The 121,641-nt window shown below is 43.4% G+C and overlaps 3 protein-coding genes across 3 annotated transcripts; 2 read left to right on the top strand and 1 right to left on the bottom strand.

The window, feature by feature from the left end:
- Window positions 1–1,673: 1,673 nt before the first annotated feature.
- On the top strand, window positions 1,674–34,276 carry LOC139469390 (lysosomal alpha-mannosidase-like). The gene is made up of 27 exons (XM_071251552.1): window positions 1,674–1,811; window positions 5,229–5,511; window positions 7,255–7,372; window positions 9,020–9,196; window positions 9,847–10,040; window positions 10,923–11,031; window positions 12,418–12,503; window positions 13,270–13,323; window positions 14,312–14,428; window positions 15,282–15,485; window positions 16,572–16,635; window positions 18,251–18,290; window positions 20,376–20,445; window positions 21,223–21,342; window positions 22,875–22,991; window positions 23,701–23,830; window positions 24,383–24,444; window positions 24,708–24,974; window positions 26,663–26,781; window positions 27,058–27,159; window positions 27,372–27,459; window positions 28,155–28,241; window positions 29,650–29,740; window positions 30,549–30,685; window positions 31,825–31,980; window positions 33,146–33,272; window positions 34,111–34,276. The coding sequence occupies exons 2-27, from the start codon at window positions 5,254–5,256 to the stop codon at window positions 34,233–34,235; spliced, it is 3,219 nt and encodes a 1,072-aa protein (XP_071107653.1). The 5' UTR covers window positions 1,674–1,811; window positions 5,229–5,253; the 3' UTR covers window positions 34,236–34,276.
- Window positions 34,277–36,629: 2,353 nt separating this feature from the next.
- Window positions 36,630–118,202, bottom strand: LOC139469389 (lysosomal alpha-mannosidase-like). The gene is made up of 26 exons (XM_071251551.1): window positions 117,809–118,202; window positions 82,439–82,676; window positions 78,980–79,100; window positions 69,780–69,956; window positions 68,398–68,591; window positions 65,253–65,361; window positions 63,655–63,743; window positions 62,363–62,407; window positions 60,700–60,816; window positions 60,320–60,520; window positions 57,857–57,920; window positions 56,889–56,928; window positions 53,248–53,317; window positions 52,247–52,480; window positions 51,910–52,036; window positions 49,735–49,793; window positions 48,458–48,664; window positions 46,613–46,734; window positions 46,065–46,166; window positions 43,921–44,008; window positions 42,214–42,300; window positions 39,804–39,894; window positions 38,915–39,063; window positions 38,196–38,354; window positions 37,291–37,414; window positions 36,630–36,843 (listed from the first exon to the last, which is right to left on the bottom strand). The coding sequence occupies exons 2-26, from the start codon at window positions 82,616–82,618 to the stop codon at window positions 36,710–36,712; spliced, it is 3,090 nt and encodes a 1,029-aa protein (XP_071107652.1). The 5' UTR covers window positions 82,619–82,676; window positions 117,809–118,202; the 3' UTR covers window positions 36,630–36,709.
- On the top strand, window positions 90,924–91,739 carry LOC139467721 (soluble scavenger receptor cysteine-rich domain-containing protein SSC5D-like). The gene has a single exon (XM_071249231.1). It carries the CDS (start codon window positions 90,924–90,926, stop codon window positions 91,737–91,739), a length of 816 nt encoding a protein of 271 aa, XP_071105332.1.
- Window positions 118,203–121,641: the final 3,439 nt, after the last annotated feature.

Below are 121,641 nucleotides of genomic sequence, written 5' to 3'. Positions count from 1 at the left end.
AAGTTCTGTGACGGTGGCCTTTAATAATTGACTCTGGGCCAGATAATCCAGTGATTGACATCATGAGCATCGATCCACGCAATTGGGATCAATGACATGCAGCAACCAAGTCAGGAGCCTGACCACCCGATCCCCATGGTCGCCTCTTACGATAAGCATAATCGCCTTTTACGGAAAGCATGGGTTGCTGAAGACCTTTTGTACCCCGGATCTTCACGGGTAGTTTAACACTTAGTGAAAGTTCTGTGACGGCGGCCTTTCATAATCGAGTCTGGACGAGACAAACCAGTCATTGATTTATTATCATAATCCCTCGCCGTCATGGTGCAATAACACGTAATCAACCAAGTCACCGAGCCTGACCACCCCTCCATTAAGTCGCCCCTTACGACAATCATATAGTTCCTGGGGATCTATTCTAACCGGGAATACCAAAGTAGCGGTGTTGAAAAATGAATACAAGATTGACGTATACATCTTGCTAAATATATCTTCCAGTTAGCAATAGTTAATTTCCAGTAAGAAACGACAAAACACAATTCAAAAACGCACCTGATCTCACAGCCGTTTTCAGTGGTTGTCGTATCACTGCGTGTCACGGCCATAGGGGAGGAAAGGCTACATGTACAGGTCGTGATTAGCCTGTACCACTCTGTGATTAATGGGCAGAAACATAGCGACCGAGGTGGTGGTGTATATTTAGTCACATGTAGCTGTTGTTACTTCGATCTCTTTAAAGACAACGGGCGTGTCAGCTGTGGCTAGTAACTGAAGAATGTGTCATATAAACAGGTCACAAAGCTGCCAAGTGGATCTGATATAATTTTAAAGTGAGGATGATTTGCCCACTCGCAACGATTTGTCAGTTTCCTTGCATTGCTCTGTGAACAATCAGTAACAAAAAAGGGTAGGTACTATCCTCTGAACTAACTTTTGTTTTGTTGATTTGTTTGTTTGTGTCGCACACAACAATATTCCAGCAATATGACGGAGGTTTGAAAATAGTCAAGTCTGGATCAGACAATATAGTGATTAATATCATGAGCATCGATCCACACAATTGTAGGTACGATGGCATGCATCATCCAAGTCAATTAGCCTGACCACCCGATCCCATTAGTCGCCTCTTACGAGAAGCATAGTCGTCTTTTACGGCAAGCATGGGTTGCTGAAGACCTATTCTACCCCGGATCTTCACATGCATCAACTGAGTCAGCGACCCTGACCACCCGATCCCATATGTCGACTCTTACGACAAGGGTCGGTCGGGTAGCCTAGTGGTTGAAGCGTTCGCTCGTCACGCGGAAGACCCGGGTTCGATTCCCGACATGGCCCATTTCTGGTCTACTCCGTCGTGATATTGCTGGAATATTGCTAAAAGCGGCGTAAAACCATACTCACTCACTCACTCACTCACTCGTACGACAAGCACAGTTGCCTGTTACGGGAAGCATGGGTTGCTGATGACCTATTCCACCTCGGATCTTCACGGGTCCCAGAATAAACTGACCCGGTTCAGACAGCACACAGGGGGTTGAACCAGACAAGTTTGTTCGGATAACATGTTCTATTTTTACATAGACGTTTGCTTTACGTTATCAGCCGACTGTATGAATGTTATCTGAAACGCATGAACAAGCTGTGTATTGCATGCCGCCATTCGGTTCCCTCACTAGGGGTATTCCATGTACATGCAGTAACGAAACAAGTGTTACCCACGCACAAAGTCGATTCTCCCATTTCGCACGTGCATTTCGTCACCTCGCCACGTTGAGTGTTGACAATGAAGAGGATATACTGGCATTGATCAGGTAAGAATCACTGAATGTTACATTTATAAACATATACTGCTTCGCTATACTAGTCTTCCGGAGAGAATGTCGTCAGGTCGCTATCTGCACACTTATTTTGAAGGGGAATACTTCCGCCCGTAACACCCCCCTCCCGCCCCCTCCAAAACTTATGTATATTTCTATATGTTTATTGTGAGGTACTTATAAAGTATTTTGAGATCGCCAGTGAAATTCAGTGTATTCTCCCCGCCCCTAATATCTTCTTTTTTTACTTTAAAGCACTGTTTAGAAATAACTTTTTCAACTCAAAGTTTCGTTTCGGATTCCTACTTTTGTACCTGCCATGCTCCTGTGTGTCCGGTTCATGGATGTTAGGACTGGGGTCAATCTCTTCATACATGTTCCAGCCGCAAGGGACGTTTGTTTGTTTGTTTGTTTGTTTGTTGTTTAACGTCGCACTCAGCAATATTCCATAAATATGATGGCGGTCTGGAACAGACAATCCAGTGATAATCATCATAAGTTTTGATCCAGGCAATTGAGATACGATGACATGCTTCAACCATGTCAGCGAGCCTGACAACCCGATCCCGTTAGTTGCCTTTCATGACAAGCATAAAGCATGGTTGCTGAAGACCTATTCTTTCCTGGATCTTCACGGGTCCTAAACACTTGGACCTTCCACAAACTGGTCTGAGCACTACGACTGTCCATGGTACAATAGTGAGTGTCTATACGTACGTGATGGCGTCATCGAAGGGCCACCGCTTTCTCTGAAAGGAAATACACTGTCTTGCATGGGACGAGTAAAAGTCTTTACATTTTGATTTAGCAAAGTAGATGTGGTGGAAGACAACACTGACAGCAAGCTGAGGTCAATAGTATGAGATAAATATGTCGTCATGTGATAGGAGTGTAGATAACGACGCTATAGATTGGTTACCTACTCAAGAAATAAAGAAACTAAATCATCCCACCCTTCAAGTCAGTTTTGAAAATGAGAATTGACAAACTAGCCTTATATGCGTTGTCTTCGTATATGTATGTACATCATTAACACCGAGGTCGAACCTGGTTGTGTACCATCGTTACCCTGTCGACTACGTCATCTTTAGTAATAGTATCAACCTCTGGTTTCCCCTGGCCAAGGCGTTTTACCTGCCACCGTCATACAGATGGAATGTTCCTAGCTGCGGCGTGAAATGAAACAATATTTTTTTTCAAACAAAGAGTTGAATAGGAGTGACGTGAATGAGTAGGAGGCTCGCTTACTTGGTTAGTGCATGTCTTGATATCCCATCATCGTGTCATGGTATTGCGTGGATCGATCCTCATGATCATTGGATTGTCTGTTCCAGAATCGATTACTTAGAAACCACTGTCATATAGCTTGAATATGGCGTTAAACAACAAACAAACAAAACTTTTCCCACAAGGAGTCGAGTTCGAGGTACCTGATAGCTATTGAGTTTAGGTGTAGAATATTCAGTTATTTATTTCACTTTTGATTCTCTGAAGTCGTTTGACAATCATATGGTCGCTGCTCTCGTCTGACAACAGTGGAATACTAGTATTGTAAACCAGAAAAAAGCTCAGGTGATATGAAGTTGTTTAATCTAGGATATAAACTTTCGTGAGATAAACATGACTGTACAATATAGGGCATATAGATCGCCATAGGCTGTTTGGATTTCCGTTATTGTTGTTGCAGTTGATTCGGACCCAAGAATTCGCTGGCTATTCAGAACGTGTATTTGTTCAAGTGAAAGTGACTCAAATACTCACCGCCAAAAGAGACGCGAACCACAGAAACATATAGAGAATTATTACTTGTCCGTGAAGTGATCGCCCGTTTAATAAACATACAGCTGTATTATACATTGTGTAATACCAAAACGCGTGCTTATGTACTCTCGGAACACGTTTCATGAACACATATTGAAAGCTCTCAACATCCCTTGGCTTATTCAACGACATTGCGTGTGGAGTTGATAGATCAGTGAGAGGAGCTTATGCACACTCGATGACCCCAGCAACCTTGTTGCAAGGCTGACGTCACATGACATTGTTTCGCAGATGGATCTTGCAACAAAAGTCCACAAATTACATCATCGGATATTGTGACGTGATAGTAAATTTTGTGGTTCAGAGCCCCCGTTTCACAAGAAGATCGTACTGAAGCTCAACGACAGTCGTAAGTCAAAGTTAAAGTATGTGTGTTTCGATAACCTTAGCGCTCTGATAACCTTGTGGAACGGACGCCTGAATTCTGAAGGTGGACCGTTGTATGGTAGTAAATTAATTATACGTATCAACGTTTGACGTGTTTGAAGTATTATTCTGTTAAACTCAATTGGATATTATGCCTGGAAGCAATAAATTAAATACTAAACTCGCTCCCGTGTAAAACCAATTTTATGAAACTCGTGAATAGATGTGGTATTCGACTCGCTTTCGCTCGTCAGATACCTGAACTATTCACTCGTTTTATAAAATTGGTATTACACGGGAGTTCGTAGTATTCTATATGTATGTACGTTAAGAAGATTATGTTTCCAATGGATACCCATTAATGACAAAACTAGTCAAGTGTTACCGCAGAGTGTCTTTATTCTTATCACGATATGCTGCGCGTGATTTCCAAATTTCACATTCTAATTCTGCACCAGACAAATGGTGCATCTCGAGTCCAAGAACTATGACGTCAAAGTGAAGTGTTCATGAGCAGCGGTTGACACAACATAACAATATGTTCGTTTATGCATTGAACCAATGTAATATTTCTTGAATATGCGTACGTCTTCATAATATAAACCAACATGTATCGTATTCGCGTTTATTTTGGCGGTAAGTATATACAGGTCGTTATAAAAAAAAAGAGAGAAAATATAAATCAACCATACAATGGTGTATGTCGGTGAAATCACTGGAATCCTTCGAGGCTTGTTGGTTCTACTTCCGGTATCAACAGATTCTCAGGAATTCTCAGGAATTCTCCAATTAAATTAATGACCACGCCTTGCATTAAAACATTACCAAACAGACATTGAAACAGAATCTATGCTCTTCGAATAGTATATTATTATTATATTATATTATATTATATTATATTATATTATATTATATTATATTATATTATATTATATTATATTATATTATATTATATTATATTATATTATATTTACAGACATTCTAACATTATAAAAAAAACAGTCGTCCCCCATGCGCAGCCGATCAGTCGGATTATGTCGTGTTATATTCATATCCATACATGAACAGTGTTATCAAATCGAGATAAACAAGCAGGCGGGTGTATGTTCTTATAGTTGGTTTACGATGCGTGTGGGATTTGTGTACACGTGTTCGTTTGTGTGTGTGGGGTTTTAAGTAATGCCTTCTATGACAGCGCAGCTAAAGTTTATATATTTCTCACAGTGTGCATCAACTCATCTAACACGCCATGTTTCGAGCCCGGACGAAGCGTCTATTCCTTTCCATAGTGGTGATAACAGCCATTCCTTTCGTCCTCTTCTTTTTGGATTCTCTCAGCCTTAGTGTGAAGTTGCTCAAGGGAGACCACTCTGAATTAATTCGACGAGTCGCGATAATCGAAGATGACAGACCAGTTGGCGTTGATAATATTATCCGTGGAGAAGAAAATGTGGAACCTGAAGAGATTGAACAGGAACCACTTTCAGTTACCTGCCGCAATGATAAAGTGAGTACAAATCAGCAAATGTAAAAAAACATAAGAATGTTGTTTTTTGTCGTCGACATCGCTGACGCTTTTTGTCACTTTATATCGAGGTCTTAAATTATGAAATCTAATCTACTTGAGCATGTATCTGTGCGTACGTGCGTGTAAACGTATGTGTACCGTGACAAATAATTATTCCTATTTTAATCTGTAAAAATATGTTGATTGTAACCATACGTCACAACACGTCACGAGTATTAGGAGAGAATAACTGTATAGACATATATCATGTTTTGCTTTTCGTCTTTGCTGTCTTTTTAATAAACATGTGTGAACATGTATGAAAGTGTGAGTGCGTGCTTGAACGAGTGATAAACATCGAGTGTTACTGTATCTGTGGACCACACAAGGCAAATATATTATAAGATAGCTACGCGATAACTCGCAAAGAGCAAAAAGCAACGAAGCTTAAGCGTGGTATATTTAAGGAATATACAACGAGTGGGAGTTTGGGAGTTGTTTATTTCTTATATGACATATCAACATTATGTACATCCACTTCAAGGATGTTTATAACATGTATAAGCTTTACAAATAGTAACCTTACTTTTCATAATGATGACTCTCTGAACAGAATCCTCACGTCGATTATCTGTACCGTTTCTCCTTATACCGATTGTCATATCTCTCCCACTTTTGGGTGCGATCGTTCGACAACTGCGTTTATCTGCGTATCCCAGCTAAATCTATGGGGAACAACTCACTAGAACATCTCACCCGAGTGTCTTTTGATATCAAATATATCAACACGAGTTGATAAAAGTGGAAAAATTCCGAGGCTTGCCGAGGATTTTTGCCACTTTTTTTTCAACGAGTGTTGATACATTTGATATCAAAAGACACGAGGGTGAGATTTTATTTATCATCCAACATCATTCTTTCAACTTTTTCAATTTGTAGACAGTAATTAGCAGTGTCTTCAGTGTAAAAAGTACTGCAAACAGCTTCAGTAGCAGAGCCATTAGTGATGTCATTTGATTGTGACGTCATGGTAACCAGTGACGTCACAATGGTCTGCAAAGCATTGTGATGTAATTTCATTGCAGCGATATCTATAGTGTAGATATCGCTTGATCTCTTCCAAGCGATATCTCCTGTGGGAGCCAGTTTTGGATGATAAATGACGCCATCAAGTTGCGAGCGCATATTCGTGATTAAATCAATGTTTAAATGATGTTCATCGTCTCAGATTTTACACATGTCAATAACTTGCAAATAAGGGTAGAGAGTAAGTTTGTCACAAGATGCGCTGAAAACTACCGCGTTTCCAAATTAGTCGAAATATTGTAAAATTTAATCATTAAATAAATAGTTCATGTGAAGTTGCGAACAGTACGTTCGAATCCCAGATTCACCCCGATTATGTTTCTTGATTTGTCAGCATCATACCCGTGCTCATGGGTTTCACAGAAATGGACGCCTAATACCTGCTTCACTCCTGGCTTATCTTAAACTGTGGGGTAGCCTAGTGGTTAAAGTGTTTGCTCGTCACGTCGAAGACCCGGGTTCGATTCCTTACATGGGTACAATGTGTGGAGCCCATTTCTTGTGCCCCAGCCGTGATATTACTAAAATACTATTCAAACAGGCATAAAACGAAATTAACTAACTCACCAAACACGAACAGACAGAAAATGGAATAATACACCTCTTAATCAGACATGTTTAGTAATATACTAGTATACGGTGTGTTCAACATTCTAGAAATGTAATCCAACAAGATCCGGAATGTTCAACGTACACATCGTCCCTCACTCACACAATGACGTTGGTTGGAAGAAGACGGCAGACCAGTATTACACTGGAAGGGGCGGCGGCAATGGTAACAACATTTTGAGTGTAAATAATAATGACATCAAGTCAATATCTAATAAATCTTTTTCGTTTTGATGGCTTGAAGTTTAATCATATATTCTGTACAGTAATATACACATACAACATGCTCTTCATACCAGCTAGGGACCGCCTCCTTGGTCTAGTGGTAGAGCGTCCGCCCGGAAAGCGGAAGGTCCGGGGTCGATTCGCGGCCGCGTCATACCGAAAGACGTTAAAAGATGGTACTTGTTGTTACCCTGTCTGGCGCTCGGCATTAAGGGGCTAACACATGACTGGTCGGCACGGAGCCATTATACTGAATGGGATATTCATGTTAAACTGGACGGTCGGGTAGTCTAGTGGTTAAAGCCCTCGCTAGTCACGCCGAAGACCCGGGTTCGAATCCCGACATGGGTACAATGTGTGAAGCCCAATTCTAGTGTCCCCGCCGTGATATTGCTGAAATATTGCTAAAAGCGGCGTAAAACCATACTCACTCACTCACTCATGTTAAACTGCGGCATGGTATCTCAGTGGGCTACCACTATAAATCGGCATCAACCGGGACTAGCGCGCACGCACACGCACACGCTCACGCACACGCACACGCTCACGCACACGCACACGCACAACTTAAGTGCAATAATCATGGATGCGACGTTAAACCCAATTTCACTTCACCTTACCTTTGTTGACCACCATTGATGGACGTAGCTCATACCCACCCTTAGCTTGTCTGGCCTTGATTTGGGTAACGGCATACAGATCAATTATTGCTGACTGCTGTGTTAAGCAGCCTTCACTCGCACTCAGTACATCTTGTAAATTTCCCCCTACACTATTGGTTCAGGCTAGATCCATGGTACATCATACTTGTTCCCCGGTGTATTCCGGGTCTGAGTACTTTATACCTGTCTGGGGCAGAGTACCTTATACTTGTCCTCAGACCAGTGAAGATCCGGGGTAGAATAGGTCTTCAGCAACCCATACTTGCCGTAAAAGGCGACTATGCTTGTCGTAAGAGGCGATTGACGGAATCGGGTAGTCAGGCTCGCTGACTTGGTTGATGCATGTCATCAGTCCCAATTGCGTGGATCGATGCTCATGATGTCAATCACAGGATTGTCTGGTCCAGATTATTTACAGGCCGACATCATATAGCTGGAATATTGCTGAGTGCGGCGTTAAACACCAAACAAATATACTTGTCCTCGGATAAAGGGGCGGTGGGGTAGCCTAGTGGTTAAAGCGTTCCCTCGTCACGCCGGACACCCGAGTTCGAATCCCCACATGATTGCAATGTTCCCATTTCTGGTGTCCCCTGCTGCGATATTGCTTGAATATTGTTAAAAAGCGGCGTAAAAACATACTCATTCACTCACTTCTCGAGATACTTTTTCAGACAATATTCAATTCTGCTAATGCCCTGTCAAAATGTCCTTACTTTTATCAAATCATGAAAATGTCCCGATCTCATTATCTCTTCCGAATCACTGCTACCGTCCGTGACCACCTCGTTGTGTGTCACCTAACCCCGACGGTGTGGATTGATGCTCATGATGTCACGCACTTGTTCAAGTTGGATCAACGTGACGCTGATGACTGCAGCACAAAACCACACTCACTCACTCACTCACTCACTTATGTATTGCAGCCGCGTCGTTCTATGACGGGACCGAGTGCAGCAAGTGCATCCTCGACAGCGTCATCCCCCAGCTGGTGAGGAAACGGGACAGACGCTTCATCTTTGCGGAGATGGCCTTCTTCTCCCGCTGGTTTAAGGAACAAGACATGAATACTCGACAAGCAGTGAGGGACCTCGTGGCACAGGGTAGGTACGCGCATTTAATCTTCAAATTTTGAGTCTCATGGCTAGAGCGGTGGTTCGATTCCCGGCTGTGTCTTACCAAAAGACGTTAAAAGATGGTAATTGTTGCGTAGTGCTCGGCATTAAAGGAATCAAACAAGGACTGATCGGGTGTTTGTTGTTTAACGGCAACATTCCAGCTATATGACGGCGGTCTGTAAATAATCGAGTGATTTACATCACAAGCATCGATCCACGCAATTGGGATAAGTCTGTGAATCTGACCACTTCGGACAAGCATAGTCGCCTTGTTGCTGAAGACCTATTCTTCATCTTCACGGGTTCTGAGATGGGTAGCTCATGGTAGCTCAGTGGGCTAGCACTATAAAACCGGCATTAGTCCGGAGTTGAACATGCAGCCGCGCACAGATGCACGCACGCACATATTAAATGCACATCGCTATATAAGTGCAATAATCTTGAACGCGACGTTAAACCCATTTCACCTCACCTGTCATCTGTAACAGGGGCAAATAACTCTAACGTCGAGCACTTCGGTAGTGCAGATTTGGGCCTCACTCACACAATCTCGACACAAAAGACTGCCTCTGTGATTTACCGTGTACCACAGCACTTGTTTACAATTGTGTAGTTTAAACCAAGTTTCTTTTAAGGACGTCTTCAGATTGTAATCGGTGGCTGGAGCATGAGCGACTCGGCCACGACCTACTACGACGACATCATTGACCAACACACTCTTGGTTTCCAATGGATACAGAAGGAATTTGGAGAATGTGCAATGTCTAACATCGGCTGGCACATCGACCAATTCGGACATTCTCGTGAACACTCGTCTTTGTTCGCTCAGGTACATAGAGCGTTTTGTATTCTGTCGGTGTATTGTTCTTTCATTCGGAGGTTTTATTGCAGGAATGAAGTTAGGTTTCTTCCTTGATTGGATTAAATGTCTCTGGAGTGGGTGAGTGAGTGAGTGAGTGAGTTGGTTTTAACCTCTCTTTGAATAGTATTCCAGTTACAGCTAAATGAGAGGAAAGACCGAAATGATGCAGGTCTCAGACGTGTACCACTTTGGTGAATCCCACGAGCACGGGTATGGTGCTGACAAACATAAAAACATTTATCGGGGGGGGGGGGGGGGAACCGGAAATCGAACCCTCGATTAGAGGCTCTGGTGCGCCAAAGGGACGCAACTCTGCACTGCGCTTGTGGCCTCTGAGACAACTGGGCCGCCCCTGGCCCCTGCATGGCCCTTGAAAGTCTACTCCCCCTGTAGTGTTGAAATATTGTTAACAATTGGCAACTTGGACTTTCATGTCTGGTCTGGTATAACCTGGTATTGTCTTTGTTACACGTGGAAACCTGTAACCTTTGGCAAAGCAAGATAACGATATCGTTGTAGAGGGACTGTTTTCTTTCTAAGCATGGATTAACACCTGTAAGAAGGACTGTGTTTGCGAGCATTTACAAGATTATTTTGAGTCAAAATTAAACTTTCGTCTTACAGTTAAAAAAGAGCAACAGGGCTTTTGTCAAGATTGTAAAAAAGAATAATACACGGGGTAATCAAGCGTGGGTCGACACGTTGTGGGGAGATCTGTGTGCTTTTTGCAAGATGTTCCATTAGCTGGTAAAGGTTGAAAACCACGCTCGCTTGGATAGCCTTGAAGAATATGTGTATACCTGTTCCTATGTATCGTGTGTATATGCTCAGTTCATCGTTTCTCCACAGATGGGATTTGACGCTATCTTTCTCGGGCGAATAGATTTCCAGGACCACACAAGAAGACTCAAGTCTCGGGACATGGAGACTGTGTGGATGACCAGTCCACAAAACCTGGGTATTTTTCAATTAATTACTAGTGGGTGGTATTTTTCTAAATGTTTGATGAAGAGATCGGGAATTGATGTGATCCGATACATCATCACCTAGGCCTGGCATATTCTACGTCCAGGACCTAGCTGTCGGAATGGCTTACCTTCATCTTCCACATCTTCCCGAGACAAGGGCGTTAGCTGACTTTTGAAGTTCAGTTCCCAGCCTTGCCAAACTAGGCTGGAATTCCTCAGTTACATTCTGGCTGGACTAACGAGTCCATGCAGTGTCCAGTCAAAATCGCGTAACGAAATCGACACCAGGGTCGTAAACAACTTGGATTTCAACCTGCACATTTCGGACGACTGTAGGATTTTCAAAGCATGTGAACCGCAAAACCGGGCGTCAACAGCTATTTTACAAATCCTTTCATGTTTGTAGTCGAGGTGTTCCAGTGATTTGATGGTAAGACCCGTTACAATATTACAGTACAATATAGATCTTGATTAGCGATCAGATCGGCTTGACAGAGCGCCGCCATTTTGTTTGAAGCAAAAGCAAGTGATATGAGATGTGGAATCTGTTTGGTCAATAGCAGGGATATAGAAGGGACATAACTCGTAATAGCCACTGGTGGTGCTACGACCAAGCATGGAAATTCAAGCCGAGTTCGGCAAGGGTGGAAAGTGGACTTTTATAGTCAGTTAACGCCCTTGCCTCGAGAAGAGGCGTCTCAACCAAAAATATAGCGGGTACTACATGAAAATGTGTGACGTGACTGATATTCATGTCACCCTACAGGGCGTGGCCTGATGCTCATGGTTTCAACCTATAGTTTATCGAAGCGGAAATCGATGGCATTAAAGCCTGACATGGATAGATTTCAATAGCTCAGTGATTTCTTGTTAGTCGTTTATAATATTGTCTCGTGATATAGCTTACCTCCGGTTGGTTTGTTTGGTTTTTGTTGTTTAACGCCGCACTTAGCAATAATCCAGCTATATGACGGCGGTCTGTAAATAATCCAGTCTGGAACAGACAATCAAGTGATTAATATCATGAGCATCGATCCGCGCAATTGAGATCGATGACATGCATCAACCAAGTCAGCGAGCCTGACCACCCGATCCCGTTAGTCGCCTTTTACGACAAGCATAGTCGCCTTTTACGGCAAGCATGGGTTGCTGAAGACCTATTCTACCCCGGATCTTCACGGGTCGCTTATCTCCGGTAAAATATTAAAAGTCAAATTATTTATTCAACATTGTGATAGGTTCCTCCTGCATATCTCAGTCTGTTTTCTAACACTCAAAGTCTGGATTAGAACCCGTATTTTATAAATTTGTGATTAGACTCAAAAGGTTCTACCAGAGATTGTTTGCTTGACTCATACAGCGTATTGACCTTCCAGGAAACAGCCTGTTCACAAGCGTGTTGTATGACGGATATTTCAGCCCGGGCAACCTACGTTGGGAGGGACTCCCACCGTCTTCGTCCGTACGTCATAACTGAGATCATCCCCTTCCGCATTTATTTAAGTATCTATGTTAAATCAGTGAAAGACCATGCCATTGTTTTCGGGTAGTAAGCAGGCATTGTTCCAATGTCTACAGTTGCCTCGAATAGAGCGCCTGCCCAGGTAGATCGGTTATTCGATCCCGATTCCACGTCATACCAAAATACGTTGAAAGATGGTACTTGATGTTACCTTGCCTGACATACGTCATGATGGGATAAAACAAGGGCTGGACCTCGTGGAGTCAGTACATTGTGTTTGAGTGGGGTACCTGTGAGTAAAATGATCTTGATCGCGACGAATCTTGATACGTATGTATCTTGTAAATAAATATTTCCAATGTCTTGATACGTATGTATCTTGTAAATAAATATTTCCAATGTCTGAAGGACGGGTGGGTGAGTGAGTGAGTGAGTGAGTGAGTGAGTGAGTGAGATACCGCAATTTAACATGAATACTCCACTCAAACATATTATCGATCCGGGGATCGAACCCCGGACCTACCGCTCTCCGGGCGGACGCTCCACTACTAAGAGTGATAAGACAAGGGGAGTTGAGTGCCCTTGCATTTACGGTTGGCTGACATACAGCTCAATAAAGCGGCCCTTAAGGACGTAATTAAATAGTTAAATAGGACATGATTCTGATCAGAGAACTGTGTTGTCCTTGATAGAGCAGTCATGTGTATGGAACCGTTTTGTACACATGAGAGTTTTGACTGGCGTCAACTTGTATCTTATGTTTCAGAAACGGATACGGAAGATGGAGGCTAAAGCGCTCATCAACCTTGCAGTGAAGTGGGTATGTAGTTGGTTGTGTGTACAGAAATAGGATCATTCGGTCCTTGGGGCCATCACATAGGGTTTCAGAAGCAGAGCTCGTGCCTGTATATCCATCATCCCAAGGCCTAATGGGTATCTCATCTTTCTTACAACTTAAGGGGGCATGGGTGGCCCAGTCTTTTAAGGCGCAACGATTCGCTGTGCAGAGTTGCGTCCCTTGGGCACGCCAGAAACCTATGATTGTGGGTTCGAATCCCGGTTGGCCCTGATTATGTTTCTAGGTTTGTCAGCACCATACCCGTGCTCGTGGGTTTCACCGAAATGGTAAACGTCTAAGACCTACTATGTGTAACATCACTTCGAACTTTTCTCCCACATTAAGCTAACACGCCGCGATATAACTGGAATATTGTAATAAGCGGCGTTAAACCCAACTCACTCACTCACTCACTCTTACAACTTAAGGACGTTTGGGTAGCCGAGTGGTTTAAACTTTCCTTTCGTCACGCCAAGACCCAGGTTCAATTACCCACATGGATACAATATGTGAAGCCTATTTCTGGGGTCCCTCGCCGTGATATTGCTGGAATGTTGCTCAAAGCGGCGTAAAACCATTCTCACTCACTCACTCAACTTATAAAATGGATTTCTAATGTTTTATGCAACTTATGGGTCTCCAATCTTAATTAAGTGTTTCTGGTATTGTAAAATTATTTAAACATTCTTCTCTTTTCAACTCTTCCCCTATATATTTCCATCAGTGAAACGATTCATAGACTTGATACTGGATGCTTGTCGACTAACAGGATCGGCTGGTCAGGCTCGCTGACTTTGTTGATGCATATCAACGTATCCCAATTGCGTGTATCGATGCTTATGATGTCAATCACTGGATTGTCTGGTCCAGACTCGATTATGTACAGACCGCCGTCATGTAGCTGGAATATTGCTGAGTTCGGCGTTAAGCAACAAAACAAAAATTAAAATCAAATTATGGAACTCTTCAGGCGGAGTCCTACAAGTCCAGCCACATCCTGATCCCCGTGGGTGGGGACTTCGCCTTCCGCTCCGCCCCCTATTGGTACGAGGGTCTGGATCAGCTGATAGCCACAGTCAACGCTGAGGTAAATGCAGGTCAAGGGGACCCGTGAAGATTCCGGTGCAGAATTGGTCTTCAGCAACCCATGCTTGCCGTAAAAGGTGACTATGCTTGTCGTGAAAGACGACTAACGGGATCGGGTGGTCAGGCTCGCTAACTTGGTTCAGGCATGTCATCGATCCCAATTGCGTGGATCGATGCTCATGATATCAATCACTGGATTGTCTGGTCTAGACTGGATTATTTACAGACCGCCGTCATATAGCTGGAATATTGCTGAGTGCGGCGTTAAACAACAAACAAACAAATATAACTTGTCCTCGGTGTGTTCATAATGTCTGGCATTACATCGTATAGTAGCAAAACACAAGATGAAACATGTATGGACATCCCATTGTGTGCTTAATGACCTCCTGTGTGTTCGGGCCAGTACAGGTCCCCAGCGTCCCATTCCTGTGTGAACCGACTGAAATGATCAGGGGGCTACAGTGAGTGACGTGACTGACACTTATATCTTCACACAGGGCTTGGCTCGGCGCTCATGTTAACAACTAGTAGCTAGTTTATCGATGACTGGTCCAGACTCGATTATTAACAGGCGAGCGTCACATGTAGCTGGAATATCGCTGTATGCCGCGTTCAACCACGCACGCACGCACGCACGCAATAATCTTTAACGCGACGTGTATACTGAGTGGGGTATCCATGTTAAATATCCATCTCAATGTGGCACCACGATAATGTACGGACTATTACAAGCAGCCCCTGCAAACACACACACGCAGACGCACACGCATACACGCACACACGCAAACGCAAACACAAACACTCACTCACCACTGAGTAACAATATTGCTGTATTTTCTTTGCAACGTCAGCAAAAGTTCGGCAGTGTCGTGCACGCTCTGTACTCCACCCCAAGCTGCTACATCAACAGCGTCAACAAGGAGGGTGTCAAGTTCAGCAGAATGGCTGGCGACTTCTTCCCGTACTCCACCATCCCCAACACCTTCTGGACGGGCTTCTTCACCAGCAGACCCGGTCTCAAGCGCCATGTGAAGACGGCCAGCAGCTTACTACAGGTAGGAAAACATTTACTTCCTTCGTGGGCAGTAGCTTACTCCAGTTGGGGAATGCATGTCACTCCCTTCGTACATAGCAGCTTACTACAGTTGGGGAAAGCATGCCACTCCCTTAGTAGATAGTAGCTTACTACAGCAGGGGGAAGCAAGTCACTCCCTTCGTACATAGCAACTCACTACAGTTGGGGAAAGCATGCCACTCCCTTCGTAGACAGCAGCTTACTACAGCAGGGGAAAGCATGCCACATCCTTCGTACATAGCAGCTTACTACAGTTGGGGAAAGCATGCCACTCCCTTCGTAGATAGCAGCTTACTTCAGCTGGGGAAAGCAAGTCACTCTTTTCGTAGATAGCAGCTTACTTCAGCTGGGGAAAGCAAGTCACTCCCTTCATACATAGAAGCTCACTACAGTTGGGGAAAGCATGCCACTCCCTTCGTAGATAGCAGCTTACTTCAGCTGGGGAAAGCAAGTCACTCCCTTCATACATAGAAGCTCACTACAGTTGGGGAAAGCATGCCACTCCCTTCGTACATAGCAGCTTACTACAGCAGGGGAAAGCAAGTCACTCCCTTCGTACATAGCAGCTCACTACAGTTGGGGAAAGCATGCCACTTCCTTCGTAGATAGTAGCTTACTACAGCAGGGGAAAGCATGCCACATCCTTCGTACATAGCAGCTTACTACAGTTGGCGAAAGCAAGTCACTCCCTTCGTACATAGCAGCTTACTACAGTTGGGGAAAGCATACCACTCCCTTCGTACATAGCAGCTTACTACAGCTGGGGAAAGCATGCAACTCCCTTCGTACATAGCAGCTTACTGCAGTTGAGAAAACATGTCACTCCCTTCACTGTCATTAGATTTCTCCAGGTAGAGAAAGCATTAACTCTCTTAGTAGCCAGCATCTGACGCCTTTCTGCGTGTGAAACATTGTCAACTAATCAACTGCTACGTTGATATATCATTTAGTAGCTAGATAAAGTGACCTTTGAGTGAATGCAATCTGACAATATGGTCAAAGCTACATGTGACCCGTAATAATCATTCACAAAATTAAAACTTGCACACATTATTTCTTTTTTCAGACATGCAAAATGCTGACGGTACTTGCCCGACTGACTCAAGTTAGCAGGGATATCGCTGTGTTGAGTGGGTACATGTGCTTGTAGGCATCGTCGAGTATATCGTGCGTGCGTGCGTGCCCTACACACTACATTCTAGTATATATATATATATTTATGCATACCCTCCCACTATATTCTAGAACATAATTATATACCCTACACACTATATTCTACCATGTAAATAGCCTTCACACTATATTCTACCATGTAAATAGCCTTGACACTATATTCTACCATGTAAATAGCCTTGGCACTATATTCTACCATGTAAATAGCCTTCACACTACATTCTACCATGTAAATAGCCTTCGCACTATGTTCTAGAATATATACACCCTAAACACTTCATTCTACCATGTAAATAGCCTTCACGCTATATTCTACCATGTAAATAGCCTTCGCACTATATTCTACCATGTAAATAGCCTTCGCACTATATTCTAGAATATATACACCCTAAACACTTCATTCTACCATGTAAATAGCCTTCACGCTATATTCTACCATGTAAATAGCCTTCGCACTATATTCTACCATGTAAATAGCCTTCGCACTATATTCTAGTACATATATACCCTACACACTATAATCTAGTTTGTAAATCCCCTACACACTATATTCTCAAGAACTTGGTTGTTACTACTTCAAGGAATACAACTGTCAGTCCGTCCGTCCGTCAACCTTCAGGTCCGATTCTTGAACTTGAGGAAATATTTGAGGAGCGTGTTCTTGCAGTGTCTTTTCCTATGTAAATATTGCCATTACATTAACACGAACCTCCTTGTTCATTGCATTCTCTTTTATTCAGTTACTTCAATTGTCATTCTATTATTATCCTCAAAGCGCCCTTTAGGGAGTGACGTCACCAGCAATGACTGGATTATCATGTCCGAACTCGATTATTTACAGACCGCCGTCATATTGCTGGAATATTGCTCAGTGCAGCGTTAAACAACAAACAAAACAAAATAAATGAATACCCCCTACTGCTTTTGGAGGCTATATATCATATGGCAGAGATTCATACACTGACTAATCGGGAATGTGACCAGTAATTCACGGTGGTGCGTTATTCCAAGATATATTACCAAGGTCTTTGTTCGTTATCTTGAAATTAAATAATTTGAATCCAACATGACCCTTTCCAGTTAGACATTTTCTAGTACTCCACATTTTATTAATGCTGCATGCAAAAAAATAATGGAGCGTGTTTGTATATCCTGACCAATCTCATTTCACTTCACCTGTTGGTAAACTTTGTAGGAGGATCCTGGTATGGCGCCTGGTGCTTGAAGTATTCGCTCGTCAAGCCGAACATCCGTGTTCGATTCTCCGTCTAAGTATTGTGAACCCGCTTCGTGGTGTAACGAGCTGTCATACTGAGACCGTAAACACTACTCGCCCTCTTTCATTCGTTTCCAGTCGCGACATTCCAATCAACGCGTCAGACATTTTCTACAAGACTCTACACATGACAAGAATCGGGAACGTTAACTACACTCCTATCACATGACGACATATTTATCTGATACTATTGCCCTCAGCTTGTTGTCAGTGTTGTCTTCCACCACATCTACTTTGCTAAATAAAGATATAAAGACTTTTACTCGTCTCATGCAAGACAGTGTATATCCTTTCAGAGAAAGCGGTGGCCCTTCTGCAGCACCATGACGCCATCACGTACGTATAAACACTCACTATTGTACCATGGACAGTCGTAGCGCTCAGACCAGTTTGTGGCAGGTCCAAGTCTTTAGGACCCGTGAAGATCCGGGGAAGAATAGGCCTTCAGAAACCCATACTTGCCGTAAGAGGCTTGTCGAAAGAGGTGACTAACGGGATCGAGTGGTCAGGCTCGCTGACTATCCCAATTGCGTGGATCGATGCTCATGATGTTTATCACTGGATTGTCTGGTCCATACTCGAGTATTTACAGACCGCCGTCATATAGCTGGAATACTGCTGAGTGTGGCGTTAAACAACAAACAAACTCCAAGTTTTTAGCTTGAGCATCCTAGATTACCCACCGTATTATATAATAAATACCCTAGACCCATTAATGGCCACAGTTTCGTTCCGGAAGTGACATCAGCCCTTGATCGTGATTTGATTGGACGAATCTAACCAATACGAATCATATAAGAATTGACCTGTATTTGTTGAGTCATATTTCATAATTTGGTACGCTTCAATCCAGTGACTTACTGATAATTGACTTCGACACTGTGCTACCATACTCCTTAGCAATAAAATTAACAATACTGAGCATAGAGGATTGTTACGGAAGCCTTTTGGGGACATTTCCATTTTTCTTCTTAAAATGTCAAGCTACTAACTTGAAATGTTCAAGATAGCAACTTGAAATTTCAAGACAATAAGCAACCTCGGAATGAGTTCGTTTCTTGAATTTTCAAGTTAATATCTTGAAATTTCAACATAGCATCTTGGAATTTCAGATCAGTATCGTAAAATGTTAAGATACTAAGATGAAATTTCAATTTATAACCTGAAGATTTCAACTTATTGTCTTCAAATTTCAAGATCTTTATCTTAAGTTTCAGTTATTATGTACCTTGAAATTTCAACATAACATCTTGAAATTTCAAAGGGAAAAAATGGCCCGAAAAAGCTTCCGTAGATTGTGGATTAATCCCCAATACCATACTTGCTGGTTTCTGTAAACAAATGAATATACTACTCAAAAGATGTGAAATATATTATAATTGTAATTCTAATTGTAATAATTGTAATGTTTAGTATAGAATGGGTGGACAAGGCTCAGTGACCTGGGTGATGGCGAGTCATTGGTTCTTTATGCCCAAGGCCCGACTATTTACAAAACCGTGGTCATGTACAGCTAGAAGATAATCGACAGCGGTGTAAAATTGTCTGACTGATGATGGGTTTTCCCTAGAATGTGAGACCCGTGAAGATCCTGGGTAGAATAGATCTTTAGGCACCCAATGCTTGCCGTAAAAGGCGACTAACGGGATCGGGTGGTCAGGCTCGCTGACTTGGTTGATATAGCTGGATTATTGCTGAGTGCGGCGTAAAACAATAAACCAACCAACCAACCCTAGAATGTGATCAACATATAGCTTTGGTTTATTTACTTCACGTTGTTATTTATCAATTTATGTTTAATAGACGTAAACAGGGGCGCAACTAGACTGATTTTAAGTGCAAGCAGAACCAAGTATATTATGAGGTCCCGCTAGTTGGGTTTAGGGGCATGATAACCAGAAAATTAAAATAAAATAGATGCTGTTAAACGCTATTTCCTGCAGTTTGTTTGATTTTTTTTGTAACAAATATTGGTAATGTTTTATCAGAATTTTTTATTAGCAATATATTACGTGTTTCACCATGTTCATTCGTAGTATGTGATGGTTATTTGTTTTTTCATATCTTTACGACGACCTGGTATTATAATGAAAATAATTGTGTGAGCGCGGTTTGCTTACGTCACAAACCGTCTACCACTAAAATCCTAAAGTGCGTGAAGATTCCGATATTCAAGTCAGACAATAAATATCACGTTCGACCGCGTAGAGTTTGAATTGATAATTGACTGTATAGATGGTTATATGAGGGTTACTTATAAAGAAAATGCTTATTTAAGTGTAAGTAATTGCTTTTCCGCATGGTAGTTTCGCCCCTGGTAAATCTGCGTGAAATAACAGGTGAATACATAAAGACACTACATTACAGAATTGAATGAACTGAACTGTTAGTCAACAGCTGACCTTGACCTTGTGTGTTTAGGGGGACGGAAAAACAACATGTCACCGACGACTACAACAAGATGCTGAGCGAGGGGGAGAGAGCATGTCAGGTCGGTCCTATCACAGTAAACACTATAGTCGAAAAGTCGTTAAAAGATGGTATTTTTCGTTACCCTGCCTAGCTTTCGGCATTAAGGGGTAAAAACACGGACTGGTCGGCTGGGAGTCGGTATACTTTTCCTGAGTGGATTATCCATGCTAAGCTACGATATGCCATGGATGTACAAGCGCCTGCGCGCGCACACACATGCACACGCACACGATGACGCTACATCAGTGCAGCAATCTTGTCGTAAGAGGCGACTAGCGGGGTCGGGTGGTCAGGCTCGCTGACTTGGTTGATGCATGTCATCGTATCCCAATTGCGTAGATCGATGCTCATGATATCAATCACTGGATTGTCTGATCCAGACTCGATTATTAACAGGCCGCCGTCGTATAGCTGGAATAATGCTGAGTGCGGCGTTAAACAACAAACAAACAAACAAATTGAAAGTGGCGTAAATCTAATTTCATCCTACCTCCATCAAAGTTCACAGATTTAACAGTTCTCCTTACTTGATGGGCAAAGATTCAAGACCCCTTTTCCCCTGTATTTAATTCAATGGCCGTTTTGCTCTTTGTGTGTCTTTGAATCTGTGAATATTAACTTTGACACATGGAGTACCTTGAGGCAGATACGGCGACGTAGGCAGAGACAGAGTCTCGCGTTAAGTTAGCCTGTAGGTTAGGGGTCTTGTCTTTTTGTGACCGACAGATGTGTCGGTGTGGATACCGACAACTGCACGCTGCTTTACACGACGTCATCCGTCCTATGTCTGTTGCAGTATGTTGTGAATACCGCCTACCGGAAGCTCCTCACAGAGAAAACCAGAAAGCTTCCGACGCAGCATTTTTGTAACCGCCTCAACATTAGTGTGTGTCAGATCACGGAGACAGCTGACAAGGTATGTGTACGGTACACGGTTGTACAGTAGACTGGTGTACAGTGGATGGGTGTTCAGTAGACGAATGAAGAGAACAGGACTAACTGAGGAAGGTTTATGTCCGTGTGTGGATGTTTTGATGTTTCTTGTAGACAAATCAGATGTCGGGGATAATGATGCACTTAAGCAAAACGTTTTAACCGATAACGTTGATCGTTTCCTCTGCAATCAACCATCGGTTTGCATGATCTAGCCCACCATTTTGTATCTGTGATGTTGCTAACTGGTTGGTGCTCATGCTATCGATCATCTGTTTACATGAGCCAGCCCACCATGATGTATCTGTTCTGTTGCTAACTGATCGGTGCTCATGCTATCGATCCTCGATTTGCATGAGCCAGCCCACCATGATGTATCTGTGCTGTTGCTACTGATCGGTGCTCCTATGTAAATCTTTAAAGTGTCAGTCCACTGCATCGCCACTGTACAATGGCTAGGCTTGTATTGTATGTTAATAATATGTTATGTCATGAGTGAGTGAGTTCGATTTAACGCCGCTTTTAACAGTATATTCCAGTTATTTCACGGCGTGTCAGCTTAATGTGGGAGGAAAGCCCGAAGTGATGCAGGTCTCAGACGTTTACCACTTCGGGGAAACCCACGAGCACGGGTATGGTGCTGACAAACCCAGAAACATAATCGGGGCGAACCGGGATTCGAACCCACAATCATAGGTTTCTGGCGTGACCAAGGGACGCAACTCTGCACAGCGAATGGCGGCGCCTTAGTCGACTGGGCCACCCGTGCCCCCTGTTATGTCATGTTATTTATGTGTTAGTTACGTTACTTCTGTCTATGCACAGCTGACCCTCAACCCTTGTGGACCGCCTCCGTGGTCTAGTGGTAGATCAGAAGGTTCGGGGTTCGATCCCCGACCGCGTCATACCAAAAGACGTTAAAAGATGGTACTTGTTGTTACCCTGCCTGGCGCTCGGCATTAAGGGGTTAAAACCAGGACTGGTCGGCTCGGAGTCAGTATACTGTGTCTGAGTGTGGTTTTCATGTTAAACTGCGGCATGGTATCTCAGTGAGCTAGCACTATAAATCGGCATCAGTCCGGACTAGTACAAGCAGCCACACACACACACACACACACACACACACGTGCATGCACGTCGCTATATAAGTGCAATAATCTTGGACGCGACGTTAAACCCAATTTCACCTCACCTCACCTCACCTCACCTCACCTCAACCCTTGTTGATCATGTGGGCCCTCAAACACCCTATACTAAAATGAGTGATGGTGTGTCATCGTACCCCGATGGCGTATTTCATTGCCCATTCTTCTATTACCCAGCCTGGCCCAGATTCGACTAATTTCAGGCCGCCGTGATATTGCTGGAATAGCATTGATGTAAAACAACATTCACTCACTCAATGTGGTTCGGGACCTTGAAAATATGATCAATGATTCTCTCCCAGAGTTGTTTGTTATGACATTGAGAGCGTGGGGGCAATACTGACGTTCCCGACGTCTCCGCCTGTTGCAGCTATTCGTGACTGTGTTCAATCCTCTGGGTCAGCCTGTGTCCCACTGGCTACGTCTTCCTATGGCGGTACAGCACTACATCGTCACGGGACCCAAATCTCAGGCTGCAGAAGCTCAGGTAGACACGCACGCGCACATGTACGCACGCATGCACGCACGCATGCACGCACGCACGCACGCGCACACACACAATAACAACTTGGGAGTCACTATTTGTAAATATTTTTATTTTATTTTATTTCTTTTTAGAGTACACAAAAAAGTTTATAGAATATAGTTCACATACAAAGTATATTTGGACAATAACAAACAACTATTTCAGTGTTAGTTATACTGTGATTTAAAACATCATTTCGTTTTTCTTAACAAAATTGTCAATTTTGAAAATTCTAGTTTTGTCTTTGATCCATTTTGCAAGGTTGTTTCAGACATGTTTTACAATTCCACAATCGAAGATATGTACATAACTTTTGATTTTCTCGTTGACAAAAATTGCAATAAAAACTATTCTTCATATTCCATTTTGTACAGCAGTCCATAATTTTATGAATAATACTGTATTGAAACCATTTTGTTTTGAGGACTATGTCGTAACTGTGGAGACTAAGATTAATCATTTGCCCATCTTTTACCGCCGGTGTTGTCATACGGGCATTGGTTAGTTAAAGTGTGTGATGTCATAAAACCAGGACGCTTTTATGCGTTACTACTGCTGCAGACCACTGCATGGTGGGTTTGGATCTAACAGGCCTCCATGATTTAATGGAATATTACTCACACACTCATTTTTGAAGGATTAATAGATTGAATGTCCCAAACGTCTACAGATTGTGCCATTAACGGAATCCACTCTGAGAATTCCAGAGCGAGGTGTGAAGAAGCCCCGGGTCGATGTTGTGTTTGAAGCCGTACTTCCGCCGCTTGGATTCGCAGTGTACAAGATTGAAACTGACAAGGGTAAGACAAGAGTTGATGTGACCCGTGAACATCCGGGGTAGAATAGGTCTTCAGCAACCCATGCTTGTCGTAAGAGGCGACTAAAGGGATCGGGTTATAAGACTGGCTTACTTGGTTGATGCATGTCATCGTATTCCTATTGCGTGGATCGATGCTCATAATGTCAATCACTGGATTGTCTAGTCCAGACTCGATTATTTACAGACCGCCGTCATATAGCTGGAATATTGCTGAGTGCGGCGTTAAATATCAAACAAACAAACAAACAAACAACATGAGTTGATGAGCGCCAGCGTCAAATACTATACAACTCATAAAGTTAATGTCACCGATTCTTTCATCCAGTTTTAACCGTCCATAACGTTTTGAGTAGTATGTAACTATAAAGGGTAATCGTTTTAATAACAATCAAATGATTACAATGTGAGCCACATGGGCGTTTAATTATAGCATTGTTTGTTTACATATGTTGCAACAATGCAACAAGGTCATTATGCAACAATAGCTCTTAGCACATTGTTCCCGTGGTATTATTTCTGCACCCACCCACAGACGCCACCCTAATACCACCAAGAGAAGAAATTGGGACCGGCCGATACTACATCACTAATCAGGTACACATTGATATACTGACTCTCTGCTTATTTCCGAAAATCACATTTTATATAAATATCGATTGTTTCCTGTCGAAGATTTTTATCTGCTATAAAGGCACTTAGGTAGCCAAGTAGTTCCAGCATTCATTGAAGACCGGGTTCGTTGGTACTGTTGGTTTACGTGGGTAAAATATGTGAACCTCAATTCGTTGGACCCTGACCGGCGAATTAGCGCCATGTATAGCATCTGTTTTGACGGCCGCCTGTTCCCAACCTTCCAGTTCCTGTCCCTGACTATTGACCCCCGCACGGGCTTGACCCAGACCCTGAGGAACAAGGATATCGGCGTGGACATCAAGCTGGAGCAGAGGTACCTGTATTACCTGTCCAGTGCGGGTCAGGTGAGGGACCCCAACGATCACACGGGTGGGTTCCTAGGTTCCCACAAGCGATCCTCTGGAGCATATGCCTTTGTGCCCAAAGAGTTCACAAGGCCAGTTCCGCTCAAGGGGCCGAATTCCAAAGGTGTTAAAGTTAACACGTATAAGGTAAGACCCCCCTCATGAGTGCTACAGTCCTGTGCCTGTCGCAGTAGCCGATGTAATCGTTGATCACATTATCTGATGAAAATCAAGTCTTGCATGAACTGTTGCGATGGTAATGTTCTCCTTGAGTTGAGGGGGGGCATGGGTGGCCCAGTCGTCTAAGGCGCCGCGATTCGCTGTGCAGAATTGCGTCCCCTGGACACGCCAGAAAGCTATGATTGTGGGTTCGAATCCCGGTTCGCCCCAATTATGTTTCTAGGTTTGTCAGCACCATACCCGTGCTCGTGGGTTTCACCGAAGTGGTAAACGTCTGAGATCTGCATCACCTCGGGCTTTCCTCCCACATCAGGCTGACACGCCGTGATATAACTGGAATACTGTTAAAAGCGACGTTAACCCAAACTCACTCACTCACTCACTCCCACATGAAGCTGACACGCCGTGATATAACTGGAATAATGTTAAAAGCGGCGTTAAACCCAACTCACTCACTCCTTGAGTTGAGAATCATGTCCACTTGTAGTTGGTGGCTGGACTACACGTATAAGCCATGTAGCCTCGCGAATGACCACTGTTACTAGTCATACGGATGCAGGTGAAAGTGAATTCCGTTTAACCGTAGCCTTGAGATAGCTGTTGGGCAAATCGTTAGTTGGTCCAACACGGGTTCCCGAGAACGTGCAGTGCATGAAGTACATGCTTGGTGTCTCCCGTCATTTCTGGAAGCGGCGCAAAGCTTCACTAAGCCAGAAATGTGTTACCCCATACTGCTAAATATCCTACAGACCCGTGAACATACGGGTAGGGAATAGGTCTTCAGCAACCCATGCTTGCCGTAAGATGGTTGTCGTAAGAGGCGACTTAAGGGATCGAGTGGGCAGACTCACTGACTTGGTTGATGCATGTCATCGTGTCCCAAAAGCGTGGATCGATGCTCATGATGTCAATCTATGGATTGTCTGGTCCAGACTCGATTGTGTACAGACCGCTGGAATATTGCTGAGTGCGGCGTTAAACAACAAACAGACGCTACAACCACTCGATCTGTATCCTAATCGAATATTGGCGCACTATGGGTGATGGAATATTTTTAAACAACAAACAAATGAACAGATATCGTACAAATGCGAAATGTTTTACATCCAGCCACATTTTGGCCCACGAGACACAAACATGCAAACATTAGTCAAATCAACCCTTACGTTTTTATACGACAGTAACAAGTAAGGACTTCGCTTGTCGACCTCTTGAATATTCATCGTGCAGTCGTCTAAGGCACCACGGATAGTTATGCAGAGTTGCTTCCCTGAAGCATGCCAGGATCCTATGAATGTCGGGTCGAATCAAAGACAGGCCAAGGTTTTAGATTTTAGGTTTGTCGGCACCAAAACCGTCCCTGGGTTTTCACCAAAGCCTGCATCACGACACTGCATAACGGCACTGCATAACGACACTGCATCACGACACTGCATCACGACACTGCATCACGACACTGCATCACGACACTGCATCACAACACTGCATCACGACACTGCATCACGGCACTGCATCACGGCAATGCATCACGGCACTGCATCACGACACTGCATCACGACACTGCTGCATCACGGCACTGCATCACGGCACTGCATCACAACACTGCATCACGACACTGCATCACGACACTGCATCACATGGTCTCACATTTCCAGGGTCCCAATGTCCAGGAGATACGCCAGGAGTTCAGCCCATGGGTCAGTCAGGTGGTCAGACTGTATGATGGGGCGCCCTACCTGGAACTAGAGTGGACCGTTGGACCAATCCCAGAAAAGTAAATAAAAGCAACAAAACCCTTTCCATAGTCATAAGAAATCGCGTCAAATATACTGTGTCATGAGTATGTGTTTATGATTCACAACCATAAAAGTGATGATACCAAGTGTTCGCGAAAAGGTGAGCGTGTCCAGTCTCACCAGTAGCACCCGTCACAAACACATGCAAAGTCGTGAAAAATCAAATGTGTTACAGGTACCATTAAAGAGAGATAGCGGAGTAAAATAACATACAGAAATGTGTTTTTGTAATAATGTCGGTTCCTTTGTACCAGCATGCAAGAAACGAAGGAGGTCATATCAAGATTCACGACAGATCTCGATACGAATGGAATGTTTTTCACTGACTCAAACGGCAGAGAGACTATTCCTAGACGGTAACATCTAGAGTCATATACATATGTATGTCACCTTGAGAAATCGAGACACTGTAAGTCCCTTGTATTATACACTCAAACTCACGCCGAGGACGGCATCGACAGTAGGGATGCATAGTAATGCACAATATTTGTTGAAAAAGATGGGGGGGGGGGGGTTGGTGGTAGGGGTGTTGGTTGCACGCTAACATTATACTGTTATACATTACCAGGAGGGACCACCGTGAGACGTGGTCACTGAACGTTACGAGCCCTGTGTCGGGGAACTACTACCCTGTCACAGCGAGGATGTTCCTCAAGGTACGATTATTCTTCCGTCCGTTTCAGCAGCATAACAACGGCCTGGTAACTAATACTACACCTACCCACAGGAGGCAGGTTTACCTTGCGCAGTGAAGATCACGTACGTAAAGCACGAATTCATGCAATCCTGACAACCGCGGCTTGTACAAGCTACCCTGTAGGATTCCGGGAATATGTCCCCGTGACCACGTCACATCAAAAGACGTTAAAAAATGGTACTTGTTGTTACCCTGTCTGGCGCCCGTGAGCTAGCACTATAAATCGGAATCAGTCCGGACTAGTACAAGCCGCCGTGCGCACGCACGCACACACACACACACACACACACACGCACACACACACACGTATACGTGCATGCACGTCGCTATATTAGTGCAATACTCTTGGACGCGACGTTAAAACCTTATTTCACCTCAATCATTGACAGGCTCTCTGAGTTGGTTGATGCATGTCATCGTATCCCAATTGCGTGGATCGATGCTCGTGATCTCTATCCCTGGATTGTCTGGTCCAGACTCGATTATGTACAGACCGCCGTCATATAGCTGGAATATTGCTGAGTGCGGCGTAAAACCATAAACAAACAAATCAATTATTGATGTACGACTTCCCCATTCATGTATGACTTCCCCCATGACTTCCCCCATGACCTCCCTATGACCTCCCTATTGATGTATGATCCGGCCCGTCAGGACGAAGAACGGAACATTCAGCTGACGGTGCTCACAGACCGGTGTCAGGGTGGGGGTAGTCTGACTGACGGGCAGATGGAGCTGATGGTGAGTATTCCCTGTAGGATGAAGAAGTACTAGTGATTCATCCTTAAACGTTTCCAAGAACACGGTCACAATTACATCTAGAAGAACGTTGTAGATTTCCTTCCTGTAAGTGCCTCAGCAGCTGCTACAGCAAAAAAACATTCCCAAACGAGTTGTCTCCCTTTGATTGTCTTTGGTGATGTGATGACACACTTTTCAGCAAACGGTATCATTTTACTCTGGAAATCATTGTAATTACCCAAGGTTGTGTCCCTACTTTCAAAGACGACATCATGACTGTAGCATGTCGCTGTTTGTTGCATAAATTTTGGTGAATATGTTTTGTACAAAATAAAGGATTTTTAAATAATCAGAAGAATATGTTTGATTGTTGAAGATTGTTGGTGGCTGTAGGTGGCTGTACCCTCGAAGGGGGTTGAAGTAGTGTAAAATGATTTTCCCCTAGTGAGGGTATGTAGGACCACGTTATTCAAAGTCAATTTATTTCTGCCACGTTTTTAATCGTAGTATATGTGTTATTTTAATGCTTGTCTAAATTTGTCAATCAGCGCCAACAACTGGAGGGATTATATAAATCCCGCTGGGGTCGATGCAGGTAGCGATGTACTGTAAGTCCCCATGATCCCCAGTGTGGTGATCTGCCTTCAGTTGCTTGCGATCTATAACCCTTTTGTAGATTGTATTGTTTACTGATGATTTATTGTTTTACCCAGTTTTATATTGGGTCTGTGATATTCTAGTTATTGTAATGTCCTTCGATGACAGGTTTTTATTAAGCGTAAATATATGTATTATCAATGTATAACTACTCGTCACAGGCTGAGATATTGTCGATGTGACGTTAAAACTTAACTCACTCACTCACTCCTTTTCAGGGATGTGCATACTGTTTGAGACCCTCGAAGATCCGGGGTAGAATGGGTCTTCAGCAACCCATGCTTGCCGTAAAAGGCGATTATGCCTGTCGTACGAGTTTGTTTGTGTGTTGTTGAACGCCACACTCAGCAATATTCCAGCTATATGGCTGCGGCCTGTAAATAATCATGTCTGGACCAGACAATCCAGTGATTAATATCATGAGCATCGATCCACGCTGACTTGGTTGATGCATGTCATCGTATCCCAATTGCGTGGATCGATGCTCATGATGTCAGTGAGTTTCTGGTCCAGACTCGATTATTCACACACCACCGTCATGTAGGTTGAATATTGCTGAGTGCGGCGTTAAACAACAAACAAAACAAACAACAAAAAGCATACAGTTTCAAATTACCTCAAGAACCTTCACGCTAGGAACACAACGATACAACAGTATGCGAAAGAAGGAATGGGTTGCAAACATTGAACCATTGTCCTGTACACTGTGTAAACTGTCACCTCACGCCAAGCTTTCCTCTCCACGTACCAGGTGCATCGGCGGACCTTCAAGGACGATGACCTTGGGGTGGAGGAACCCCTGAATGAACGCGGGGTAGACGGGAGGGGACTTATCATACGAGGTCAGAGAACACATGGAGCCTTGATACTACCCAAAAGACGCGGGTTCGATTCTCGACATGGGAACGATGTGTGACGACCATTTCTTGTGTTCCCCGCCGTGATATTGCTGGAATATTGTTAAAAGCGGCGTAAAACCATACTCAATCACTCACTCACTGATACAGCGGATGGTCATTTACTTAGGTCGCTCTGCGGAGTTGCTTTCTTCCGCTCAATGATCAATGTGTCCTTTCTTCAAATCCGAGGGCCGGTCGGATAGCCTAGTGGTTCAAGCGTTCGCTTCTCACGCAGACGACCCGGGTTCGATTCCCGACATGGGTACATTGTGTGAAGCCCATTTCTGGTGACCCCGCCTTTATTTTGCTGGAATGTTGCTAAAAGCGGCGTAAAACCCTACTCACTCACTCACTCACTTCAAATCCGAAATGTCCCGTGAAGATCCGGGGAAGTATAGATCTTCAGCAACCCTTGCTCGCGTAAATGGCGACTAATGCTTGTCGTAAATGGCGACTGGTTGTAAATGGCGACTTTGCTTGTCGTAAGAGGTGACTAACGGGATCGGGTCTGTCAGCCTGTCATTTCAGTATGTCCACAGGTTAGGTCACAATGAGCTTTTTTCACACATTACAACAACGAGCTGTTGAAATAGACACTGCAGTTCATCACCCATTGTGTAGGGGATAGAGCGTCTGCCGGGATAGGGGAAGGTTAAACGCACGTCGCTATATGAGTGCAATAATCTTGAACGCGACGTTAACCTTCACCTCGCCCAACTCACTCGCTACGGTTCTCTGTTCTTCCCTCCAGGTAAACACTACCTGTTCCTCAACAGTATAGACAATGCTGGCCGAGAGTACCGAGCCCAGGGACTTCTGGTTCACCACCCTCCCACTGTGTCCTTCATGCAGCTGAATCCTCCCACCACCAACCATCTCGTCACCTCGGTAAATATCTCACTTAAAGGGGGAACACTTCAGGGATAGTATGTCTTCTTAACGTATGGTTGGCACGGGTAGACCAGTCGGACAAAACGCCTTAACGCCTCTGTGCAGACGTGGGCCCTGTATCCTACATTCGTCATCTTCCCGAGGCAAAGGAGTTAACTGACTATAAAAGTAGTCTAGAAGAACTAGGCTGGAATTATTGAATTAATTCTTTGGCTGGATTAACGAGTCTATGCATATTCCGATCACAATCGCGTCACAAAGTCAACATCCGGTTTGTAAACTGCCGTGCAGACTTCCGTGGGCTGCAGGATTTGCAAGGCATGTGTACCGTCAATTAGCTTCAACACCTATTTTTCAAATCTTTTCATGTTTTAAATCAAGGTTGCTCACGTGAATGGATGCCCTTGAAGTACAATATAGATCTTGATTATCGATCAGATCGACTTGACTCGACTCCGCCATTTTATTTGAAGCAAGTGCAAGTGATATCGGAGGTGGAATCTGGTTGGTCAATAGGAGGGACAAGCTCCTTCCCAGCGCGTGACACCTTCGTTACACTCTCGGTAACATAGAGCTCCGGGAACGTACTATCGCTGTGAGGAGCTTGTAGGAGGGACATTGAAGGGACATAACTCGTAATAGCCACTGGTGGCGCTACGATCGAACACAGAAATTGGCAAAGGTGGAAAGTGGACTTTCAAAGACAGTTAACGCCCTTGGCTCGGGGAGATGACATTCGTGGATTCGAAGTTCAGATTACGATTTTTGCTTTCTCAGCGCAATACCCGTGGTCGTGGGCTTCACCTGCATCTCTTGGGGCTAGCCTTCACGTACGCTGAAACGCCTTGAAATACTTGAGATACTGGCTGTGTCTTGAACCCAACCAACCGACTAACTCTAAAACCTTCTTTGTGATGTCTCCAATGAATGATGCTTCGTGTAGGTACGGAGGAACGGAGACTAATGTTGCGTGATGTTGCCTGATGTTGCTGCTGTTGCTGATGGGGAGGTACAGCATCATTCATGCGCGCCAGAATAAATAATTGTTTAAACAGATAAAACATTTAGATTAAAATAGAGTCTAGGTGACATTCGATATTGTCATTTGAATTGGTCACTCCTATTGTGATGGTCAGTTTTCCGGACTCCGTAACCCTCTTCCCTTCAACGTCCATCTGCTGACCCTTGACCAGACCCCAGGTGATCCTGACACCCTGATCCTGAGACTGGAAAACTTTTTAGAGGTCAAGGAAGCAGACGAAGACGAGGAAGAAGCTATCGTTAATCTACAGGTAAGTACGAAAGTGTTCACTGTTGGGGCAGTCTCCGTTTGATATAATAACATAAGTTTTAACATTTATGTTGGTTCCAGTCTAGTCCAGCGTGTATGAATAAGAATGTCACAAGCTCGAGGCAGCAGGTGTTTGCTCCCCTGTACATACCCAGGCTTCATCCGACACCTCTCAATACATATACCAGCAAATAGACAATCGCGAAGGATAAGGACAAATTTACATCATATTTCAACCCGTGAAGATCCTGGGTAGAATAGGTCTTCAGCAACCCATGCTTGCTATAAAAGGCAACTATGCTTGTCGTAAGAGGCGACTAACGGGATCGGGTGGTCAGGCTCGCTGACTTGGTTGATGTCATCATATCCCTCTTGCGTGGATGTTCATGGTGTTAATCACTGGATTATTTGGTCCAGATTCGATTATTTACAGACCGCCGTCATATAGCTGAAATATTGCTGAGTGCGGCATCTAAACAAAAAAACAAAAACTATGTTTCTCCAGGGGCACAGTGGTGTTAGGCGTTCAATTCGTGTTGTACAGTTCGCAATGATCAAATTATCGTGGCTTCAATGCCCAGCCATGATTAAGATGTATGTCAGCATCCATACCCGGGCTCGTGGGTTTCTCCAAATTCAAAACGTCTGGCACCTGCATCACTTTGGGCTTTCTTCCCGCTCTATGGTGACCTGCGTGAACTTGAAATATGGTGAAAAATCGGATAAAGGACAACTCATTCGTTCAAACTTCACAAAGTCAGTTTCTTACAAGGACCTGGTTACAAAGTATCCCGACCGTCTCCTGATATGATGTATGTATGTACGGCCAGTGATCCATCTCTTGCACGCTTCTTGTGTGTGGGTTGACACACAGCTTTGTGGTTCTTAGATTTTGGATGGGTTTAGGATTGGCCCAGTCGACGGAGAACCGATCTGTCAGAATCAATCAACTAGTTAAAATTTCGATGACCAGATGTTGAACTTAGAATTGTTCGAACCAGACTTTTCTCGAGTTTTTTGGTTTTTCTTAAGGTGGCAAGCATCTATGAACGGTGTCTGTCTGGGCTTTTCAACGTGATAAACGTCTTGTATAATTCAGTCTGTTACAAAGCGGCGTTCAGATTCACAATTACTGACACGCTTGTGGTGCATTGCGTGTATTTCAGTACCTGTTCAGCAAATTTGACATCACCACAGTGCGAGAGCTGAGTCTGGGTGGTAACCACAACATCACCAGGGTGAGACGGCTTGTGTGGAACACGACTGACGGTGTCACGACAGGAGACACACTCGGTGAGCCTCTTGGTTTGGGTGTGTGTGGGTTTGGATGGGGTGTGGGTGGGTTGGTGGTATCACATCTCCCGGGTAAGACAGCTTGTGTGGATCAGGTGTTGGGGGAGGGGGGTGGATGGGATGAATGGTGGGTGAGTGAGTGGGCCGGGCTGGTGGTGTCACATCTCCCGAGTAAGACATCTTGTGTGGATCAGATGGGGGGTGGGGTCGTGAAGGTGGTGTCACATCTCCCAGGTAAGACAGCTTGTGTGGATCAGGTGGTGGGGTAGGGGGTGGGGGTGGATGGGATGAATGGTGGGTGAGTGAGTGGGCCGGGCTGGTGGTGTCACATCTCCCGAGTAAGACAGCTTGTGTGGATCAGGTGTGTGTGTGTGTGTGTTGGGGTAGGGTGGTGGTTGATGGTGGGTGGGTTGGTGGTGTCACATCTCCCGAGGAAGACGGCTTGTGTAGATCAGGTGGGGTGATGGATGGTCTGTGGGGTGAGGGTGTAACATAACCAGGGTAGGACGACTTGTATGGGAGACAATAGACGGGGGCGGTGGGATAGCCTAGTTTTTATTACGTCACGCCGAAGACCCGGGTTCGAATTCCCGCATTGGTACAATGTGTGAAGCCCATTTCTGGTGTCCCCGCCGTGATATTGCTGGAATATTGCTAAATGCGGCGTAAAACACTCACTCTGGTCCAGGCTCGATTATTTACAGACCGCCGTCATATAGCCGGGATATTGCGGCGTTAAACAACAAACAAACAAACAAGAATCTTACTACAACTGGTTACACTGGAAAGGAAGGACACCTTGACCTTGTCTCCTACACAATTCTGTATTGTGTTTCAGAATCCGACGATTCCCGTGACGTCCATTCCCCTCCGTTTTCTATCCTTCTCCGACCAATGGAAATTCGGACATTCAGAGTGACCACCGGCCCTCTTACTGACCCACCCTCGGACAATGGCGTCTAAGTGTTTGTGCGCATGCGTGAGTGATGAATTTGTAAATAAACGTATAGGGTGGTAACTCTGTACTCTGCTGAAACATCACTGACCGGTCAGTTCACATGGGTTGATTTGCACTGTCGATTCCGCAGTGGAATAGATCCACCATCACCCACAGTGTCAAGAGTCGACTAGGATAAAGATAGAGTGATTGCACTCAGCAATATTCCAGCTATATGACGGCGGTCTGTACAAAATCGAGTCTGGATCAGACAATCCAGAGATTGACATCATGAGCATCGATCCACGCACTTCGGATACGATGACGTGCATCAACCAAGTCAGCGAGCCTGACCACCCGATCCCGTTAGTTGCCTCTTACAACAAGCATAGTCGCCTTACGGCAAGCATATGTTGCTGAAGACCTATTCTACCCCGGATCTTCACGAGCAGGTTGTAGTGAGTGATATAGTCAAGAGATTTAGTTCAGTGTTTGAAAAACCTCGACGGCGTTGATCGTTTCTCATGCATTCAACTTCCGTATGGCTGATCCTTACTTCATTATAACGTGAAATCTGGGGAATATTCCTGACTACGGCGTTAAACAACGTTCATTCACTCAACCCACTGAGGGGACACGAGTGGTCCAGTCCTCCAAGGCGCCGCGATTCGCTGTGCAGTGTTGCGTCCCTTGGGCATACAAGAAACCGATGACTGTTGGTTCGAATCCCGGTTCGCCACGATTATGTTTCTAGGTTTGTCAGCACCATACCCGTGCTTGTGGTTTTCGCCGAAGTGGTAAACGTCTCAGGCCTGCATCACTTCGGGCTTTCCTCCCACATTAAGCTGACACGCCATAATATAACTGGAATACTGTTAAAACTCTCACTCACTCACTCACTCAACCCAGACTGAGTGAATGCAGTCGGAAACTGGAGCTGAGTAAGGACGTTACCATAGTTACTGAGCAGATACTGATCACAGTTCCAGAGTGTATTTTCTGTTTGATGCAGGGAAATTACCCCCGACCTCTTCATTCTTGACACCAGAGAAAAAGGACAATGGGGAGCTCTGTAGAGGTAAATGAAGCATCCTCTCGGAGACCTTGCTCCTTAGCTCACATGCAAGACGCCCCGGCATGAATTTCCCAAAGGTCGGATGTAACGTCGCAGCTTTCAATTAGTGTGTGCTTGTACTATCGACTTCTATTTGTGCATATTGTGACCATTGGGACTGCTTGGCAGGGTAATCACCGATTACATCATGAATCTCCGGACCCGTGAAGACCCGGCGTTAAAAAGGTCTTCAGCAAGCTATGCTTGTCGTAAGAGGCGACTAACGGGATCGCTGAGTGCGGCTTTGAACAACAAACAAACAAAGAAACCTTCACATGTGTATTGACGATTACGTATGCTTTGACGGGTAATCTAAACATAGTCTATGTTTGCTGTTTAACGCCGCACGGTCTGTAAATAATTGAGTCTGGACTTGACAATCCAGTGAGCATCGATCCTTGCAATTGGAATACGATAACATACATCAACCAAGTCAGCTAGCCTACAGCAAGTATTGGTTGATGACCCATTCTATCTCGGATTTTCACGGATAATTAGGGGCGGTCAGGTAGCCTAGTGGTTAAAGCGTTCGCTCGTCACGCCGAAGACACGGGTTCGTTTTACCGAAAGGGGTACAATGTGTGAAGCCCATTTCTGGTGTCCCCCGCCTAGATATTGCAGGAAAGCGGCGTTAAACCATACTCACTCACGGGTAATTAAAACATGTTTACAAGCCCGCATAAATGATTACGTTTGCTTTCACGGGTAATTGTTTTGCTTTCACGGGTAATTGTAAAACAGTGTATTGAGCGTACTAAAACTTCCTAGCAGACAGGATGCATATTTCATCTTGATTGATGCGACTGAATGTGGTGTGTATCCAGGCGGATTCGACTGACATTCACACTATCGACCACTATTCCATCTTGTCTGTGATGATGACAGTACACATCTCTATACACTCTTCAGCTTTCTGATCACAGCGTGGACAACCCATTCATTCAAGACTTGGAGCAACAGTAAAAAAACCAACAGTAATATATAAGATGTACAGTTCTGTGGTAGTGGTAGGCCTGTCTTGCGTTTAACGCTCTCGAGTGTCACAAAGAGGTCCTGGTTCGATTACCACATGTGTCTATGAACAATGTGTGAGGTCTTGTGTCCCTTGCCCATGATGAAGTTGAGTATTTCTACAAGCGGCGTTCTACTCATTCACCAGAGTAGTAATGTGTAAACGACTGAGACACACACACCTTTAGCTTCCCTCCAATATTTAACTGACAGGTTGCAACATGTCTGATATACTGTTCAACGCAGCGTTAAGCCAAACTCATTCGCTCCCAAATTGATGAAAGTAAAGTACGTATAAAATAAATAGATTTATTTATATATGTATATTATATTACAGTTAATAAAAAATAAATATTGCACATTGAGCAACATTTGCTACCTAAAAATATTTTTGAAAAATGATTTGGAATGCTTGTTTTGATCATCGACTTCTATGTGGAATGTGCGGATCTCCATCGGATTGAGCGTCACTTGGAGTGGGGAGTCCCACTGCAGTTTTACCGTAGCACCTGCAAATTCAAAATACTCATTAATACATTTTTACCGTAGCACCTGCAAATACAAAATATTCACGAATACAATCTGGAATTCCACAAAACGTTTCATCACCAAGCGTCGTGAAAGACCATTATATTTAAAGCCCCCTCGAAGATCCTGGTTGGAATTGGTCTTCAGCAACCCACGCTTGTCATAAAATGCAACTAACGGAATCGGGTGGTCAGGCTCGTTGACGTGGTTGCTGCCTATCATCCCAATTGCGTAAATCGATGCTCAATATGTCAATCACTGGATTGTCTGGTACAGAATCGATTATTTACAGACCACCGTCATACAGCTGGAATATTGCTGAGTTCGGCGTTAAACAAAACATGCACTTAAGTCTACATATAAAGGTGTTTTGATGGACTGTGAGAGCCACATCCCTTGTCACTACAACTACGACCTGTTACCATTACCTATTTCCTCCGGAGTCAGTCCAGATTCTGTTCTCCATCTCAACCTCTTCACTTTGGAAGCCATGAAGTTAGCACCAAGACTCAGCTCCTCTATTCCGACTATTTGCAAGGCACCAAACAGGTTCTGTAACGGAACATAACAGTAACCTCGGTCATTTGGATTAACCCAACAATAACACGCAGCAGAGTGGGACCTTTTCACAAAACAAAGTAAGTGTGCAGTCGCTCGCAGAACGCTTTTTTATGTGATTGATATAAAACACCAACGTCGTATGTCCTCATTGACACATATACACAAAGGGACGTTTTGATGTAGACACAAAGTAAGAATCTACATGGAAACGTCGCATGTGCAATAAACCAGTAGTTGGTTTCCATAAAGTTGTACGTTTTCTTAGTTAGGTACTGACTGTAGATCTGCCAACCTCAAGGTCTAGATCTACAGTATCGGACAGTGTAGATCCACCTACCTCTAGGTCTACAGTATCGGACACACTGTGTAGATCCATCTACCTCTTGACCTACAGTATCGGACACACTGTGTAGATCCATCTACCTCTTGACCTACAGTATCGGACACACTGTGTAGATCCATCTACCTCTTGACCTACAGTATCGGACACACTGTAGATCCATCTACCTCTTGGCCTACAGTATCGGACACACTGTGTAGATCCATCTACCTCTTGACCTACAGTATCGGACACACTGTGTAGATCCATCTACCTCTAGATCTACAGTAACCGCCTCCGTGGTCTAGTGGTAGAGCTATATAAGTGCAATAATCCTGGACGCGACGTTAAACCCCATTTCACCTCACCTCACCTAGATCTACAGTATCGGACCGTGTACATCATCCTACCTAAAGGTCAACAGTATCGGACAGACTGTGTAGATCAACCTACCTCTAGGTCCACCGTGGCGGGGCGAGACAGCTCGGGATGTTCCCCCTTCTCATAGAAGTGTTCCAGTCTCAGCAGAAGAACATCCGTGTTGTTGTCCTCCACGTAGTCCAGACTCAGCACGTGCACGTTGTCGGGCAGACTTGTCCTGATCCCTGACCACTGGGTGGAGAAGGACATTGTCTGTTATTTGCGTTTTTTGACACCTGGTTCCAGGACCCACCAATCATCTTAAGACAGGGGATTTGGACCTGTTGCTAATTCTCTCGAAAGTAGTCACTCTCTCGAAGGGAATTTATACCTGTACGTTGACAAATATATTTCGACTAGTGTCAGTGTCTTTTTGACCAAAAAAGGTACTTCTGTAGTTTGTTAGATACTTGGACAGTTTTCCTGATAATATTCACCAGATGTGAACATGTCTGAAGATGCATAGTCACATGTGACCCGTAAAGATCCGGTAAGAATAGGTCTTCAGCAACCCATGCTTGCCGTGAAAGGCGACTAACGGGATCGGGTGGTCAGGCTCGCTGATTTGGTTGAAGCATGTCATCGATCCCAATTGCTTGGATCGATGGTCATGATATCAATCACTGGCTTGTCTGGTCCAGACTCGATTATTAACAGACCGCCGTCATATAGCTGGAATATTGCTGAGTGCGGCGTAAAACAACAAACCAAACCAAAGCGTAGTCACATGTAAAACTCATGGGAACACTCACGGCCATAGTCTCTGTCGTGCCCCACTTGTTTGATTTGTCCGAATCTAACGGTACAAACGACAGTGTTGGTTTGAAATGGATTTCTTGAGCTTTCTCTCGACTGAATTTAGCAGAACTTGTCTTCGTGCCAACATATAAATAATGAGTTCCTGAAAAAGTCCGAAGGGTTATATTAGTCAGAGGAAACATGTTCATATATGTGCATCACAACATTTGACATTTCCCTGACGTTCATTATACCTAATGCCTCTGGTCCAAATATAATGGAACGTTGATATACACATGTTATTAATACACTTAATAGGAATTGTGCAGTTTAACAAAATAAACCTGCAGAATTTAAACGGAGACATAACACCTGGGTATCAATTTGATCGAGTTATGATATACCTTTGATATTCATTAAATCTGGAGACCGCCTCCGTGGTCTAGTGGTAGAGCGTCCGCCAGGAGAGCGGAAGGTCCTGGGTTCGATCCCCGGCCGCGTCACACCAAAATACGTTCAAAGATGGTACTAGTTGCTACCCTGTCTGGCGCTCGGCATTAAAGGGCTAAAACTGGTCGGCTCGGAGTCAGTATATTGTGACTGAGTGGGGTATTCATGTTAAACCGCGGCATGGTATCTCAGTGAGCTAGCACTATAAATCGGCATCAGTCCGCACTAGTACAAGCAGCCACACGCACCCGTACATGCACGTCGCTATATAAGTGCAATAATCTTGGACGCGACGTTAAACCCAATTTCACCTCACCATCAAATCTGGTAACAAAGTGCATGTTTGGAAAGTATACATTACTACATGGCTGAATCTTACGATAACGGTCATGAAGCCCCTTCTTTATGTCTGCCTCCGTGTTATTTGACTCTCATCAAAAGATTCCAACTTACCCCTGTAAACGAGTCCCTGGCGATTCTTCCCCCTCTCATTGAGGGGCTCCCCGACCCCCAGACCGTCGTCAAACAGCGTCCGGCGATGTACCTGCAACATGACCGACCAATGGGAATACCGAAATGTTCTTTTGGTGGCGCCTACATCGTGATGGTATCAACCCGCTTCGTCTAATTTTAAACACGTAAACAGTAGCTGTTAGACAACCCAGGGATAGTCAGGGATGGGTGACTTTGCTAGTTAGACAAAGTAGGCATATGGATCAACCCATTTTACTGTGAACTGGGATGTACGAAATTAAATCAAAACGACAATTTTTTGCGTCATTTATTCATCTATCTTAGCACTTGAAAAGAACCACACGCATAATGGTGTCAACAATTATTCCACACAGACACTTCACTGTTCACGACAAGATTAAGATCAACAATTATTCGACATTGACACTTCACTGTTCACGACAAGAATAAGATCAACAATTATTCCAGATGGACACTTCACTGTTCGTAACAAGCATAAGATTCAACAATTATTCAACGTGTTCACAACAAGCATGAGGCTCAACTGTAGTTTGAAGTATTTCAAGCACGAAAGTATCATTAAAAGAGTAATATACTGAACAACAAAAGTCCCTGTGACATTGAATAAGAATCAATGCAAAGTTATGTTTTTTACCAAATCTAATTCCGGTTTGCAACATATAAAAGACTCCTGTAAATGTTCAAATGGTTTAATTTGCCATACTGACTTCAGAAAATGCATATTATTTACATTATTACATAAAAAAAAACATGAACATGCCAAAATGCCAATTTACAAATCAATAGCGTGTGTGTCCACCTCTGGTCCACCTCTTCGTCTCATGGAATGGACCAGACGTCGCACAAAGTCCTGTGGGATATCTGTCCATATCTGCTAGATTATGTTTCGAAGTTTCTGGAGTGTCTGTGGAACACGTGGTTGACGTCGAAGGCGCCGATCCATCTCAACCCACATGTGCTCGATTGGTGAGAGATCTGAGGAGAGAGCCGGCCAGGGGATGACATTCACGTTGTTTCGTTGAAGAGAATCCTGAACAAGTCGAGCAATATGAGGCCGGGCGTTGTCATGTTGAAAGGTAATGCCTGGGCCATGACGACGCAAAAACGGTAGAACAACAGGGCTGATGATCTCGTCGCGGTAGCGCTGTCAATTGAGATTTCCCTCTACCACTGTCAAACGGATCCTCTGTCTTGCTGTAATCCCACCCCATGTGACAATGATTGACGTAACGTTCACCTCGACGTCGGTACACTCGAATCCGTCTCTCGCTGTGGCCGAAGTGAAAACGAGACTCGTCAGTGAATAGAACTTGTCCCCACTGCATGGCCGTCCAGCGTAGACGCTGTCTGCACCAGTGTAGACGTGCTCGATGGTGGTTTCCTGTCAAAATGGGACGTCTGGCGGGTCTTCGGGCAACAATCCCTGCACATCTGAGGCGACGACGTACGGTCTGTGAAGATATTCGTCAAAGGCCAGGGATGCTTCTTGCAGTCACTGTTGCTGACTGGGATCGATTTCGTAGGTGTGTTGCTCGAATCCAGTTGTCTTGTCGATTATTGGTTACGCGTGGCCTGCCACTTCGAGGATGGTCTCTGACTGCATTCGTCTGTTGCCAACGTTGCCATAAACACAAAATGGTGTCTCTGGACGTAAGATTGTCTTGCAGCATCACGTTGACTCGATCCTGCTTCAAGCATACCAATGGCGCGCAGACGCTCATTTTCGGACAGGTGAGGCATTTCGTAATGCATCTGCGTAATTTTGTTGTTGTTCTGAGTGGTTATTGTCAGCACGATGCTGAACAATGCTTATGAAATCCCGTTAACGCACATGTTTTGACACCCTTTCTTGGGTAGTGAAATGCATGGGGCTTGCATAAAAGTCAAATTTGCATGGAATGCATGCTTTTCTGTAGCAGTTGCGTTTTTGTGATTTGATTCCATACAAGTACTACAATATTGAAAACCAAACTTTACTTGTTTGAAAAATACACTAAAATAATGGTGTCACAGGATCTTTTGTTGTTGAGTATAGATTTTTCTTACACCAGTATATAGTCAGCATGATGTACAATACGCTGGCCGCGAAATAAATGTACGTATTAGCGCCGTTACGTATTGTGAGGTCTGTATTTGTAACACCTCAAAGGAATCGTGAAAGCACTAACGAGGTGTAGCTCAATTGGCTGGGCCCTTTGCCCGCAAAGCTGATTGGCTTTATCATAATTCGGGTATAGAAAAAAAACGCGATCGTCTCATTAGTTGTGGGTAAACCTGTGTCGTATGTAGAGTACCAGTATGGATTCCCTGTATGTCAAGCGTAAAGCTAGTAAGAGAAAGTAACCTTCATGAAACCCTCAACACTCACCATCAGTTCCATCTCGCCGTCGTGGATGCTGCCGCCACCTTGACATCGGTCTGTCAACAACGTCACCTGGATGTCACGTTCAGCGTCCTAGATAGAGAAGAACATATGGCAGCTTTAGGTGTATGTCTTTGCTTCATATTCATAACGACAGTAGCACCAAATGCCGCAATCCAAGTGGCATACTTATCTTATGTAGATCAAAGTTTGTAAAGTCCACAAATCACAAAGGGACCTGTTCGGACCAAATTCATTCCCGTGACCACGATACAACCTATCTGGGGGACACAAGAGTTGCCGGACATGGAGAGTTGTTGGATAGCGAGGTGAGGTGGGGCGAAATTGTGATTTTGCGTGACGTACATGATAAAAGCACGGATATAGCGCGTGTACTTGTGCTTGTCCATGTGTGTGTGCGCGCGCCTATGCTAGTCCGGAATTATGCTAGCCTGTACATTATAGATGACTTTAACATGAATACCCCACTCAGACAAAGCATACTGACTCCGATGCGACAGTCCTTATTTTATCCCCTCGAACCCTCCCCAATACATAGTACCATCTGTTAAAGGGGGCACGGGTGGCCCAGTCGTCTAAGGCGCCGCGATTCGCTGTGCAGAGTTGCGTCCCTTGGGTACGCCAGAAACCTATGATTGTGGGTTCGAATCCCGGTTCCCCCCGATTATGTTTCTAGGTTTGTCAGCACCATACCCGTGCTCTTGGGTTTTCATCGAAGTGGTAAACGTCTGAGACCTGCATCACTTCGGGCTTTCCTCCCACATTAAGCTGACACACCGCGATTAAACTGGAATACTGTTAAAAGCGGCGTTAAACCCAACTCACTCACTCACTCACTCACAAAAGTCTTTTGGTATGTCGCGGCCTGTGATTGTAACCCCGGACCTTCCGTTCTCCGGGCGAATGTTGTATCAATTCGAGGCCTTAAGTGCAATAAAACATCTTGAAAACCAGGAATCCTAATCAAGACGATTCTTGAATTCGAACCAACGACCTTCGGATCCTGATACGCCTTGGGGACGTAACTCTGCACAACGAATAGTTGTGTCTCAATCTAATCTGTTAATCTGGGTCTGAACAGTTGAAGTGTAGTTCATTTATGGAAGGCGAGACTAAAGTTACTCGTCTGCACACTCCGGCGCAGTGGTGACTCAGCATAACACCACTGCCACAGGCTAATTTGCATATCACGTGACCGGACTTTTCTCTTGTTTGTAAACAAACGCGCTTTTTCAGAAATCAGTATAAATCGGACTAATGCAAGTAGTTAGGGGCGCTTTACATATTGTTTTGCATAATTATATAGATATGCTACTACAACTGCGACAGGGAGTTGCATAGAATATATATTTATACATCAAAGTGACCGTATCGCTAGCTCTCCGTTGGGCTTCGATGACAGCACGTGGAGCCGTACAACCAATGTAAACAAAGGATAACTACGCAAAAACAAGTAGATGTTCACGTATTAGGATACTTTCTTAATGAACCGTAACCATTCTTTGACATTTGTTTATGAAAATGTGTAGACTTGTCAAACATGAAACGGATGAAAAGAATATGCAATATCTTGAATTGACTGTGAAAGATGTGACGAATCGTCACATGGCGCTGGCCTGTGGCAGAGGTACTATGCTGGCTGGCTGCCGGCCGCATGGAACTCTGGGTAGGAGAGTGGTGTGGCTGATGTACCTGTATAAACATCTTGCTTGTCACAGGATAGTAGTTCCCAGCTACACGGTCATTCACCTCCAGCTTCCATGTCTTCCGATAGTCACGTCTAGTCAACGGGGAAATAGTATGTGAGTCTCAAACAACAAGTACACAATAGGTCAGGAGAAATGGGGTTTAACGTCGCGTCCAAGATTATTGCACTTATAAAGCGACGCGCATGCACGTGGTTGTGTGTGACTGCTTGTACTAGTCCGGACTAATGCCGATTTTATAGTGTTAGCCACTGAGCATGAGATACCATGTCGCAGTTTAACATGAATACCCCACTCAGACACACTATGCGGACTCCGAGCGGACCAATCCTTGGTTTAGTCCCTGAATGCCGAGCGCCAGGCAGGGTAACAACAAGTACCATATTTTAACGTCTTTTGGGATACGATGTGTTTCTTTTGGGGTCGAGCCCGGACCTTCCGCTCTCCGGGCAGACGCTCTACCACTAGACCACGGAGGCGGTCTGAACACAATACGTATTATTGGGTGTACTTAGATACCATTGACTTACAATAACGTGTGTGGCTGCTAGTACTAAACCAGTCTAATATCGGTTTTATAACGCTAGCCTACTGAGATACCATGACGCAGATTAACATGGATACCCACACAATATATTGACTCTGAGCCGGGCAGTCCTTGTTATATCTGCTTGATGCCGAGTGCCAGGCAGGGTAACAACAAGTGCACACTTTAGATGTATTTTGGTATGACGCGGCCAGGGGATTGAACCATTGACCTTCAGCTATCCGGCAAACGCTCTATCCACTACACCATGGGAGCGGTTTGCACACAAAAGCATGTGGGGGAATGACTGTGGTGTTGACACCCACTGACCACCAGGTGTCCTGGGCCCCTTTCCACAAAGCGATCTTAGCGCTAAGACTGTCGTTAGTCTATGTTAAAGTATGGGAGTTACGATCGTCTTACCGGTCCGATCGCTTTGTGGAACGGGACCCTGGTCCTAGCCTCATGCAGAGTGACTGAGTTAGGCGCAATAGAAAAAAAACATAACAAAATATTTTTACTGAACACCAAATGCTCGATCACATTCCACAACAGGGAGATTATATGTTGCAGAGGGTAATTCCCCTTATTTGCGAATTGACACCTTAAGTGATTTCTTTAAGCCCCGAGAACAATGTGATGTCTGACAAGGTCTTTGTTTTGCTTTCTGGTGTCAAAAATATTTTCAATTTATAGATATTAAACAAATCTGTAAAAGAACAGTAGAAATGCTGTCTCTTTTGACTATATGATAAATGTCATTGTTGCCGATATGCCGGCCGCAAACAAGGTACTAGCAGTCTTCACCCTCCAATAAGTATAACTGCGTACATAATAATATCATTATTGTATCATTAATTTTTTTTACCAACCAATCGACAGAAATAAGTAAGGTCAGTTGGAAAAATACCGTCAAGAACGACTTTCTTCACCCCTTTTTAATACTGCAAGCATCGTTAAACATAGTTACAGGAAACTATAAAGGATTGGGTTTTTTTAATTTTTAGATTTGTATTAGTAATATTACATTTGTTTACTCGAGATCCGCAGAGTCATTCAGTGTAGTCTAAAGCATTCGCCACTTTGCACAGTAATTCAGTTACATCACGACGTAGATTAATATTAGGTGAGGTAAAATTGGGTTTAACGTCGCGTCCAAGATTATTGCACTTATATAGCGACGTGCATGCACATGTGTGTGTGGCTGCTTGTACTAGTCCGGACTTATGCCTATTTATAGTGCTAGCACACTGAGATACCATGCCGCAGTTTAACATGAATACCCCACTCAGACACAGTATACTGACTCCGAGCCGACCAGTCCTTGTTTTAGCCCCTTAATGCCGAGAGCCAGACAGGGTAACAACAAGTACCATCTTTTAACGTTTTTTGGTATGACGCGGCCGGGGGTCGAACCCCGGACCACTAGAACACGGAGGCGGTCTTAGATTTATATTAGAGTAAAGCCCAAAGGCGAAGCTGGGAGACCGCGAGTGTGATCTGACAGCACCAGGATCGAGATCGGGTGAATCTCCGGTTTAACCAGTGGATGTATTAACTAATGGCTTAATTGTGTTTATAAACAGCAAGGTACATGGACTCACTTCCTTTTGAGAGTTTCTCGACCATTTGAGTCAGTGTAGAATTCGCCATTCGTTTGTAAGTCTGTCTTGAATAGAGATACTACTTCCTTTCCAACATGGTCTCTGAAAGAAATCAAATCGATAAAATAACACAATGACACACTTACTAGGATTGACTATCCCTATGTAGCGTACACTATCCCTAGATAGTGCATACAGCCTGAAGACAATATCTAGCAGCAATGACTTTTTACAGATGTGTTAATGAGATTTTGTGTATTTCTATCCATGAGCCAAATACATGTCTTATCGTTGACTCTGTTCACGAATGTATATATATATAAATTTTAAAATAAGGTCATAAGCTTGGAACTTTCTATGACAAATGATTTTTGTTTGTTTTTTCTATTCAAATATAATCCTTCGTTCAACAAACTTGAAAATGTTCCAATTCTACCTTTATTGTGGCTACTGAACCGTGGAATTATTGCGATATAACATTAATTGCTGGACAACTGTGTTAGTACAACAAGGCAACAGCTGTATCAGTGATCCAGAATCTGACGTACATCTCGACGGGGATAGGGCCGACAGTCCACTCCAACACCAGGTAGTCAGCATCGTCGTAAAGCCGGACGACTTGTGACACGTACTCGTTGAACCTTTGGTGAACCTCCACAGACTCGGAACCCTGGGGTCAGAAGGCACAGCACACTGTGATTGATGTGAACATATATTCAGAAAATATGGCAAACATCCAAAGTCAGTAATGATAATTCGTCAAACAGCATATTTCTTGCAAATCAATATTGCAGAACGATTCTGTAAAGGGATAGGCAAGTGACACTTCGTCCCTCTTAACGAAACATTTTAATCGACCGTATGAACGAACCATGGTTATGGAGAAATGTCTCTTTGTATATGTTTTGTTTATTTGTTGTTTAACGCCGCACTCAGCAATAATACAGCTACATGTATATGACGGCGGTCTGTAAATAATCGAGTCTGGGACAGACAATCCAGTGATTGATGTCATGAGCATCGATCCACGCAATTGGGATACGATGACATGCGTCAACCAAGTCAGCGAGCCTGACCACCCGACCCCGTAAGTCGCCTCTTACGACAAGCATAGTCGCCTTTTGAAATGAAATGTTTGTTGCGTATGAATTGCAAGATGAAGCCTTGAAACATGTTATCCAGAAATGTCATGGAATCATATTCTACCATCTTACAAGTGCTAATAAAACACTTTATGTAGATGTACCAAACAGTTATCTCTGTAAGACGTACAGACAGGGTTCGGATTACCGAGGTTATTCTTTATGTGGATCCAACTCGTAGGTCAGAGATTCACCTGTTGCCATCTTTCTGTAGAATACTGCAGACTGCAGGGGTAAGTAGGGAAGTGGGTTAGCAGGGAAGCAATCTCATTAAAATCAGATCTTAGTTCTCGCTATCGCTAAACAAAGATCTGAGGACATCCCATTACGGGTCACGTCAGACCGACCTTCGGCGAATTTTGACCGACCAATGGAAGGACTGACAAGAAGTCGACATTAGCCAATCAGAAGGCAGCTTTCTCGTGCTTTACGGCACTGATTTCAAATTGGCGACTTCACTTCGAAACATATTTTGACAAATTCTCGATTAAAAATGTGAAACCTGTACAAAAGAACATTCTGGAATGGCAAATATATGGTCTAGATTGTATGGATTCAGTCGTTAAACCCGTAACTATCGTTCGGAATACCCCGTGTTAATTTTTTCGAGATTGCATTACTAGCAATCACATTCCGACTGTCACTTTCATGATCTGGTAAGCGACGGTCTGATTGGTCGGATGAAAGGTCGTTCTGACGTGACCCCTAATCGGATGTCCTCAGATCTTTGTTTAGCGGTAGCGAGAACTAAGATCTGATTTTAATGAGATCGGTAGGGAAGTGATTACCCTAGGGCTCGACCCCACCTCAGCGTTCCTCGCCACAGAGGTAAGTGTATTGATTCAATCAAATATCCATCCCAAAACAATTGTAAAAGCAGACAGCTGTCATTGAAACTTTCCCCCAAATCATAAATATGTTTACCCCCGCATACTATCTCCTGCACAATCCCCACCCATCTCATCTCCCTGTAACCCGTGAAGATCCGGGTTGGAAAAGGTCTTCAGCAACCCACGCTTTCCGCAAAAAAAGTGACTATGCTTGTCGTAAGAGGCGACTAACGGGATTGGGTGGTCAGGTTCGCTGACTTGGTTGATGCATGTCATCGTATACCAATTGCGTGGATTGTCTGGTCCAGACTCGAATATTTTACAGACCGCCGTCATATAGCTGGAATATTGCTGATTGCGGCATTAAACAGCAAACAAACAAACGCTGTAACCGGTCTTACACAGCCTTGTTTGTACTTACCTTGAAGATCTTCACAACAACCGGCTGTTCCGTTACAATGGGTTTGACATCATCAGACCTTGGAGCGAAAATGTAGGCCCCGGATGCTCGTGGAGCGACTCGACTCTCATAGTAACCGTATTCTTGTTTGAGTTGGAGGTCAAGGTCAAGGTCAAGATTCTTTATGTGAGATATCAGGCCGTCATGGTCGATGGTCACTTTGAGATGCTACAGAAGAAAAATATGTCCATCAAATAGTGCTTCGAAACGCAAGCTTCAACATGACGTCACAAACGCAAGCAGGACAGTATAAACATATAGCTTCTACAGACTATAAGTGGCCCCCATCCAACCACGAGAATCGGTGGGGTAGCCTAGTGGTTAAAGAGTTCGCTCATCACGCCGAAGACCTGGGTTCGATTCCCCACATGGGTAAAATGTGTGAAGTCCATTTCTGGTGTCCCCCGCGTGATATTCCTGGAATATTGCTAAAACAGCGGCGTAAGACCATACTCATCCACCTCAACATGACGCATTAACATGACAGAAACAATTATCACAAATGCTCGCAATTACTGCATATGCACGCACAAAAAACATATAAATGTAGGCTTAGTTGCTTTGCTAAATCCTCTAAGTCGTGTACAATTTGGGATTACTATCGATATTTACCATGCTGTTAAAAAACTCAGGCAGTCAACTTTTTCCCTTTACATTAAAAGATTACTGGGGGCACGGGTGGCCCAGTCGTCTAAGGCGCCGCGAATCGCTGTGCAGAGTTGCGTCCCTTGGGCACGCCAGAAACCTATGATTGTGGGTCCGAATCCCGGTTCGCCCCAATTATGTTTCTAGGTTTGTCAGCACCATACCCGTGCTCGTGGGTTTCACCGAAGTGGTAAATGTCTCAGGCCTGCATCACTTCGGGCTTTCCTCCCACATTATGCTGACACGCCGTGATATAACTGGAATACTGTTAAAAGCGGCGTTAAATCCAACTCACTCACTCACTCTCTCTAAAAGATTACTGTCGATACTTGTCATGTTCTCGATAACCATACAGTCATGAATATCCTGTACATTAAAAGATTACTGTCGACACTGGCCTTGTTCTCGATAACCATACAGACATGAATTTCCAGTTCATTAAAGGATTACTGTCGATACTTGCCTTGTTGTCAATAACTATACAGTCATGTATGCCCTGCACATTAAAAGATTACTGTCGATACTGGCCTTGTTCTCGATAATCATACATACATGTATTTCCAGTTCATTAAAGGATTACTGTCGATACTTGCCTTGTTAACAATAACCATAGGCAGCTGCGGACTGGTCGTCGAGACTCGGTCAGTGTCACCTGGAAATACAACATTTATAAGTGAGACCGTGATGTGTACACCCATGTTGGTTGCCAGCATGCATTTTGCGGTAGCCTCGGTATGATATTGAGCATGTGCATTGTCAGTGCTTCTTACAAGAGTTTTGCTGCACAATTTCACCATTTTCATTAAAATATGAACTAATCATCAAATCGTATTCATTCTCTTCAGTGTCTGATTACCCTGAAGATGATTATGAATGGGTGAGTGACGTGGGTTTTAAGCCGCTTTGGATAGTAGTTAGGAGAAATAAACGCGTGTCAGTGTTATGTTTATCCATAATTACCCCCTTTAGAATGGAAGTGCAGAAATGTTTGAAATGTAACACCTATAAAAATGTTTCACTCCAACAAACAGCACAATTGTGAACTACCCGGTGACTATGCATGACGTATTTTCAAGGTCATATCTATTGATCGTCGCAGCGCATTGATATTTCCTGAGTGAAATACGCCATTGAGATGATACTGCACTGACTCAAGTTCTCAGGGCCCAGTACCCCAAAACATCTTAGTGCTCCAACATTCACAATTCACCCACGCTACAGCCTATTACAGCCATTGTGCTAACGTCGCTTCATGGAACGGGCCAAAGTCAACGTCATGCCAACATAGCGCGGAAATGAAAGACACTATTTTCCGCATATTTGACAGCAAATACGATACATGTTTTTCTTTCCACAAGGGAATCAATTGTCTTTTACTATCGATCGTGCATTGAACATGGAAACGACAATATGTTTTTCTTAAACGGCTTAAAATAATGAAATGTTAATTCGCTCGTTACTGACAGTGCATGGCGGCGCAGCGCAGCACCAACAATGAACTATGAGATAGTTTAATTAAATGATAAACGCATTGAATTACAGCCGCTGCTTCGCTCATGCTCCACTGAATCCATGCATATATTCATGTTCCGATCAATGCAGAGACAACAGCCACCCCGTGTCAGTATCAACAGGGTCGACCTACACATTGGTGTATGGCCTATGAACCGGAGTTAACACAAGGACAGCAATATCAAGGCTTTACGACGACAGTCAGAAGATGCATACATTGATAATACAGGAGAAACCAGTAAATCCGGGAAATAAAGCAAACAGCCCGTGCAAGAATGCAGTATAACAGACACCTCCCGCCATTTTGGTAAGGGATGTGCACGAGCTTATTCCTTAGTATCGGTTTCTATGTTTTTCAGACGCCATTTTTGTCGCCTCGCCAAAACAAACATGGCGGATTGGTGTCCGGAATAATGCATGTGTACCACAGCCCGGATCGACAAATGTCAAGGTTAAAGAATCATTGACATAGAGTGATGTCCCTTTGTGGACACATCTGAGTCGACGTTTCTAAAAGTCTCCACCATGACGTTTTTGGGCATCGCCATTTGAGATGAGTTGAGGTCCATTTGCATCAAGTGATCTCTGTGCTACGATTGTTGTATAAGTACAAGTGGGTCTGTGTTATAGTATGGGAGTTAGTGTTGGTGTAGCATTAAGTTCGCTTGTGTGTGAACCTGGGATGAATTGTAGCGGGTGGGGTGTGTGGGTGTCACCTTGGAAGCCCCCCCCGCCCCCCCCCCCCCAAAAAAAAATAAATAAATAAATAAATAAATAAATAAATAAATAAATAAATAAAATAAATAAATAAATAAATATATAAATAAATAAATAAAAAATATATAATTTAAAAAATTAAATTAATAAAAATGAAAAAAAATGTAAGATGTAAATGAAACATGGATGGAACGGGCGTAATACTACACTTTAAAGCCAACTCACTCGCTGTTTGGTTCTCGGCTTGGCAAATATAACACGTATACTTCTTCGCAGTCATCTGACCCAGACATTGTTTGCTGGAACTAGCATTTCTTAATGAACCCAGCAAAACGCGTTGGTGTTAGAGAAATGTTAAATACTATTCAAAGAGGAATTAGAAACATCACCCACTCAAAATAGGTGGCATTACACCACAGCATAATATTAGAAGTGTTTAACACCTAGTTTGTATGACGTTTTGCAAGTTGGTAAATGCGCCATGTGTATACGCCACAACGTTATATAAGGAGCAATGTTTATATGTGTACACCACCTACCTGGTACCCCTTGTAGAACAAAACTTGACATGCCCATTGCAGGAAGTTCCGCCTTGAACACAGCCTCAAGTTTAGCATCGGACTTCCGGTACGGGATACTGAATGTTGACTCTGAAATTGGAGTCATCTGAAACACACGACCGTCAAATATTCACTGTGATCAACCACAATCAGAGCAGGTCATGAATGTGTGAATGTTATCCGTCAGAAACACATAGTTTCCAAAGGCTACTGAGTGTGGAAGGTGCTTCAAAGCTTACTGCAAGGAAAAGGCAGTTATGTTTTCGAGGTCGCGTTTATTTGAGATCATGAGAAAACAAGACTACTTTTGCTTTACCTGAACAGGCACTTCTCCGTCAGGCCCGGTGATAACGTAGCGCGCATGCGTGACCGGAAGTCTGATCAGGGAAGTGATCGATCGTGATATGGGATTATAGATGAACAGGGCCAGTCGATGACTTGATTCAGTCACTGGGCACATCGTGATGTTCATCTCCGGACAAAAGTGCTGGTGTATGGAATGGTCAGGCTGGTCGCTGGTCAAGAACTGGTAGGACTCGTCAATCACAGTCTGCACCAAACAGTCAGGCATAGGTGTAGAAGATCGTAAATGAGCAAAGAATTGCACTGGTGCTAATAGCTACCAACACGCGTCAAGTATCAAGAGTTTTGATATAAGGTGAACCCTTAATACTCATCACAACGGGGTGTTCTCATGGCCCATGGTAGATCAACATATCATCACAATGTTTAGAATTCTCAGCTCCCTGTGGAGTATACAACCCAAAGTTGCCTATCAGGAATCAGAAGAAATTGTGAACTCATCCTCATCCTATCGGGTCCCCACCTGATGATTCATGACCTTGGTTTCTGTGTTGGGCATGGCCGAAACATTAAAAACTCTCAAGCGCCTAATGCCCGCCTGTGCACCCATTTACATGTCCACATATTAACCTGTGTACTCATTAATCTGTGCATCCATTAACCTGTCTACTCATTAACGTGTCTACCCATTTACCTGTCTACCCATTCACCTGTCTACCCATTAACCTGTGCACCCATTAACATGTGCATCCATTAACCTGTCTACCCATTAACGTGTCTACCCATTTACCTGTCTACACATTAACGTGTCTACCCATTTACCTGTGCACCATTAACCTGTCAACCCATTAACCTGTGCATCCATTAACCTGTCCACCAATTAACCTGTCCACCCATTCACCTGTCCACCCATTAACCTGTGCATCCATTAACCTGTTCATACATTAGCCTGATTCCAGATATAATGTCTTTGAATTTAATGTACATTCCAAGAATATTGTCTTTGATATCTACCTGGCACTGATGAACGCCTTCACTCAGCATCTTGTTGTAGTCTTGTGCAACATGGTGTTTCTCTGTGCCGCTAAAAGTAAATAACAAACATATAAACATTGAAACCCGAAACAAGACCCAAAATGTTTGTTCGAATTAACAAACATTGTTCGAATTCCGAATTTTCTGATAAACAAATCCTGAGGAAAGGGGAATGTCAATGTGGCTATATATAGGCGTTCCCCCCAAGAGGATCGTCCGGGTGACTGTTTTTCTTGCCTAATAGGGTCGGTATTTATTTATAAGAAGTGGGTAAGTGACTGGGTGATTGATTGTGACGATTGTGACGATAATGCCGACATTGCGCCCAGTACAGTGTAATATTTTGTACTGCAATTGGAATCGAACCTTGCTTCCGTGCGTGACAGGCGAGCACGCATTCTACTAGACTATCCCGCTGTCCTGATTGTAGGATAACCAGCTGTTTCAAAGGTGCTGGTGACACAAAGCGTCTCAGTGTCACAAACGCAAGCAGGACAGTCGCCCCATCCAATCATGAGAATCGGTGGGGGTAGCCTAGTGGTCAAAGCGTTCGCTCGTCACGCCGAAGACCCGGGTTCGATTCCCCACATGGGTGAAGCCCATTACTGGTGTTACCGCCGACACTTTTTTGCTGGACTATTACTATTGCAAAAAGCAGCGTAAATCACTCACTCACTCACTCACTCGCCCACTCACACTCCTGTGAGCCCCTGTCGTCGCTACCTGCGTTGAAGTGGAATCGATTTCAGTCGGAACATAGATTTTGTAAAGAAACACCCTTACAAAAAATGCATACTTAATGGAAACCCCAGATCAGGTCAATCACAAAGAGTGATCAATAGTTCTCCTGGGGCAACCTTCCTTTAAACATCCCCTCCATTTCAACGTAAGATTTGTTTCCTGTTTATTTCTAAAGCGCGTTTCTCTAGATCTATTATTCTGTCGTCAGCTTTCTGTTCTGTTTTCTGAAGCTTTGTAATCCTACCAACAGCAACAGCCAAGGGGGGGCCATCGGTGACGTCATTCTACAGTTTATCTACTCGTCTACATGTTTCATACAAGCAACGTCAAGACTACACGACCTAACTCTCATTTCATGTGTCTATGTTTATAGATTCCACTGTTTAAAAATATCACAAGTAGTATTTTTACAGATTTCGTAAAATCGATGCAATGTCTTCAGTGGTGGAGGTTTAACGTACTCTTAAGGAGAAAAACATTAGCTAAATATTTTGTATTTTGGTAATTGGGTAGCCAAACATTAGGGTTCGAGTCCAAGCCTGGATGTAATGTATACCTTTTTGCAATTTCCCCGCCGTACAAAGACTGATATAAGTGATATAAAAAAGGAGAATAACGGGTTCGTTTAAGACATACTTCCCAGAAATGAGGGGGCACGGGTGGCCCAGTCGTCTAAGGCGCCGCGATTCGCTGTGCAGAGTTGCGTCCCTTGGGTACGCCAGAAACCTATGATTGAATCGAATCCCGGTTCGCCCCGATTATGTTTCTAGGTTTGTCAGCACCATACCCATGCTCGTGGGTTTCACCGAAGTGGTAAACGTCTGAGACCTGCATCACTTCGGGCTTTCCTCCAACATTAAGCTGACACGCCTCGATATAACTGGAATACTGTTAAAAGCGGCGTTAAACCCAACTCACTCACTCACTCACTCACTCACTCACTCCCAGAAATGAAAGTCTATAATATAACACAGAATTTTATACCGCTGCAATAACATTGTTCATTCGTGCTTTGTGCTGACTCAGAGTACTCGTATGTGCCTTCACTTCACTTGCTTTATAAAGATAGAGGTTCGTTGAATAAAATGTGTATGAAAGGAAAGAACACACGACAGATGCTTACCTACATGTTTACGACAGATATATAGCAATGAAAGGACGATATTGAGCCTCTTCGGTTGGACAAATGTTTGCCCAGTGTGTTGGTAAAGGCCGTAACCTATTTAACAAGGTCTAGCTGGCTCTGTATTTGATACTGGTCAAGCATACTCGAGGGGGTCAAGGTAGTTTGCGAATCTTGGATAAGTGAGTGAGTTGGGGTTAACGCCGCTTTTTTCAGTATTACAGTTTTGTCGCGGCGTGTCAGCTTAATGTGGGAGGAGAGCCCGAAGTAATGCTGGTCTAACCACAAACAGTAAGAGCCCACAATATCGACTAGAGAGTGTAGTAGTTCTTGATAATTCTTTGACCAAACCAGATACAGACTCAACTAAATCGGACAAAGGCTGCATGTTCTTGAATTTAAAATTTGCAAACGAAGGAATTGATGCCTGTAATTTAAGTAACATTCTCAGACAAAAATCAGTTTTCCAAAATGTGCCATAATATTTCAAATTTCAGCAAGCACCTACAATTTCCATTTTCCTAAACTATCACCATTTCAACTATAGGAACGTGTTGCAGAACGTGGTCTTGGCAGCTTATGAAAGCAAATGGCATCTGGAGTTTACTGAGACAACAATATGTGAAACGCTGGACCTCCTTACTATTTGAAAGTGATTCCTGAACACATGCTCATGATAAGGTCGGAATCGCACTGTCGACTCTGCTTTTGGTAGAGATTTCTAATGAAAATGGAAAGGGTCTTGTCGCTTTTTATCTATTCTGTATAACATTCAATTTACATATTTTCAAGTCGGTATAATGTTCATATCTAACCGTGTCTCACCGATGCAACACTAGGCCCACAACATGTACGATAAAATCAGTGAAAGCTACGACAATTTCGCAAAACCTGTATTTGTTCGCGATTATATCTTCATTACTTTTACCTCAAAATTACTCGTTATCTCTGACGTCGCTGTCAGAACATCAGGGGTCCGTACTGACTGATTTCACTGTTTTAACTCAGAATGAACTTTTTGAAAACTTTCTTACCAACTACACGTCCATCTATACCACACTCCATGCGAAAATCTACCTTATTTGTGACTATCAATATTGTTACCAACTTTTATCATTGAGCCAACAGGGGCGGTCAGGTAGCCTAGTGGTTAATGCGTTCGCTCGTCACGCCGAAGACCCGGGTTCGAATTCCGAAATGGATACAATGAGTGAAGCCTATTTCGTGTGCTCCCCGCCCTGATATTGATGGAATATTGCTAAAAGAGGCGTAAAACCACACTCACTCACTGACCCCACAACCGACACTTGTATTAGTGACTGGTGATGATTGTTGGCTAATCTACTGGTATTGACATATGCGATTAAAAAGGCTACAGTAACACTACAGTTGACACCGTACAGCTTCATACTTCTTGTCAGTGTTGAAACAACATGCTGAAGGTTGCTGACACAGGAGTACTACAATCTACGCCCAACAGATTCACACTTCCTGTCAGTGTTGAAACCACATGCTGAAGATTGCTAAAACAAGAGCTGCGTAGACACTAGATTTAGAGTGAGTGTGGTTTTACGCCGCTTTTAGCAATATGCCAGCAATATCACGGCGGGGGACACCACAGATGGGCTTCACACACGGTACCCATGTGGGAAATCGAACCCGGGTCTTCGGCTTTAACCACTAGACTACCCCACCGCCCCCACTAGATTTAGACATAATGCTCAATGTATATACTTATATACATGCATATACTTACGTAATGGCATCGTGATGCTGGAGCACGCCCATGGCCGCCTCTGTGAAAACGTAAATATGTAGTATACATGTTGTATATATAATATCAGTAAATATGTAGGGGAAACAGTTCTTTGCATTATTCTTATTTTTCATTTTGGGATTTGGATTTTTTCCTGTGTTTTTTAAGTGCTGCCTCAAATTGTTATAGTATTCGAACAACTCGTTAAGGAATGAGAAAATGTCGTATGGATGAATACGTAATACTACATAACTTAATACGGGTATCTTTGAAAGCCGATAGATACATATGTTAAGTTTTCATACTTATAGCTGAAGTGCATTGCTAGAATAAGGCTCCGTTAAAGTTACTGGTGTATTCAATAATGCATTATTAATATTTTGTATTAGACCCTTGAAGATCCGGGGTGGACTAGGTCGCCAGCAACTCATGCTTGCCGTAAAAGGTGACTATGCTTGTCGTAAAAGGCGACTAACGGAATCGGGTGGTCAGGCTCGCTGACTTGGTTGATGCATGTCATCGTATCCCAATTGCGTGGATCGATGCTCATGGATTGTCTGGTTCAGACTCGATTATTTAGAGACCGCCGTCATATAGCTGGAATTGTGTTGCGTTAAACAACAGACAAACATTCTAACAGTGAGTGAGTGAGAGAGTGAGTGAGTGAGCTGGGGTCAACACCGCTTTGAACTGTATTTCTGTCACATGTATACCACGCCATGTCCACATGTTCGATGCATGCGTCAGACGTTTACACTTTTCGTGAAGCCCCGGAATACGGGCATGGTACTTATAAACAAGATAACATACTTTGGGCGAATCTGGATCCTGGCGCGCCTAGGGGACACAACTCTGCACACATACTTTCTTTATTGACAAATAGATGAGCGCAAGACGACACGAGAACGACCACTTTCGTCCACGGCGTGTCAACAACGCCTGTTTTATATGCAGTAGTTTCAACTTACTCAATACATGCATTCTTCTGAAGACGTCAGACAACCCGGCGAACACGCTTAACTGTTTGCAAGCCTGAAATGAGAAATTTGTTTGAAAATCGATGAAGTGATTTGATTGGTCAGTGTGTCTGTGATGGAGTATATTGTTGTGCTGAATCAGCTGGACTGGATCTATCTCGTTTCATGTCAACTCTCATATTTCAAACAAAGCAATTTGGATGGTTTACAGTTATATCGACCACATGTGCCATTCACGCAGCAACCAACTTGACTGATTTAACTAAGGCTAAAAAAATAATAATCTTGGTTCTCAGGCACCACCCGAATCCTATTAAAGTCTGCCGCACGTTTTGTTATTATTTCCATTTTCAAAAAAATATAAAAATCCTAATACTTCAACACAATGCACACAAAAAATGAAAATGGAAACAAAAAATAAACGTGCAATGAACTTTATGATGATGTGGGCGGTGCCTGAGAACCAAGACTATTAGTTTTTTTCGCCTAACGTATGCCTAAATGTGATGATGAGGGGGCACACTGCGTTTGGTCTGGCTCCCAAAACGCACAGTAGTGAGTGAGTGACTATGGTTTTACGCCGCTTTTAGCAATATTCCAGCAATATCACGGCGGGGAACACCAGAAATGGGCTTCACACACTGTACCCATGTCGGGAATCGAACCCGGGTCTTCGGCGTGACGAGCTAACGCTTTAACCACTAGGCTACCCGACCGCCCCTCAAAAACGCACAGTAAGTGTACTATATCTACTCAATGGCTCCGCAGCCCCAGGATCCAGTGATTAGTCGGGAAAATGGATACGTGCCGTGAAATAGGAACATTCAAGATCGTATTTTGAAATATGTCATAACCAATCAGAAACAGATTGCTCTGAATGGCTATTATATACCTGTCACGTTGACACTTTTAAGTGTCGCCGATAAGATTCATTCAAAAACAGGAAATTAAGTCGATCCAAGATGTTCGTCAACAATTTCAACGGGTTGTCAATGTCGGAATAGGGCGTATGATGAGTGGTAGACAATCACGACAATACATCATGTGTTTTGATATAGAGCTGACATTTGTTATGTTGTCCCCAGACGGCAGGTATCTCTGTATAGGACAACAGTGCTGACGCGTATACGCCAGTTCCAACCGTTCTCCATTTCCAAGGCACGACGTCAGTACCCCTCCCATCAAGACCGTAGTCTACCCACCCACTCGACTCGTGGAAGAAGCAATCAACGTCTTACTGTCCCCAGTGTGCAATGAACTACACGACACGAAATTGTTGATTTCTTAGGGCCAGCAACCTATGCTTGCCGTAACATGCGACAAACAGGATCTGGGGTCAGTCCAGCTGACTTGGTTGATGTATGTTATCGTATTCCAATTGCATGGATCGATGCTCGTGATGTCAATCACTGGATTGGCAAGTCCAGACTCGATTGTTTACAGACTGTCATCATATAGCTGGAATATTTCAGAGTGCGGCGTTAAACAGCAAACAGACACTATGTTTTAATTACCCGTTTCTTTGTTTGTGTTTTGTTTAAAGCCGCACTCGGCGATCCCGTTGGTAGCCTCTTACGACAAGCATGGTTTGCTAAAGACCTATTCTACCCCGGATCTTCACGGGTCTGACACAATTGGATGGCATGTGTTTCCAAAGTTTCTGTAAATAGTATGTTAGGCCTCTAAGTTTGAGATGATTCCCATCTGAGCTAATCATTTTACTAACGTAAGCTGCTTTAACATCTGACTCTTCCAATACTTTCCAATACTTTCAATGTCCTGTAACCTCAGCATTAGGTCACATGACATTAGTCATGGCATGCTCATTCCGAAGAACTAACGTTACTTCCAATCAATATTAGTTGACCTTGAGAAATTATATTAACGATTAACCTGTCTCTAGAATACCTACATGTAGGATTGTTGGATAGATACCTTGTTTTCTATTCTGAACTTAGGTTGTTATAATGTAGTTTATGCTTCGCTAACTAATATTGAATGCTATCTGCTGTCACATCCCACATGCGAGTTACTAAAGGTATTGTCGAGACACTGTACAGTTGACATTTCGAAAGCGAGGTCTGCATATTTGCCATGTTTTACCTAAATCTTGTCAATCACATTAGTGTCAAAAGAGACAGAAAATTCAAGGATATAAATGATTTCATTGGATTTTTCAAAAAGGGCAACACCAGGTTTGTTTGCCTGGATACGTCTGAGGCTGTATAAGGGCCTATTCCAAAGAATTATGTATTTATCATTTTCCATGACGCCCTCTACCGGGTCGTACCATGGGTGACCTCTGTGTCAAAACCAAAAGCATGACGAAGACGATAATAAAATGATCGAGCCATTCCATCATGTCACTTAAGATACTATGTTTGTCCCAAAGCTGGGCATCCACATTATTATTATTATTATTATTATTATTATTATTATTATTATTATTATTACCTGTAGTAATGCCCCCGCCTTCTTCACGTGTAGTTTCAGGCCCGCCTTGCTGGTGAAGTAGCCTGTCCAGTAGCCGTTGTCCACGGCGTACGGAAAGAAGTCGTCTGTCTTGTTGGTCCACGTTACCCTTTCCTTGTTGACGCTGTTGATGTAGCAGGATGGGGTGGAGTAGAGCAGGTTGATTTTGCTACCTTGCTGTTGCTGGAACGATGTCAGGATACATGTACGTTTAGCATCCAGTTGGGTGGCTGGTTAATGTGTGAGACTGCCCAGCGCCATAAACTGGAATGTTTACAATTGTTTACAAATGTAGTGACATATTTCCTCTTTCAACGAAGTCATTGGCTAACCTTAGATGCAGATGATTAACAGATATTTACCCTGGCGTTTATCCTGTCGATGAGTTTGTCCAGATTCTCAAACCACTCTCCAGCGTTCCTGAAACCAAAGTCGCTACCCATTGGGATCATGACGTGGTTTGTTTTAAACGAATTTCTCTGCAACAAAAGATTATTGTTTAGTCTTAACCATCAATACACGGCTTTATTAACCAAAACAACATATATTGGGTAGGTGTGTGTGTGTGTGTGTGTGTGGGGGGGGGGGGGGGACTTTGTTTTATTTACTACTACTAACCAGTGATATATGGGCCATGCAAGGGGTCATGCCAAACCACATCGTTTGTGTATAAACCGTTTGTAACAAGGTTTCCACGATGGAGAAACATATCTCACAAGCACACTGTATAAATATATCCATATAAATATTACATGTTTCCATACAGGGGTGTAGCCGATTCCAATTTAGCTTTCTCGGTTATTTCAGTTTGGCGGAAACAATTTTCAAAGATCGAGGTTAAGACTATAAAATGGAAAGGAGATGGAAAACTGTCCCTTGCAGGCAAATGTGTATTATTTCCAGTACTTTCTGCACAGTAAAGAAATTGAAATGCATGGCTTATTTAACGCCTACCATGTCTAAATGCTAGATGACCTGCCTTATATAGCGCAGTGCACTGACGTGCGAGGACCAAATGGGATTTGCGCTCTCCATCAAACTAAACATCGCAATGATGAATTGAAATCATATACTAGTACGTACAGTTAGTTTATTAAATGTTCCATTTTATGTCCCATTTTATTTAATGACGGTGCTACTCAAGTTTTTGGAAAAGTGGAAATATTGGTGCCTCAGTGTAGTCAGTCATCAATGATCGAGTTATGGTCATCAGATTTACTGGGCCGATGTAATCAAGTAATGTAATTCTTGCTCATATTCAATTTAAAAAATAACCCATTTGTAATTGTTCACCTAAATCGTGTGAGTATTACTGCAGTATGGAACTTAAACCAAGTTTGTTAGTCTTGGACGTGCATGACTTCCCTATGCATATATAATATTTACGAATCAACAGTGGTATGTATAAATTTGTGGCGTCTCATACATTTAAGAGACTTGTTGGTTGTCAGACTCTAGTATACTTTTTTAACCTCACCAGACAGTATGAGACGACTGACTTTATACACTCACCTCTCTACTAGATGGCCATCTCCCAATGGTCTTGAGAATAACTGTTCATTTCAAATGGAAATACCACGACCAACTCAACCGTACGGTATGTTGTACGGAATGTTAGATTGTTGGACAAGTAAATTGTCGTATTAAAAATTGAAGTGATATTATCTTTATGCAGATTGGTACCCATAATTTATCTGAAGTCTCTCCTTTACCTCAATGAAGTGATACAGTGGAATCATAGATGATAAGATTGTTGAGGTTTAATTTAATAGTTGTACATATTTATCGTTATTATGCGAGATGGCAATCTCGTAATTGTAATGATCCAGGATTTAAGATAAGGCTACACAATGCTACACAAGCGTCAATATACTGTGCATTTATAGCCCTCAACTATGGATAAGTATAGATTTTGGCAGATAACTTGTCAGAAGAAAGGTTATTGTTTCGTTTATTCCGAAACACAAACATTCATTTGTTGTTACTAAAATAAGTTGTTCGTTTCGTTTTGTCTCTTAAATTTACCTGCTTTTCAATCTCGTCCAGGAACGTTTGCAAATCCATGTTATCCTGGAATCAAAGCAAAATAGTTCAAGCATGGCAGTGTGTAAAACAACTCTCACTCTCTCTCTCTGTTTCTCTCTCACACTCTTTCACTCACTCTCTCTGTTTCCCTCTCTCACTCAATCTCTCTGGTTCCCACTCTCAGTCTCTTTGTTTCTCTCTCACACTCTTTCACTCACTCTCTCTGTTTCCATCTCACACTTTTTCACCCATTCTCTCTGTTTCCTTCTTTCACTCTCTCTCTCTGTTTACCTCTCTCAATCACTCTGTTTCCCTCTCTCATTCACTCTCTGTTTCCCTCTCACTCATTCTCTGTTTCCCTCTTTCACTCATTCTCTGTTTCCCTCTCTCACTCACTCTCTCTGTTTCCCTCTTTCACTCACTCTCTCTGTTTCCCTCTTTCACTCACTCTCTCTGTTTCCTCTCTCTCTCACTCTCTCTCTGTTTCCCTCTCTAACTCTCTCTGTTCCCCTCTTACTCTCTCTGTTTCCCTCTCTCACTCATTCTGTTTCCCTCTCTCATTCACTCTCTCTGTTTCCCTCTCTCACTCACTCTCTCTGTTTCCCTCTTTCACTCACTCTCTCTGTTTCCTCTCTCTCTCACTCTCTCTCTGTTTCCCTCTCTAACTCTCTCTGTTTCCCTCTCTCATTCACTCTCTCTGTTTCCCTCTCTCATTCACTCTCTCTGTTTCCCTCTTTCACTCACTCTCTTTTTCCCTCTCTCATTCACTCTCTCTGTTTCCCTCTTTCACTCACTCTCTCTGTTTCCCTCTTTCACTCACTCTCTCTTTTTCCCTCTTTCACTCACTCTCTTTTTCCCTCTCTCATTCACTCTCTCTGTTTCCCTCTCTCATTCACTCTCTCTGTTTCCCTCTCTCATTCACTCTCTCTGTTTCCCTCTTTCACTCACTCTCTTTTTCCCTCTCTCATTCACTCTCTCTGTTTCCCTCTTTCACTCACTCTCTCTGTTTCCCTCTTTCACTCACTCTCTTTTTCCCTCTCTCATTCACTCTCTCTGTTTCCCTCTCTCACTCACTCTCTCTGTTTCCCTCTTTCACTCACTCTGTTTCCCTCTTTCACTCACACTCTCTGTTTCCCTCTTTCACTCACTCTCTGTTTCCCTCTATAACTCACTCTCTCTGTTTCCCCTCTCTCACTCTCTCTGTTTCCCTCTCTCACTCATTCTCTGTTTCCCTCTCTCATTCACTCATCCACGATCAGCGTGTCCATAAACATCTAAGGGACGCAACTCACCAGTCTGTCTTCCTTCCAGCCGTCCATGACGTAACCTTTCGGGGCGTAGTAGCCCCCGGAGATGTGAGTGAAGAGAGACCCCTTGTCACCTGTAGACCAGACAATGCTATAAAAGTGGTATGACAGCACAATACACAATACCCCTCACACTGCAAAATCTACTTGATTGTTTATTGTTAAACGCCGCAGTCAGCAGTTTTCCAGTTCTGTGACGGCGATTTGTAAATAATCTAGTCTGGGCCAGACAATCCTATAATTAATACCAACAAACAGTGATCCACTCACAGGATAAAATAACATGCAAAGTATATCATGTAGGCCAAATAATATTATAAGTTGTATAAATTTATGCGTCCCGCGTAAGGCTTTATATCACAAACCGGAGGTGGCGGTCGGGTAGCCTAGTGGTTAAAGCGTTCGCTCGTCACGCCGAAGACAATGTGTTCGAATCCCGACATGGGTACAATGTGGAAGCCCATTTCTGGTGTCCCCCGCCGTGATATTGCTGGAATATTGCTAAAAGCGGCGAAAAAGCGAATTCACTCAGTCACAAACCAGAGGCATGTTTAACCGATATGTTTAAATGTGAGATTATAAAAGAATTAACACAAATTCAAAATTGATAGCTGTTCTGAAAAAAGACTGCAGCACATTGTGACTAATAAATCGACACGTTAAGTGCAGGCCATGATGACCCATACAAATTTGAAACTACGAGCCCAACCCGAAATTTGCCTGCCACGGGCTTTTGGGCAGGTGCTTCAAGCATGTTAAGTTTCAGCTTAATTGGTCAAGAGGTTTCTGAGGAGATGATATTCACAGAGCCTAGATTACATTTGGAGAAAATTTAAGATCATCGTCAAACCACTACATTCGCGCTTCAGCCCGGAATCTGTTTCATGACTCATACTCATTGACATGTCATGAGAGTCATGGATTTAACGCCACTTTGTAGAGTAGTCATACATATCATCGATATAAAAAAACCTTGCTCCCTCATACAGTACTGTGATCATAAAACAAACATTAATATCTTCCCGGTCAAGATGAGCCGACTACTCTAAAGCCTCATAAGGCGCGAATACATTCCTGTGACCGCAACTGAGATGGACGTACGTGAAATGTACATTACTATATAATCTGGGGATGAGACGAGGGTGAGGCATCTATACAAGTCTGGAGATGAGGAAGGGGGCGTGGCATCTATACAAGTCTGGGCATAAGGAATGCGGCGTGGCATCTATATAAGTCTGGGGATGAGAAGGGGCTGTAGCTTATATGCAAGTCTGGGGATGACGTGGGGGAGTGGCGTCTATACGCCTAGGGATTAGGAAGGGGATGTGGCATCTATACAAGTCTGAGAAAGAGGAGGGAGTGTGGCGTCTATACAAGTCTGGGAATAAGGAGGGAGTGTGGCGACTATACAAGTCTGGGAATAAGGAGGGAGTGTGGCATCTATACAAGTCTGGAAATAAGGAGGGAGTGTGACATCTATTCAAGTCTGGGAATAAGGAGTGAGTGTGGCGTCTATACAAGTCTGGGAATAAGGAGTGAGTGTGGCATCTATTCAAGTTTAGGAATAAGGAGGGACGTCTCACCAAGGTTATCCGGACTACTTTGCCACACCAGCTCCCGTGTTTTGCTTTGCGTTCGGGCAGCGATGTCTTGATAGTCAATGCGGCCAAGTACAATAGCATCGAAACCCATCTGTAACATAAACATACGAATCAGTCGATTGAACCAGCCTTTACTGAGTGTTCTGTAAAATACACCCACTCAACGGGTATAACACTAAATATGTTGAGAGGATACACATGTATCGATGGATCTGTGTTTCTTTTCTTCAGAACAATTAAAAAAACATTCTGAGATTGTCATATTCCACCTCATTAACACATGCAATGAAAGTCGGAAGATCCGTGTGTACCAGGCAAAAAAATCACGTTTTCACTCTTGGATGATCATCTTTAGATGTGAATTGAAAAAAGGTAAAGAGCAGTTATTTTAATAATCCACAGTGGATGGTTGTATTTGTGAAAACAAAATATTTTTTTACCCATAAAATGCTCCTCGCAGATCATAAGTTCACTAGGGACAAATAACAGATCATCTACGGTTTCTCTTAGTCACTGAAGCCGAATCCCTACATCACTAATCACAATCAGAGGGGGCCAGTGTCCAATTGCGGACTGAAGCTGTGCAGTGTCATGAAACCCAGCCATACAACACCCCAGGCTTTAGCCAAATGGGTGGATTATTCACTTATACTAGGTAGAAGAAAGCTGACCAGATGTAGCGTGACCTTCAGCCTTAATCCAGCATAGCTGGCCAGAAAGTTATTACAAGAACAAATTGTCTCGAAAAAAAAGCTTAGACCCTCATACCCGAGCACCTCTCACAGTTATTGGATAGACGGACGTGGTCTGTGTTTTCTTGTATTCTAGGGCAGTATATATATTTTCGTTAATATATGTGGGTCCTTGGTTATGACCAGAATAGCATCACACTGTCTAGGTAGGCTTTGGCAAACATGATATTAGTGTCGTTAAATTGACAAAGATTGGGAGACTAGCATCTCATGGATGGGCTGAAATTACACTATGTAAACTGAGAATGTCAGTATCAAACACGTTGGTGATAGACATAGATGAAATTCCAACACGCACACTAATTTCAACTAATGTGTAATGCTCACTGTTTACTGATCGTCGGAAACAAACAGTCTGTTGTTGATATTGTCTGTAGATATACTTTTACACATACCTGTAAATTTACCTTTACCTACATCTGTGCTGTACACATAACTGTAAATCTACCTTTACATACACCTGTACACAGACATGTAAATTTAACTTTACCTACACCTGTATACATAACTGTAATTTTACCTTTACATTCACCTGTACACATAATTGTAAATTTACCTTCACCTACACATGTACACACACCTGTAAATTTACCTTTACATACACCTGTACACATTACTGTAAATGTATCTATACGCCTGTACACATAACTGTAAATCTACCTTTACCTACACCTGAACACATAACGGTAAATCTACCTTTACCTACACCTGTACACATAACTGTAATTTTGCATTCACCTGTAAACATAACTGTAAGGGGCGGTCGGGTAGCCTAGTGGTTAAAGCGTTCGCTCGTCACGCCGAAGACCCGGGTTCGATTCCCGACATGGGTACAATGTGGAAGCCCATTTCTGGTGTCCCCCGCCGTGATATTGCTGGAATATTGCTAAAAGCGGCGTAAAACCATACTCACTCACTCACTTACATAATTGTAAATCTACCTTTACATACACCTGTTCACATAACTGTAAATTTACCTTTACATACACCTGTTCACATAACTGTACATATCTACCTTTACCTACACCTGTACACATAACTGTAAATCTACCTTTACCTACACCTGTTCACATAACTGTATATCTACCTTTACCTACACCTGTTCACATAACTGTATATCTCTACCTTTACCTACACCTGTTCACAAAACTGTATATCTACCGTTACCTACACCTGTTCACTTAACTTTATATTTACCTTTACCTACACCTGTACACATTACTGTATATCTACCTTTACCTACACCTGTTCACATAACTGTACATCTCTACCTTTACCTACATCTGTTCACATAATTGTATATCTCTACCTTTACCTACACCTGTACACATTACTGTATATCTACCTTTACCTACACCTGTTCACATAACTGTACATCTCTACCTTTACCTACACCTGTTCACATAACTGTACATCTCTACCTTTACCTACACCTGTTCACATAATTGTATATCTCTACCTTTACATACACCTGTTCACATAACTGTATATCTCTACCTTTACCTACACCTGTACACATTATTGTTGATTTACCTTTACCTACACCTGTTCACATAACTGTATATCTCTACCTTTACCTACACCTGTTCACATAACTGTATATCTACCTTTAACTACACTTGTTCACATTACTGTTGATTTACCTTTACCTACACCTGTTCACATAACTGTATATCTCTACCTTTACCTACACCTGTTCACATAACTGTATATCTACATTTACGTACACCTGTTCACATTACTGTTGATTTACCTTTACCTACACCTGTTCACATAACTGTATATCTCTACCTTTACCTACACCTGTTCACATTACTGTATATCTACCTTTACCTACACCTATACACATAACTGTATATCTAACTTTACCTACACCTGTACACATAATTGTAAATCTACCTTAACCTACACTTGTACACATAATTGTAAATCTACCTTTACCTACACTTTTTCACATAACTTTTGATTTACCTTTACATACACCTATACACATACCTGTAAATCTACCTTTACCTACACCTGTACACACACCTGTACAATTACCTGTACATGCACTAGTACAATTATCTGTACAAATACATTGCTCACATGATAGCATGGCACTGCAAGAAGGTTCTTTTACATATTTGGGTTGTGAGTAAAATTGATAATTAGAGAAGAGAGAACTGCCACCTTTTATTTCATGGATTATCGGCCTAACATTTGCATCTCATGTCATGTATTGTTCATTTTGTGACAAAACATCCCATAATTATTAACAAAATCGTTCCTGTAATCCCAACACTGACGAGAGCTTTAACCTCTAAGTGACCTTCGGGAGTTGTTCACCGCGCGATACGTCATGATGACGGTCATCGGTATTTGTTAAGACATACCTGTGCAAATATTGACGAATGTTCTCTAGAATGTCCGAACTGGTCGACATGCCAGGCTACCTTGGACTGGGCACAGGGTCCGAAGTGGCGGTCAATGAAATCAAACCCCAGTGTGTGCTGGTCGATGATGTCGTTGTAGAATGTCGTCGCTGCGTCGCTCATACACCATCCTCCTATGACAATCTCCAGACGCCCTTGAGAGAGATTAACAACGTACTAAGGACCTGTTTACACCGTCAACACTGCTGTAAACACTCCGCAAGTCCAGGCCGTGATGGAATAGTACCCCGCCATCTGGACAAGTACCGTCACTATGGTCTACATATAATGATATTATGAAATAAACATAATCTACAAGTTCAAGAAATTCACTGAATTTTGGCTCAGATGATTGTATTTTGATGCTTGTATATACTGTATGTCTAATTGTGTACGTGTATATGTTTGTCTCTAATGAGAACTACTCAACTAAATTTGACCCGTGAGTGAGTGAGTGAGTTGGATTTAACGCCGCTTTTGACATTATTTCAGTTATAGCACGGTGTGTCAGCTTAATGTGGGAGGAAAGCCAGAAGTGATGCAGGTCTAAGACGCACCCAGGGGACGCAACTCTGCACAGCGAATCGCGGCGCCTTAGATGACTGGGCCACCCGTGCCCCCTTGGCCCGTGAAAATCTAGTGATGTATGAGCTAGCTGCTACAGCACGGCATCGTACCCCTTCCCTCCCCTCACCCAGACACACCACCCCTCCCCTCACCCAAACACCAACACACTCACACCAGCCCCGGACCCGTGAAGATTCCGGGGTAGAATAGGTCTTCAGCAACCCATGCATGCCGTAAAAGACGAGTTTTCTTGTCGTAAGAGGCGACTAACGGAATCGGGTGGTCAGTTCGCTGACTTGGTTGCATGTCATCGTATCCCAATTGCATGGACATATGCTCATGATGTCAATCACTGGATTGTCTGGTCCAGACTCGATTATTTACAGACCGCCATCATATAGCTGGAATATTGCTGAGTGCGGCATTAAACAAGAAAGAAACAAGCTAATGAGAACAGTTAACTGACAAGTTGATGTCAATGAAACACAGTACATGGACTTCTCGAACGGAAGACAAACGACAGTTGACAGTGAGAGCAATGAGCGGTACACAGTTACTGGTGGTCGATGACGTGTATCATGGGACACCCTTCCCAGACGTTCACCACGTTGGTGAAACCCACGACCAAGGTACTGTGCCTACCCACCAACGATCATAATCAGTGTCTGGGATTCGAATCCACAATGGATCCTAACTCATCTACGGGACGTAACTCGCAATACTCTAACACTCAACCCTCTTAAAGGTCGGAATATGAAGACGGAAAATTGACATACTTTGTTTGATGAGTTCCTTGACCTGGGCTTGCGTTTGCTGGTCAATTTCCTTCCACCACATGGACAGGAAGGCCATTTCGATGAAGATGAATTTTCTTTTCGGGTTTTCCAATAGTTCAGGAATAGTCGTATTGAGGACGCAGCGAACACATTCGTGGCCAAAATGGTGGGAATATCCTGGAAGAAAACGCATATCGTTATGTTCGTGCGCCTTAATGTTCTTAAATGGAAATGGGGAAATGAAATTCACTAGGACGCCTGGTGCTCTGGTCGTGGTTGGAGTAGTAGTTGGAGCGGCTGTGTTTGTTGAAGTAGAGGAGTGGAGGTAGTCGTAGTAGTAGTAGTAGTAGTGGTGGTGGAGGTGGTGGAGGTGGTGGTAGTAGCAATAGTAGTATGATCAGCAGCAGTAGTAGTAGTACTAGTAGTAGCAGTAATGGTAGTAGTAGAAATAGTAGTAGAAGAGGTAGTAATAGTTGTAGTAGTAGAGGAGGTAGTAGTATTAGTAGCAATACTAGTAGTAGTTGTTGTAGTAGCAGTAGTTGCTGCAGCAGCAGTAGCAGTAGTGGTAGTAGTAGTAGTAGTTGTAGCAGTAGTAGTAGTAGCAGTGGCAGTTGTTGAAGTTGTGGTAGTAGTAGTAGTGGTTGTAACAGCAGCAGTAGTAGCTTTAGTAGAAGAGGTAGAAGTAGCTGTAGTGGTGGCAATAGTAGTAGTAGATTGGTAATAGTAGCAGCAGTAGTGTAACTTGTAGTAGTCAAGGAGTAGGTTGTTACAGCCCCCGCCAAGGAGCAGAACAACGACGCATGTTTATAAAGCAGTAAAAATGTAAATCAGTAAATTGATCAAAGATGTTTGCCCCGGAATGACCTTCTCGGAGCAGTATATCGCCCACATAAACATCAAGTATGACCCCAATGTGAGTCTCTGTTAACCCGTTTCTATAGACAGGTACATAACATTGCGATAGACAAGAACATATCAAAGTGCTGACCTAAGTGTCGTATGAACTCATTTGTGACATGTTTCAAAAGGTGCGCCGAAGTGTAAACGATACAAATGTCCCGAACTCAGCGTCGTCAGTTTGACTTACCAACCTCCGACTGTACCATCCACGTAAACCAAATCCTATTATAAAAATATGATTCAACACCGTGTAACCAAACCGGCTCCATGTAGACACGGTCATTCACTGGTTTGGGGAGCCGCTGTCGAAGATTTCATTATTACAGCCAACCCAAGCCCTGAGGGTATATATTTGGGACGTCAATTCCACTCTCCCCAAACACGACAATAATACGTGTGTTTTTACACGAATTTCAGAAACGATTTAACATTTCAAACCTGCATTATGTCACAGAATGAAGTGTGTCACAACTCTGTCATATCACAATCTATGGGTTATTTCTCAAATAGTTGATGAAGTCGTTAAGGGGCGAGCATCAGGATGACTGAAAATAGCTGTCACTGCTTTATAGCCATGTGTAGCCAAACATGTTTGTGTCTTTGTCTCATGGGTTTGGTCTTGAGACAATGACAGAAGACCTATGGGATGTTTTCGCACAAACAAATGCCACTTAGCATACGTTTCAAGAAACTCTATTTCAAAATTGGTTTCGGTCTTAATTAAGATCAATGGCCTATTAGCAACGAAAAACGAAAGTGCGTCGGGTTTTTAAGTGCGTCGTTGTTTTCAAAGCATTTAATTAAATAACACTTAACAGTCTCGAAAAACAACACTGCGCGTTGACGACGTTTTTGAGTCAGTCTTTGATGTTTTCTTTCCACAATGACCAAGACGAATTCGTGAGAGAATGATTTCATCACGTCTTTCGGTTCGGTGGTCTCCATATGTTTTACGTATTACCATCTTCAAAAGACATCCGTCGTCGTATATTTTTACGAACGTGTTCTTATGATTGCATGCGTGGTGATTGATCACTGCACCAGCGTTAACAGATCGCGGAAGATGATGGCGAGACAGCGGTGAGTTAAACGACACATTGTTTCAGTTTTATCACGGCGTGGCACCTTCGAATAGGAGCACCCCTTGGGGACACCGGGTCACAAATGACCCCCAGACCTTGCTGGTCGTATGAAGGTCACTTGGTTGATTCCGTGACAACGTGTGTACAGGTGTTCATGATATCACTCACTGGTGTGTCCAGATTCGATTGTGTAATGTCGCAGTTATACAGCTAGATATGAATACGGCATTTACAATAAACAAACAGACAGACAGACAGACAGACAGACAGAGAGACGGGCAGGCAGGGAGACACACAGACAGACAGACAAATAAACTGACAGACAGGCAGGCAAACAGACAGACAGACAGACAGGCAGACAGACAGACAGACAGACAATCAAATAAACTGAGAGACAGGCAGACAGACAGACAGACAGACAGACAGACAGACAGACAGACAGACAGACAGACCATGTGGGGGGAGATACCAATGAGATTCAGACCCGAGATTGTTACTATGTGCTTGCTTATGAGCAAGGAAAAAAGGGGGCGGTCGGGTAGCCCAGTGGTTAAGGCGTTCTCTTGTCACGCCGAAGACCCGGGTTCGATTCCCGACATGGGTACAATGTGTGAAGCCAATTTCTGGTGACCCCGCCGTGATATTGCTGGAATATTGCTGAAAGCGGCGTAAAACTCACTCGTTCACTCAGACCAGAGATTTGACCAATTTGGATAAAAAACCGGATCCATACACGATTGAGGAACGTAATACTGTACTTGTGTTTAGTCAGTCCGGGGTTTATTAATCAGCATTGAATACAGGTGCGTAAACCTAACAGTACTCCACCTGTTGTTATCACCGTGAAGATCCGGGGTAGAGTAGGTCTTCAGCAACCCATGCTTGCCGTAAATGGCGACTATCCTTGTCGTAAGAGGCGACTAACGGGATCGGGTGGTCAGGCTTGCTGACTTGGTTGAAGCATGTCATTGTATCCCAATTTCGTGGATCGATGCTCATGATGTCAATCACTGGATTGTCTGGTCTAGACTCGATTATTGACAGAATGACAGCTGGAATATTGCTGAGTGCGGCGTTAAACAACAAACAAACTAACCATCTGCTGCTATCCCCTTTACCCCGCCTGTTGCTATCCCCGGTACTCCCACTGATTGATATCCCCGGTACTCCCACTGATTGATATCCCCAGTACTCCCACTGATTGATATCCCCGGTACCCCCACCTGTTGCTATCCCCGGTACTCCCACTGATTGATATCCCCGGTACCCCCACTGATTGATATCCCCGGTACTCCCACTGATTGATATCCCCGGTACTCCCACTGATTGATATCCCCGGTACCCCCACCTGTTGCTATCCCCAGTACTCCCGTCTATTGATATCCCCAGTACTCCCACCTGTTGTGATCCCCAGTACTCCCGTCTATTGATATCCCCGGTACCCCACATGTTGTTATCCCCGGTACCCCCACCTGTTGTGATCCCCAGTACTCCCGTCTATTGATATCCCCGGTACCCCACATGTTGTTATCCCCGGTACCCCCACCTGTTGCTATCCCCAGTACTCCCGTCTATTGATATCCCCGGTACCCCCACCTGTTGTGATCCCCAGTACTCCCGTCTATTGATATTCCCGGTACCCCACATGTTGTTATCCCCGGTACCCCCACCTGTTGCTATCCCCAGTACTCCCGTCTATTGATATTCCCGGTACCCCCCACCTGTTGCTATCCCCAGTACTCCCGTCTATTGATATCCCCGGTACCCCCACCTGTTGTGATCCCCAGTACTCCCGTCTATTGATATCCCCGGTACCCCCACCTGTTGTGATCCCCAGTACTCCCGTCTATTGATATCCCCGGTACCCCCACCTGTTGTGATCCCCAGTACTCCCGTCTATTGATATTCCCGGTACCCCACATGTTGTTAACCCCGGTACCCCCACCTGTTGCTATCCCCAGTACTCCCGTCTATTGATATCCCCGGTACCCCCACCTGTTGTGATCCCCAGTACTCCCGTCTATTGATATCCCCGGTACTCCCATCTGTTGTTATCCCCAGTACTCCCGTCTATTGATATTCCCGGTACTCCCGTCTATTGATATCCCCAGTACTCCCACATGTTGTTATCCCCAGTACTCCCATCTGTTGTTATCCCCAGTACTCCCGTCTATTGATATCCCCAGTACTCCCGTCTATTGATATTCCCGGTACCCCACATGTTGTTATCCCTGGTACCCCCACCTGTTGTGATCCCCAGTACTCCCGTCTATTGATATCCCCAGTACTCCCGTCTATTGATATTCCCGGTACCCCACATGTTGTTATCCCCGGTACCCCCACCTGTTGTGATCCCCAGTACTCCCACCTGTCGTTATCCCCGGTACTCCCACCTGTCGTTATCCCCGGTACCCCCACCTGTTGTGATCCCCGGTACTCCCACCTGTCGTTATCCCCGGTACCCCCACCTGTTGCTATCCCCGGTACTCCCGTCTATTGATATCCCCGGTACTCCCACATGTTGTTATCCCCGGTACTCCCATCTGTTGTTATCCCCAGTACCCCCACCTGTTGTGATCCCCGGTACTCCCGTCTATTGATATCCCCTGTACCCCACATGTTGTTATCCCCGGTACTCCCGTCTATTGATATCCCCAGTACCCCACATGTTGTTATCCCCGGTACTCCCGTCTATTGATATCCCCAGTACCCCCACCTGTTGTGATCCCCGGTACTCCCGTCTATTGATATCCCCAGTACCCCACATGTTGTTATCCCCGGTACCCCCACCTGTTGCTATCCCCGGTACTCCCGTCTATTGATATCCCCGGTACCCCCACCTGTTGTGATCCCCGGTACTCCCACCTGTCGTTATCCCCGGTACCCCCACCTGTCGTTATCCCCGGTACCCCCACCTGTTGTGATCCCCAGTACTCCCACCTGTCGTTATCCCCGGTACTCCCACCTGTCGTTATCCCCGGTACCCCCACCTGTTGTGATCCCCGGTACTCCCACCTGTCGTTATCCCCGGTACCCCCACCTGTTGCTATCCCCGGTACTCCCGTCTATTGATATCCCCGGTACCCCCACATGTTGTTATCCCCGGTACTCCCACATGTTGTTATCCCCGGTACTCCCATCTGTTGTTATCCCTGGTACCCCACATGTTGTTATCCCTGGTACCCCACCTGTTGTGATCCCCAGTACTCCCGTCTATTGATATCCCCAGTACCCCACCTGTTGTTATCCCCGGTACTCCCGTCTATTGATATCCCCAGTACTCCCGTCTATTGATATCCCCGGTACTCCCGTCTATTGATATCCCCAGTACTCCCGTCTATTGATATCCCCGGTACTCCCACATGTTGTTATCCCTGGTACCCCACATGTTGTTATCCCCAGTACTCCCACATGTTGTTATCCCCGGTACTCCCACATGTTGTTATCCCCGGTACTCCCACCTGTTGCTATCCCCAGTACTCCCGTCTATTGATATCCCCAGTACTCCCACATGTTGTTATCCCCGGTACTCCCATCTGTTGTTATCCCCAGTACCCCCACCTGTTGCTATCCCCAGTACTCCCGTCTATTGATATCCCCAGTACTCCCACATGTTGTTATCCCCGGGAGCTTATTGGGTTCACACAACTGTCACAGTTCACGACAATCCACAGTTCAAGCTACTGTAAACAGCTGTCGCGATGTGTTTCAGCCCTCCTTTCCCACGGTGTCCCATGTTTAGAATTTAGAATGGGTGGCAAAAACTCAACGTGACATTCTTACATTGTTCTGACATGATATTACGTTTATCGCGAGATCCTGCACAGAAATCGTTCGTTCATCTTTAAAAAAATCAGAAAATCTGTTATTACGGTGTTTGGAACGTTCATCAGATAAATAATAACGAAATGAAATATAGTCATGGTTATAAGCGATAAGTCAGTGAAAATATTAGACTAGCTGTACTAGTAACTGGTCATTGTGATAAAGGGCTTATGGCGTGGGAACCGAATGATCCATGTATGTATAACCACATTTCTATGCCTTCTTTCTTGGTTGTGTCGTCTAAAATCACTTTACTCCCTTAATGCCTAGAATTTGTCACTTTAAGATGACACAAATCACCATTTAAAAACGCACCTCTAACAGTTATAATCAAGAGAATGTTTTTTTACTGTAATAAATGTCAGTAGTGTTTCAGAGCATACCTGTTGTCATTGCTAAAAAACTTACATCTAAAAGTTGTAATCAAGATAATGTCTTTTTACTGTAATATATAAATGTCAGCAGAGTGTCAGAGTGTCCCTGTTAGCATTGCTTCGTAATGCAGCGTGAACATGTCTTGTCATTGACGTGCATATCATGCCTGCCACTTGCATACAGTACTTAATCACTGCATAATTGCATGGCGCTATGTATTTTTTTGTATTTATTACTTAATAAAACATACAGCTGTATTACACATTGTGAAATACCAAAACGAGTGCTTATGTACGCTTAGAAAAATATTGAAACCTCTCAACAACCCTTAGCTTATTGCGTGTGGAGATGATAGCTCACTGAGAGGAGCTTATGCACGACTCGATGACCCTAGCAACCTTGTTGCTAGGCTGACGTCACATGACATTGTTTCGACGATTTATCTTGCAACTAAATTCCACAAATTACGTCATCGGGTATTGTGACGTGAATGTAAACTTTGTGGTGCAGGACCCCGTTCCACAAGGCGATCGCACCGTAGCGCAACGACAGTCGTTAATCTAAGTTAAAGTATGTGAGTTGCGATAACCTTAGCGCTACGATAACTTTGTGGAACGGAGGCCTGAATTTTAAAGGTAGACCGTTGTATGGTATTAGACTCATACGTTTCAACTTTTGAAGAATTATTCTGTTAAACTCAATTGGGTTATGCCGTGGATCGCATAGGTGTCAGGTTATTCACACTCAACAGTATAATTCAAAAAACGTTATAAATGGCAAGTAATACTCGTTTCATAAATTGGTATTACACGGGAGCTCGTTTAGTATCCTTTGTCTCTAAGATGTGTGCATGTACATGTATGTGAGAGAGAAGGTATGCATGTTCCCTTATGTGTCTATGTGTGCCTGTTTAGAATGTGTCTTTTCTGTGTCCGTCTCTGTAAATGTATGTGTGTCCGTATGTCCGTGTCCATTACCCCAAATATTCATAAGCCCCACATTTTGAGTGAGTGAGTGAGTGAGTTTGGTTTAACGCCGCTTTTAACAGTATTCCAGTTATATCGCGGCGTGTCAGTTTGATGTGGGAGGAAAGCCCGAAGTGATGCAGGTCTCAGACGTTTACCACTTCGGTGAAACCCACGAGCACAAGTATGGTGCTGACAAACCTAGAAACATAATCGGGGCGAACCGGGATTCGAACCCACAATCATAGGTTTCTGGCGTGCCCAAGGGACGCAACTCTGCACAGCGAATGGCGGCGCCTTAGACGACTGGGCCACCCGTGCCCCCCGTGCCCCCCTCCCACCTACCCACATTTTGAAAGTATATAGAGGATAGAAGTTTTCATGTCATACTATGTTTACGACACGAGTGTCTAAATTCCGGTATTTCCCAGGCGACAGTTCTATTTATTACTGAAGTGGTCTACATACAGAGACGAATTTTACTGTTTTACCTACACGGACAGCAAGTCGCAACATCAGCGGAACCACAATTTGTCGAATGACGTCACAATCTTCAGCTATGACGTCGTTTCTAGTGTGACGTCATTCCGACCTCGAGTCACAATAAGATTCGAATCACATCAACAATGACGTCGGGATGGCCGAAACAATACACTGTTGTCTCGTGACGTGATATGACCCAAGGGCACATATAGAGAATCTCACCAGAGTGTCTTTTGATATCAAATATATCAACACGAGTTGATAAAAGCGGAAAAATTCCGAGGCTTGCCGAGGATTTTGGACACTTTTATCAACGAGTGTTGATATATTTGATATCAAGACACGAGGGTGAGATTTTATTTATCATCCAACATCATTCTTTCAACTTTTTCAATTTGTAGACAGCAATTAGCAGTGTCTTCAGTGTAAAAAGTACTGCAAACAGCTTCAGTAGCAGAGCCATTAGTGATGTCATTTGATTGTGACGTCATGGTAACCAGTGACGTCACAATGGTCTGCAAAGTATTGTGATGTAATTTCATTGCAGCGATATCTACAGTGTAGATATCGCTTGATCTCATCCAAGCGATATCTCCCGTGGGAGACAGGTTTGGGTGATAAATGATTTTTATGAACCCCGATATGTTTTCCCTCTTAGGTTATAAATTCTTTTTGTACCTTTCCTTAATGTTGTTAAATGATTAGCAATGCTTCTACATATATGCATATATCTAAATATACATGATATATATGTCAACGCTATGTAATTAGGAATGAATAAACCTAACCTGACTTAACACCTGGTGTCATCACTGATTTTCTGTGGTCCATTCATATAAATGCCGCCACTTTTTTTCTCCTTTTCACCGCCTCCGTGGTCTAGTGGTAGAGCGTCCGCCCGGAGACGGAAGGTCCGGGGTTCGATTCCCGGCCGCGTCATACCAAGAGACGTTAAAAGATGGTACTTGTTGTTTCCCTGTATGGCACTCGGCATTAAGGGGCTAAAACAAGGACTGGTCCGCCCGGAGTCAGTATACTGTGTCTGAGTGGGGTATTCCTGTTAAACTGCGGCATGGTATCTCAGTGAGCTAGCGCTATAAATCGGCATCAGTCCGGACTAGTAAAGCAGCCACACAAACGCACACATACGCATGCACGTCGCTATATAAGTGCAATAATCTTGAACGCGACGTTAAACCCCATTTCACCTCACCACCACTTTTTCTCCTTTTCTGTCCAATGGAATCTGTTTCGGCGGATAATCGAGACTGGTTATTCTCTGGCGTTGACGTTATATATTATATTGACTAACACTTGTTAATGTTACTATTGTCCAAGTGGATACTCCAAAGCAGTATTCTGCCTTTCCATTATAATAAAATTCCTTTAACTATTCGCAACCAACTTGAAAGGATATATAATACACCGGGTAATCGAGCATTTTTCTTATGATGCATGAGACACGTGCCGACCTACTGATGACGTCAATCCAGTGAAATCACTCTCACTTGTCTTTGTTGTTAGCCGAAGCTGTGCTTGTTTTACGTAATGTGTTGACAGATGTACCTACCGGACCCTACGCTCTTCTCCCCCGTGTAGTACTGATCCATTGTCTTCAACCAGCCAACGTCGTCGTGGGAATGTGCGACGATGTGCACGTTGAGCATGTCGTCTCGTACTGGATTACATAGCTGGAAGTAGATAAGCCTCGGGATTAATTTACACTTGAGTATATTACCGAATCACATGTCACCGTGTACTCGTAGGGGTATTAATGGATTAATGGGCGTTATAACACACGTGTTCCTTTGCTCTCTCTCTCTCTCTCTCTCTCTCTCTCTCTCTCTCTCTCTCTCTCTCTCTCTCTCTCTCTCTCTCTCTCTCTCGTGACAGATGTGACGTGTCTCTCACATATGTGACCGATGTGACGTGTCTCTCACACACGAGACAGACGTGGCGTGTCTCTCACACATGTGAACAATGTGACGTGTCTCTCTTACATGTGACCGATGTGACGTGTCTCTCACGCATGTGACCAATGTAAAGTGTCTCTCCCACATCGTAAGTCCACATGTCACATCAGCTCGTTTGTTCTGTAACACTGTGATAACCAATGCAGTTTGTGATCTCATAAAGTGATATAATCGGTTTAACCAACTGTTCTCAGTTCACATAAAGCGTTGAATGCACAAAATACCAGCCCCCGAGAGTAGTGTGTTGAAGACACAATAGCCTGCAGCAGACGCAATAGACTCACTTGACACCCAGACACATGTGTCCATTTAGACGTAATGCGTATATTCAGTCCAACTAAAACAATTTTAGCCATCTCATCAAGATGTCTGGTATATAAGTGAAACCTTATATTCTTAATGGACAGACGACGGCAGAGGGAGACCTTCGGCTATTCGAGACGACCCTTCTCCAGATTACAACGTGACTTGTGTACTTCTTAATTTGCCCTGCTTGTCACGTTAAGTCTATTTTTAAATCGGCGAATAAGCATTGGAACCAGAGAGATCGATAATATGTTTGTTCGTTTGTGTATTGTTTTACGCCGCACTGAGCAATATTCCACCTATATGACGGCAGTCTGTAAATAATCGGGTCTGCGAATCCAGTGATTGAAATCATGAGCATCGATCAACGAAATTGGGATCGATGACATGCATCAACCAAGTCAGCGAGCCCGATCATATTTTCTTACGACAAACATAGTCGCCTTTTACGGCATGCATGGGTTGCTGAAGTCCTATTCTACCCCGGGTCTTCACGGGTCCGATAATATGAAAATATGTAATAGGCATTGAGTGATGTGAGTGAGTTCGATTTAACATTACTTAAACACTGCGTTTGTTTATATCACACCTTTATATGACAAAGATTGGAAAAGGGTCCTTACCATATATTTGAGCCTGACCACCCGATCCCGTTAGTCGACTCTTACAAGCATAGTCGTGTTGGGTTGCTGAAGACCTATTCTACCCCGGATCTTCACGGGTCGCCTACCATATTTCCTAGTTATTTCGTTACGGTGTAGTATCTGGTCATCCTATATAATCCATATAGAAATTCAGGGACAAAGCAGAAATCCACGACTGTAGAGTGAGTGAGTGAGTGAGTATGGTTTTACGCCGCTTTTAGCAATAGTCCAGCAATATCACGGCGGGGGACACCAGAAATGGGCTTCACACATTGTACCCATGTGGGGAATCGAACCCGGGTCCTCGGCGTGACGAGCGAACGCTTTAACCACTAGGCTACCCGACCGCCCCCACGACTGTAGGAAACAGCGAATAAAATGGGTATCGGTTGGCGCCATTGACGACGCCATATGTCCAGATGCTGCCAAAACAGCGATACTGTTGTAATAATAACAATCACTGTAATTTACTACAATGTTAAGGGGGCACGGGTGGCCCAGTCGTCTAAAGCGCCGCGATTCGCTGTGCACAGTTGCATCCCTTGGGCACGCCAGAAACCTACGTTTGTGGGCTCGAATCCCGGTTCGCCCCGATTATGTTTCTAGGTTGTCAGCACCATACACGTGCTCGTGGGTTTCACCGAAGTGGTAAACGTCTGAGACCTACATCACTTCGGGTTTTCCTCTCACATTAAGCTGACACGCCTCGATATAACTGGAATACTGTTAAAAGCGGCGTTAAACCCAACTCACTCACTCACTACTACAATGTTACTATATCTGACAGTAAACAGCAGCACATCACAGGGTCACCTTCGCTCTTACGTGGTGGTCACAGGTCAAACTGTGGTCTGTCTACGCCATGCACATCAGGCAGACAGGTTAGAAAAAACATGTTGCCTACATTTTAACATACAGTCGAAGAAAATACTTTATTTTCATTAGCGTTTACCAATGTTTGATAAGATCTGCGCTGAAGCTTTCCACGAATCGCGTGTGATAGCCACGCGTTATAGCGGGGGAGTGACTGATGCGTTATAAACAGACTGGCTTTTGATTCGCATCGGCTTTAACATTTTGGTGTATCGTGACTCAAGAATTGCCAAGTGAATTATATTGAAAGAACGTTTTCACATAGCTTCGACAAAGTAACGTTGCCTAGATTAAGATAATTAATACTGTCTATAATTTGAACTGGCGCAATGAAGTTATGAATACTAATAGTCATAATTGTAGTGCTGCATTAATGTGACTGGCATATGATTAATAAAGATTAATTATACCAACCCGTAACCGACAGTTACTGGGGAAACCATTTCCTTAATCATCTACAAACGAGAAACAATTATACCATTATCAGCGCTGGAAGTACTGTAGGCGGAAATATCTGCCCATAACGAATGATACGGTTACAGCTTATATTAGCACCATCTTCCAACAAAGAGAGGCGGGGCTGGTGTGGATGTGTTGGTGTTTGGGGGGGGGGGGGGGGGGGGGGGGGTACGATGCCGTGCTGTAGCAGCTAGGTCATACATCATCATCCCTACGGGGAGATGTGTACTTCAGGTGTGTTCTTTGCCAACATTCTTAAAGAGTTGTCTTCATTCAGAAATACATGCCATAGAAAGCAACATTCATTTTGCTGTAGTTTTACAGTGTTTCCAAATTGGTGAAATCGTTACAGTCATGCGACAGACACATATTCCTTACGTTAACAACGTGGAGACTGACAAACGATCGACTAGTTCATCATTATTACCTACGTACAATATGAATAATGATTCCGTAGTTTTCGATCTTAAATTCCCATTCAAGATTTCATTTTAAGTTTATTCCAAACGTTGTAAATTGAACTTTAAAGCCGTGACTACGACGTGCATGATCTTTTGTCAATGAGAAATTGTCAATAGAGAGGCGCAAGTTTGTGGCATTACCCGGAGGCAATCTCTGATGTGTATGCATTGCACATTCCACAATCAAAAGAAGTATCCTAACATAACGTCATTATAAAACCATTAGCGCTCCAGAAACACATTATCCAACGACAGGGCGATCTTCAAACAGTTAAGAAATGTCAACAATATCGATCGATAAGTATATACTTACATCAGGATTGCAAGTTCCCGTGAACTCTTGCTTTGCCGGCAAATCTCGACTTTGGACATGTCTCAGTGGAATATAAGATTTCCTCACAGATGGACTTCTTGCACCCCAATACATGATGACCAATTGCACCGCGACGACCGGCAACGCTACCCACAGACATCGACGTAGATGAAGACGCATATTGCACTCGCCATCGACACCCAGCAAACCAGTTGTTCCTCTTGGCTCTGCACTGAAACTAGGAACAATTGGCTATAAGCTTTAGCTCAACATAGGTAGTCCTTGGTTATGGGGGTTTTGTCAACAGTATAAACACGGCTTTCCCTTCTCAGCATTGACAGCTAACCGCCCTAATGCTGCCCGAGTGCTGGTTATACAGCCCCGTCACATAAAATCTATTGCCCGCTTAATTGGCCTACAGTAAACCGGTTCCGACTACAGCCCACTAGTCAACCAGCAATAATCTTTTCCGCTGCTTGATGCGCTGTGTATTAATCTAGTATAATGATTCGCCAATTCAATACCTGTTAAAAAAATAATTAGCATTCACGATTATAGCAGAACGACATCAAGAGATATCATTCGAATGACAAGCCTGCTCTGTTTGAATAACTATATTTGAATATGGTGATTATTGATGGAGCTACATTCCAATACCTTAATACGCTAAGTTTAGACCAGTAGATTCGAATATCCTGTTTTTTTACTAATTAAAACACGGCTGTAATGTCACTCTATTGTAACTGGTCTATCATTTTTCACGAATGGACACTTTGGTTGTGAATATATACATACCTACATTATCTGGGCTCAGCGTTTCAATTAATATTGATGTCAATTTTATGGATGTCAATTTCTTTGATATAATAAAGAAGTTGACATCCATAAATTCTCATCTTAATGTGCATCACTTTTAAATGCCTTTTAAAGACTTGATTTCAAATAATGCATTACTGTACACTTGGAATTAATGGAACTTTTTCTCACTCAAGTGAATGATTTCAAAGTTATCGCAAACAAATGTGTCGCAAACGGCATATATTGTAAAGATCAGCCAACTACGTTGCTTGATGCAAGTGCAACACCTGCCGAGAAGAAGCTCCACGTGAATGATGCTCCATATCATATGCAGACTGCAAAAAAAAGTTATCGTTATTTTTTCAAATATTTTCACAAAAGTCTAAAAGTACGGATGTATTAAGTTTGAGAAAGTTGGGATGTTTTTAAAGTCAGTGTGACATCGACACTGCGGAGAACCGCCAGTTTCTTGTCTGTTATTCTTAACGCCATACCATCTGAGAACAAGCACGAAGTTCCTGTGTCCCGTGAAGCTATCTATCGTATCGGGTGTTCCTGTGTTCATTGTGTTTATTATTATTCATGAATTCATGATGAAGCAAACTAACAAACTCTCTGGAATCACAACGATTACGTTTTTAAGCAAATACCGGTCTTTGAAGTTTCAGCGGTCTGTATGTTTTATTATATTTTTGCATTTAGAATATTCTAGTTTGCATATATTTCTTTTTCTGAAATTTCGTATCTTTCTGAGTCACGGTTTTAATGATCGGTTACACATAATCCTATGATTCTTATTCGTAAAACGATGAGCTGGTAAGCTGTGAGTTTGCGAGACTGTGCTTCGGGCAAAAGAATTGAATATTTATTTGTATTGGCAGCGTGGCAGTTAGTGCACATGACATCGGAATACAGAGCGAACTGGAAACAAATTCGGCCGTATGAACCGAGGAGAAACTAAACTAAAAGTGACCGAAGCTATGATTATGGAGATAAGATATTCTATGTGGGTTGTCGTGATTAGCAGGGATACATAACGGCACTGTAGATCGCATGCAATGCGAACGAGGGAAATTGACAGTTCTCCTCGCATTGATATTTACAACGTCACTCATATGTCGGTGTTTCGTCTCTGTTTGTTGTATTTACATATTGTAACCGCATCCCTCCTTAACGTGATAGAGGAACTGGCTTGACAATTAGGTCTTCACGTTAAGGATACGAAACAGTTTGACATATCTACTTATTGAGTTAGTGAAATACGGTTTGCTGCAAGATGATGAATGACGATGATTTGTTTCACATATGAAAAATACAATAATACAACATTCCTACACTTCTACAGGTTTCGGGGGGCGGTGGGGTAGCCGAGTGGTTGAAGCGTTCACTCGTCAAGCCGAATACCCAGGTTCTATTCCCGACATGGGTACAATGTGTGAAGCCCATTTCTAGTGTCCCCGCCGTGATATTGCTGGAATATTGCTAAAAGCGGCGTAAAACCAAACTCACTCTCTCTTCAGGTTTCAATCCTTATTTTCAGTTTAGATAGCTCGTTGACATAGTGGTTCAACCTGAGATAGTGAAGTTCAAAGACAAACGATTTTTAAAGTTATTTTTTGAAGATTATTCAGTGAAGCCCCGTTAATCCGGACAGAAATATCGAGGTGTTCGTTCGTAAAGAAGAGTGTCCGGATAGACGGGATCCAGATTACCAAGGTTTCATTCTACAGATGATAAAAGGTTAAAACATGTTGTTTGATAAATAGGCAAAAATATGAACCACCAAAAACAAAGCGCGTTCTTTATTCAAAGGCCCAGACGATATGACACATTGATATTTGTTTGCAAACAGAACAATACCGTCTAGCCTTAGTATACTATTTGTCAATTTCACCTACTCTGAACATGTGTATTTTTTATGCATTCATGACTGCACGTGTTATGCACGCAGCTGTTCGCTGTTTGATCGTTGATGGTTTTGTGTGCTCTATCCCAATTGGGAAGGACAACAGAAAGAAAATAACATTTAGTTTTCTCCGTGGGGAACGCAACAACATGATATTAGTCTGATTGCATCAAATGTCAGTTATGGCGACCACTGCAGTGCGGCAGCCATCGGAACAGAATATTTGGTGCTATGTTGTAACTCGGATAGCAGAAAGTGTCTGTTAAAGTGAGGGGTGTGTGGAGAGGGAGAGGTTGACGATAAGGATGGAAGCAGTATTGTGATAAAAAGACGAATAAAGTAAAGTATTGTATTTGATCAATTGTTGAGTTTTCTGAAAACGTGACCTGAATCTTAGTGGTCATTGTTGATAACAGTGAGTGAGTGAGTATGGTTTTACGCCGTTTTTAGCAATATTCCAGCAATATCACGGCGGGGGACACCAGAAATGGGCTTCACACATTGTACCCATGTCGGGATTCGAACCCGGGTCTTCGGCGTGACGAGCGAATGCTTTAACCACTAGGCTACCCGACCGCCCCCCATCGTTGATAATACGTAGACGAATCATGATTAATTTTACAATATGTCAGCTTTGGCCTGGCTCACCTGGTGGGTATCGCTGTCTGTACTCCACGCCGACTTTGTTTATTTCAATAGCTGTACTGACAAACGCATCAAGTGGTCTAATTCATCATGGAATAGGGTTTTAATTAATGACTTTCTCAACGAAACCAAACTATATGTCGCATCCGATTTCCAACTAAAAAATTGAATACCTTTTTCTCCAGTCATTGATCATGAGATGACAATCTCTCACTTCATCTACAAGTCTGCGACATTAAGAAACATAGTTATACCATTCATCCAATTAAACCAAAGTCGCATCCGACTGTTGGATACGACACGATACGCTATCAATGTATGCACATGCATTTTGTTGACTCAGCAAACCTGGCAACTTATTCCCATTTCCCCTTAAGCTGATTCATCAAGTTGCAGAACAAATACCTTCAATTATCTATCGAATCCGAGAGTCGCATCCAGTCGCATTCAGACAGTGGTGTATCCGAGCACTGTGACAACTGTTTGGTGAATCACGTGTCTATATCCTGTTGTATCTGATTATTTCCGCTGCCAAGCCATCCCGGGCATTACAAGGAAGAGGGCCCGCTGTCTCTCTGGTATCAAATCATATCAACTTTCATAATTAGACTAAACCATTGTCACATAATTGTGATGAAACATTATGATTATTACACATCGATCGATGCATATTTCATTAGATGAGTGATTTGAAATGCAAGAGGCGTCTAGTTTCCCAATTAGATATCATACCAGCATTGATTTTCTTCTAATGACATAATGCAAAATGAAGTACGAGGGCGTGATAGCGTTTCTACATGCTGAATTTCATGTCACAAATGAGTACTGATGTACACTCCTGACAACATATGTTAAAAAGCGATAAAATATAATTATATATGTAATTACAACATACTTTAGACCCGTGAAGATCCGGGGTAGAATAGGTCTTCAGCAACCCATTCTTGCCATAAAAGGCGACTCTGCTTTTCGTAAGAGGCGACTAACGGGATCGGGTGGTCAGGCTCGCTGACTTGCATTGGTTAATTCATTTACATCGTATCCCAATTGCGTGGATCGATGCTCATGATACCTGGATTGTCTGGTCCAGACTCGATTGTTTACAGACCGTCGTCATATAGCTGGAATATTGCTGAGTACGGCGTTAAACAAACAAACAACATAATATACAACTAGTTGTTTCAAAGATAACCAAAACTGTTTCGATGACAGCGTTAGAAATTGGCACTAGTCCTGTTGTCCTAACCAAACTGCCCAAAAGTAAAGGTATCCTAAGGACTAGTAGAAATTGGCCCATTTTAAGGGTTTTGCTATATGTTATCATTATAAGGACTAGTGGACAAAAGCTGTTAGTTTCTAACCCTGGATGATGCATCTAAAAATATTTGATAACTTTTTAAAATTATGACGGGAAGAACAGAGGCCTAGGCCTCATATTAGGGTCGTGACAATAAACATTTCTCAAATGTGAACTTTGCTTCGGATTTACAGTCTGCGCTTAGCAGATGCATCAAGTCGATACCCCAAGGCTCAGTTTTCCCTCCTCCCTCTTGGCACTAATGGGAAGTATTGAAGACGAGACTTGCGAAACACACGAGCGTACTTCTCCCACCACCAAACCCCCATCTCGACCCCGGGGGAGCCTAATGGTTCACGTGCTGGCTTGTCACGCACTCTGTCTTTGTTCAATGCCAAATGAACGATGCCAAACTGTATGTTCCCCGCCGTGGTGCTAAGGCTCCAGCGCTTTTACAAAAAGAATAATTACAGCGGAACTCACAGCTTCCTGACGTGTTTCGTGTGAACAAAATGCTTAATCTGTGATCTTGTTTCTGGAGACACGTAATCACGCTCGATTCGAAAGGACGCAGTTCCGCCCTGATCAAAGCGGTTCCGTTCTGTTATACATTGGCTGACTCGTTTGATTTTGCAACTGATGATGTCATAGAGAACAACAGAGTATAGCGACGTTGACATATAGACGAGTCATATGCGACCTTCACATATTGTGAGACACGTACGTTTCACCAATTGGTGAGATGACAGCGTACAGTGACCTTGAAATATAATGAGAGATGGCAGTGTGTGGCGACCTTGACATATAGATTAGACACGTGCGTTTCACCAGTGGGTGAGATGGCAGTGTATAGCGACCTTGACATATAGATGAGAGATGGCAGTGTATGGCGACCTTGACATATAGATGAGAGATGGCAGTGTATGGCGACCTTGACGTATAGATGAGAGATGCCAGTGAATAGCGCGACCTTGACGTATAGATGAGAGATGGCAGTGTATGTCGACCTTGACAAATAGATGAGAGATGCCAGTGAATAGCGACCTTGACGTATAGATGAGAGATGGCAGTGTATGGCGACCTTGACATATAGATGAGAGATGGCAGTGTATGGTGACCTTGACGTATAGATGAGAGATGCCAGTGAATAGCGCGACCTTGACATATAGATGAGAGATGGCAGTGTATGTCGACCTTGACAAATAGATGAGAGATGCCAGTGAATAGCGACCTTGACGTATAGATGAGAGATGGCAGTGTATGGCGACCTTGACATATAGATGAGAGATGGCAGTGTATGTCGACCTTGACATATAGATGAGAGATGCCAGTGAATAGCGACCTTGACGTATAGATGAGAGATGCCAGTGAATAGCGACCTTGACGTATAGATGAGAGATGCCAGTGAACAGTGACCTTGACATATAGATGAGAGATGCCAGTGAATAACGACCTTGACATATAGATGAGAGATGGCAGTGAATAGCGACCTTGACATATAGATGAGAGATGGCAGTGAATAGCGACCTTGACATATAGATGAAATATGCCAGTGTATAGCGACCTTGACGTATAGATGAGAGATGCCAGTGAATAGCGCGACCTTGACATATAGATGAGAGATGGCAGTGTATAGCGACCTTGACGTATAGATGAGAGATGGCAGTGTATAGCGACCTTGACGTATAGATGAGAGATGCCAGTGTATAGCGACCTTGACATATAGATGAGAGATGCCAGTGAATAGCGACCTTGACATATAGATGAGAGATGGCAGTGTATAGCGACCTTGACGTATAGATGAGAGATGGCAGTGTATAGCGACCTTGACGTATAGATGAGAGATGCCAGTGAATAACGACCTTGACATATAGATGAGAGATGGCAGTGTATAGCGACCTTGACGTATAGATGAGAGATGCCAGTGTATGGTGACCTTGACGTATAGATGAGAGATGCCAGTGTATAGCGACCTTGACATATAGATGAGAGATGCCAGTGAATAGCGACCTTGACATATAGATGAAAGATGCCAGTGTATAGCGACCTTGACATATAGATAATAAAGGCATATGTACCCTTCACCAGTTAGTGTGCACCAGTAGTATTCACTTTTGCCAAATGGAACACGTGACTTAGCGCTGTTGCCACTGAAATATTACGTATTTTCTAAAAGTAAAAAACGCGGGATTTCGACATTATACATGATGCACGTCCATGATTTGTAAAATTACGCCTCCATTGTCCGAAATCGTGAGACTGCGACAGTGTCCTCTACAGTTTTCCGTACACAACGGGAGATTTACATGCAAAATGATCCCAAATTAGCCAAATAAATGGTCGTGACACGAAATACCATTTCTCGGCTAGAATATCAGAATGATTAACAACTGTGGGACTAATTGATCAGTCATGTTTCTCTCCGTGATGTCTGAATTATACATCAACTGGTTGGAGAGAAAAAGTATGAGGGGAGGGGTCGAGGGGTGGGGGGGGGGGGGTGGGGGGGGGGGGTCACTGTTGACTGTAGTATTTGTAGACATAAGCAAGATCGAATACGTTCTTGCACATCAAAATCATGACACACACAAAGAAAACTTCATTTTCATTTCATGACTATGCAATTGATGTGTTTGTCACTGTTTCCTCTGTGAATGTGTAGACAGCGACTAATGGCTGTTCATACAACTTACATAAAGTGGAAGTGTGCGTGCGTGCGTGCGTGCGTGCGTGCGTGCATGCGATCGTGTGTGTGATGGGAAGGGTGTGTGTGTCGCCAGTAACACTGTCTTAAACCCAGTTGGACGCGAATCAAATAATAACAATGCATGGGTGACATTATCAGCATCAAATCATTTGCAACCTTCAACTTCAAATATACTGAATACATTAAGTAGATATGCATAAAATCATCGAACAAACTATTGTGAATTGAACAAAACTGACCTACGAAAGCATAGGTGGTGATTGATTCAAAGTTACCGGTGCTTGTGAATTTTCACAACATTCCTGTCCAGGGCATGCACACGGCCTGGCCTAACCCGGGGTAGCCAGCTAACTCCAAGACGGGTTTAAGTGGATCACGCTATCCCACAGAATTCATTGACGATTGTCACTTCCAAAGCTTCACACAAGCTATTGTTTCTGCCCCAAAAGCCCACTTTCTTTCGCCTCCTTTCACAACAAGACATTTCTCATCCAAGTGACTCTAATCATCTGGACATTGGCAAGTCATTATGTAGAAGCGGCAGCGGTTCACAGCCATCGAGTCGAAAATAATTTTGTAGCGATGACATAATCTGCCAGGCTTGTTGCTTGAGGCTGAGAACTGTACCATTCCGGCCTTGTTCTGTCGGGGTGTGTTTCTTCTGCTTCAATAGTTGAATGTAGTTGTATTATCATCACCATTAAAAGCATCCTGGGGCAATATTAACATAACAGGCTTACTATTTCTTGACCTGTTGTGTATTGTGTGAACTACTTTCTTGTGTTGTATTGCGAAGAAGGAAATATTTAATGATGAAAAAATGATGTGGAATACGATTTGGTGACAATAAATAAAACAGGCTTGGTATCATGTCATATCCTAGTGGGGGCGGTCGGGTAGCCTAGTGGTTAAAGCGTTCGCTCGTCACGCCGAAGACCCGGGTTCGATTCCCGACATGGGTACAATGTGTGAAGTCCATTTCTGGTGTCCCCCGCCGTGATATTGCTGGAATATTGCTAAAAGCGGCGTAAAACCATACTCACTCACTCACTCACTCATATCCTAGTGAACAAATACAGGTTTATGACATCCTCTGCATGTAAGCCGTGGGGTAAGCCAGTATATTATACTCATGCCCTTCACTGTCAACCCTGACCGTCAACCGCCACCGTCAACCCTCACTGTCAACCAGCACTGTCAAACGACACCGTCAACCCTCACTGTCAACCCTCACTGTCAACCATCACTGTCAACACATACTGTCAACCCTCACTGTCAACCAGCCCTGTCAACCCCCACTGTCAGCCACCACTGTCAGCCACCACTCTCAACCAGCACTGTCAACCCTCACTGTCCACCAGCACCGTCAACCCTCACTGTCAACCCTCACCGTCAACCAGCACCGTCAACCCCCACTGTCAACCCCCACTGTCAACCCTCACTGTCCACCAGCACCGTCAACCCTCACTGTCAACCCTCACCGTCAACCCTCACTGTCAACCAGCACCGTCAACCCTCAGTGTCAACCAGCACCGTCAACCCTCACTGTCAAACAGCACCGTCAACCCTCACTGTCAAACAGCACCGTCAACCCTCACTGTCCACCAGCACCGTCAACACTCACTGTCATCCAGCGCCGTCAACCCTCACTGCCAAACAGCACCGTCAACCCTCACTGCCAAACAGCACCGTCAACCCTCACTGTCCACCAGCACTGTCAACCCTCACTGTCAACCAGCACCGTCAACCCTCACTCTCAATCAGCACTGTCAACCCTCACTCTCAATCAGCACTGTCAACCCCCACCGTCAACCAGCACCGTCAACCCCCACCGTCAACCAGCACCGTCAATCCCACCGACAACCCTCACTGTCCACCACCACTGTCAACCCCCACTGTCAACCCTCACTGTCAACCAGCACTCTCAGCCCTTACGAACAACTCGTGAAGATCCTAGTTAGAATCGTCACCAACCTATGCTTGTCCCAAGGCGACTAACGAGATCGGATGGTCAGGTCCGCTGTCTTGGTTGATGCGTGTCATCGTATCAAAATTGCGTGGATCGATGCTCATGATGTCAATCACTGTTTTTTCTGGTTCAGGTGCGATTATTTACGGACCGCCGGGTTATAACTGAATAGCAGCGTTAAACAACAACAAACAGATACTGTTATGACAGTATGAATAATACACATATATTTCGGTGATTACAGCTTTACGCAATTCGGAATTCATAAGCTGCTTGAGATAGGAGGAGTGCCCACACCGGTCACAAAATTTGACAATTTGGTTTTAATCGGTCGAATCTGGGATTTGTACCCACGACAAGCAAACCTGTAGATAAAACACCATTATCAACGCCCCGACACAGAATGGTCTCAACGCACTGCAAGTGCTGTTATGTGGGCCACGTGCTGACGATGTGAATAATGCAGGCAGTGCAACAACGCTTGACGACACGGAGTCGGGAGACGTGTTCAGCCAGTCGCCTACAGCGTCTACTCGGTCAGCTCACAGTTGTACTCTTTATGATGCAAGCATACGAATACATTGAACTTCAAATACATGCCCTCTGAAGTACAGATATATCTCTCATGTGCAACTTGTATGCCAGTTCCTAGTTCCTAGCTGTTTTCTATGAGGTGAAGCGAAATGGGGTTTAACGTCGCGTCCATGATTATTGCACTTTTAAAGGGACGTGCATGCACGTGTGTGTGTATGTGTGTTTGCGTGCGTGCGTGCGTGCGTGCGTGCGTGCGTGCGTGCGTGCGTGCGTGTGTGTGTGTGTGTGTGTGTGTGTGTGTGTGTGTCTGCTTGTACTAGTCCGGACTAATGCCGATTTGTAGTGCTAGCCCACTGAGATACCATGCCGCAATTTAAGAGGAATACCGTGCTGCCAGACAGGGTAACATCAAGTACCATGTTTTAACGTCTTTTGGTGTGACTATTCTTCTTAGTTGGCAAAAAGGGTGTAATTGAAATAAGTGAATCAGAGGCGAAACAAACGGTTGATATCATGAACAAAATGTGTGGTGTGTGTGTGGAGGGGGGAGAGATCACAGAGCCTGACCACACGATTCCGATCCCAGTCGCCTCTGACAAGATGACACATTTGTAACTGCGGACCGTCTGTCACGGAGTATCCTTCGGGTGAATACATTTGTGAGTGTGAGTGAGTTTGAATTTACGCCGCTTTTAGCAATATTCCAGCAATATCACGGCGGGGGACACCAGAAATGGGCCTCACACATTGTACATGTACCCATGTCGGGAATCGAACCCGGGTCTTCGGCGTGACGAGCGAACGCTTTAACCACTAGGCTATCCGACCGCCCGAATACATTTGTAATCACCTATAAAGGCTATATATGAATGACTGCTGTTTTATGCCACATCGGTCGATATGCAGCTCCATCACAGTATGCAAATACAGTAAACTACGGTTATAACGAACTCAAAGGGACTACTATTTTTAGTTCGTTATAACCGTAGTTCGTTATAAGCATATATACAGCATAACTACAGCAAATAGTCGGGACTAAAAAGTAAGCTCGTTATATCCGTCAGATCGTTATAAGCATGTTCGTTATAACCGTCGTTTACTGTACTTGTTTACAAGCCATTACTTGTTGACAGCATGAACAACGACCAACACCCAGGCCCCGTATAATGATCATGATTCATATTTTGGTTGACCTTCAACAGAACATGAGCTACCGGCGAGGTTTTCCTACACGAAATTCTTCAGAGCACCAAAAGAAGAAATCTTTCAACATCCGTGTTTTTATGATCACATAAATAACTCCTTCACGAAGATCATATGTTTTCGTTAGTCATCCTCGCTCAATGGCATCATTGTCATGGGTGTGCTTAATGTGACCCTGAAAATCTAGAAAACCCTTCTGAAAATTCCCAATTTTCTTTGTGTATCTACATCAGTGGTCGTAACATCAGTAACCAGCCTCGAACGACGCGCAACCTCTCGGCGGCGAACTCCACCACACAAACGACATCAGTCTGCAAACGACTCATGCGGAGTATGCCTTTTCTTCCCACCACGATAGATTTAACCAGTCATTGAAAGAGCCTGAATATACCACGAAAGATGAAGTGATCATCAATAAGTCCGCTGTGGAGCTTTTGGACGTCAATTTATGTGTAGCTTAAACTTCAATCAATTGGCTGTTGAAAGTGCATTTTTTCTGACGTAAACGTCTCAATGACAACCCTCTTATTCGCGTTCTACAATTAAAGATATACGTCTGATGAGAAAATGTCCGTCAGAGATATCCTTCATCATACTACATGAGAGTGAAGGAATCAATAACTAATCAAACATGACGTGTACACGGGCTATGCTATGTAGATACGGACAGTATATTGAACCAAACACGACAGAACTCGAAAATGATACCCTTGACCCCCATTTTGGCCATGACCTTATTTCTTTAATTCTCTCCACATCTTGATCCGTAAACGTTTGAATGATGTTTAATGCGTTTTCGCCGAAATATCAGCGCAATTCCTAGTGCAGAGTTGCGTCCCTTAGGAGTGCCAGAAACTTAAGATCCCGGTTCAATTTGATTATATTTCTCGGTATGTCCACATCATTTCCGTGCTCTTGGCTTTAAACGTTTAAGACCTGCTTCACCTCTTGTTATCATCGCGCATCTGGCTGTGATAATGAAATACTGTTCAAAGAGGCGTGAAACTCACTCACTGACATTATTTTTGAACCAGGGGACTATATAACTGTTTGTACACCAGTTGTGAAGGCCCTTCTAATATGCAGCGGGGGCACGGATGGCCCAGTCGTCTAAGGCGCCGCGAGTTGCGTCCCTTGGCACGCCAGAAACCTATGGTTGTGGGTTCGAATCCCGGTTCGCCCCGATTATGTTTCTAGGTTTGTCAGCACCATACCCGTGCTCGTGGGTTTTACAGAAGTGGTAAACGTCTGAGACCCCTCCCAGATTAAGCTTATACGCCGTGATATAACTGGAATAATGTTAAAAGCTGCGTTAAACCCAACTCAATCCCTCACTCTAATATGCAGCACACTCTTGATTTAAATTACTTGAAGGAGATCCCGAAACGTAATATTCAACAACAGATCATCCACCCAACAAACACTGACAAAATGTTCAGAATGCATCGTCGCTTTGTTGTTGAAGTTAGCTCTGGAAGTTAAATATTAACTCACACACTCCCCTTTACCGCAATGCCCGTGATAGGATAAAAAGGGAAGCGTTTGAGCAACACAGAGAAAATAGTCTGTCAGAAACGTTGAATTGCCATACAATATAGCTCAAGTTTAAGCGATGCATCCTTTCACGGACGAGATGATGAACATAAACGTTGGTTTTGCTGGGCATACATCTTCGTTCTTTGAGTCGAGGTAGGCCGCGGAAACAGCCTGTCATGCCAGGAGACATCGGCGAAGTAAGAAACTCATCATCGGAGCTGAATATGAATGCTAAATCAGCGGTGTTTGCACGCGTACCGCCTTCACGCTACTTAGCCAGTCAGACGCCGTCTGTCAATACAGCTACAAAAAACTCAGCTGCGTCCAAACTGCCATAAAACTCGCATTTCACACAATCTTGAAATCCAGGGTTCTATTTAACCATTTTCACACATACCCTGGGATTCTATTGTCCCAAACAATTGCTTACAATACAATGAGATATCTTGGAAATAAATGTTTCCGCGTTTCTTGTCCTCCTTGTCTTGAACTGTTATTACGGCTGTTTGTGGGTGCGTATTTGTCATCCAAACGTTTTTTTGCAACGTGCACGTGTGTTCTTTACACACTAAAATGTTGCGGGAAAAAAGGAGTGTGTGAATTGAGTTTTCCGCCAAATTATTTCAGCCATAACACGGTGGGACGCACCAAAAGTGAACCTACAACGTATACCCATTTCCGGAATCGACCCAGGGTCTTTGGCGGGTCAAAACCAACGGTTTAACAACTAGGCTACCCCGGCGCGCTTTTATTGTTAAGAGAATGATTGGCGCCCGTTTTGCCAAAGAGATTGGAGAGTTTCCATAGCAACAGCAGCAGATCCCGAGGGTATGTGTCGAACAACGTAATAGATTTTCCGAGTTCTGACGATGGATTTAAAATTTAAATGGTATTTAAAATGGCGCATCTATGACAGGTTGTTCACTGGATTTTACTTCATATTCTTAATGTGTTATGAGTTATGAGTGAGTGAGTGAGTGAGTAAATACGGTTATTACGCCGCTTTTAGCAATATTCCAGCACAATCACGGCGGGGGACACTAGAATGGGTTTCACATATTGTACCCGTGTCGGGAATCGAACCCGGGTCTTCGGCGTGACGAGCGAACGCTTTAACCACTAGGCTACCCGACCGCCCCTCCGTCAGTTATGATAAATGGTCCGTGTCATAGTATGGTTATGTTCAGGTGATGTTCCATACATTGTAACGTAGGGTCCAGTCACCACTAAATAAGTAAATACGAATTCTGAAGCTCTGATACACATTGGTATGCTGGAAACCCTAAGCTCTGTTACATATTAGTATGCTGGAAACCCGGAAGCTCTGTTACACATTGGTATGCCGGAAATCCTAAGCTCTGATACACATTGGTATGCTGGAAATCCGGAAGCTCTGATACACATGGCATGCTGGAAATCCGGAAGCTCTGCGACACATTGGTATGCCGGAAATCCTAAGCTCTGATACACATTGGTATGCTGGAAATCCGGAAACTCTGATACACATTGGTGTGCCGGAAATCCGGAAGCTCTGATACACATTGGTATGCTGGAAATCCGGAAGCTCTGATACACATGGCATGCTGGAAATCCGGAAGCTCTGCGACACACTGGTATGCTGGAAACCCGGAAGCTCTGATACACATGGTATGCTGGAAATCCGGAAGCTCTGCGACACACTGGTATGCTGGAAACCCGGAAGCTCTGAAACACATTGGTATGCTGGAAATCCGGAAGCTCTGCGACACACGGGTATGCTGGGATCCCGGAAGCTCTGCGACACACTGGTATGCTGGAAATCCGGAAGCTCTGCGACACCCTGGTATGCTGGAAACCCGGAAGCTCTGATACACATGGTATGCTGGAAACCCGGAAGCTCTGCGACACACTGGTATGCTGGTAATCCGGATGGTACCACTGGATTATCCGTAATAACGAACCATCATACGGCGATTCCTTTAATTCCTGTATACAAGTAGACGTTTCCAACAGTAATGACTTGGAGGCAGGGTTTCATGTTTTGAAGCGACTCGTGCTCAGTGGGTTTCACTGTAACATGTGCTAACGCCGGTTTTATGTTTCCCAGGGAAGCTATAATTGGTACAATTATCGAACAGGATGCACACAAGAGAAGCAAACATCATCCATTCATCACGACAACGCACGTACTATAAATATTACCAATTTCAACAACAGATATCGACTTTAGTTGTGGTATTGGGTTCGTTTATTCATCAATAGTTCCCCCACCTGGAAACTTTGATACTGCACGCTATGACTGTAATATCTGTATCATACATGAACCCAGTCATGGCGTTCACTCTCGCAGTCATTGATTAGTTACCGCTGATGGACAGCTGGCCATGCGTGTCCGTCACAAGTACCCTGTGTACGTGTGAAGCAGTGTGTACATTTATCTGTACCCGGGTGCAGGCGTGTCCGTCACAAGTACCCTGTGTACGTGTGAAGCAGTGTGTACCTTTATCTGTACTCGGGTGCAGGCGTGTCCGTCATAAGTACCCTGTGTACGTGTGAAGCAGTGTGTACGTTTATCTGTACCCAGGTGCAGGCGTGTCCGTCATAAGTACCCCGTGTACGTGTGAAGCAGTGTGTACGTTTATCTGTACCCAGGTGCAGGCGTGTCCGTCATAAGTACCCCGTGGACGTGTGAAGCAGTGTGTACGTTTATCTGTACTCGGGTGCAGGCGTGTCCGTCATAAGTACCCTGTGTACGTGTGAAGCAGTGTGTACCTTTATCTGTACCCGGGTGCAGGCGTGTCCGTCACAAGTACCCTGTGTACGTGTGAAGCAGTGTGTACGTTTATCTGTACCCGGGTGCAGGCGTGTCCGTCACAAGTACCCTGTGTACGTGTGAAGCAGTGTGTACCTTTATCTGTACCCGGGTGCAGGCGTGTCCGTCATAAGTACCCTGTGTACGTGTGAAGCAGTGTGTACGTTTATCTGTACCCGGGTGCAGGCGTGTCCGTCATAAGTACCCCGTGGTCGTGTGAAGCAGTGTGTACGTTTATCTGTACCCAGGTGCAGGCGTGTCCGTCATAAGTACCCCGTGTACGTGTGAAGCAGTGTGTACGTTTATCTGTACCCAGGTGCAGGCGTGTCCGTCATAAGTACCCCGTGGACGTGTGAAGCAGTGTGTACGTTTATCTGTACCCAGGTGCAGGCGTGTCCGTCATAAGTACCCTGTGGACGTGTGAAGCAGTGTGTACGTTTATCTGTACCCGGGTGCAGGCGTGTCCGTCACAAGTACCCTGTGTACGTGTGAAGCAGTGTGTACGTTTATCTGTACCCGGGTGCAGGCGTGTCCGTCATAAGTACCCCGTGTACGTATGAAGCAGTGTGTACGTTTATCTGTACCCAGGTGTAGGTGTGTCCGTCATAAGTACCCCGTGTACGTATGAAGCAGTGTGTACGTTTATCTGTACCTGGGTGTAGGCGTGTCCGTCATAAGTACCCCGTGTACGTGTGAAGCAGTGTGTACGTTTATCTGTACCCGGGTGCAGGCGTGTCCGTCATAAGTACCCCGTGGACGTGTGAAGCAGTGTGTACGTTTATCTCTACCAGGGTGCAGGTGTCTACAAGACACAACGCCCTGACATAACTAGATAGTCCATCAGACACAACGCCCTGACAGGACTAGATACTCCATCAGACACAACGCCCTGACAGGACTAGATCTAGATATTCACTTCATCAGACACAACGCCCTGACATAACTAGATACTCACTCCATCAGACAAAAAGCCATGACATAGCTAGATACTCCATCAGACACAGCACCCTGACATGACTAGATACTCACTCCATCAGACACAACGCCTTGACATGACTAGATACTCACTCCGTCAGACACAATGCCCTGTCGGGACTAGATACTCACTCTACAAGACACAACGCCATGACATAAGTAGATACTCCATCAGATACAGCGCCCTGACATAACTAGACACTCCATCAGACACAAAGCCCTGACAAGACTAGATACTCCATCAGATACAACGCCCTGTCAGGACTAGATACTCTCTCTACACGACACAACGCCCTGACATAACTAGATACTCGCTCCGTCAGACACAACGCCCTGACAGGACTAGATACTCACTCTACACGACACAACGCCCTGACATAACTAGATACTCCATCAGACACAATGCCCTGTCAGGACTAGATACTCACTTCATCAGACACAACGCCCTGACATGACTAGATACTCACTTTACAAGACACAACCCCCTGATATAACTAGATACTCCATCAGACGCAATGCCCTGTCAGGACTAGATACTCACTTCATCAGACACAATGCCCTGACAGGACTAGATACTCACTCTACACGACACAGCGCCCTCATATAACTAGATACTCCATCAGACACAACGCCTTGACAGGACTAGATACTCACTCAATCAGACACAACGCCCTGACAGGACTAGATACTCACTCCATCAGACACAACGCCCTGACAGGACTAGATACTCACTCCGTCAGACAAAAAGCCCTGACAGGACTAGATACTCACTCCATCAGACAAAACGTCCTGCCCTGACTAGATACTCACTTTATACGACACAACGCCCTGATATAACTAGATACTCCATCAGACGCAATGCCCTGTCAGGACTAGATACTCACTCCATCAGACAAAACACCCTGACATGACTAGATACTCACTCCATCAGACACAACACCCTGACATGACTAGATACTCACTCCATCAGACAAAACACCCTGACATGACTAAATGCTCACTCCATCAGACACAACGCCCTGACAGGACTAGATACTCACTCCATCAGACACAACGCCCTGACAAGACAAGATATTCACTCCATCAGACACAACACCCTGACATGACTAGATACTCACTCCATCAGACACAACGCCCTGACAGGTCTAGATGCTAGAGCGCAGATACTTTGTATTCCTAATGTACGTAACCGAGAATAAAATTCATTGAGCTGGCGGTTACAAAGACACGTCTCCTATCGTCTTTCCCATGGATAGCTTATCTGACTTTGGAGTAAGACTTATTCAGTCAAGAGTTGATAACTACCAGTTTCAGTTTACATCAGTATGTGTGTTTCCATATCTGCATATATTCCTGAACATTATTGCCAATTTTACGACAGCTCGACCGAACAATTATCATTATATTTTGATATATACATTGCCATTGACCACCAGACAGTAAGGACAACAGCTGTTGTAATGAAATGGACTTTCGAAAAACTACTTCCCGTCTAGCATGAATCATATGAATCAATTCAGTCATGGCAGACGTGTATTCCCATTGTGGTAATATCATGGCGACCCTGCCAGTGCCTACGCCAATCATATATACATGGACACGTTCAATGAAGTACACCCTTGTCAGCTGCTAGTTATGAGATTAAGTCGCTGGTATACAGCCTGCCGCAAGGTACTCTTTCAATTAATATATTCTAGTCTCCGGGTTTCTACCAGAGGGAGGGTCATGGGTGGCCCAGTCGTCTAAGGCGCCGCGATTCGCTGTGCAGAGTTGCGTCCCTTGAGCACACCAGAAACCTATGATTGTGGGTTCGAATCCCGGTTCGCCCCAATTATGTTTCTAGGTTTGTCAGCACCATACCCGTGCTCGTGGGTTTCACCGAAGTGGTAAACGTCTGAGACCTGCATCACTTCAGGCTCTCCTCCCACATTAAGCTGACACGCCGCGAAATGACTGGAATACTGTTAAAAGCGGCGTTAAACCCAATTCACTCACTCACTCTACCAGAGGGTTCATTACAAAACCATAACATCTCCCTAGGTGGGTCTAGGTAGCCTAGCGGGTAAGGCGTTTGCCCTTCACACTTAAACCAAGTCTCACACTCGATTCCAAAGATGAGAACAATCAATACCTTGGTAGTTTTCCTAACGTGGCGTAAATACAATGCCGAGTGCAGAGTGTAGAAGGTAAAGCGTTCTCTACGTGTGCAAGGTTCGATTTCAAAGAAACAATCAGAAAGCCATGCTTGTAGTCGTCGTTATACACAATTTGTGATAGGTGGCACAAAACCACACTCACTAACTTTCATCCCAACGGCCCCGACTTTGGTCCATGGTAACACGTTGAGTATATGTAAAGGGTAGCGTGGGGTGCCTTTAAACGGGATAGTTTCCGTGGAGATTTGGGGTTAGATTAGATGCTTATTGTACGGCGTAATGGAGCGGGCTTGGTTGATTGTCATCGTACCGTGAAGAATCAGATTCATAATATCAATCACTGAAATGTCTGATACAGACTTGATAATCTACAGCCCGCAGTAATACAGCTGCAATGTGTACGGCGTTATACAACATGCAATTAAACATGACGCATGTAATTATGGCGCGGTACCAATTGTCCTGGGTCGTTGCCACTACTAGTACTGGTCCATGTTTGTCTGATCCACAGTTTACCACGATGTGCACCTGTAATATTGCTGACGTTGCACATCATTTTGCGTAGAATTGCGATACTTGTTCCAATGTCTCACTGAATGTAAAAAGACACATATACTATATGTCACTGATTAACAGAAAACACCAAGCTACCTTGATCAACAATGACTCATTTTGAAGAAGTAACAAATTATTTGAATATATTCTGTAACAATAATGAAACGGAAATTACAAAAAAGCAGCTTGTCATTGTTATGCTCAGCTAAAGCCTGGGGGCTAAGATATAATATTGTTCACTATAGACGGCAAATTCAAATTAAACTGAGTCAAAGTGATATCGTCTTCAAACAGTTATGTGAACATGGCATGCAAAACAATATTAAATCGCAGCATCATCTTTGTTGGATCATCACAGAAACTAGTGTTCGGATTATGGTATCGTCGGGCATCAGGTGTCACTACCGTGCGTTACTCTGGTTTCTATGGAAACCAACATGGAGGTTCTTTGGGACTTAAGGCTTTTTATGGTTTCGAGGGGGGTAGATAGGATTTCGAGATAGATGCATGGCAATGTTGGAGTGGTTTGAGTGGAATATGGTTCTGTGGTGGGTTTCTTGGATTTAGATGGCTACATGGTGGGGTTTCAGAGGAATATGGCTTTATATCGGGTTTCCAATGGAATATGTATAGATGAAGGGGATTCTTGGGTATATGGTTCTATAGTGAGATTTCCAATGAAATGTGTCTATACTGTGGGTTGCAGAGGACTATGGCTCAATAGTGAGATTCCAAGAAGAATACGGCTATATGGTGGGGTTCCCAGGGGATAAAAAGAGCACTTGTGCACAGTGAATGCTGTGCTATACAAATGCATATATTATTATTATTATTATCAGCATCAGCATCATCATCGTTGTCGTCGTTGTTATTATTATTATTATTATTATATTGCCATATATGTATGATATTAGTGGTGTTTTTATCCACATGTTTCAAATAAGATCAAGTCTTGACAGTACCAGTTCTCTTTGCTATATTTTCATATTAGATTGCTTAAATAAAAGTGTTATTTATGATCTTAGTCAATCCAGTGATGTAAGCAGATTAGTCAAGATGAAATGAGAATTAGCCTCCAATCAGGTCGTTTGTGAATATTTAAATTACCCTCCAAGCTGGTCGTTTGTTAATATTTAAATTAGCCTCCAAGCAGGTCGTTTGGCAAATGTCCAGATGGTACCAGATGCGTTGAGTTTCTTTCTAAAAGAATGAACACATCTAGTTGAAACTTTCTTCACTTCATCAAAATAAGCCACAATCTAATTATGTTTTGTGGAAGCGCATTCTTAATTGAATTACTTCATTTACAGCAGGGAATAGGATTTTTGCAAGAGAAAAACAGTGTCTGGAACAATTTTGAGAACTGACTCTCTGGCTTATATAATTTCCTGTATTTTCATTTTAAAAAATAAGTCCAATTTGGACTGATGTTTTTCGGAGTGAAGTGATTAGAGGTCGTTTCGTGGTATTTCTAGTTTATATCACGGTGGTTTGTAAAGCGGTATTCTGTCAGAGCATAATTGTTTTCCAAAAGCGACATCCATGAATTCATCCTCCAACACAACCATGTGAAACAATAAATAGAAATGCTTTGGCCTCATCAAAGTTAACGTCATTCCTGCTGGTGTATTACAGGCTTACTAAAACGTTAATCGAGAGTCGGACAAACAAAGACATTTCTTTTAAGTGAGACTTAAGCATGCTGTAACAGGTAGGGTTTTTTTCAGAGTAATCTGTGTTATCAATGTATGGAAAGGTCTCAGTTCATCGTGATAGAGGTGATTACTCAGTGAGTATTTTGTCTCAATCGAATCTTTCAAGCAGAACGGAACTGTCGCAGAACAATTATGGCGTAAGCGGCATCCCTTGTACCCTCTGTGGGTGGTTCTACTAACAATCAATAAAGTGCATTCCATTAAAAACCCATCACAGAAATGCTAAATCCCAAGTTTACATGAAAAAATATGGTCAATCCATTACGGGATTATATTCATATTTTGGTGTTAAAAATCATTAGGGACTATGAATTTATAAAATATTTATCTCTTAATTACCGTAAAACATTTTGCAGGGGTTAAAACGGGACTGGGCTCCCCTTTTCCCGTTTATGCCCCCTGAGCGTTATAAATATTGATCATAGAAGATACGATGGTATTGGGGAGTGAGTCAGTCAGCCTAAACGATTCCAGTTGGCGTTAGCTAGCAGATGCGTTCGGGGGGAATCAGCCTTATTTGGTAAGGCTAGAGAGATCTCTACCGGGCATGGCCTTGTGTCTACAGTTAAGTGGAAATAAGTGTTTGTCCTATCCCTTTAAATAGACTGATATGCCCACCATCCACATGGGAGGCCACATTAATCACACGATACAGTCGAAGAGATGATCATTCAAACATAAATGTGATTTCAGTTTTCATAGGAACTGAGAAAATTGATGCCGAACGGTTCCGGAGGAGAGCGATTCTTAACCAAGTGGATGTACTGAACTAATAAAGATAGGTCATGCTACCAAGCGAACATCAAAGACTTACCTTACGTGGTTTAGAGACTGCTAGAGAGTGGTGGTGACGTATAAATGCTGTTACTTTGCACATAACACACGGAAATATTAATATAGTATTAAGATTATTATACGATCAACGGTTATAATCGCAGCAAATAAAGGCAAGTCATACTCCCGTCATGTGAAAAACAGTCCAAACGTAACAAAAAAGCAAATGAGAAAATCGTCAGTCACGAAATATTGTGATTACATCAGTGACACGTGTTTTTTGGTTTTTGTATTTTTAAATAGTAATGCTATGTATATATTTAGAAGACATTAAATTGTTTTCAAAGAACGTGTCGGTTTCTGATTATTAAAAACATTTATGTGCCGAAAGGAATTTGAGGACATCTGTAAAAGTCTAACATCTCTGCACAAATGTGCGTGCTGTAATGTGAAACAAACACGTTTCAAAGGTTGATATCGTTGCACCACCACCGCTGAGTTTGCAATGTTGCATATAAACCCGATAGAAATAATTATGTAAAGTGCTCGGTGTCTTGGAAGTTGATTAGTCCGATCCATGATGTTTGTTCACTCTTATACATAATTGTGTCGAATTTCAGCTATTTTAAACTGTTTTAAAGCTTTTTAATTCACAGTAATGGATAAGTGTGGATGCTAATAACACATGTCTGTCTTCCCAGAGTCCGCAACCCGTACACCAGATGTCGCCAGAGCGTGGGGTCTCGAGCAGAGTAAATATTTAAACAAATATTAATTGAAATTGAAGTAAAATGCTGTTTGTTTTGTACAAAATTGAGACACAAACATGCTTTCATATGCCTTTTGGTGGACTGACTGATGGCTGGGTAGCTGTGATTAACTAAGTGATTGGCTTTCTCCGCGAATTATTTTACACCGAACTCCGCAATAATGTACTTACATACATACATATCACGGCAACAGGTCAGTTAGTCACATGCAAGTGAGTATGTCATATGTATTATGAATGGCCAGCAAGATACGATGATGTTAATTGCTACTTTGTAGCTCTTGGCATTTTTTTATAATTACGTGTCCTTAAAGTGAGTGAGTATGATTTTACGCCGCTTTTAGCAATATTCCAGCAATAACATGGCGGGGGACTCTAGAAATGAGCTTCACACATTGTACCCATGTCGGGAATCGAACCCGGGTCTTCGGTGTGACGAGCGAACGCTTTAACCACTAGGCTACCCCATCGCCCCTAGTCAGACTAAGTATAGTTCTTAGCTAAGATATATTCTCAAGCTAAGAAGGTTCTCAGACGAAATTAAAATTCGGTGTTTGAAGGAACGAAAATCTAAGAAAATGTTTAGGTGAAACCGCTTTACGTGATGGAAAGCCCGAAGTCTATACTCACTAACATCCTTAGACCTCAATAATATTGGAATAAAAAAAACAATTAAAGTGAACTTAATAATTGCTAAGGCTTAAGTAAATTCTAAGAGGCTTTGTGAATACACTAGTTTGATGCTGGTATTTCACCCATCGATGCATATTTTGTTGAGACAACATTAAAAAATATTTTATGTGCCTACTACTGATTTTATGTGATACTACTGTTAACTCTGTAACGTCATTTAAATAACTGAATCAGCAATGTCTTGTTCAGGAGTTGAGATGTTCACATCTCCTCAGCATCACGCAGTATGTGTATTGTTATCAATGACTTTAAACTCATGGTAAGAGATGGACAGCTCTATTCGTGTCTAGGGCCATGCGGATAATAGTTACTAGTGACCTGTATGTTTCATATTTGGAATCGGATCATGCTAATCCTGAAGTAATGACGGCTTGTTCCGGGACAGTATGTTCGCCTTGGTGGGAGCACGTCAAATTCTTTTGGAATCTTTCACTAACTGTAGAAGTGTTGCATTCAGCGTCTGTGTATTTAGCCAAAGGCCATCGAGGTGTGAGGTGAAATGGGGTTTAACGTCGAGTCCAAGATTATTGCACTTATATAGCGACGTGCATGTACGTGTGTGTGTTTGTGTGGCTGCTTGTACTAGTCCGGACTGATGCCGATTTATAGTGCTAGCTCACTGAGATACCATACCACAGTTTAACAGGAATACCCCACTCAGACACAGTATACTGACTCCGAGCCGACCAGTCCTTGTTTTAGCCCCTTAATGCCGAGCGCCAGACAGGGTAACAAGAAGTACCATCTTTTAACGTCTTTTGGTATGAGGCGGTCGGGGATCGAACCCCGGACCTTCAGCTATCCGGGCAGACGCTCTACCACTAGACCACGGAGGCGGTCTCTAAGGCCATCGAAGGCGCCTGTGAATGTATGTTACGTCAAGCCGCAAGTTACAATTAGATGCAGTTACCCTGGGCTCTGTGTTTGGTGCATTTCTTTATATTCCCTATATACATGTAGATGTAACTGATATATATAGCAGATCTTTATATTATATACATGACGTCATCTGGAAATGCATAATTTCTTTGAAAATAATAATTCTCGTCCTTAACTATCAACTACATGTAATCAGGTTGGGGCGGCAGAGGGGAATAAAGAAGACTCTTTGTTACTTTAATCATGTTTTAATATATTCTGTTTTTCTTGTGCATTTTAGCCATTCCAGTAAATAAATATTTATGCTTCTTCTTTAGTTTATGCATAAGAACGCATATCTTTTAGCCTCTATAATCCTGTGTTAGATTCCCCTGTAAGCAGAGCCTGAAGTCGTTGTTAACAGGGCTCAAGCAGAAGCATGATCCGTGATTCGAATGTCAAGGATGTTGATGGCTGCTCTATTCCTCAACACAGACCTTACCCAAAAGTGTCCCGGCCCTTGAGATGTTATTTTATTTTGCATGCAATATTGAGTTCCGAGTTCGTGATTTAGTTTCCATCATGCACTTTTTGATGCCACCCGTCCTGAAGCCCATCAGAGCTGTTCGTCATTTTACAAACTTGGGGAAAAACTGTCGTGCAAAGGTTTGAACATCGAAGGGAAAGTGGTCAATTTAGGATGGTTGTAAATCAAAGTACAAAAATGTATTACACTTCGATCTACCTGCCATTTCTTGGTTAAAAAGGTTTTTAAAAAAAACAAGCTTGTTATATGAACAAAATCCATCCATTGCTGTGTTGACAGAGAGGTGGGTATAGAGAGGCCACATCCTTAATTATATAAGATGTTCGCCTCGGGTTCGGAAAGTCTGCGTTATAAAGCCATATCCTAGACACTTGATTGTTATGTCTGCAGAACCTGCATTAATTACACAAGTTAAAGGGAATGTCACACACACGACTAACTAAGTAGCTTCTGTGGACACGACCAACGACAAACAAATAAATTGTGTCTCGTTCCTACATTGAAAGCACTCACCAGTACAACTGCAATCTACACAACGAGGCTTCTTCACGCGTTGAAATAGCGCTTAAAAGTCACTTAGCGACATACTATTGTCTTCACGACTAATGTCATGAGTTGACCCGATCTGGCCACGCACACCCATGGGAGCGCTCTAACAGTGGACGAGACTGACCGCTCTCCAGGGACATCGAATTACCCATCCTCGCACAAACAACCGGTCAGTCTTGGACTACGTGACATTATCTGACTAATTATTTTAAATTGAAAAGGGTCCCCTCGCCGAGGACGTGTACTACAGTGAAGGTAACCTGGCTATCTGGCCCCTTACAAAGGGTACCCTTGCAGTAGGTGTGCGGATATTTGATGACAGGCCGTTTTATTGATGTTTTATTGATCAATTTCACAACAAAACGTTCCTTACTGTAAAGTGTTCACGCTTGGAGCTTTTAGCAATGTAAATATCTAAAGTGAACTGTTTGTTATGCAGTTATTAAACAAACAGCATTTATTTTGGAATGAAAGAAACGTTCATAGCACAATGGAGACGCAAGGTTTATGCAAATACGAAATCGTACACAAGCATATATCTATCAGATAAACCTGTAGGTGCGTACAGTCAAATGTGGGAGTTATGTGTTTTGCGTGTTCGTATATGACTTGTAAGAATAATTGGAATTGGCGCTGCCTAGTGGAAGTGCCCAGGTGATCATTACCATGGAAATAGTCAATTTTCTGGTTCATCTTTGCTAGCCTCGTGTTCATAAAGGAACAAAAAAGTAACAGTTAAATTGACGTGTCCAAATAGGGAAACAAACTGTAACTTTTAACTCGACGTGTTCGTAAAGGAAACAGTGACTTTTAACTCGACGTGTTCGTAAAGGAAACCACAGTGACAGTTAACTCGACGTGTCCATAAAAGAAACAGTGACTTTAAACTCGCCGTGTTCGTAAAGGAAATAGTGACAGTTAACTCGACGTGTTCGTAAAGAAAGAATGATGACTTTTAACTCGACGTGTTGATCAAGGAAACAATAGTGACAGTTAACTCGACGTGTTCGTAAAGGAAACAGTAGTGACTTTTAACTAGACGCATTCGTAAAGGAAACAGTGACAGTTAACTCGACGTGTTCATCAAGGAAACAGAGACAGTTAGCTCGATGTGTTCATCAAGGAAACAGAGACAGTTAGCTCGACGTGTTCATAAAGGAAACAACAGAGGCTTTTAACTCGACATGTTCGTAAAGCAAACAACAGAGGCTTTAACTTGGCGTATCGTAAAGAAAACAGCATTGGCTTTTGACTCGAAGTGTTCGTAAAGGAAACAGTGACAGTTAATTCGACGTTTTCATAAAGGAAACAGAGATAGTTAACTCGACGTGTTGCCATCACATACATGTCGAGGTATCTGTATTTCGGGAGAGGCTGAGTGTCGATTTCAACATCGGGACCATGCAGTTACGTCAAATGAACGATAACTCGAGATAATGCAGTTCACGAGTTTAATGTATTACCAAATTGAACATAGACAAGGAAGTACTAATGGACATCTGTTAACATGACGTTCTTTGCATGGCTATTAACACACTGTGCATGGGAATGTTGTGTTTTTGTTGTTTTGTTTCCTAATAGGATATACATCAGTTCCCATGCAATCTCTGCTTCATGGTTAGAGTGATTCTTGTTTAGAGTCCTTACATTTGTGGCATCCACTTTTGACTTTTCATTTTTTGCCTTGACTCTGAGACAGCAATGTGAATATTAATACCCCTAAGGGATATGTATTTTTAATTCTGTAAGTTCAACGTACTTTTTATAACGATTTCACTACTGTGAATTGAAACATCTCTTTAAGTTGATTCTTTACTGTCAGATAAACAGAATATAATATGCATTAATTCGAAATCTGCTTTGGTGTCAATTTGTTTTTATGCATACGTACAGACATGCATCATTTTTCTTTCTCACCGGTTGGCGCTTGTTTTGCGATTAGACGAGAAATGATAAAAAATTCATGCATAATACTTTTTACTATCAACTTGAGGAACGGCTGTGGAAACTGGTTTTGTCACACATGTTGAGAAGGCGTTTGGGGTATATAACTCGAGAAGATTTGCTCAACAAAGAAGCATGACTTTCTAAGACGCAAATGAGTCAAACATATCGATCTTGTACTGGGCTGTGAGAAGCCGAATTGTCTTTTTTATTTAATTATCGATTGGGTAACAGTGAACTAAGTATCAATAGTGACATACTGACATATGGCAGTCGGACAACACGTTGTCGGTAATCACAACGAGGTCGGTAATCGAACAACACGTTATACTGCACAACGAGGTCGGTAATCGAACAACACGTTATACTACACAACAAGGTCGGTAATCAAACAACACGTTATATTGCACAACGAGGTCGGTAATCAAACAACACGTTATACTGCACAACGAGGTCGGTAATCAAACAACAAGTTATATTGCACAACGAGGTCGGTAATCAAACAACACGTTATACTACACAACGAGGTCGGTAATCAAACAACACGTAATACTGCACAACGAGGTCGGTAATCAAACAACACGTTATACTACACAACGAGGTCGGTAATCAAACAACACATTATATTGCACAACGAGGTCGGTAATCGAACAACACGTTATACTGCACAACGAGGTCGGTAATCAAACAACACGTTATACTGCACAACGAGGTCGGTAATCGAACAACACGTTATACTGCACAACGAGGTCGGTAATCGAACAACACGTTATACTGCACAACGAGGTCGGTAATCAAACAACACGTAATACTGCACAACGAGGTCGGTAATCGAACAACACGTTATACTGCACAACGAGGTCGGTAATCAAACAACACGTTATACTGCACAACGAGGTCGGTGTTTTACGACACACTTAGCAATATGCCAGCTTTATGACGGCGGTCTGTAAATAATAGAGTCTTGACCAGACAATCCAGTGATTGGTATCACGAGCATAGTTCCACGCAATTGGGATACGATGATACAACACGCATGTCGGTAATCAAACAACACGTTATACTACACATTCAGGTCAGTAATCAAATACCACTTTTATCAATATAAATCATTTAGATAACGAACAGGGGGAAAATCTGGTATTGTAGGAGGAAAATCTATTCACCCATGGCCGACAATGTTTGTCATGTCAGCATCAATATGATAAATTCGGGATTACGTGTGTTTTAAACAAACGCTGTGAGACTTTTAAAAAGGGGTGTGGTGGTATCGTAACACGAAGCCTGGGGTCAAATGAAGACCATCTATTCGGGATTATAATACAGATACAGTAAACTACGGTTATTGCAAACTCAAAGGGGCCACTTATTTGAGAACGTTATAACGGTAGTTCGTTATAAGCATATATAAAGCATATATACAACACATAGACGGGACTACAAAATAAGTTCGTTATATCGGCCAGATCGTTATAAGCGTTTTCGTTATAACCGTAGTTTACTGTATGTATATGTGTACTCGACAGAAAGTATGCTCACCGCTCGATCCCCTGTAGTGGCCCTTGAGATAAGTATGGTATAGTGGAGAGTTGAGAGTCAGTAGGTACGAGTGTCGACCAGGAAATCCTGTTATCTGGATTTGTTTAGCTCAGCAAAGCAGGAAGAGATGTTTTAGGTCCATTGTGATGTAATTTCATCGTCGGATCATAGGTAGTATCACATAGATATTGTTAACACGGTAAAGTACGGTCATAACGAACTAAAGGGACTATAGGTACATATACAGTCTATGTACAGCAAATGGACGGGATCCCAAAACAGTTTGTTATATCTGTCAGTTTGTTAAAAACGTAGTTTACTGTACTTAGAAGATGGCTTATTTTTAAGAGAAGGTTGTCTTTTAAAAGTGAATGAGATGTTTTACATTTGCTCATGTGAATGGAGAGAAAACCACAAATGTTTCTTAGGCTTCCGAAAACCCATAACACGGGGATTCTTGACTTCATACAAAATCATCCAACCCACCAATAAGTTTGTCCCTTATACACTCAAACTTTCTTGTCTCCACATAACGGTTGTCATGGACAGTGAGGGTATCGGCAAATCGCAGAATCGTCCGGTTTAACAAGGTTTCATTGGAGTGACACATGATACTGCTTCTCGCTGATCAGGGCCCACTTGCACAAAGCGATTTAGCGCTAAGATGATTGTAACGCCCAAACTTTAACACAGGCTTAAGATAGTCTTAGCGCTAAGGTCGCTTTGTGCAAGTGGGCCCTGATCATCACATTGTCCCTGTGTGCATAGGGGAGGTCGGGTAGCCATGTGGCTTAAGCGTTCGCTCGTCACGCCGAAAACCCAGGTTCGATTCCCGACATGGGTCCAATGTGTGAAGCCCATTTCTGGTGTCCCCCTCCGTGAAATTGCTGGAATATTGCTAAAAGCGGCGTAAAACCAAACTCACTAAACCATAAGAACAAAAGTTTTCAGTATAAGAAGGAAGATTTTATAGATGGGGCATCATGATATTGCTAGAATATTGCTAAAAGCGGCGTAAAACCATACTCATTCACTCATGTCTCCAGTAATGAAGAAGTCGCTGATCACCACCGCATGCATCTTGAAACGTGTCCTCATGTCACGACAGTCCGGGCTTGTTCTAATAACCTGTGTGTCACGAAATAATTGCATTCAACAATTCCCTGAACACTTAAGTGTTTGTCCCGAGTGTCACCCATGACCGACAATGTTTGTCATGTCAGCGTCGGCATGGGGAACTCGGGATTACGAGTGTTTTAAACAAACGCTTTGAGACCTTTGAAAAGGGGTGCGGTGGTGTCGTAACATCAAGCTTGGCGTGAAATGTCCATATAATCGGAATTATAATACAAATATGCATATGTGACTCGACAGAAACCATGCTCACCACTCGATCCCCTATAGTGGCCCTTAAGACAAGTATGAGATAGTTGAGAGTTCAAGGTCAGTTGGTACGAATGTCAACCAGGAAGACACCATCATGAGCTATTGTTTAGCTCAGTAATTCAAGAAAAGATATTTTCGGTCCATTGTGCTGCATTAACCCTTTAAATGATCTACTATGAAGGACTTAGTAAGTGTTTAAGTCAAAAAGAAAGTTTAATCTATTTGGAGAGGTAACGAGGGAAGTTCTTCACCTTCCACACCTGCCTTGTCTATTAACAATTTGTCCACGTGTCAGTAGTTAATTACCTGTGACCCGACATAGAGCTCGTTATCCCCGTCTTTCTTTGTAGCCCCCTCCCCTTAACTATACACACAATCGCATAATTAACAAGCGTGTTCAACATGGACGTAAGTGCTTCATGCATAAACCAACATATCGGTGTATTAACGCGGCGAGAGAGGACAGAGAGCGTGATCGCGTGAATATGGGGTGGGATCTTGTACATGGCGTGTTGGTGAATAGAAAAAACACAAGAGGGTACACAGTGTCCTGCAAGGGATGCCCTTCCCATTCAGTGTCATGCAACAGGATGCACCGTCTACGCATCATTTTATTACGGATTCAGTACGTGTTCTAAGGATTGGTCATGTCAACACCGTGGCGGTTTGTAGGAGATACAAATGAGAGCCAAGAGTGTGATTAATTGGTTGATGGCATCCTACTTTATTCTTGGTATATGTTTTATCTATTTCCCCAATCCTTTTCAGCAGCCTCTTAAATCAGCAAACTAATTAACACGGGGAAGAGTATGTATGGATGTCATCTCTGTTAGTTTGAGGAACACGGACGTGTTGACATCCATACATTCTCTTTCTTATGTGTATCACTTCTAAATACCTTTCAAAGACTTAATTAACACAGGTGAAGATATCTTGAGTGAGTGAGTGAGTGAGTGAGTGAGTGAGTGAGTGAGTGAGTTGGGTTTACGCCGCTTTTAACAGTATTCCAGTTATATCACGACGTGTCAGCTTAATGTGGGAGGAATACCCGAAGGTATCTTGACAAGGGGTATGTTCATGAAAACTATAACGATCGTTGTACTTATTATCAATGGGCAATGGTTCGATATGGAGAACTGTAGTCGGTAAATGCCGGCAGGTACACTGTGTAATGCTATCGTGTCATGTTTTCGGATTTGGGGGGAATATACCTTTGAATAGATGTGTCATTGATCAGTTTGCAAAAAATATGCTAAAAAACACTGTCTTTTGGGAGTTTCTATACATATTCTGATTGTCCTCACATGGATATTACAATTTCCCATTATTACAAGGTGAAATATGATATGTTCTGTTATCCGTTGACACTGGTCCTAACATGGCTGTGATATTCCTACATAGACGCGATATTGCTACTTTGGGGTGATTACCCGTGAAGATCCAGGTCAGTATAGGTCTTCAGCAACCCATGCTTGTTGTAAGAGGTGACAAACGGGGTCGGGTGGTCAGGCTTGCTGACTTGGTTGATGCATGTCATCGTATCCCAATTGTGTAGATCGATGCTCATGATGTCAATCACTAGATTGTCTGGTCCAGACTCGATTATTTACTGATCGCCGTCATATGGCTGGAATACTGCCGAGTGCAGCGTTAAACAAGAAACTATTTTTAAATAGACCTACCCTATGCAAATGTATCAACTGTATTGCCCAATACTCAAAATAAATAATATTTTTTTCCACAACAACGTTGTGTTATTCGTGGTTAATATAATTATGCTCCATCATGCCTTTCAGTAACATCATAATTATGCGTTTGTGAGGCATCACATATGGCGGGGAACTTTTATGCTCTGCATCAATGTTTTCTTGTGTTATAACTGGAATACAGTTGCTTAGCCAAGCTGCTTGTATTTCTGCACTGACGTAATTAATCAGTGATCTTTGTCAGCGCCGATTGGGTTTATCTGTCTTTTATTGTCAAGTAGCAGTACAATAAGCTGTTATTAATAATCCTGTGAACCTGTTACCACGTTTTCATTATTACTTTATTCTTATTTTATGACACTTGATCATTGGAGCACAGTTCCTTGGCAATTGTATATTGGGATCTTGTAACAACACAACACGGATAGATAGACCTACCCAACCTACATCAACGAATAATACCCGAACATTAAGACGTGCTCCTGTTTCAAACTCAGTTAGCTATGGTTGTCCCACGGGCCATTAGTGACCAGCCAGATTGCTTACATCCCGAGGGAACTGTCAGCTACAAATCTAGGAATATGAGAATCTTCAAATATTGTTCAGGGAAATCTTTAGATTATTCATACCCCAAGATGATAGTAACAGACCCATTTACATGCCCCTTCCCCGCCCCTCCCCCCAGCCCCGCGGCCCCGCCCAACATACTCCGCCCCGCGGTCCCGCCGTGTCCGTCCAAAAACAAACTACCCACTGCATGCCATCTTCTCCTCGTCTTCTCGTCTTCTCCTACGCACTTCGACCCAGGGGATGTGTCACCATGCTTGAATTACGCGTTTGCATGTAAATGCCACGTACATTTAATTGTGCTGTCGAAGTGAATTAAACTAACCAAAACAATTGAAATCGCACAATTTCCCTTCTGAATCGAGTCCGGAAGACGGTGTTTATTGATAGGTCCTGTTCTTGAATTCCATTTCGGGGGCAATCCGTGTATGTGCAAGATTCTCTGTAAAGGAATTTCGTTTTCTATATCATGCGATGGGAAAATTGATTCCATTGCACACCATCACTATTCTGAATGGGCTAGTGAGACTGCGCGGCCGGCTATATCCATCGTCAGTCTCCTAGCTGCAGCCGAGCTCGTCTCCTCCTCGGTTAAATGTTAACGGTTATGGCCGGTTTATACCACCAATAACTCCAGGATATCAACCATTAAGGCAAGAACTATGTAGAACAACTGACATTGACAACAATGCTGATGACTTAATGGCGCTATGATCATGTATATAGCGTTTGTTCAATAGTTCAATAGTTCAATAGTCCTGATATGACTAGTTTAAATCAGGTATCTACATACTGTGAACGCGCTGAAACTGACAATAGCCACGAGTGCTATTATTGTATATTTAAATGTACTGACAGTCAGCGTATAGCATCCTGCTTGCGCCCATTCAGTATTCACGACTGTATATTGACACTTAACAAACATGTCTAGGTATAAACTCATCACGGACCGCCTCCGTGGTCTAGTGGTAGAGCGTCCGCCCGGAGAGCGAAAGGCCCAGGGTTCGACCCCGGCCGCGTCATACCAAAAGACGTTAAAAGATGGTACTTGTTGTTACCCTATATGGCGCTCGGCTTTAAGGGGCTAAAACAAGGACTGGTCAGCTGTATACTGTGTCTGAGTTGGGTATTCATGTTAAAACTGCGGAATGGTTTCTCAGTGGGCTAGCACTATAAATCGGCATCCGTCCGGACTAGCCACACACACACGCGCGCTATGTAAGTGCAATAATGTTGGACGCCGCACACAGCTATTTTACAGCTATATGACGGCGCTTTGTAGATAATCGAGTCTTGACCAGACTATCCGGTGATTATCATCGATCATCGATCTAAAAATGTTATAGCATCAACCAAGTCAGTGGGTCTGATCCCGTTAGACGCCTTTTACGACAAGTATGGGTTGCAGAAGTCCAATTCTATCAGGGAGTGTATCGAATTCGGTTTTTGACAGCGAAACATCGATTCCAGATTACCAGAGTCTGGACTAACGGTGCGTCACCCTACATACACGCACTCATGGCTGGCGCTATTACCATGCGAATAACATACTGTGATACACACACAGTGAAATCCCGTCAATTCGGACACTCCGCACAAATACTGTTATGGAGGTATATCCTTGTCAATAATACCCTTACCAGTAATTTGTGAATGAGGAAAATGGGCAATTCGGACTTTTACTGTTATCGTTCGGATTAACGGGCTTGACTAAACCTTGACCCTGGCGGACTCGGTTACATACAGACGTGTCATGGAACTGGTTGGTTGGTTGGTTGGTTTGTTGTTTAACGCCGCACTCAGCAATATTCCAGCTATATGACGCCGGTCTGTAAATAATCGAGTCTGGACCAGACAATCCAGTGATTGATATCATGAGCATCGATCCGCGCAATTGGGATCGATGACCGTGCATCAACCAAGTCAGCGAGCCTGACCGTCCGATCCCGTTAGTTGCCTCTTACGACAAGCATAGTCGCCTTTCACGTCAAGCATGGGTTGCTGAAGACCTATTCTACCCCGGATCTTCACGGGTCTCATGGAACTGACGAGGCCATGTCCAGGGCAGGTGTAGAAACAACATATACTGGTGGCCAGTTCACACCCAACTAAGACAAATATCGAAGTTTATTGGGCTATCACTCTAGACGATTGACCATCCATCAAACTAACAACGGGAGTGATATATAATACAGCTAATACGCGTCTTTCATCTGTACGTACTGCCCTCACAATTCGTTGCCAGTGATATTAAAGCTTTCAGCTCTATCAATTAGTATTGATAGACGATGTCAGCGATCTTAACACATGCACTTCTTCAAGCGGTGAAATACCATTATCGATACATTTGAAATCAAACAGAGGGGCTGGACCCCGGAACCAGTTTCCCAGATTCACAGAATAACGGATCTTCCATACTTTAGGAAACTATGGATTCGAGTTCCCGGGACGTGATGTACTTTAGCATTCGCGTTCCCGTTCTAACACGGTGCTATCAATATCTGTTTGATGCCTTCGTCAGTCGGAATCGGGGTATTTGTTCAGCGTGAGTCACGTGACGTTTCTATTTTCCTCTGTAACACTCGCAACGTTGCAACAGCCCCCACCCCCCTCAACCTCCCAAGGTATTTACTACTTGATCATTTAACCATCTCCAAACAGGAAGTTATGTTTTTATCGATCATGGTATCGTTTTGTATTTCTTAATCATATCAGTTTAGTTATGATACTCGTATTCAAACGTCTTCGATCAGGTGAAAAATATGTGAAGTTACAGTAGTACATATGCTCAGTGAGGGCATGTGAGGATGACCGTAAGGCCCTGATACGGGATATATTAAGACCCCCATGCCAATGTGACACTTTGTGGAGTAGATCTCATTGTAATCATATATGACATTTCAATTTACAGTTCATCACAGTGCGTTCTGTTTCCGCGGCATTATGTTTCTTTTCATGAATACAATCCATCATTAAACAGTATTACAGGTAGGGATTGCCTTGTTGTCTCTATATACAACTATTTGCAAAGAAAAATTGTTGATATCACAGTAGTCAGTGACACACGTTTCACACCATGCAAAACTTCTAAAATACATTTCAGTCAATCTACATGAAATATCAGATATTCAAGACCATATATAACTTTTAAAAATAGAATACATACCAATGAACAAACAAAAAGAATATGAACAAATTGACAATGCGATAAAACATCCTATAAAGTTTTAGAAAAGAATTTCGGAACTTACCTGCCCTAAGTCACGCTGTTATGTACTGTGGTGTGGTACGCGACTCAGCGTGAACGAGGCGGGATATTCACTGTCGGATGGAAGTGCGATCGAGCAATCGCTTCACAGATGACTGTACACTCTCTTGAGATCAATAGATTCACATGCTGTGGTAGCCGGTACGTCAGGTCGACACGGGCTGAGACAATAACCCTTCGCCCGTGTTAATATCCCATGCGAGAGTGCATCCTTCCCCTGAGTGTTAGCAAGGGAAAGCTCGGTGTGAACGGCGCGAGTGTTGTATGTGGAATTATGTACTCCTGGCTGTCGTTAGCGATGGCAGTTAAATATGATTGCATCAACATCGGGTTTGTTTCCTTCACTGGTCCGCTCATATATGAAAACTGACTAGAACGTCACCATCGTTAAGCCTTTTAATTAGCCTACGTCAAGGTGCCGGAAATCTCGGGATGAGTAAGTTTTGGTCGACTTAAAGCACGTTTATCGTGAAGCCCGTATGGGGTTTGCTCGAGTACAAGTTGCGGAGACTAGAGTCGGGATGGAGTGATTAAATATTGTTTGATGCCGCAGTCCATATTCTTATTCAACATAATATATATATATCATGTATAGGTATGACCATATATATATGCCAGTCTTTGTGTTTATGGTAAACACATATATACACATCAACGCTAGGTGAGCCAGGTCGTTTATTAGCGAAGAGTTTTCTCTATGAATGTAGACTTGTCATATTAATATTATAATATATTTATTAGGATAATAAGTATGTAGTATATTCAGTAACGAAGTCACACATAAAACAAGTGGATTATTCAACAAATCGTGGATAGTAGGTCTTCACGAGATAAGTAAATTCATAGTACATAGTAGGTCTTCACGAGATAAGTCAGTCCGTTGTGAACAGTCGGTCATCATTACAAGTTATTAAATTTGCATCAAATGAATCAAGATGACAGCACATTCACACACCATGTGGTTAATTCGGTAGCACCTGGCGCCAACCAAGTGGTTAATACGGTAACATCTGGCACCCACCAGGTGGTATATTTAATACGGTAACACCTGACGCCCATTACGTGGTACAATTAATACGTTAACACCTGATTCCCACCACGTGGTATATCTAACACGTTAACACCTGACTTCCACCACGTGGTTCAGTTAATACGTTAACACCTGATGCCTACCACGTGGTATATTTAATACGTTAACACCTGACGCCTACTACGTGGTATATTTAATACGGTAACACATGACGCCTACCACGTGGTATATTTAATACGGTAACACCTGATGCCTACCACGTGGTATATTTAATACGGTAACACCTGACGCCTACTACGTGGTATATTTAATACGTTAACACATGACGCCTACCACGTGGTATATTTAATACGGTAACACCTGACGCCTACCACGTGGTACAGTTAATACGTTAATACCTGACTTCCACCACGTGGTACAGTTAATACGTTAATACCTGACGCCTACCACGTGGTATATTTAATACGTTAACACCTGACTTCCACCACGTGGTATATTTAATACGTTAATACCTGACTTCCACCACGTGGTATATTTAATACGTTAATACCTGACGCCTACCACGTGGTATATTTAATACGTTAATACCTGACGCCTACCACGTGGTATATTTAATACGTTAATACCTGACGCCTACCACGTGGTATATTTAATACGTTAATACCTGACTTCCACCACGTGGTACAGTTAATACGTTAACACCTGACGCCTACCACGTGGTATATTTAATACGTTAATACCTGACGCCTACCACGTGGTATATTTAATACGTTAATACCTGACTTTCACCACGTGGTACAGTTAATACGTTAACACCTGACGCCTACTACGTGGTATATTTAATACGATAACACCTGACGCCTACCACGTGGTATATTTAATACGTTAACACCTGACGCCTACTACGTGGTATATTTAATACGATAACACCTGACGCCTACCACGTGGTATATTTAATACGTTAACACCTGACGCCTACCACGTGGTATATTTAATACGTTAACACCTGACGCCTACTACGTGGTATATTTAATACGTTAACACCTGACGCCTACCACGTGGTATATTTAATACGTTAACACCTGACGCCTACCACGTGGTATATTTAATACGTTAACACATGACGCCTACCACGTGGTATATTTAATACGTTAACACCTGACGCATACCACGTGGTATATTTAATACGGTAACACCTGACGCATACCACGTGGTATATTTAATACGGTAACACCTGACGCCTACTACGTGGTATATTTAATACGTTAACACCTGATGCCTACCACGTGGTATATTTAACATATCAACACCCGACTCCCACCACGTGGTACACTTAATACGGTAACACCTGACGACCACCATGACTGTGATACAGTTAATACGTTAACATCTGACGCCAACCACGTGCTATATTTAACACATTAGCACCTGACGCCTACCACGTGGTATATTTAATACGTTGACACCTGACGCCCATTTAGTCAGGTCGTGCGACTTATTTAGTCCATGATACCGTTGAGAGGGGGGGGGGGGGGGGGGGGGGGGGGTCACAAAAAGGGCACCTATCTCCCCCGAAATTCCCACAGATGAAGTACTTTTTAAAGAATATTTGCAAGACCCTTCGGCTACTGGATCGTTTCGAGACAGTATAATATCACGTGTGTCGATTAGAATAGTACATGCAGTCAATTGACTGATACCTAATTAACTCGAAGTAATGGGGGCGGTCAAATACATGTCGATGTAGTCGTATGTCGACACAAATTGACTGCCTGTAGGATTTGCCATATTGGGCCTGTAACGTACAATCGTCTCAGAAAATGAGACAGGTTTACTCAAGTCTGTATATTGCCATGTTTGTATGGTCGACCAATTAACTAGATATTTGGTATTTTGGCAGGACCAGATGTCAACTGTCTGCTAAATAGTTAGAGTAGAATATGCCAACGTGGGGCAAAATGATCCGTATATCCTTATCATGAATAAAACTATGTTGGCATCGTACATTGCATCATGTTATTTGGACTCCCCAAACAAGGGTTCTGTGAGATGGGAACCGCCCATGCTGTGGTCACGATGACATCTGGGGCCCACCTTCACAAAGCGATCTTAGCGCTACGACTGAAGTGAGTGGATGCTGTTGTCACTTTGTTCTGGAAGCGAGTGAAGGCTGTGGTCATTATTGGCACCAGGTATTCTTGGAGCGGGTGAAGACTGTGGTCATTATTGACACCAGGGTTTCTTGGAGCGAGTGAAGGCTGTGGTCATTATTGACACCAGGTATTCTTGGAGCGAGTGAAGGGTGTGGTCATGATTGACACTAGGTGTTCTTAGGGCGAGTGGAGGATGTGGTCATGATTGACATCAGGTGTTCTTAGGGCGAGTGGAGGATGTGGTCATGATTGACATCAGGTGTTCTTAGGGCGAGTGAAGCGTGTGGTCATGATTGACATCAGGTGTTCTTAGTGCGAGTGAAGGATGTGGTCATGATTGACATCAGGTGTTCTTAGTGCGAGTGAAGGGTGTGGTCATGATTGACATCAGGTGTTCTTAGGGCGAGTGAAGGGTGTGGTAATGATTGACCTCAGGTGTTCTTGGGGCGAGTGAAGGGTGTGTTCAAGATTGACACTAGGTGTTCTTGGGGCTGTGGTCATGATTGACACCAGGTGTTCTTAGGGCGAGTGAAGGGTGAGGTCATGATTTACATCAGGTGTTCTTAGGGCGAGTGAAGGGTGTGGTTATGATTGACATCAGGTGTTCTTAGGGCGAGTGAAGGATGTGGTCAT

This window comes from Haliotis cracherodii, unplaced genomic scaffold (assembly GCF_022045235.1).
Source record: "Haliotis cracherodii isolate W230 unplaced genomic scaffold, xgHalCrac1.p SCAF_2, whole genome shotgun sequence".
Lineage (NCBI taxonomy): Eukaryota > Metazoa > Mollusca > Gastropoda > Lepetellida > Haliotidae > Haliotis > Haliotis cracherodii.
Note: the sequence above shows the minus strand (reverse complement) of the source record. Positions and strands in the feature narration are given on the sequence as shown.

What these genes read in the sequence shown, in the direction of transcription:
- LOC139469389 (XM_071251551.1), bottom strand. Translation starts at nt 82,618, where the DNA reads ATGCGTCTTCATCTACGTCGATGTCTGTGGGTAGCGTTGCCGGTCGTC. An exon ending in ATTCGTCAATATTTGCACAG is followed by an intron (nt 65,362 to 68,397) that starts GTATGTCTTAAC and finishes TTTATGTTACAG; the next exon opens with ATGGGTTTCGATGCTATTGT. An exon ending in TTGTTGTGAAGATCTTCAAG is followed by an intron (nt 46,735 to 48,457) that starts GTAAGTACAAAC and finishes TTCTGACCCCAG; the next exon opens with GGTTCCGAGTCTGTGGAGGT.
- LOC139467721 (XM_071249231.1), top strand. Translation starts at nt 90,924, where the DNA reads ATGCCCTTCACTGTCAACCCTGACCGTCAACCGCCACCGTCAACCCTC.
- LOC139469390 (XM_071251552.1), top strand. Translation starts at nt 5,254, where the DNA reads ATGTTTCGAGCCCGGACGAAGCGTCTATTCCTTTCCATAGTGGTGATA. An exon ending in CAGCACCATGACGCCATCAC is followed by an intron (nt 18,291 to 20,375) that starts GTACGTATAAAC and finishes TTGTGTGTTTAG; the next exon opens with GGGGACGGAAAAACAACATG. An exon ending in CTCAGGCTGCAGAAGCTCAG is followed by an intron (nt 22,992 to 23,700) that starts GTAGACACGCAC and finishes AAACGTCTACAG; the next exon opens with ATTGTGCCATTAACGGAATC.